This window comes from Falco biarmicus, chromosome 8, assembly GCF_023638135.1.
Source record: "Falco biarmicus isolate bFalBia1 chromosome 8, bFalBia1.pri, whole genome shotgun sequence".
Lineage (NCBI taxonomy): Eukaryota > Metazoa > Chordata > Aves > Falconiformes > Falconidae > Falco > Falco biarmicus.
This window is the reverse complement of record NC_079295.1, coordinates 12,475,961-12,620,139: the sequence shown is the minus strand read 5'-3', so window position 1 is coordinate 12,620,139 and position 144,179 is coordinate 12,475,961. Positions and strand designations below refer to the sequence as shown.

At 40.7% G+C, this 144,179-nt stretch overlaps 4 protein-coding genes across 7 annotated transcripts in view; 2 read left to right on the top strand and 2 right to left on the bottom strand.

The window, feature by feature from the left end:
• Positions 1–25,917: 25,917 nt before the first annotated feature.
• Positions 25,918–40,725, bottom strand: NUP35 (nucleoporin 35). The gene is made up of 9 exons (XM_056348642.1): positions 40,608–40,725; positions 39,678–39,848; positions 37,574–37,701; positions 35,852–35,912; positions 35,120–35,261; positions 34,653–34,722; positions 34,436–34,564; positions 33,710–33,877; positions 25,918–33,353 (listed from the first exon to the last, which is right to left on the bottom strand). The coding sequence occupies exons 1-9, from the start codon at positions 40,624–40,626 to the stop codon at positions 33,276–33,278; spliced, it is 966 nt and encodes a 321-aa protein (XP_056204617.1). The 5' UTR covers positions 40,627–40,725; the 3' UTR covers positions 25,918–33,275.
• Positions 40,726–41,779: 1,054 nt separating this feature from the next.
• DUSP19 (dual specificity phosphatase 19) lies at positions 41,780–48,124 on the bottom strand. Its single transcript, XM_056348643.1, has 4 exons — positions 47,835–48,124; positions 47,643–47,689; positions 46,471–46,623; positions 41,780–42,492 (listed from the first exon to the last, which is right to left on the bottom strand). Exons 1-4 carry the CDS (start codon positions 48,052–48,054, stop codon positions 42,271–42,273), a joined length of 642 nt encoding a protein of 213 aa, XP_056204618.1. The 5' UTR covers positions 48,055–48,124; the 3' UTR covers positions 41,780–42,270.
• A 16,004-nt stretch (positions 48,125–64,128) lies between these two features.
• NCKAP1 (NCK associated protein 1) lies at positions 64,129–125,282 on the top strand. Of its 4 annotated transcripts, none has more exons than XM_056348919.1 (32): positions 64,129–64,353; positions 75,722–75,739; positions 76,885–76,995; positions 87,235–87,321; positions 87,530–87,586; positions 88,586–88,728; positions 88,817–88,907; positions 91,099–91,236; positions 91,974–92,022; positions 92,495–92,651; positions 93,237–93,293; positions 93,821–93,917; positions 94,108–94,214; positions 95,332–95,464; positions 96,970–97,051; positions 97,490–97,548; positions 98,318–98,463; positions 98,975–99,107; positions 100,701–100,820; positions 101,115–101,254; positions 102,492–102,623; positions 105,278–105,496; positions 105,831–105,961; positions 106,355–106,452; positions 110,290–110,383; positions 111,105–111,187; positions 111,649–111,729; positions 115,206–115,299; positions 116,899–117,015; positions 120,922–121,031; positions 123,624–123,713; positions 124,321–125,282. In XM_056348919.1, exons 1-32 carry the CDS (start codon positions 64,246–64,248, stop codon positions 124,435–124,437), a joined length of 3,399 nt encoding a protein of 1,132 aa, XP_056204894.1. In that variant the 5' UTR covers positions 64,129–64,245; the 3' UTR covers positions 124,438–125,282. The 4 variants fall into 4 exon arrangements, with proteins under 4 accessions (XP_056204894.1, XP_056204893.1, XP_056204897.1 ...); XM_056348918.1 differs by having other exon boundaries at positions 64,130–64,353; positions 87,229–87,321; XM_056348922.1 differs by lacking the exon at positions 75,722–75,739 and having other exon boundaries at positions 64,130–64,353.
• A 13,603-nt stretch (positions 125,283–138,885) lies between these two features.
• Positions 138,886–144,179, top strand: part of FRZB (frizzled related protein) — a 19,594-nt gene continuing 14,300 nt past the window's right edge. The window contains exon 1 of the mRNA XM_056349910.1: positions 138,886–139,426. Within this exon, the coding sequence (XP_056205885.1) occupies positions 138,973–139,426 (454 nt within the window). The 5' untranslated portion in view covers positions 138,886–138,972. The remainder of the gene's footprint in view (positions 139,427–144,179) is intronic.

Genomic DNA, 144,179 nt, shown 5'->3' with positions numbered 1-144,179 from the left:
TACTTATAGTGCAGGCTGTTTCCATTAGTTATCCCTTCATGCTGCAACAGCCAGAGGCCTGAACTGGGGAAGAAGTGGCTGACTGTCCTCCAGTCCAACAAATGCCAGCAACAGGTGAGATCAGTTCCCCAATGGAACAAAAGACACAGAGCAGGGGGTGACTTTTTCAGTCTAGTTATCCACATAGGATCATTGCAGGTACAGAAGTGCCCTTTTTCAACACACAGATGTCCAGTTGCCTCAGCCCACTGTAGAAGCTCTACAGGCATTCTCTCCTTGTTTCACATCCCGAACTCCTCCTGGAAATTATTCATGCAGACCAAACTGAATGCAAGTGATCTGCATTGCAGATAAGGGAGGTGAAAAACATGTTTGGGAAGGAAAAGTTTTAACTGATTGGCTAAATTACTTGACTTAAATACTTGTCTCCAAAGATTACATTATTTAATCCTGTTGATATTTGCATGGTGATAACTGGGTTTTATGCTTTAATCTGTCTGTATTAAAGTGAATAAATTGGATGATAAATCTTTAAAAATCAGGCTGGACCTCCTATCTCACTGATTTTATCTTTCCTTTGGGACTCAATGCTATTTTGATTAGATACTTGCCCTTTTCTCTGAATTCCAAATTCATTATGATGATTGCTATAATCTGTGTAGCCCTAACTGCAAAAGCCTCTTCAATAAATCTCTTCTGCTTTGTTTCTGCCAGGTTCTGCAATGGCCTCAGGACACGTCGGAGAGGACCAGTCTCAAGCAAGACCCAGCCTGTGAGATGTCTTTGCCCATCTCATCCCTGCTCCAGTTCTGGTGCTTATCACTTGCGGTGAAGGCATACGAATGATATAAAGAAAATGGCCCTGACCCAAGGGAGCAACAATCACCTTTGAAAAACCTACAGAAATCATTAATAACTTACTGCTCTAAGATATACGGAAGGTACCTGTTTGCTGTTACCTGGGAAGGAAGAAAAAGGGAGAAAGATTTTGAGGATACAGTGGACATTTCAGTTGGAAGAAACCACAAATATAAAAAATACAGAGTTTCAGTGGGGGAAATCTTAAAATATTTCCCCTGAAAAAGTTAGTTCAGGTTCATCTAAATAATTACCAGGCTAACTCAGTTGCTACCAGAGGAATTATTTAAAATTAGCATTCTAAATCAAATCCTTCAAAAGAGACAGAAGGGGTCCTAGTCCTGCAGCATTGCTGCTTAGCCAAAGCATTCAGAATTCAAATCAGACTATTAAATGCAAAAAGATAAAGAATAATGCACAGCAATTACTTTTGTTCACTGCTTGCAGATTTGGTCTGAAGATACAAAATATTCTTAAAACTCTGGCATTTTATTATCTCTTAAGTTACTTGTTTATAGTGAATTCTTGGATATGCTTCGCTAACCATAACTGGGGTGTGGCAGAAAGTCAAGCTTAAGTGACGATGACAGGCTTAAAATTATAAACATAAGATGCTTTATATACAGACAATGCATAAATTTTATCAGGAAATAGTGGGCTGTATACACCTCTCTCTTTCCTTTGCTGAACAGAGAAATCAGCAGTGCTATTCCTAAACCTTAGAATCAAATAGGTAAACAATCTGTTAAATTTAGTAATGCCCGAGGCTTTAATATGTGAGATTAAAAAACTTGATTTCTGAGTATTAGCAGGGTATCTAGTAAGTAGCATAACTCTGCAAGCTTCTGACTTGGTTTTACTCTTCCTGACTAACTTTAATCAATTGCTGCAGTCATTGATACATGTTTGTTGCACTGTGTGTTAAAACAGCAAGTGCCTTTTGCCTCACTGCGAAGTGTGGGAAGAGGAAAAGATCCTGTGTGAGTAGAGGAGTCCATAAACATCCAGTGGGCTTAAAAAGCAGGAACACCTACTGCAATCATATGGATGAGTTGAAAAGCAAGAGTCTGGTAAAACTGATTGGTCTGGGCTGACGTCCCCAAACAAACATATTGTGCCCAAATTCCCAGGAGGAGTGTGAAATCAAACTATTCCTAAAATAATTGCTCACAAAAGAGAAATCCAGACCACCTGCAGCAAATGCATTTCACAGCTATGCAGGCATAATGCTGACCCAGGAGAGAAACATGGGACTGCCAGCCAAGGGGCAAAAAGGCAAGGAAAGACAGGACATATCTCCCAAGGGACGACCAAGAGAAGGCGGCAGGCTCAGTCACACACTGGATGGCCCATTTAGGTACTTTATGCTTACTTGCCCGAATGCCAAGCATGCCAGTCACCTTATATGTGCAGGTCTTCCAAGGAATGAGAAACTAAATGCTTGGAGGAAGGGAGCACTTCTCTCTGGTCACAAAGATGGCACAGATCAGCCACACATTGTTCCCTTTGACATAAATTCTAATGTTGCTTTTAGCCTAGAAGACTAACTAGAAGGAAAGAAAATGGTGACTTGTCTTTTATTAAAGAAGGACTAACGTAAGACTTGTCAGATTTTGCTTCCTAGGGCCATTGGGTATTGATTCTACCTTTACGCAGACAAAACACAGTCAATGGGCTTCAGGATTTGACTCAGTAGCAATTACACATTGAGAAGCACAGTGTTTGTTTGGGGTTTTACTTTTTTTTCATAGTTTTCATAAGAATTCCAGCATTACAGACTACTGCCTCTTGGCTGCGACTGTGGAAGAGTTTATCCTCCAAATCAGTCAGGCCCTCAACATCTCCAATCAAAAAGTCATTCAACCGTATTGCTGTAGCACTCTGCTCCTCACCAAGGATTATTAGCTTAGACCAAGCCTGTGCTAATGCAACCACAGTTTCCAGTTTAAACCAGGTCTGCATCTGAATGGCTTAAAATGCAAGCAGAACAATCTAAGTGTAGCTGAAAAAAAAGAGACCACAGAAGTCTTAAAAATGCTACACATGTAAACTAGCCGTAAGTACAAAAAAACTAAGGAGGACTAATTTTTCTTTTCCCTTTGCATATTTTATTAATCAGGACCAGTTTAGCAGGAAAGCGCTTTCAAAAACCTCATCAGTCAGCAAATCTGACATTGCTTCTCAGTGAAAGGCCAGCTGATGTTCTGCTGCAAATTAACCTCCGGTAAAGCAAATGAGAAACTCCCAAACTAAAAAACGGCCACAGAATTAAAGGCTGAAGAATGGTTCAAAACTCGGTAACATCACATATTCTGTATCAGCCCACAAGATGTGGCAGATGTACTGCTCTGCTCGCTCATGATGGCTGTGGTGCAGTGAGACTTTCCAGATAAGACACATCATACTCTGTGACTTGTCAGTCAACCGGGGGAATTGCATCAGTGCCTGCTAAACTAAAAGATATCTAAGAAATGACAACAAGAACTATATTTCCTCCTACAAGAACTGAACTGTTTCTTCCATGCTTCCACCCCCCAGCAGCTTAAAAAGTTAGCGTTTGAACTCGGGATGTGAACTTGGATCCCAGTACTCTCATTTGTTAAAATAAACACCAAGTGGCTTATGGCTGATTTACCACCAAAATCCAGCAGGCACAAGACAGTAGGTAAGTTGGTATTAAATTGAATCTGATTGCCTTTCCCTGGGTTTCCCAGAAGTATTTCGCTCACATTAACGCTGCATTCAGAAACCCACAAAAGGGAGATTTAGAAACACAATTTTAAGAGCTTTAAAATATTTATAGACTGTGGTTTCACGATTACAATAAAACCTATCGCACTTTTGGGGCATCTCCATTGTTCAGGTCTTCAGCTCCACGAGGACTTTTCCATTATTAACAGGAGGTTGGCAAGTAATTTAATGGTTCTTTTAAACACTATGAGCAAATTGTTGAAGCGAGCCCGTATAATGCTGGAAGGAATTTGTGCATGCTCTTCTAGATGCAGTTTGACTCTTATCTCCAAAGACGACATGATTTTCTCCTCACTCATCACTTCCGGCTCTAAAGCTACATTTGCGTAGCTTCCCCAGAAACGGAGTAAAAGAGAACATAGAAGTAGCATCTGCTGCGAGGGATTCAAGCCTCTGTAGAGTTTTACAACTTCTCTGCGTTCCTCAGCGTGCATTTTTCCGCACCACAGCCTCTCAGAAGTTTTGACAGATCAGTGGGCACATTTTGAGAGAATCAGAAAACTAATTCATACTGCCTTTGCACTGCTCTGTTACTAACATTTCCCTGTCACTGTGACTCCTACTAATCACGACCCCAGCGTACACACAGATGTATCTCTGCCAGGATTTTTTTTGTTTGTTTGGGTAGGGTTTTTTTTGAGTAAGAGCTGTCAAGGGGATGTAAATAACTCTGCTGATAACCAGAAGGGGCATCTCAGGCGTTTCTCTAGGAAGCTGGTCACAGCATTTTGGCCTGCCATTGCCCACACCACCCCACACCACACCCCCCGCAACCACATTAACCCTTTGGTTTCCTATGAGCAGGGCAGCACCCAGAGCAAGGGGGCAAGCCGTTCATCTGTCTCTGCAAAATTTCGTTAATCGTTATTAAGTGGAAATACAGAGGCGTCTTGTCTGGTATTGATTACTAACATCAGGAAATTACTGTTTGGGGGTAGAAAGTAACCGGTTTTCAACTACCAACTGGTTTTAAACTGCAGACACAGCTTTAAGCATGGCCTGTTTCTCACAGGGGCGAGGTGCCAGAGCCACCCTGTCCCCTGCCGAGGCCACCGCAGGTGACAGGCCACGCTCCCCCCTGCACAGGGGCTGAGCAAAGTCAAGGCTTCCCTAAATATTTAGTCCTGTTTTCCGCAGTGTTTATAAGGAGAGGGGCAGTACTACAGAAACGTGACTCACATCAAACTGATTTCTTCAGCAAAACAATACCGAACCGGTATATTTTTAATGTCTAAAATTCGGAGGGTTTTTTTGTTTATGTTAGCTTCAGTTGAGAGCATATAAAATCACCCCTATGGAGCCGCGGCTTGCAGCAAGCCCCCCGGCCCTCAGGGAACCGCCCCGGCCCTCAGGGAGGCCAGGCCCGCCGGGGGTCCCGCCGCCGCAGGCCCCTGGCGCCATCTGCCGGCCGCTTGTCCCCGCGCTGGGCAGGGGGTGCCGGTACCGCCCGCGGCCGCTCCCCCCGGGCCGGGCAGGGGGTGCCGGTGCCGCTACCGCCTGCGGCCGCTCCTCCCGGGCCGGGCAGCAGCAGCGGGGCCGCCGTGGCCGGCGGGGAACCGCTCTGAGCTGCGGCCCCTCTCCCGGACGGTTAAAGGGGAGCTGCCGCCACCGGCACCCCGGTAACGCCGCCCAGCGCTCCCTGTGCGCCGAGGTGGCGGCCCAGCAAGGGAAGGCCGAGCAGGCGCTCCCAGCCACGCTCAGCCGTGCCTCCGCAAAGACGACAGCCGCCTTGCAGCTGGCTTTTATTATTATTATTTTTGAAACGCAAAATGCGTGTTTCCCACTGCCACAAACATTTCCCCGTCCCGCCGCAGGCCCGGAGCGCAGCTAGTGGGTGACGCTGCAAACAGCTCCTGCCTGTGTTTCAAATTGCTCAAGTCCAGACGTTTAGAAAATTCATTTTACAAGTCCACCAGGAAGTCTAGGAGAATGTGTATAAACTGTTAGTATGACTGTGTCACAAAAAATCCTGGGTCAAATTAAAAAAAAAAAAAAATCTAATCCTCAAATGCTGCAGGTAACTTCAGGGCCCTCGGGGTGACTCCTAACCCAGCTCCAGGGAAAACCCTCCTGCCATAGAGTTTGTTCTGCTTTTGCCTGATAAAAATTCAGCTGATTTCTAGCCCGTATGTTGCTGCTGGTTTTAGCCACAAAAACCATACGTGGCTCAAAGCTCCAAGCCCTGACACAGAGATGCACCACATCAGTCTCTCCAAAATGCCCAAACATCTTCCCTGGTGTCCTTTTAAAAATAAGAAGTGGAAGAGGAGTATTTTACTTTTACATTTAAATTTATCTGGCTGTTACATTTTGGTTTGCAGTTGCTTTCAGACACAACTTTTCAGCTGACAGAAGCAATAACCACACTCAGAATTCCGCAACAACGTGCCTGTCACCTAATTGTCCGTCTTATGCCTTTTCTGTCCCTCATTGCTTTCTCAGCCAGTCAGAAAAGACATGAAGAAAGTAATTACTATTTTCACAGGTTTTACATTTAAATTTGGACCCTTGAAAAGCAGTTATTAAAAGTTGACACAATTAATGAGGATGAGGAGCAGAAAAACCTGCTTAAGAACCCCACAGTCCACACTATAAAGACTGAATTTCCCTGTAAAACAATTAAGGCACCACAGCGATTGATGCTACAGATACAGCAGTGATGGTTGGCATGTTTGGAATGTCATGCAACATTTCTTCCTTGTATTTACCTTTCTTGTCCCTAACCCAGTGGTCAGAGACCCAAAGTTAGTTTCTGCTCCAGCACCCCGTTATTCTGCTTCTAGACTATGGGCAAGTCACACTTGCATCAAAACCACAAGTACAAATCTCAATAGCTCTTTATACTACTGGCCAAATAAATAACTGAACAGCACTAATTAATATCTTAAGCATTTTTACAGTGACAGTAATAACCTAAAGATTAATTTCCTTTGCTCTTGGTGAGAGGGGCTGTGAACAGGGAGAAGGGCATCCTGCCTGGCAATCCCAGGCTATTCTAGAAGATGTCACTGAAAAGAATCTCTTCCAGCCCCAGCCTGTAATTTTATTCACCTACAATTCAGCTGACACTGTTGCCCTGGATTCCTCCTCCCTGTTAGATATTAAAATGGCTGAAGTCAAACATGAAATACTACGTTATTTCAAAAATCTGTTTGGGAATTCAAAACCCAGGGACAAATGGACCCTGCAATAGCTCTTATGCCCTACTGACACTTTAAAATCCTTCCCTCCTTCCCATCTCAGCAGTAAAACCAGCTTTAAACCATTTCTGTATTTTTCATGTAGTTGACTGATTTCTGCTGAGTGTCTTTGCCCTTTCCTCCCCTCCTCCTTCAGTTGCATCAAGTTCACAGGCAGAGAAAGAGAAGTTAAAGCAAGAAGCATCCAGGAAAAACTGAAATCCTAGGTCAGTCTGCCTCATGCAAACAAGGCAGGCATGAAAACCATCCTGAAAATTCAAGTTGCCATAATTTTTCAAGTGCCCCCTTGAGAAACTCCCTAGTAATCAAACCGTTCCTAGATCTGCGGGAGCTTCTAAAGAAACACCTCTGTAAGCAGCAACAAGACCTTTCCACCAACTGCTTTACCTCAGTGGAGAATTTGTTGGGTTTGGGTCCTAATTGGCTTCTCCATAATTTCGTCCTGACACTGGCTGCATATATGGAAGGTCTCCAGAGGCTGAAACACTCTACTGCTGTTGCAAGCACAAAACAGTTTCCAGGATTTACAAGACTGAGGGCACTCAGGAGGGATTTAGACATCCAACCAAAATTGTACAGCAATGAATCAGCAGTCAGTAAGTGCAAGACCTGTAGGAAATAAACTGAATAGAAATAAGAATGATTATCATTTCAGGCATCTCCTATCCTGACATCCCTTATGTGTATATCAGAATACATGGGTACAGCCTAGACACTAATATGATCCAGCTAGAAATCATAGCCAGAGTAAAACCAGTATTTTCAGCTGCTCTGAGCTGACAAAGCATCAGTTTGGGCTTATTAAGTAAGTACTCAGCTGGAAGGCTGGAGAACTGGGCTCCCCATTCCTGCCACTGACTTCATGCCCTAAAATGAAGGTATTAAGTACACAATATATTTCATTAGAATAGCCATCATCATGGTTATGGGTGTAAAAAGCCCCACTTGACTCTCAGCATGCAGCACTGTTGCTGGAAGACAAATTTATAGCTAAGGATAATGGGGAAATACACAGAATTACAGCTCTACCACACGTTAAGTGCATCCCTAACTGCCCAGGAGAGACTCTAGTACCAAAAATTGCCCACTATCTGGAAAAAAAAATATTATTTTTCTCTCACATTTGCTCTGGCTGCTTGCCAAGAGTTTGCATGCAATTTCCACATGGATTTCCAGACTTTCCAGTCTTCCTGTGTTGAGGGGTTTTTATATATATACATATATCTCTAATCTCAGTGCACTCAGTAAGGTGTTTGGAGTGTGATCAGCACAGACCTGGAGGGGAGCCAGCTTCCAAAGGTCGCAATAAATGCAAAGGAGACCCACGGTGTTTAAAGATGAAGAATGAAGTCCATCTACTGAAGGGCTGCGTTTAGCTGTAATTCTCTTTTGGACTTCAATATGTACATAATATACACACATAAAACATGTATGTTTTCAAACACAGAACTGGTATTCTCAGTAACGGAAGAAAAATTGCTCATCAGCTGAATTCTTCCAAAGAAAAAAATTGCACTCAAAGGTATCCAAAGGCCATTGAAATCATGACAAAAATCTCAGAATGGTTCCAGAAGAGATGTACCAAGTGCTCGGTCCCTGTGAGGGAAGAGCAGGTCCGGACCCTGTTTCAGCACTGGGGCACGAGTGCATTGCTGCACTTTTGACAGACGGCCAGCCACCAAAGCTAGCGTTTGAACCCTTTCAGTCATGCTTTGGTTGTCTCTAACCTAGGAGCAGAGCCATAAACGTGCTATTACGATGAATCATCTACTGTTTTCATGACAGAATCTCTACACACAAGTAGGCTGAAGAACGATGCAAACGGGAGGTCGTATCACTAGAGCAATGTAGCTGAAGCAATGCCATTTTCCACGCACCAAATGGTAGCTACTGTTTTTGCCAACTCACAGACATTTGGATAAGACACCTTACTCTGTCTTGTGATATAAAGCCATTTCTAATCAATTCCCCGCTAAAGTATGGTAAAACAATCAATGCAATTAAGATTAATTATTCTGTTAGCGTGAAAAACAGTCCCAGACCTTTTGTATTATAACTTAATAACACCAAAGATAAAAAAAACTACTCAAGAATCCTCTTCAGGGGACAAAAAGCTTCCCTTTTCTTATCCAGCAAAACAAAACAAAGAAAAACCACACACAAAAAAAAAAAAAAAACAAACAAAACACCAATTGCCTTTCTTCCAGAAATGGCTTCCCATACTGCCATTATTTAATCCTCAAGGTGACCCAATTTAGGCTGAAAGTACCAATAGATTACCAGAAGGAAGAAATACAAATAGCACAGAAATGGTATGTGCTGTTCTCCTGAGATTCATGAACACAAAGGACAAGGACAGAATCTTGCTGTCAGTTTAAGTAAAAAAAAAAAAAAAAAAAAAAAAAAAAAATACAAAAGAAGGAAAACTGCAGCAGAGTCCCGCCTCTGCTTTCCAAAGTATGAACTTCCATCCTCCCAAAAAGCCAGGTCTTGCAAACAGATAAGCTTTGCTTTAACGGAAACTCTAGCAGGATTTTAAATTAACCTACGGATTTAAGTCAGTGTCATTTTCTATAGTTTTGCTGAATCACAGGAAGGAAATATGAATCATTTTAGACTATGCTAATAATTTTCTGAATTTTTCATTTTCATATTTAGATCAGGAAACAAACATACTAAAAAATGCCCAGAAGTAACCCCTCTGCCAGAAGCCCTTTCTGTTGAATCTTACTATTTGTTCCTCTTAGAATATCCAGCACATAGTACATTTTTAATATACATTAGCGAGGTGGGGCTTTTTTCCCCCCCAAATGTTTCGTAACATCTTAAGGAACAGAACGCCCATAATGGCTATCACTTGTTGAAACTCTCTTCTCTACCAAAACCACTGATGTCAAGAAGAGGCAACAACTGTGACTTTGTCAGTAGTTTCATATCTGGTTTGTTTTGAGTTTGAGAAGACTGCCCTTCCTCTGGTACCACAGAGAAGAAGGTGGCAGAATAGGAAGCCCAAAAGGGACAGCAGCTGGGAACAGACCCTTTCTGGTCCTCAAATGTAGGGTGTATAGCTATCAAAGAAACCATTTTTTTGTTGCTACACAGCCAAAAAGGTAGGTCAGAGCACAGAAGCAATATGGTAAGATCTGGGTTTCACTCATTTTTCACAAGCAGGAGCTTCCCTCACCCGTCTGTGCCAGAAAGACATATGGTGGTTTTCATCTCCAGCAGTGAAAGAGAGTACATGTCGTAAGTTATTGCTCCCACTGGTCACCTTAGATTATACAATGCACACAGCTGAATTTGATGATGTCTATAGTACATTCATGCATGTGTAGAGGAGTCTTGAGCATTAGGGATAGCCCTACATAAATTCCCCGGGGAATGTTCGATAGAGAATTACAGGCAACCACAGCCCTACCTTAAGCGGCTGGGCTTTGTCCTTCATCTTTAAAGACCACAAGTCTCCTGACCATGTAGTAAGAGCTTGGGAAACTGGTTCTCTTGCAAAACAAGTCTGTGCTGATTACACTCCAAACACCTTACTGAGCACCCTGCCATGCCCCTCTCATCTAACCATGTATCACCATGGGTGACAGTGCCTCCAGTGCAGAAAAGGTACTGACAGACGGCAAGTTTCTGTATACATACAGTGCCCACTCCTTGTCTGAACTTGATTTAAAAAAATACTTGCCATAGCTACACCAACAAAATAGGATTTACAAAATGCAGAAAAATGTACGTACTTGCCTGCATATGGCTACACCGAAAAGCACTTTGGTTTATGTGTTAAATGCGTTAAAAGATTACAGGCTTGCATTTAGCATACTGCAGAACTTGCTAGCCAGCACAGTCATTCAAGGAGAAGCCTGGAAGAAAACAGGAGGAAATTCCATCTCTGCTTTCTTTTTTGCAGCATCTTCACAAAACAGAAAACAATCCTTTGAGAACATCCTGAAATCCAAAACCAGACATAACTTCCCTAAGGATTAAATCAGCCTTTAGATATGTACGCACTGTTCACTCCGACTGCTTTTCATAGATACCTAGAAGGATAACAGCCCTTAGTGAGAGGTTTTAACCATGTTTAGACCACATTTTGCAACATAGAGTGCAAGTTCAGAGTAAAACCTATTCTAAGATTTAATTCTCCAGATAGTGGGTTTTATTTTATTCTCATCTGATTTGCAGCAATAATTCCACAAAAGCCACTTTGCTCCACTGATTTGTGAAGCAAGTTCAGAGACTTCAGAACAGGTTTTCAAATTGATGAATATGAATCCTGCACACTGCCCTCATGCCGACACTGAGGATTTCTCCACTAGTTACAAGAAAGCTTGGTAAGTCAAAGCAGATGAAAGTTATGCTACTGAGGAAATTATGTTTACATGAAGCTTTCCATTTGTTTGAAGAATTTCACAGCTATCCAGATCACAGAGATTTTTAATACGGACAGATAAGCACATCAAGAGTCGGAACAACGAGCCTTAAAGATGTGTGCACAGCTGGCACACACTGACCCTTCGATCCTGCTATGGTCTTGCACCCTGCTTGCTTAAGTCATCAGTGTTAGAGGACAAACACACAGCGCACAAAATGGACAAACATTACAAACAGCCACTTCTTAAAGAACAGCTGCTGCTGCTGAAGCCTGATCTAAACGACCATTTAAAATTAACATTTGAGTGTAGCAAATCAGTCTCTGCATACTACAGGTAAAATACATGTATGCACCTCTCACTTTTTCATTTATTATGTACCACTTCTGTTTACAGGTAAAAAAAAAAAAACACAAACCACAGCATCTATCAGCAGCACATTCTTAACAGGAAAATTAAGCACATATACAGGAGAAAGAAAAATGTGATCAAATGACAGACTGGGGCAAGGCCAGCTGTGATGAGCACCGCTGCTGCAGGCCAGGTTGGCACAGCTCCCGCTGCCCACCTTGCAGGCTGCGGTGCCACCAGGGCAGAGCAGACCTGCAATCCCTGTCACACAAGGGAGCTTTTGCTCATCTCTCTGATGAAGCAGTTCACATCGAACTGCAGGACTATGAGCTAGATCATGTCTGCTGTGGGGATGGAAACACTCTGCCAAAGGGTAGTAACGTCTCAAACTGCTACAGCTGTTCGTTCAGCGAGCATGAGCCCTAAATCTTAACACTGTATCTCGAGGATTAGTCCAGCTTTACCACTATATTGTCTGAGGCAGGTTAATTCACTTCACATCATCTTTTTTCCCCATCCCTTCTGTTCTTCTTGTGCATATTGATTTTTGCCATTGGTAACAAGATGATGGATCCCTCAATCTGTATTAGCCTATAGCCCCCTACTAAAAAAAAATAAAAATCTTAATGATAGTTATCACAAAAGCAAATACGCAGGCAGCAAAATGAGCGATTATTCCTATGTGAATACTTGTTTGTTTGGTGCTTTTAAGTAGGAAAGGACTGGTTAGAAATTACAAGAGTCACAACCAAAAATCAGGAAGTATACATGTGTGCAATCTAGTTGCCAGGACTGCTACAGAGTAAGAGTCAGTAGCCACTAGGTTCTCCTCACAGATCCTCCATTTAAGTTACCTCCTGGCATCAGTGGATTTGCACCACAAGAAGCTCTCTGAGAGCAGGAACAAGCTTCTCAGCCAAGTTTTCTGGGTTTTGGTGGGGCTTTTTTTTTTTTGTGGTTTAGGTTTTTTGTTTGGGGCTTTTTTACTGTTCCAAGACTACTAGAAATTTAGAATGTAATGCCTTCTTAGCCATTGCTCTATTACCCAACACTAATTGTATCTACTTCTTTTACTTGTAGGATTCTTTGTAGAAGGGAGGAAATTTGGTCAAAAAATAACCTACATATGACTTTCTGCTCTTCAGTATGCAGCTGAGTCCCTGAGTGTGATAAAGAAATAGCTAAGAGAAATTCAACCATGAATCTGTTATTTCATGGAGTTATATATACCCAATTCCTTAGCAGTTACAAAAGTTTATATTTTATTTTAACTGGAAAGGCAACAAAATTCAGAACAGCATCCTTAAAATACCACCCATGGGTATTTGTTCTCTGAATCAGGAGTGGGGAAGGGAAAAACAATAAATCTATAGTGAACTACTCATTTTGATCCAGGCAATCTACTGTTTCTTTTTCCTTAAACACACAGAAACAAAAATAAATGGCCCCACTGGCCAGTAATTTTCCTGTTTCGAAGGAACTCTGAGACTAATGTGTCACTTTCAGACAAAAGAGACTTGGGCTGCAGGCTCTTTCAACACACAAAGTGACTCTTACTTCCGGGATTTTGTTAAGAAGTCAGCCTGCCCCTTTCTAGTTCTTCATTCTGTTGTTTCAAAACACTCATACAAGCAAACATCACCTCAACAGGCTACTGCTGATTACAGCCTCTTCAGAAGCTGTGAAGCATGAGCCCTTCACTTGGAGAGTGATGGACCTGAAACCTCAGATCAATGCCAAAACGGAAAGGGGAACGCTGTTTCACCACCATCAGCCCACTCCTGAGGTCCTTCTGTAGCTCCGAAAGGCTGGCGACAAAATCCTGGTGGCGAGTCGCTCCTTCACAGACAAGTATTTCTAACCGCAATGAAACTAAACAGCAAAATGCCATTCTGCCGCTGCCGCCACCACCATGCCCGCGCCTCAGTGCTTTTTATGCTAATACTTTTAAGCAGCTAGAAAAAAGGTTTTCAAAGCTTATTTTTTAAGGTTTGGGGGTTTCTCTTGTTTGGGGTTTTTTTGAGGCTCCATCACTGCTGTTGGAAAAATTACTCTTGCCAGAGCGCTGCGCTTCAGGGCTCTCCTCTGCTGTTTGACAGGGGCCTGAGGCTACAGAGCCAGTGCTCGCGCTCTGCCGCTCGCTTCGGGACACCAGCAGGCTCTGGGTGTTACAGTGTGACCACAGGTGCAGGCAGTGCCCTAGTCCTCTGGAAAATAAGAGCCTCAGCACTGAGATTTTATCACGGCCTCTTCATCCAAATGATCCTCAGAACAACAGCAACCTATAAATCCAGCAATTAATAGCATTTTCATAGAACAGCAAGTATGAAACATTACATCACATCATGGACAAGGAGTTTTCTTACATTAAACTGGTATAGATCCCTCATCTATCTATCTATTTAGGAAAAAAAAAAAAAAAGACTGAAAGACTTCCAGTCTGCCCAGGAAACAAGCAACACCCGAGTTCTTATCCATCAATTTTGCCTGGAGAAAAAAGTAAACTATAACTGCTGGATTTTGAATTTATTTTTTTTTTAAATGTAGGGGTTAAGTTACACTGTGAAGAAGAAACTGAGTCATCTCAAAGCTTAACAATGAGGAAGGTTCCACCTTCTCCAGGATGAATTTATGCCAAAATTTTTATAATCTTAAAATCCAAACACCAGGTTTTGCTGGGGATTATTACAGTGCAAAATCCTGAAGGGAAGATGCCCACCACCAGTGTTTTAACCTCTTCTGCAGACCACTATCCCTGCACATGCCCAATTGCCTCCCACCCACCCCAGCTGCTGTGTAGACTGGTGGGACCATATGCGTGGAAAGGAGTCCACTCAATCTTCACGCACTGCCCAGAGTCCTTACTAAGCAAATTAACACCGCAAACGATTTGGCCAGTTTAGCTAATGGGAAAGCTACAGATGTTATAAAGTGAAAAAGAATGAGCCTTGTGCATCCACTTGGTGACAGGTCACAGCACATTCAATTTCAGTAATAGCAAGAGTATTTTAGACTTAGATTAAGAGGCTTTCATAGCCTCTATATTTGCAGCACAGAACATGAGGTGAATTGATTAATCTTCATCAAACAGCAGGCAGTACAGTGAACAAAAGAGTAGATAACGTCAATTTTAAAGCTGATTGTTTTTCCTGGCCTTATAATAAGTTACTCCTAACCTGGAAAAATTGTGAGATCATTTGACATCAAACTTTAACAAGAATGCCTTATAATACTCATCTACTTAAAAATTTAATAAAGTTTAATTAAAATGTGGCTGCCCGTTTTTTGCACCCACGCTTCTGCAGAGTAAGCATTTGGATGTCCGTTTGCATGCATAAGACGGGAAAACGAGCTTTGAAAACAACAGCTATGGGGTTGCACCTACCACTATTCCAAATAGATTCCAAGTCTGCAGTAGCTGGAGTTCGCCACCCTCCAGATTAAAAGCACAGAAACTATGCAGTGACAGTTGCACCTTTATTGTGAAACACATCTATACAGCTTTGCTTTTCTTGTTAACCCTTGATATTCTCTGACACGACACTGACTGAACTGACTATATGTACCACCATACCCTCTGCTTCTTACTAGTGATCCACGAGAAGACTACAGGCGCTTCACCAGAGACGCGCACCGCAGCTCAGTTTCGATGCTCGTACCGCTGCAAAATGAGAATTTTGGTCTATAAGCAATAGCCACACAAGTATGACTGTTGGCTTTATCGGTTTAGTACCTGATCATTCCTGGCATTCATCACTGCAAGGTTTTGGTCTTCTCAGGCACCTGAGTACTTAGAGCTGTTGAGCTCAGATACTCTTGTGGCTTGATTGTTTTCTGTTCACAGGTCTTCAGGGTCCTAAGAACAGGCAAACACATTATAGAGAACGGGTGAGGTCTGCAGCACACAACCTAGTCTCTGGTAACACTCCTACCTTTGGTCTGCTACACAGAAAGCACTTTTTTCACTACAGGGTCAAAGAAAAGCATCTTGAAGGTCACCAGCACTACATTTCTGAAGTTCAAGTACTCTATCACTGGCAAACACAGCAGCTAAACAGTAATCAGAGTGCAGTGCAATAATCAGTAACATTCCTAAGAAGCCAACTAAACTTTTAATTCCTTCTCAAACAGAAGGAGGAAGGAGGCCAATTATTTTAGGATTCAGTGCAAAAGCTGCTGAACTATTTCTGAAAATTCTCAAAAGGTGATTCAGACACACACTTCATGCAGGAGATTAAATTCTGTAAGTGCTAACAAAACTTCTCTGAATTTCACAGAATCAGAACGTAAAGCAAAGTCCTAGGATAAAAGCTAAGGGACTTTTTTCCTCCATTGTAAATAAATCCATGTTGTTCACTGGGTCCCTGCAGAGATGCTGTAAGTAGCCACATGCATTCTATAACTGTAGTTTTCACATTCCTCCCTACAGCTTTTGACAAGCTTGTCGCATTTTCAAGAATCACCTCAAAGGCAAGACTTATGTATTGTAAGTTATCACAATTCCATCCAACGCAATGGAGCTGCCTTCAGTGGCATAGTTGAAAATTCTCCAGTTTCACCCAGTCTGCTTACCTATTATGCTTTATTTCTACTGCAATAGTATACTATTATTAGTAGCATGCCACATATAAAAGCATGTTGATATGTTGCCTTTCATAAAGTTTCTTTGATCCTTTTCTACCAAAGCAGAAAATTAACTCCTCTAAGAAACTGTCGGGGCATGGGAAACTGGGAGGGAACACTGCCAGGACAGCTGACCCAAACTAGCCAAAGGGATATTGCACACCATAGAAAGTTGTGCTGAGTATATAAACTGGGGGGGGGTGGGGGTGGCCAGGGCCTGCCGACAGTGGCTCAGGGACCGGCTGGGCATCAGTCAGTGGGTGGTGAGCAGTTGTGCTGTGAATCATTTTTTTTTCCCCTTCCTTTTGGATTTTATCCCTCTCCCCTCACTCTCCTTTTCATTACAATTGTTACTGCTATAATTTTATTTAAATTACTAAATTGTTCTTATCTCAACTCCCACATCTTCCCCCCCCCCCCCCCCCCCCTCAAATTCTCCTCCCCATCCCACATCCAGCTGACAGCAGAGGAGGGAGTGCACGAGCAGCTGTGTGGTACTCAGTTGCCAGCTGGAGTTAAACTGCGACAACCTGTAACAGCAAAAATCATGGGAAACTACATCACCAATTTAGTACTGTTAGTGCCATATAGAATGGTGACACAAACTCAAACCAGAGTGAATAGTTCTGCAAGGTCATCTCCACCAAACACACCTCAAAATGGAACTGAGGTTCCCTGGACTAAGAGACAGAATAACATATTTACACACCTCGGAACTCATTTCCCCCCCCTGAAGAAAAGTACCAAAACTGCAACTATAAACACCTAAATATAGCTGTTCTTAAAGTTCTGACAACAGCCTCTGCTCAGTTGTATTACTCTCTACTGTAATCTGCATGTTCTTTAATATGACTCTTTTCACCCGTGCATTTTTTATTTTTGTACAGAACCAAGCCATTTTTAGTCAAGCTGCCAGTAGAAGTGGAATGTAGTAAGTAGTAAATTAGTTTTCAAAGCCACAATCACACCCCAAAAATAGTAGGGGAAAAACACTAGTAAAGTGCAGCCCTGTAAGATTTTGCTTCATTAAAAATAAAGACAAATAGTGGCTGCTAATAAAAATGCCAAGTGAAGCGATGTGTCATTAAAGCAAAAATGCCAGTGGCACATAAGACTAATTCAGGTTTTAACACATCACATATTCACAGTCTCGTTGTCTATATTTATTAAACCCAAGACAGCTACTTTGGGATGTCAGTGCCCTTTACGAAACTACAACAGAAACTATTACCCTACTTTAAAACAAGGTTACTTGGAAACCAAGCAGCACAATAACATCCTTCATAGCCCATAATCTCGACCTAAAGACAAGTAATTTTGGAAATTAAAGGCATTTACCTCTTGAATATTTTCCTAGATCAGAGACTTTTTTCATAAAGTACAGATTCTGTTTACCTACAATACATTTTCACAGTTTGAAAAACCTTGGGAAATGGAATAATTGTTGCAGAAAAAGAAACCAAACCTAAGCAAGAAAGGCAAGGGATAGGAGGAAAGGTTTTGTTACGCTGCTCTAATCCTAGGCTACAGACTAGCATAAGGAAGTGCTGAGGGGCAGTATTTTAATATGGTTAAAAGTGACAGCTATAGCTTGCTCTGACCTGTTCCCAGGCTGCTCAGTATGATCCGTTCTTTATTCATGGAGTAGGTCACCTTTTCTTCCAGTTAAATAAAGGTTTACAGGACAATTTATGGACTTCTGTCAAAGCTTTGTATCAGTAGCGTTTCTAGTTGTGTCTAGAACCTTCTAGGATAGGGACACCCTTACAGAGCCATGATAAGACCTTTTGATCTCATGGATTAGGTATTTGGTTGGTAAACCGTTAAAACTAAACTATTATTACAGCAATCAGGGATGACATCCCTGAGTTTTGAAAAATAAACTAGAAAAAATCAAATAAGCCCTATTATGCTAGGAAAATATGGTATAAAGATGTGCTGTAAACACAGAAAATTTCAAATTCCTTCCCTCATATAGTCCATCACACTTCCACTCTAGCTTTCAGTTTTTTTCCTCAGAGTTTTGGGTTAGGACTAACCCTTGCACAAGAAAAAGGCTCATAAAATGGCAACAATTAATATGAGAAGGGAAAGCACGGCATTAAAATTTGCAGTCATCTCTCACATCTTGATAGCTCACTTCTCAATTTTCTAAGTCCTGCTTCCCCAGCAAAGGAATATTTCCCGCCTTGTCTACACATAAATTATACACATATTATGCATGTAATTATGCACATATATTATAGTGATTAAATAATTGTAATTGCTCTATCTGCTTCAAAAAGACAGACACTATTAAGTATGCATGCTCTCTCCGTGTAAGCAAAGTATTTCTCTGCTCTGGTATTAGCTACGAACAGCTTGAAGTTGTATTCTTGAGTGACAGAATGGTAAAAGTGTGAGAAAGACTGAACAGGTTTGAGGCTGATTTCCATCTGCACAAAGCAAACAGGTTTACATTATAGTAGATGGATACAAGTTTGTTCAAGTAATGCCTTTTCATGCTTAAACTTTTACTGAAAAAAATACTTCTACCTGGGAAACACTACCGAGCTCCTTGCAGTCACACACAGAACACAGGTGGCTATTACAGAGAGAGGCAGACACACGCAGGCTGTGTTCTTCATGAAAAGGCTGCCCATTAAGTAGCTGTGACCCAGCATAGGTTATTTTACACGCTTTCAGACTATGCAAGTGTGACTGCTACTCAGCACGATCCTCTCTCTATGTTTCCCAACTGAAGCATCACATCAAATATTCCAGAAGCAAATCCATTCACTCCCCCCCACTCCGTCTTACTGAGCACTTCCTTGCATCCATCCTGGATTTAGGTAGTTACTCACCAAGCTGCTTAGCAACAATGGCAAATCTACTTCTAGAGTCTGCAGATTCAACTTCCCTACAGAGCACAGTCAGCAGCGTACCAGGACTCCAGGGCTTAAACCCTGATCACACAGGAGTGTTTTACCAATTATCAGTTTCAGTGGTGGCAGAATTTACCATTCCATTTAAAAACCAGTTAAAAAGAGTTTGAGAAAGGCCAACATTCCAGGAAAACAAATGTTGTTGGAACTGCTGGAAATAACCCCCTCCTTTTTCTTTCCCTTTATTTTCCATTTGACATTTTGGTTTTTTAATCATGCTACCCCCTCTACCCTATACCATAACTCCTTTTGTCAAACAGTATTGTTGTAACCACTAGGATTTATGCGGGGCCATAATTTTGCTGATAAGCACAAGAAAAAGTTGGTCTTCCAAAGATAAGTTGAAAAAAATTAATGTTTTATTCCATATTGATCTTTTATAGAGCACAAATTATTCTTTGAATTGTTTTCAACCTCACAGAATACATTTTAGAGATATCGCTTCATATTTTAAGGAACACGAGACTTGTTTAGAGATCATTTTCGTTACAACATCACAAATGAAGAGTGCCACTTTTCTAAATGGGTAATTGTTGACAAGAGCCATTTAAGCTGTCACATATGCTAATAAATAGCCATGCACTCTGCAGGCATTTGGAACAGAAAAAAATAGATGAAAATGCTTTTAAGCTATAGAAGCTGAGCTGTGTAAATGGGAATAGCTCGCCTCCAAGAGCAGGGCAGCGTGCTAAATAAAGAGCACTGCCAGCCCACAAACACAGTGGGACAATTACATACTGCGGTGAAAGCCAGGAGTTCAAAGCTGGTATCAACCTCTCAAGGACAACTAGAACTCTGCTGATGCAACTTTCTTAGCTTTAAAGCACATTCTGAAAAACTGACCTACAAGAGTTCTTGAAGCAGCTACTGCTTACTGAAAATTTCTATCCATTTTTATTGTCTGCTGCTGCCAAGGAGTGCATCAACGCAAAATAAGTGTCACACAGTATGTCCTTCAGCATAAAATCAGCAATTGTTATTAGTAACAAGTACCTTTATTTTATTATTCACAGGAATTTTCATTCTGTTGCTTTTAAACTGAAGAGAGTTAACTTGCCAGTCTCCTCAGCTTCTTTTTTTTTTAAGTTTTGATCCTTAAAGCTCCCTGTTTTCAGCTGATGAATATACAGTAACAGTTTTCATTTTCAGAACCAACATTAGTTTGCTGCACCATTGGTTAAAATCCAAGCATTTAGTCAAGCTTGTTTCCCTCTCTGCCTGGCTTAGCACATGTAATGAGAATTATGCCTTTCACATTCATGCCAACTTGAATACATTAGACGCAAGAATAACAGCGTCAGCAGTATATCAAGATAGACAGTGCCACAGAAAATAATCCAATGCATTCTTACCTAGGTGGCATTCCAATTCCAAATGTTAAAACTAATGAACCATAAAGAGCTAATGATAGAATAGGGTTTGCTTATACAGTCTAACCTTGCTTCGTTTAAGCTGTTGCTGGATGCATTTTAAGAAGTATTACCTTGAGAACATACCCCGTTCCATACAGTTTCAGTATTGTCGTAAAATTGCTTAAGCAGTCTTTTGTCACCTTGCATTCAGATCGCAAGAAAAAAAACACTTGAATTTCAACATAACTAACTTTTTGCTAATTATCACTAAAGACCGCGATCAAATCTCTGCTTTGTGCAAGTTATTTTGCAAACATTTTCACATCTGAAGAACACAAAATAAGGTCAATTTTGCACGTGAATGCATGTAAGCCTATGCAAGTTTTGCATTGTATTACCGGTACAGTAAGCACAAACAATGAAAAATATTTTTGTATTTTTTAAAAAAATGTGTTTCCTATTAACATATTTCTGATACTCATTGGTTTTTTTCTATTCAGCAAGGCATTGATACAAAAAATACACTCCAGGCTTCCTGTAAAGCCTACACTTAAGTCAACATTATATAAAACATCTTCTAGATGGAAAATATCCCCAAATAACTGGCTAAATGGGATATCATAAGAACTTAACATAGTCCTTCCTGGAATTGGGACCCTCATCCTCAGACTGGCTGAACATGAACCTAAACTGATCATTGCCAAGGAAAGGTACTTTCCAGGGCTGGTGTCAGGCTGTCCTACAGTATATATTTAAATAAGAAATAAAGAAATAGTTGAGCAGTACTCAGTTTGTTTCAATAGTGTTAAGGTATAAAATACCTCAAAGATTTATTGATATGAGAATATATTCAAAGAAAACTCTTAGTGAAATTACAAAGCAAGACAGAAGAACACTGCATTTTAAACCCCAAAAGCACTCACTGAAGATAACTGCAACAGTGCGAGGTGGTCAGTTTGCTGTGTCCCCGTGACAGCCTTCCTTGGGAATCGTAACGGTCCCAGTGCCATCTTCCTCCTATTTTTTTGTAACTTTTTTCTCTTCCACTTGCTTTGGTGGTTCTGCTTTAAGCTTTCTTAGGACACAAAGCAGGGCATAAACACCTACATGCAGATGAACAATTTTATACTATAGTTGGATATGGAATATATAGATTTATAGATTATAATAGTCATAAAAGATTATTTACCTTACCTATATGATTAATTGTCCATTACATAGGGTAGTAGGCAACTGGAATAAACCAAACCTAGACGCTCCCCTACCCACACAGGCCTGGGTGCATCTGTGCCTTGCTCCCCTGCAAGCCCTGTGCAGGGACAGCTTACTAGATTCAGCCCAGCATGAACACAAGAAGCCAGCTCTGTCCCAGAACCGTAGTAACACAACACGGCACTGGAACTAGTAATCCCCGTTGGACAAAGGTTCCCCCACAAAACCAGCCTGATCCTCACAGTATTTGCAAACCAGTTAAACTAGACATGAAAGGGATGACCATAAATCGTATTTGGAATTACAGGTTTTCCGTTTTCTCAAATGTAAACGTGTTTTTAAATACTTAAATTAACCCTTTATTTTTATAAACTTAATTGTATTTCCATCAATAGAAGGATTCCCTTCTATTCGATCAATTAAGGAACAAGCAGTTTAACTTCATTACGTGACATTGGACAACCCGACAGACCAGTTAGGTGAGCGTCACTTTTCTCCAGTAAGACTCATGTCTGGTAGGGAAGGATTTACAAGTGGAAATTACAATCAATTATGAATTAATCTGATATTTGACTTCTGATTTGGGCCCAAATCACATCTCCCATTTTAAAACAACATAATAGATTCTGTATTTCAAACACTAATAATACTGTGAGTTTTTCTGATTGTGCTAATACAAAGAGTTAGATTACCACTATAAAATAAGACAACAAAAACAGAACTGTTCCTTTCTTTTAAAGTCAGCTTGACACAGAATTTGTAAACCAACATCAGAATCTGTTGCTGTGCTTTAGGGGTTTTTATCTGCTTTTGTTTGCTGTTAACACCCTTACCTAAGGAGTGATCTTGTGCAAGTACTCAGTCCATTGAAGAACTAGTTCCATGTGCCCTCATGGTGAGGCAGAAGCAAAACAAGGGCTTACACTGCCAACATCTGATGGAAGAAAACAAATCTAAATGACATCAACTAAACTGATCACCCTATAAACTGGTAGATGCAACCACAGTTTAGATAACCTAGCTCAATTTTGTAAAAACTTTGTTTCAAAACAAGAGCAGATACTCTAATTATCACTCACTCCCACAACAATTTCCTTTTTTTTTTTTTAAAGAACACAATATAAGATCTTCAGTTTGATTCTTTATCTCTTCTAAATGATACAAGACCTGCAGTCCAAAATCAATCTACTATCACTGCTATTAATAGGACCTAAATCTTGAAAGTCAATACAGCAATTTTAGAGTACAGTGAATTAGACTTTTCTTGAAGTCACTATCAGACACAAAGTGACATCCTTTTCTCCCTCGTATTTCTAGTGGGTAGAAGCAAGACTAATGTGTCTGACCAGAAAATGCCAAGGACAGAAAGTGCAGGTGCAGGCACTCAGCTGGCAAGGATACCCTGAGCAGCCCTGTGCCTCAAGCCCTAGTGTCCTTTTCACATCTTACAAAGGTCTTTCCCATCCTGGGAATCTTTTGCAAAGATCTTTGTTCAAAACCAGGCTGCCAGTAGGGAGACCACATGAAACCTAGCAAAAAGTTGCAGCAGCCACTTTTAAGATTCCAATTAGAACTGGATCAATACCGAAGACTATTTCTTGCACTGCTTCAAAATGCCAGGTCATGAGCTCATCCCTTTTTGCAAGCATCTCTGCCAACTTTCAAACCCACGTGGCCTCCCCAGTGGTCAAGGCCTGCAAGCCTGTGGTACACACACACACACTTTGGTTTTGCACAGGCTAAACAGAAGATGCCTGCCTTCCTACTGCCAAGATGCTACTTTTAAGCTTGTACTCCTTATCCTTGGGAAGAAAATAAAGTAACCCATATAAATCATTAAAACCGGGTGTGTGTGGGTGGGTGTGTGTAAAGTTAGAGGTATCATTTCCATTTGTCACAAAAGTCTCAATGGCACCAAAAACATTCCTGCCAAATTTCAATTTTTTTCTCAAAAATTTTAAAAATTAATAAAACTTTTATGCAAATATTGGGATACAGATATCAGTTTTGCAGGTTAACTTAGGCATTTAAATCTCAATCTGACAAATCCTCTGTTGGAAAGGGAAAAAAAAAGCAAGCTTTCTTTCCTCTCACTTACAGAAGCTGTACCACAGAGTTAAGACTTCATACAGGAGTGTTTTTTCCCCTCTCCCCTTTGTGCAACACGAGATTTCTTTGGCCTCTCTTATTGAGACTTCTATTGTTTCTGCATGAGAGTAGGACTTAACCTTCATGTATTTAGTATCTGCACAGTGACACAGCAGCCCCCCTTTGCTATTTCTATTCCCTTCTTTGCTATTGTGCCACAAAAACAGCTGCATTGCAGTGACACTTGTGTGCAGCTCCTGATTTTTGGCTGATGAGAGATGCTATTTGATTTTGAGATGACAAGGTAAAATGTAGCACAAGGGCATTATTCCTACTGCTCTCAACAAACTTGGCTTCCTATTTGCAAAAACTGAGCAGGCACAAAAGCTAGGGGGGGGAAATAAGGGAGCAGGCATTTCCACCTCTGTATGTTTAGGCAGCAAAAAAAAAAATTGCCATAATGCAGCCTTAGGTTTTCTAGCAGGAGCTACCAAACAGTGAAGTAAAAAAAAAAAAAAAAGTGCTATAGTTCCATGGTGACATTAGCAGGAAGCAAATAATTCTATTACAGTACTAAACCAGCCTCTGGTCTACAAGTTCTGCTCCTCCAGATCAGCTGTATAACCCTGGAATAAGTAATTTAATCTTTCAGTTAATCAGTTTTCATACCTACAAAATTAAGACCCCTGATTTCCAACAATCTCACATTTCCAGGTTTCAAGCTCTGCGGGCTCATACCTACTTCTTCCAAAATGTCTATACAGTGCTTACAAAAGGCTCCCATTCTTGCCATAGTGCCCAAAACCAGTACAGAAGCATAGGCACCAGAACAAATAGTTCTGTGTTCCAGGTGGTCTCAGGCATCCCTACAGGTTTGACACATTTATCATAATATTCCGATTATTTCTGCTAAGGAAAATCTTCAGCAATTAAGAGAGGAGATCCCTGGGTTCTGGAGAGGGATTCTCCTGCAAGAGCAAGATCCTTTCCACATAAGAACGGAAGCCTGGAAACAGGCGTTTATGGTAACCTAAAGCTTCTAAGCCATCATCTTTCACATTACTTGCTATGCCCGTGCTTTTTCTCCCTGCATGGTAAAGATCACACAATTTCCTCCCTGCCTAGAATCTCTGCAGCTAAAATGTATAAAAAGAATCCACCAGTTTATCATACGAATTGCCAGTATTGGTGTCTATTTTCAGGCAGGCTTTTCCTGCTGAGCCAAGGTCAGCCTGAGATACAATGAGAACAGAGGTGATCAGCTGATCTCGGAACACAGACAGAACATAACCGGCAAAGGCTTCACGTGCCCACTGAAGTACCCTTAGGAAAGGGATAAAGGCAGTGCAATGGTGGGCGACATTTTCCACTGTAGAACATTTATTTGTATTCCACAGAAAGCAAAACTATTTCTTTTTGAACTTGAGCATGCAATAAATTGGGAAGAAAACTGTTGGATAAAAATAACAGATAGGATAGAAAATTATGATCAAGAGGGAATGACAATCAACCACCCACAATAACAATATGCAGGTTAATAACAGATCCTCTTCTGTTTTGCAGCTAGCTGTAGGAAAAGATGTTCATATTTAAGCCCAACATATGTGAAACTAGAGATGCCTAGGCAAGCACTGTGACCTCATGTGTCAGATCAGGTTGCTGCTCAAGTTTGCTGCAGTCAGCCAAATTAATTTCTTTTCCTTTTAAAATGGCTAGATTTATAGTCTTCTCGTAGTACTGAAGACAAAGTCTACACCATCAGCTCTAAACAGTGCTGGACTGCGGTTGCAAAAACAAACAAAAAACCCACACCACAGAAACACCAAAAAAACATTCCACGTGACTGTTCGGACAACTTCAGAATTGTGCTGAAAACACGAGGCCTTCTTCCATTAGCCTGTGAGCTCCATAACAATTTACCCTGATTTTACTGAATTTTCTTTGATGACATTAGTATATTTGTTTGTATGAGGTTAATAATAAAATACACCCCAAATTCATTTAACACACTGTCAAGCTCACCAACTATTTAAGTACTGCCATGGTAAAGCTGGAGATTTCAACTTTAGGATTCCCACCAACTTCAAGAGACAAAAGTTTGAGAAAACATTCTTAGGATTAAAAACACTGGATATTAAACACAATATTGTAACACTTCAGAAAAGAACAATTAGACTTACAGTTGAAGTAAAATGATTTTTTTGGACCTTAGTGGCTTCAGAGAACAATTACAATATACTCTGTAACTGGCATTTCAAACGCAGTTAACAGTAAATCATCTGGTCAGCTATCAGACCTACCCAAAAATCAAAGTCTGTATACACTACTTGCAATAAATAAGTTTTGGGGTTTGGGTTTGTATTTTTTTAAAAAATAACAGTTTTCCAGTCCTATTGACTAACTTTTGTGGTAGTAGTCCTCGGTTTTCAGTAATGTATCTTCAAGAATTCCTTCTTGCTGTCACACTGCATCTTCAAGGTTTTTTCTGGCTTTCATGTGTTATAAAAAAATAATGCATTTAAATTACATCTGCAAATTATTGCACAAGTTTACCCCGATACAGAGCACATATATATATATAAATCTAATTAGAGGAAAACCCCATTACCTTATGTTCAGTAACAATACTCAACCTGAGGCTAACAAGGTGACTGCCAGGTGTTATTTACACTGTAGCTCAAATTTCAGTAGGTTAAAATACTGGTGCAGCAATTCCTTGTAGAGCTTCGGTGTACCTTTCTCTTTATGAGCAATACAGCGGCTTTATGTCTGAACACCACCTAGCATGATCTCATGTCTTTCCGTTCTACAACAAAGATGGCACATCTTTCAGTGGAACCAACCTCTCCCAATTCACCCCACAATTTTTGAGGGAGGAGACAAAAATCTAACAGAACCCAACACAGACATGGTGGAATCAAATGCCTTACATGTAATTTTTTTCCAGCTCAAAGTTCACACAAGCTACATGTGCAGTGACTCCCAGTGCATCCTGCAGGAACTCAAGTCTCAGCAATTCCCGATGGTCAGAAAATGATACCAACAAAATCACTTACAGTTGTTAAAACATAATCCTTCACCCAGAAAATAAAGACCTTACACAGAATGCCAATCAAAAACATGTTAGGTAGAGAAAATACTGTGCACTTCTTTCACTACAAGCATTTACAGCATCACTAAGTCAGCCACATTTCATGCAATACCCACTTAACACAGTGGGGAGGTGGTAGTTTTTTCAGAAACAGAGGTGACAATTTCTATCGTGCTACTTTAATTGCACAAAAAAGGGGCAGAGGAAGAATACTGAGAAAATGCTACTACCTTTTCTTACCCTCTTCATGCTGTGATAGATCTGAAAGCAAATGACATATCTACATAACCTCTTCATGCAAGTGTTAAGGTTCAGAGGTCAGTGCACCATTGTTATAGTTGTGTGTCAAAGTTCAGTGTCTTAAACTTTCCAAATGCATCTGAAGTGGCAAAGATATCAGAACATAAGCTTCTAATACATGTTGTATTTTACAGTAGTTTGGTGATAAAGTATTTGTACAGCAGAAAACTTTCCCAATCGCTTTTTCGGACTACTCTTCATGCCTTACAGATTTCATTAGTTTTTGAATAAATAATTACACTTGACCTGGTCTTTGTCACATTATATATTCCATCAATAATACACTGAATATCTGGTATACACACATACCATTTCTCAGGGTTCATTATATACCCATCCAGAGTCAGATGCCACAAAGGTCTTCTAGAAGTGAAGCAGCTATGTAGCTGTTCCTGCACCACACTTTGATATGCTATTACAGCTTTAATTCATCCAAATAAACTTGTTTTCACCTCCTGGGGCACAGAATGCCAGCTGCTGCCACTGTTAGCAGTAAGTTATATCATGTACTAGTGCCATAGTTGTAGTATCAGGAATTAGACTCTATTGTCCTATGGGTCCCTTCAAACTCTAGATAATCCATGATTCTGTGTCTTTCAGGACCTTTTCCAGCGATAAAAAAACATTTTAAAACTCAATTAGTAAGATGCTCAACAAGGACTAGATGGTCAAAAGCTGAAAAGACAGTCACTGCCACCATCTACTCCATTAAAATACTAATACTGCAGTTATTCATTGTATTATCTGTTAGGCTAGATGTGTCTTTAATAATTAAAAGTATGTTTTAGATTCTTAATTATGCAATTGTCTGCACAACATTGATTTTTAGAAAGATGTTTTAAGCCTTTAAGTGAAGAAATACATTCATCCTACCCCATTCCTACAATGTACCAGGAGGAAAGCTGTTTGATACCTCTTATTCTAAAGAGCCACCACATTTGCTAGAAACTGGAAAGCTGGCAAGTCTAAGTGCATGCATAGGAATAACAATGTCTTTTTTTTTACAAGCTACCATTAGCAAGAACAAAACTCATAGCATTCAATATACATGCAAGCTCCATTGTTAATGCAGTCATCTGGAAAAATAATGTAATTAATATTAGACTGTTCTCTAGCTTGTATTTAAGGTTGACCTCTGTGCAATTTTTACTTTATGACCTTCAGTCTGCAAATGAAGATTTTCATACATTCACGAGCACAGTTCAATTACAAAGAAACTGTGGCACCTAAAAATCAATAGCCCATTATAGTATCCTATGATAGACAATTGTAAATGTATTTCATCTATTGAAATGTGATACTACATGCTATCATATTGCATGCTTGGAAAATACTGCAGACCTTCCACCAATTCCACTAAAGTCAGCAGCATGATCTTACCCACCCATGCAATCCTACACAGTAAACAAATCAAATTTCCTAACTTTGAAAGGAGAGCTAAGAGCACTCGGTGGGAAAGCCCAGCAAGTCAAAGTACTTGCCAGCCCAGAAAGCATGTTGTGCAAGAGAAGTTGGTTACTTTGCAGCAAAGAACTGAAATAAAGAGTAAATTTTGTTACCATTTTATGACTTTATGGAAGCAAGGTCTGAGGTCTGTTGCAGCCTGACTGCTGTGCATTTTCGAGCAGGAGACTGGAAACTGATACTGCTTGGATTAATAACATACATTATTAATACATTACAAGATCTAAACAGCTTAATAAATTCATTTTACAGTGCTTTATGTCATGACAGCCAGTGTTGCAGCCATGATTCTTTCAAGCCCGATACATGTTTAGTTGCCAGGAGGAAACGGGAGTTTTGGCAAGAGAACTACCACCAGTTAGCATACTTGCACTTAAAAAAACTTGCCCAGTCTGGGTTCCAACTAAAATATTCAGCTGCACCACTTTATCTCATAAACAATTCTGAACTATCTTCAGGTTTCAGAACAGTCTATTAATAACTGGATAATCCACGTGACCGAGCTATCATTTCCAAGATCTCCAAGCACATCCATTTGTCATGTTATCCTTGCTTCACATATTCAAGGCTACCTCCTTAATACCAGGAGATTGGAAAGATCCTCGAAAAAGAAAGCATTTTTTGGAACTTGATTTTGCAACAATGGACAAATTCTCACAGAACACACAGGGCTCCAAGGGCAGCTAAACAAGAAGCTAATTAGGTGGCTGACATACACAACAGAAAGGGGAAAACAGTATCATTGAAGAGTTCTCTATTTTTAGTGTGGAAAATTCATTTCTTCCCTACAATGACAGATATGTTCAAACTGATTCCTGCCGTAAACTGTACCAAAATCTGATGTGATAAACAATTGAGCAAAATAAAACAATGACTGTTCAGAGCAATTCCTTACTTTCATGCTGTTTCTAATCAGTCTCCAACTTCAAACACAAGAGGACCATAATGAACAAAGAACACCACTTCATCTAGAGACCAGAATTTTTAGATTGCTTTAACTGCATCTGCTTACATCAACAATAACCTCTTTATTTAAGCTGGAAGTTTCACTTACAAAACTGAGTAACTTAAAAGAAGAATCAAGATAATGACATTATATAGGACATAAGAATTCACAGCTTCTCCGACATGCTCTTGATTTCAACATGAGTTTTACTTGCAGAAAGTTGAAAAGATAAATTTGTTGCTAGAAACACAATTGATGTATTACACAAAAACTTAAACTTGAGTCAAAAGATTCCTTAATAGAAGGCAAAAAAAATTTACAAAGTTATTAATTATGAATTCATTTTTAAAGGTAACTACACCAGCTGAATTTTAATTTAGAAACACTAACAGAAGTGTGAAAGTCAGTACTGTCTGCACTTCGATGCTTAGAGAGACCGCATCAAAAGAACACCTTTTACTCTTGCCCAAACAATTAAAAAAGGCATTACCACAAAGCCATGAAATTGCCCAAGGACTGATGTTTTTACTAGAGATCTAGAATTTTTATTCTAGAGCCTTCTCACCTGCAGTCTGAAATTCAGTAAAGCAACTCCTGGTTACAAGTTGTTTGTAAGCCAGTTTATTTTGTTTTCATCACTTAACTGAACAGCTTACTATTTCTAAACATACTTAAGCAGTACCTTTTTGCAGACTCATCTGTGGTCTAGTCACCTACAGTCAAATTAAAGAAAACCCATGAGACTCATTTTTACACATGCACTCAGACTACTAGAAAGAAGAAAATTATGTTCATACAGAATGAATATTGCAGTATATTCTGCTAAAAAAATTTGGACAATTTGTCCATCTCAATTAAAATTAGTGAACACTGGTAAGATTTTAAATAAAGTTTAAGAACTATTTCATTGAAGCAGTATTTAGAAGTCTGACTTACTCCCTAATTAAGATATTTAGTAAACTCTGTCCTTTCTTCTTTTATTACAGAAACACTTCAACTATGAGACATTTGAGCACCGCTATTATCTCACAGTACTGTTTATGCACTTCCTAAATAGTTTAATTAAGATACCATATTCTATTCAGTTAAAACCTCTCATTAGAGTTCTGAAGATCTGCCACAGGGGGGAGGTAGATGCCTGCAACTTGAAATGAGAGGCAGCCCTAAAGTACTCATAACATTTGATCTTCATGATAAGTTACTGTACATGGATTACCCAAACAAATACCAGTCATTTTGAAAGTTCTAGAAAACTAAAATTGAGGAGAGGTGGGAGGGGAAAAAGTACAATAAAAATAAATGCTATCTCCAAGTTATAAAATTCTCTACCAAAAAAATACCTGTTAAAACTGTAATGAAATTACCACTGAGACAATAGAACAAATCCTTCTAGAATTTAAAACCGTGCAGATCAATGTATTAAAAGAAGCAAATTAGATCCCTGAGTAATATACTTATGATGGAGGCAGATAACAGAAAAAAATTATTCGTTAGTTTTATTTTAAACTAAGTCGTAATCCTATGGAAAATATATTCCAGAGTCTTACAACAAACCCCATACAACTGAAACCAAAACAGTTTCGTAAGTATGGTACACATCACTAGCTGAAGTCTGTAACTTTGGTTTTAATGTAAATCACATCTAGCTACAGCTAGAAGAGAATCCTTCCTTGTTGGAAAGCAGCAGGTACATAGTTAACAAACAGGAAAAATTGGATTTTTAAATGCAATGCTACCTAACAACAGTATCTAGCCTTGAAAAGGTTTACTATAATACCTTCCAAGTGTTTCAGAGATTCTTCACACATGTACTTCTCAATATCCTCTGCCCTTTCACACACAAATAACCCCCCCAAACAAAAACACCAAACCCACAACTCAGCACAGTTTTACATCTGGTACTTACCGATAAAACAGGTCCTAAACTACTGACTTTGCCTCCAACTCCTTCCTTATGTATTTAGCTTCAAACTTACTTGATACAAGTTAAATCTTATTCATCACTTCACTAAGCTAAATCCAATACACATCATTACAAGTCTGAAGTGCACCAGAAGTGTGCTTCGCAAAGCAACGACCAAAACAAGAATTTAGCTGAACTACCCATTTTCTTTCTGAAGCCATCTCCGTAACAAACATTTTTCACCAAGAAAAAGCCAGATGTTTTCTGAGAAAACACATTCAGATATTAATTAGGTTTAAGCAGCTCCCTGTGATCAAATGCAAATGGAAGAGCAGCAACCAATAATCCAAAAGCATCAGCCAGCAAATACAGTAAAATGCATCTCAAATATCTCCCAATCCACTTGTACATAGGTTACTGCTAAAGCATACAACGAAGCACCAACGTGCCCTGAGGTAGAAACCTTATTTCCCACTAAGTGCTTTGGGGATTTTACTCAGGACCCTCTCTAGCTTAATCCTGTAAACTGGGTGCCCATTAGTATCCGAGGGACATCCGAGTATCCTGGACTTATCTTTTCATTCTAATTTCATCAGAGAAGAGCAGCTGAAGAACTCCAAGACCACACTGCAGCGTGAAGCAAAAGCATGGAAATGGGTATGTCTGAACATTCACCTGACCAGCACACTACTGAGCCAAACTAAAATACTGATGTTGACCCACACTAAACACAGCCACAAACTCAAAAAGTAGTAGTTGCACATAGTTTCCCAAGTACTGAAGAAAACTTGCTCTCTTCCCAGATGAAAGAGACCTTTATCTTCATTGAAGACTATGGGCTTACATAACACATATGATTACTGGAGAGGCTCACCTCCAAATGGAAGCTTCAGGATGCTGGAAGTTCAATTTTTTTGAAAAACACAATCATCATTCAGCCAATACCTTAAAGACAATTTCTTAGAAAAGTCTTGAAATGAAGGCAGCTCTGGCCACTACCACATTGCATTTTTCTATTCAGCTATTTCTACTCAACATTTTTATGTTAGAATGCTACAGTTTGTTACCTCTTAAGTGCACATTGCTATGAAATACCCATGGAGAGATTTCTACATTAGCTAGTTTTAACACTAGTTGGTACTAAAGTAAAAATCAGCAGCACCTGCTCTGCTGATAACACTTTAATAAACATTAGGCAGCATCATACTTGGACTACTGCAAATAGTTTTTCCTAACAGAACTCATACTTGTTGAGAAAACCACCTAAGAAAACCTTAACTTGATTTAGCTTTATTAATAATACAAAGAGTTATAAGGTTGCTATGACATTCAAAACATGATGCCAGAGATTATAAACCAGCAATGAATCTTAATAAAAAAAAATTAAAGTCACATATGCTAAAAGCAGTCCTGTCCCTGGGAGCCAGCTGTGTATAGCGTTCTTCCAGCAGGTTGCCCATCACCTTTCCAGGAAAAAACACCCAATAAAATTAAAGGCATTAGTAAATAAAGCTGCCATTTTAAACATTTCCAACTTACTGGGAAGTAATTCAGAGAAAGTAATTACAGAGGAAAAGTCAGTGCTGCTATTTTTTCTACAATCATGCAATCAGAGCACAAATGGGGGAAAAGCACTTATTTACACTTACTCAGTTTTTCAAACCGTGTGTACATTGCCATCATTTAAAGTGCAAGCTACATGTCTGCTGAAATAACTGAAGGCAAAACAGGTGAGATGTAAGTTAAATTACTGCCACCAGTAGTTATACAACTAACCACAGATGCCAGTTGTATATTTCAAACCCTGACCAACTTTGTATTACTTCCTCTTGTGTATTACCAGCCGAACACATATTCCATTGCTTTAGATACAATACTTTCATCTTTCCTAGGAGTTTGTCTGTCAGAAACCACCTAGAAGGCGGGGGGGAAAGAGGAAGAGAGAAAATAAAAAGAAACAGTCAGCATATAATTAATTCTTCTTACAGGAACCAGGTTTTTTTTTTTTTTTCATTAGTGGTACTGTATTTTGACATAGTATGCTCAAAAGATTTTCAAAACAAGCCCCTAACCTCTGGAAAAGTGACAAGTCAATTTTTTTTTCTTATTTTTTGAGAGACTGAACAGACCGAGTTTGTACTTGAACGCCATATTTAAGGAAATGACAGGAGAAAATAAAGGCTAAGGTCACACAACTTCATGTGTGTGCAGCCTCATACAACTGAAGGGAAAGAGCACAAAACCACATGCTTCTGTTCTCCTTAAAATACCTGATAGTCACTAGTGGAAGCTTTATATGCTGTTGCAAGAGGTCTCATTGTAGAAATCCTTGTGGTATTATTTGCAGGTTGTACTGGTGTGCTGACAGATTTTGAAGGTGGAGTGAAGACTGAAGACACTGGGGATGTAGAACTTCTTTCAAAGGTTTCCATCACACTCTTAAAAAGAGGGTTAACAATGTAAAAAAAAAAAATACTAAACAGAGAAGACCACAGGTAAATTGCCTGTCAGTACAAAGCACACAAGTACATACCACCACCAAGCACTTGCCTCGCTGCAATCATTTATACATTGGATTACAGCATTGCAAAGTAGTGGAAACTTGTAATCTGCTCACTATATGTACTAATGTCAGCCAAAATCTGCCATCACACATATATCACAGCCCCTAAATCCCACAGATTCCAGTCTGGGCAACTCTTTAATTTCCATTGTCTCTTATGTTACAGTTTCACTTCATACCTTGTACATCAGCATAATTCTGTGCATTGGAACTTCCAACGAGCACAGGGATTTCCCACAGTGACCCTTCTCAGCAGGAAATTTTGACAAATACTTAAGAACTCATGTAAGGTATAATAGACTATACCTTCATAACTGAACTATCTATGCTTTGCAATTCAAAAAAGGAAAAATGTTAAAGAGGTCAGGGAAAATAAAAAGGCAGCCCAAAAGCAGAGTGCCTTATATTTAAATAAAAGCAGCTGTTAACTTACTTTATCTATACACGGTTTGACACCAATCATGATAGATTCACCAAAAATTCTTCCATCTTTGCTTAAGGCTTTCCGGGCTTGAAGCTTAGACTGGTATCGAATATGCATCCAGTTTCCTGTGTTGGACATCTGAAAGATCAAGTGAAAACTGTGACACTTATCCCTTTGAAGAATGAACCAGATAATTTGAGATCTATTTGCGAAAAGTAAGACATACCACATGCTTTAGTATGTTTCCATATTGAGCAAACTGTAGAAGAATATAGGAAGCTGATGCTTGAGGAAATCTGAAAAGACAGAAAGAATACTAAAAAAATTATGATGAGTAGTTTAAGAATTCTGGTGCTAAAAATAAAACCCTGTGAAGGGTTTTTAGAAATTCAAGAGACACCAGTGTGTTAATGCCTTCTCAGCAGCAGTGACTTGAGGAATATTTTATTCTAGGCATTTTTACTTCACCACACACCTTAATAGCAGAACAGTGCCTTTTTAACTTGAAAAAATTAACATGTAGCTTAAGTTAAGGTGCTTCACTACAATACATGCATTTGGAGGCTTTTAAGTACAATTGTGTGTCCTGCAGAACCTAGGAACACCAGACAACAGCAACGTCCAAGTATTTCTTTCCGTATGTTGCAAAGACTTCACCCATGTTTTTTTCCAATGTTTTGGGAATCAACTCACCCAAATACAGTTACCCATGTGTCATCAAGCTGATCTTCTGAAGTCAGGGAATCACCCTGAGTGTAAAAAGGATCTAGCTGAGCAGGAGATAGAGTAGTCTTCCTAGGCTGCCCAATACTTGCAGAACTGAACACACTTGAAGCTGTTAAATCAAAATGGCATTGTTTAACAAATTACTTTTGCCAGACAGATAATCTTGAGAGCCTATAGTGAAAGAACAAATTCAGTATCAGTCATTTCACTTGCATATGGAAGAGTCTGATGGAGATTTGCAGACACAGACTAACAGTAAGTCAATCCAAACTTCAGTCTGCAAACATGCTATTAAGTGTTATGACTAGCAACCTAGCTTTCTCCTTGACCTCTAAACAACAGCAACTTAATGCAGAAGCCAAAAGGAACAAGGCAGCAAAAGACAACAACCAGCAAGAAGCCATCGTTTCATACACAAGGTAGGAAACCTTATGAAGATGGAAGGCTGCTTCACTCAAGTACAACCACCTCTGTGCTCAGCTCAACAAGTTTTGAATAAGGAGTAAGCAAAGTTGATTGAAATTCAGTCTCAAAATGGAAAAATATTTCCTATTCACATCTATATACCTTTTGAAAAGCTAACAAATAAACACGCAACTCCTTTGCAAATTAGCAAGTTGATGTAGCTTGAACAGTGATGACTTTTGTGTAAAGGAAAGCAGTAAGAAAGTAGATTATACATTTTCAAAGGACATCTACCTGTTCCAGGAGTTGATGACATAGTTCCAACCAATGGGCTCTGTGTTAGAGAAAAGCTGGCCTGCATTAAAATACAGAAAGTAACAAATCATTCTTACAGGTACACTTCTTAGATCAGAAGAGATCATTTCCAGGTAACTTCAGGCAAGATTACTAACTGTTTGCCTTAAGTCACTCCTAACTTTCAAGAGTAAGAACAGATAGTTACATATATATTTAATACATGATTATGAAGTTAGTTGACAATGTTTTTCCATTCTAGCACACAGCCTAGCAGATAGCCTGGACATCCAGTAGGGCTCAGCTATTACCTTCTGGAATTTCCAGCTGACTGCTAAGCCTTAGAAGAGAACAGTTGACCTTCCTGATCAGAGGCTTAAATGCAGGTATCAGAGATAGTATAGGAATGTAGGGCAAGCTACAGAAGGGAAGCAACACAAGCAACAGAATTCAGGGTCTGTATAGTATTTTATCATCTAACAAGAGTTACCGGTATACAAGGCGGCAGCTTATTTAGGCTTAGGGCAAGCTTTAGGTAATAGGAACTGACAAAAACATTCCCTAACACCAATCACATACGCTTTGTAAAACAAAGTCACTTTGGGTATCAATACTCAGAAACTTTATAGCTTAACTTTTTCAAAACGGGCATCTCACTATTGCTGTAGTATATTAACTCACAACGTTCATGTCATCCTGATGGAAAGGATACCAGTATCCTAAGTTACCAGCATTTGATTTTCACTAAAGCACTTAGAACTAATGGGAGCATAACCCCGAGTTGTATTCCTCGTGACCAGACTTCCTTTCCCTCTCAACTACTTAGTGCACCTGCACTGAAGGAAAGTATACTTTGGGTTTTAGCTGCTAGCAGTTACTTTTTTAAAAACACAGAAGTATTTCAATATGAAAAAAAAAACTTAGCATATTTTTAGCTTGAATCCTGTCATTTCTCGGACAAGATCAAACAAACTGCAGCACCAGTAGACCTAGCATTCTGATAGCTGCTCACTGTTTTGTTGTTTTGGGTTGATACCCACTCTTTCAAGACAGTATTGATTCTGTCCTTCACAGAGAACATGAACTTTCAAAATAAACTTTTCAGAAGGCGACACTCAATACAAAGACTGCTTATTCAGTGAAAGGCCTTCTCCTTGAATCAAAAGAATCATGTTCACTAAAAAAGAACCAACTTACACTAGACTGCTCAGCTGACATAAGTAGTGGAGCTTATTATTAGAGTGACCTTCTAGAAATGTTAAATGTTATTCTTTCAAAATTAACCCTACATCCATGGCCAAATTTTAATTAGATGTTTTACTCTGCACAAAATTCCTTCTATTTCAGTAAGTGCCTCTACTGCCCACTAAAAGAAAAGAGCACATTATTTGGACTCTTCCGGCAATCAACAGCCCAATAAATTTGCAAAGTGAAAAGCTGCAATAAGTCTGCATTTGTCATGTACAAAGCATAGCAGAGGTGCGATTTTCATTTTTCATTCTCTACAGTATTGAAAAAAAATCAGTAGCAATAGGAGATAGCTCCATGACTGCAGCTCTCATTTTGACTACATAGGAACATGCACACCAAACACCCTAAGGAACAGCAGCATATGACAACTCACCAGTCACTTTGTTACAGTTTATACACCCGAGTTAAAGAAATCACTGAAGCAGTAAGCTGCCTCATATCTGCTAACAGGCCAGTACCTAAGCCACTTACTGGTCTTCTTGAGGTTAGAGGTGTTGATCCAAGCCCAGGACTAGATAATTCATCATATATGCTTCTAACTGGTGGGGCACCGCTTTTATCTTTATGTGTAGGGACTACTGGTTGTGGGGGAGATCCTCCTGCAATTAAAAGGAACAAATGAAAAGCGTGACAGAACTTGCAATCTTACTCCACTGCTACTTGCTCTTGAAACTTCAACAGTAAATTCAGCCATGAAAGACTTGTTTCACTGGGCGTTTGCAAAACCATCTGGCCTACCAAACTGTTCAGGTTTTACTGTTCTACATAAGAATACCACATGCCAAACTGCCTCCTTACACAAGTTATCATCTAAAACTTAAACCTCTTATTAAAATAGTATATTCACTACTTACATGCACTTGTTCTCTTTATGAAATTCTGAGCATAGCTACATCTTCCTATTTTAGGGCAGGTTATTTTAAATGTTTCAGAGACTAACTCCCCTGTAGCTGAGATGCAAAAGCAAGGTTTTTAAGACTTGGGACATTCTACATGCTAAAGAACCATACCAAAATGCACACAGACATTGCACATGCTGTCACGTTCCCACTATCAAAATCCCTTACCTTCCCATGTAATTTCATATCAAATAAAATGTAAGCTCTTCAGAGCAGGGACTAGCTTGTGTTTAGTCAGGATCAAGTTAAGCCAGCTGCTCCCTCATTTTGTAAACTTTGGGACTACCAGTATAACAGAGAATTAAACTGACTTTTGACATAAACTGACTTTTGACTTTGACAAGATCTTGACATATCTCTGCACACTTTGTGTGGGCTTACCCCAGAGTGAGGGGGACTAGTTTGACTTAACAGTTTTCACTTGCAAAACGTTTCAAAATTAGGCTTTTCCAAAGTACTTTTCAATACTAAATTCTGAGCTTCAAAACTTCAAAGTTCCTCTTTGAACTGTTTAACACATTCAAGAACTGTTACAGTATATTATATAAAGCACTCTCCCATCAAGGTCTGCAGTTTAAGTGATACACTCAATCACTCATTTCAGGAGACCTGTGATAGTATCCTGCTGGTTCCCCCTTTTCTAGAATTGAAACTCTGAGGCTGTAATAAACTCTTTTAAAAACAATTAGATGAAATTCACATGACTGTTTTCAATTTCATAAATATTTTCTTAAGAGGTTTGTATGTGGGGGAGACAGGAGGTGGGGTGGTGGTGGACAAGAGCAAGAAGCAGGAGACTAACAGACCACCAAACAGAATATCTCTAATTGGAAGGGACCCATAAGGATCCTCAAGTCCAATTCTGCTTGAAATTGAAAGAAATTAGTATCTAAAACTATCTGCAGTACTTTTATCCTCATTTAAAAAAAAAATAAATTACTAGTTTGCTAGCACTGTCAGATATTTAGATTACACCAAGTGATTCAATAGAAAGCCAAGATCACCCATGACATGAAATAAATTGAAGAAGTTGTTAATTACTCACACTTCTCAAGAGAGAAAAACAGACATACAATGCCATCATCTTAGAAACACAGGTAAAGACTTTTTCTAGTTGGAAAAAAGATGAGCACCTACAGTCAGTAAAAGTCACTACTCCAGTCCAATTACAGCAGACATCAAGACTAAATACAACTCCTAGGTACACATTAAGAGGTATTCCTTAGTTTTTCTCCATCCAGTTTTTAGAATTCTGACAATCTCCGAGTGACTTTTTAGAATTCATTGCAAAGAAATCAGCAGCTTGCAGAAGCTGCATTTAGTTTACCAGCAGAAATCCGTTTTAAACAAAGAGAAAACACTGATGGCTGCATATGCAACTGACATATAAAGAGCTACAGAAATTGATTTTATATTAGAAGATGTTCATGTAACCTTCCATGTAAAAGCAACTTTTCCTGGTATCACAACTGCTGCATTTAAAACTTTTATTAAACTTTAGTCTACTTAGCCAGATGCCACTGAATACACTTGTGTTCACTTATTCAAAGAGCTGGGTTAATTTATAGCAAGTTATAAAACTACAAGAATTCAAGTCTGCAACATTCAGGCAGAAGAGTAAGACAAACCCAACTTTTGCTTTTGGGACAACTTTTCAGCATTTAACAAATCCAGACCTGTAAGCAGCGGAGACCTCATTTCCATTACACCAACTGAAGGGCCGCTCAAAGCGCGTGGCTGCGGAGTCACCGGCGCAGGTAAATCGCCCATCAGGAATCCAGGAAGAAACTGAGCGCTAGCTCCCGGCTTTGGAGATGTCGGGGAGCCAAGAGTCATCGGCTCAGTTCCTGTGTTAATGAAAACAAAATTTAAAACCCCGGAAGAAGCCAAGTGATTGCACCTTTTCCAGTGCTTCAATAGTGGCACTATTAGAGAAACATAAAACGATACACAGTGACACACAGTAAGCGAGTACGGCTGATCTAATAATTTATCTTGCAAGTAACCGAAGTTTATCACAAGCTTGAATTTTTTGCAACTAAAAGAACCACCACGCTTAGACTCTGTTCTTAAAATACACCAGTTACGGCTGGGTGTCTGGTTTTGCGGGCAGCTACGATGTTAGGGCTGTTTTCAGGGCGTTCCTCCTGTAAGAGCCATCACGCCCGGGCTAGGCCCCCTCCCCCGCCAGCCAGCCAGCTAGCTCCGCGCCACAGCCCGGCTCACGGCGGCCTCCCCGCGGCCGGCCCCGCCGCGCCCCCGAGCTGCCCCCGGGTCTCGGCGTGCCTCCGGCGCGGACGCGGCCCGGGCAGCATGGCGTAACCCCGTGCACCCGCCGCCGGGGCCCCTCACCCGCTCCAGCCGCCAGGCTGCCCCAGCGCGTCCCCCCGCCCGGGGCTGGGGGCCCGCCGCAGCCCCGACCCCCTCACTGGCCCACAGAGGCGCGGGCGGCGCCGAGAGGCAGAGCCCGGCACGCCCGGAGAGACGGCCGCGACCTGAAGCGCCCCACACCCGCACGCAGCGAGGCGAGGCGGCGCCCGGCAGAGCCGAAGGAGGCACCGGCGGCAAGGCGGGCACAGTGGCAGGGAGGGCGCGGGCCCGCTCACCTGCGGGCGGCGCCTCCATGGCGAAAGCGGCCACGTCGGCCCGAGCGGCGGGAAAAAGCCGTAGCCGCTCCGCCGGGCGCTTTCAAACGGGACGGAACTTCCCCCCACCGTCACTTCCGCCCCGCCCGCCATCTTATCAGCGGCCGCGGCGCCGGGACGGGGCGTAACGTCACCGCGCCGCCGCTCCCAGGCCGCGGGGCGGGAGCTGTGGCCTCACAGGGGGCGCGGGCCCGGCCGCCGGCTGCACCCGCCAGCCCCGCTGGGGTGCCCGGCCCGCGCCCCCACCCCGCCTCATTCCTGCGGGCCGCCAGCGGCCGTCGTTAACGCGCACACCCCGGTGGGAAAGAACCGGCGTGGCCTAGATGATTCCCCACAACTCGTGGACCCGCCCCGGCACAGCCTGCCCCCCCGGGAGAAGGCCGCCAGCCCTTCCCGCCCGCGGCCCAGCGGGAGGCGCCGTGACCAGCTCGGCCACGGGCGGGCGGTGGCCACAGCGCAGCAGCGGGGAGCGGGACGGTGGCCCAGGCCTGGCGTTGGCATGAGCAGCGACCGCGGAGCACAAGGCACTGTGCGGTTCACACGCCGTGCCGTGCTGCGCTTCGAACTGGTGTGGACACAAACGCGCACCTGAAACCAAACCTTTGAAATCATTTCAGCACAAAATTTATCCAAACACAGTATTCTTTTTATTTTGTTGATATTAACATATCAAACCGCTTAAAACTGGTGTGAAGACCACAGAAAATACTATTAAAATCTTTTGCAGTTTTGTGGTTGGTTTGGTGGGTTTTTTTAAACATGCCCAAGACCTGTCAGGAGGGTCAAAATTACCTATTCTATGACATCTGTTCTTTACAGGTGATGTGGAATGGAGTGAGCAACTGAGGACTGGGTGCAATGATAGGACAGTAGCAGCAAGTCTGAGATAGATTGTTATAAACATGTTTCATATCTCCATCAAAATGATCTACAAAAAAAACCTCAAACAAACACCAACCTCATAGGCTGGTTCCAGCACTTTGGAAACATCATGTTAGTGCACTTCAAATCACTACTGGATGAGAAACAGTAAAAAGCATGAAGCATTAGAGCATCCTACACATTTTGAGCATCCTCAAAAGACCATCTGTTGTCATTTCAAAAAACATTTAATGGCTGGCTAGCCCGCAAAATTCAATAAAATCCTCTTTAGTTGCAATATGAATTTAAAATCCAGTACCAAGGTACTTTATTATATGAACATTTTATTACCTAGGTTTTAAAACCAACTGGAATACATAACGTGGTTTAGTATTAAACAGGGCAACTTAACTCATTTTATTTCCTTTCTCTATTGCCTGCATTTTCTGATAGTTCAAAAAAAAAAAAAAAACAAAACCCCAACAACCAGTTCTGGGTTTTTTTCTCTAGCATTTTAAGGAAAATTGAACTTTTATGTTTTTATTAGCATTCTGGGAAGAGCTTCTTCCTGGGCAAAATCATCTCTGAAGTCAGTGGAATACCATTTGGCCTGAAAAAAAGGGGGGTCAAAGAAGGGTAAGAAAAAAGTATGTAAAGACTTTAAGATGCACACGTGAAAGGGGACTGCAAAATGACGGATTACAGTATATCCAACATCTGTTACTGTATAGTCAAAACAGATTGTTTCACTTCTCCCTTTTGATCAGTCGTGATCATTTATGCTTCCATTTGCCTTTATGTTCTGTTCTTGGTACTTGTGAAGCTGCTCCATAAAGCCAGGATTTGGACAAGCCGCGGGCCTTGCATTTTTCACCAAGGAAAAGGCTCTAGCAAAACTCAGTCCTTCTGAATTCATTAGAAAACCTGTGACTACTGCCGCTGCACGGGAGACTCCTGCATTACAGTGGACCAGTACCACACCATCCTTCAAGAAACAAATGGAACATTAAGTCAGGATATTCATTAAATAGATAGTAACAAGTACTAGAAACCTTATATAAAAATCTGTTAAGACTTATTAAAAGCTCCTTGATGAGTTCCAAGCAAATATTTACACATACAAGTGACTCCAAACACAGATATACAAGCCCAAATTAAGTATTTTTTGAACCAAGGCCACTTCATAGTTATCAAATACTTGAAACCTAATTCATACCTTAGAACTAAAAAACATTCCTCTGTCCCTTTCCCCAAGACAGCAGCCCCCTCACGTAAAAAACAAATCACAGATGTCTGAAATGCTAAGATATCTGATCTAATTGGCTGCCAATTTTAAAATAGATTTTATTTCAAATATGGCAAGGAATTTACTTGACTGTATCTTGTTACCAGGTTAAAAACATAACAAGGCAGCAAACAGCTAGGCACAGAGGCAGATTTTAGAACATCTTGGAATTTCAGTCACACGTTTCTTGCATGCTATGGAGTTCTTCCATGAAGATTTTGGATAAGCAGGATCATGCACAGAAACAGAAAAAACAGAAAAGAGACGACATGATTTGCAATAAACGTCTACTTCCCCATCACAGTGCTGACACAACTGTAGTGGCTGATACAACTACAGTCCCTTAACTGGGGACTAAGGTGCAAAACCCGAAACTACCGAAACTCGCATAAAGTCACAACTGTTTCTCCTGGGTTTTAAATTCACGCTTACCCTCAATTATCTGTAAAAGTAATGGTTTTATCCTACCTAAACATTTCCCACACAACCTTTGAAACCTGAATGACTCTTTAAACAAACACTGCAAGTTTCATTAAGAAATAACAGGCATGAGTTAACACAGAGACAACTAGACAACCTAGTGTGAGCCAACGTTTGCAAGGCCCAGGCTTCACGATCCTGTTGTGTTTGTACATCAGGCTATGACTCAAGAAGGCTTAGTCTAAACTGTCTGCCAAATGCCACTTTCACACACCCAAAAAAAAAACCCCAACACAAAACAACCACAAAACCAAACCCCTAGCATCTACATGTTCTGAATAAAGATATTGATACATGACACAATGTGCTGAATGAGTTTATTCTAGATATAAACAGCCCGCTCTGTCTGCCCTAGCAGGTGCAAATTATTCAATGGGCATTTTACTCGGACAAAAAAGAAGAGCTCATAACCACCAGGGTTCCTTTCCAGGAACTTGATGGTTTATGTTACAGACCCAGGAGTTGCATTTATCCAGTGTATTAATAAACACGCAGAGCAGAAAATGGTTCCTGCTCCAAAAATCTTCCAGTTTAAATAATAAGACAAAGTGGTATGGAATTGAGTGTAATTATCCTTGTTGAAGAAATGCCAAGCTGAGACAAGAAGAATGACTTGCTCAAGTTAACACAAGATTATGACAGAGCTAGGAACTGAATCTAAGCTCCTGCATCCCAGCACAATCAACCACAATACCACCCTTTTTTGCAATGAAAATCACATCCACTTTGCATTGCCTGCTGAGAATTGTACTCTTCATTCCCTTTCTCACATTCGGAGGGGCATGCCTCCTCATCACACAGACTAGGCAGAGTGGAAAGCAGATTTGTACATGTATTTCAACTCCCTGAGGAAGTGCCAGTGGTGACCTGTAAATCCACTACCTCCTTTATAATAATGACATCAAAATTATTACATTGAAAATATTTATGCCACTGCTAATAAAGCAGTTGCTGAAGCTTATTCACTGTAGATCTGGAGTAGTTTTTACTGATTCAGTGGGAGTTATTTTAGACATAATGTACCATAACCAAGATCAGTATCTAGCAGTGGCAGTGAGGGTAAAAAAAACAAGCATTGGAAGCAGTCCTTTTTTCTTTGTGCAGTTCATGCTTTATTTTCTTCTTTCACATTTATGCATTTCTTTTTTTAATGACAGTTCTGTTGTACATTGCCAAAAATTACAGAGTGATATCCATGGAATAGAACTGAAAATTGCTGGACATGAATGAACATGGGCAATAACACTAAACCAAATTTAATCGTAAGGACATTTAGCTTTCCTTGCTAAATCCCATCGTTGCTTTATACAGAGATTCATTTGGCATGCTACTTCTTAACTGATTTTGTATATAGATATGAATACAGAATAAAAGTGAGAAACTGACTGCAGATAGGACATTAATCTCTATTTACCAAGAACTTCTTCCTCTGATCCTGACAGCCTATTTTACTTTGCAGTGGTGCCAGGGCTTTTTCTTTAGGAGGGACAGAGGGAGCAATAAGGAGAGATATTCATGAAAATGGATCCCTGGAAAGGCAATATTTTAAAGTTTTTCTAATTAAATATGAAACAGAACAATAAAAAACAAATCCCTCATTCATAGCACTATGATCTGATATGGGTCACCTAACATGTCACGGAAAATCTGCCTGCCAATTTGGAGCCTAGAAGAAAAGGTGAGCTCTGATCAGTATCAGAATTTGTACTATGGCATCTACAGACTTAGGCAGTTACAGTTTTAGAAAAGTCAATCCTGCTACAAGTACCAGCTGGCATGACTTACTGAACAGTGCAAGCTTTACTTGCATTCTCTAATTCAAGTGCTCTCATACTTCTCCATTAAGTTAATCACGTTCTAGTAATAATTTCTCATATATCACGCTCTCTCACCAGTGAGCATCTCTCCCTCCCCCATGTTAGGGCATGAAACTAGTATCTTTTTGTGATTACTTAAGCAGAATAATAATTTGTGACACAATTTATCATAAGCTCTTTTAGCGCTACTTTAACAAAGCAAATAAAGTACTTCAAACCTTCCAGAGCTCTGTCTCCGCACACTACTATCACATGCTTCACGAAATGATCCTGAAGAATATCTCTTCCATCAATCACCTGCTCTTTCACCCAACTCTCCTATTAGAAAACTATAAATTCTGCTGTAAAAGTTTTCAGAATTCCCTAGCTTACAAAACAGTAACTGGACATGAACACCAGAGGCAGAAAGCTACACGATGCAGTTATGAATGGCAAGTCTCATTTAGAAATTAAGTGGAAACCGTAACTAGAAACCTTGAAAAGGTCATTAAGCGACAATGCGTATCACATACCTCATAAATGATAAATGAGAGAAGGAAAGAACACTGTGTGACACAAAGAAAGCTGGGGCAAGATTATCTTCTTTTATCCCAATCTACATAAATAATGAATATAGTAGATATGGTGGAATAGCGTGCAATAAGGTCCAAGCAACGGTTGTCGTAAATTACACAGTAAGCCTAAACTTAATAAATATGAGTCAGGGATGGTCTTGGTTACAGACAAATCTGCCAAACGACCCCAGAAGGAGTCCCCTCACCCTATTTCCTATGTTGCATCTTTTTCAGGATTTTGTTAGCAGTTAAATCACAAGTTGGCTCCAAGACTAGTAACACATTCTCTTGACAGTCTTGGTACGTAATTGTGTGTGAATTCATGTCTCAATGTGTTTCATCTTCAATAGACAACCAAGGAAAAGCACAAGGATGGCGGATGACTGCTGACAAACCACACAGATCTGTAAAAGCCCCGTTAGGCTTGCTTCTAATCCAGAACAACATCCCCAGTGGATAAAGTACAGAAAGTAAAGTTTCTCCTTTCCCCTCTGTCAGATGTAGTGACTTGGACTCACAAAAGGATTTCTTTAGATAAAGTCAGCTCCTAGTCCAACTGTATTAAAGAAGAACTTCTCTAAGACACGTAAGACAGTCATTCTGAAAAAACAACGTTGCAGGGAATGGGGATTAACAGCAGCACCATGTCTCTAGAAATGCTTAGAAATTGCTTGGATTGTCTATCTAAAATTGGAAAAGGCAATGGCAAAACTATTCATTTGGTACCATGCTTTCTTTTGACAAAAAAAGCTGCTTTAGATTTTAAAGTAGTGTAATAAATAATCTAAACAGGATAACTACTAACATTAATTATTGATAAACCATACCTGGATCTTGGCTTTCTCAATAAACTCAAAACATTCTGGGAAATAGGAGGTGATGTCAGTTTCTGGGAGGTCCAGAATAGAAATGGTCTTGTAAATAAAGTCATCGAGGAAGGCATTTTGGACTCCATATGCCACATTTAGAACATGAGTAACCTAAGGAAAAAAAAAAAAAGGGGGGAGGGGGGCCAGAAAAAGACAATTTCTGAAGACAGCAAGCAAAATGAGCAGTAGTAGCAACAGTAAATTATTCTTTAGGCATACACAGACCGTACCTTCCAGAACAGCAGCATTCAGTTGTACATATGTACGCTGTTTATGGTATACTTTTCTCCAAGCAAAGTTTCAATGCATGTTAAAATATACTGTGATAAAATTCAGTTTCCTTGATTTTTTTTGTGAGGAAAAGATCTGTGCTCAACCAAACACAAACTAAATTAAGGATTTTCAACAGAAAAAGGAGTTGTCAGCACACAGATGGAAAATAAAAGAGAAAGCTATAGGAATAAGAGCACAGACCACACAAAAATTGCCCAAATTTCAACCCTGCCCTAACCCATCAGCTTAATCTTTCTTCTACTGAGTTATTAGTACCATCTACTGCAGCAGAAGGATTTCAAAGTAAACTATACCTGCGCTTGGCAGGTGAGACCACCTCTAGCCTCCTGCCCTCTTGCTCAGCCCAGGCTATGGCCAGGTTGTGGGTTATTGTAATTTACAGCGAAATGACATTTATGTGGCCCCAGATGCCGGCCTAGTGCCCCACTGCCCTGCAGGAGCACCGCTGCCCCAAGGCCTTATCGCCCCACTACTGTGACACAGAAGAGTGAAAAGACCAAAGCTCGGGGCAGACTTCGGGCTGCTGCTTTGCCTCGTGTGTCCCACCCACCCGCACTGGGCATGGCGGCCTGATGCTGCTCCCATTCCAAAAGGGCGACACACACGGCACAGCGCGGGACCTGTCCCATCGACGCCTCCACACCAGCCGCCGGCTGGCAGCACCCCAGCTTCTCCCGAAGGCCACCGGCATCCGCCCCTCTGCAAACGGAGCTGCTTCTAACACCGCCAAGGTGATACAATTTTCCTGAAGTTACTCAGGACTATTCCAGCCTTTTTCAGAAGAACTCCACCAGCCACACTGCGCCAGGTGCACTCCGATCTCCGTGTCACCTCACCTTATACTTTTTCATCGTCTCCAGGTCGTGAGCAGCATCCTGCGACCCTGAGGAGAGAGGGGGCCCAGTTGCTACGCCAAGCGGGCTGCCCCGCTGCAGCCAGGCCCCCGACGCCCCTCGGGCCCCCTCCGGCACCCGGCGCCCGGTCCCCCCGCCCCCCCGGTCCTCCCAGCGGCCCCCGGCCCCGCTCACCCAGCAGCAGCCAGGGTTTCACGACGCCGACCTGGAGGTCGGCGCTCAGGTCCTGCACGAAGCCGCCGCCGGGCGCCGCCTCCGCCTCCTCCTCCACCTGCAGGCAGGCGCCGCGCCACGTCTCGATGATCCTCTTGCCCGTCAGCGTCGTCACGCGGGTGCGCTGCCTCCGCAGGTTGGCCCGGGAGAAGCTGCGGATCTCCTGGGTGAGGGAGTGCATCGCCCGGCGCCGCCGCTCGCCCGCGACTGACGGCAAGGCCCGCCGGCGCCCCGCCCCTCCGCCCGGCGCCCCGCCCCTCCGCCCGGCGCCCCGCCCCTCCGCCCGGCGCCCCGCCCCTCCGCCCGGCGCCCCGCCCCTCCGCCCGGCGCCCCGCCCCTCCGCCCGGCGCCCCGCCCCTCCGCCCGGCGCCCCGCCCTTCCCCGCCCTTCCGCCCGGCGCCCCGCCCCTCTGTAGGCCGAGGGCCAGCGCCCTTATTGGCTGCCGGGCCCTCGGGGCGGAGCCTCGGCGCGCGGGGCCGGGACGCGCGGGGCCGTCTCATCTCCGCGCTGAGGGGGCGTGAGGCGGCGGCTGGGCGCAGGCGCGGGGGCACGGCGGGGCTTGTCTCGCCCGGCTTCATTATGGGCGGCGGGGACCGGGCCGGCCTCACCGGGGTGGGCACCGTGGCCTCCTACCCGCTGTGCTTGGCCCCCGGGGCCACCGCTGCGAGAAGTGACTCCCTGCGAGGCGTCCAGCTCGCTCCGGGCTCTGTAGCGGGGCCAGTCACAGGGGGTTTGCCAGTGCTTTGCTTTTAGTACTGTAAGCCTGTCAGAAAGTTTTGGGTTCACCTAAAAATTTGGTGGTGGGTTGGTTGTTGTTTTTTTCTAACTAGTATTTGTGGGGCTTTGGTCTGGCAGTGAACAATGCAGCAGTCTAATTAAAGCAGCCTTTCAACTGTCAATGCCTGTTTATTAGGTAAGTGCGGCTGTTTTGAAAACCCAATCACACAGCAATGCCTGTCTGAGTGTAATTAGGCCTTGCTTCATGGGAAAACACTTAGAAAATACTTGAATTAAGTATTTCCCACACACACACACACACACACACACCCTCCCTCCGGAACCTCTGGGCTAGTGGCCAAAGGCTAAACAAAATCATCTTCTTAAATTTACCAAAGAGGCTACGTAGGAAGAAAAGGGAGGCAAGGTGAGACTGGTTTCCCTTATTCACAATCCCCTCAATGCCTGTGTGCTCGTGTTCTCTACAGAGTACTATTTGTAGTGTTCCACAAAAGCGAAATTTTTGTTTGTGCAGTTAAATGGTAATACCGTTAACTTAAATTGTGCCAAACATACATTTCAGGGCATTTTCAACAATCCACCATGCCGGTTTGTAAAATAAGGATGCATTATTACGGTACTTCCCCTCTCAATGTTACAATATTTCTCAAAGCTGTGCTGGCAGGATGTGATGACTCTGAAAAGATCCTTCTGATAGTTCCCTAGAACGCAGTACAGAACAGTGGCAACTCAGTTCCACGTAAAGAGGTCTACAAATGCCCTGTCAATTCAAGAAACAGAGAATGGTGTTAGGGACTGCAAGAGCATAAGTTATTTCTGGGAATGCCAGAGGCAATCTCCTGATAGGAATTAGACGTAAACCCAAGTTCATCTGAAAAAGGCAGAACACCCCCCACACCATCTGGAAAAGCAAGATTCTAAACCAAGAGATAAGATCAAGGAAGATGCTTAGGGCAGGGAGAGGAAGAGAATAGGGATTTGGGCTGGATCAGGGATCAAGGTAGCAAAGATGCCAAACAGAACGCTGCAGGACAAAACATAATTCTCATAATGCTCAGCAATTGCTTTCTGCAACAAAAATTAAATTTCGAATACAAGTAGGAGGTTTTGTAATATTCTGCATGGTGGATGTGTATTCAGTAGCCTCTCTGAAAGTGGACTGTGACTCACAGCAGTTAATAACAATGTAGAAGTTGATTCATTCATTTTTGTTAAGGTCTACTCCATAATTTTGATGCAATTAATAACAAGAAAGCAATGGAAAGCTTTAAGCTAGCAATTTCATAGTGTTTCATGGCTGTTTTTCAAGCTGCATTGGCTTGCTGCAGCTGCCGCTGTGAAAGACCAAGAACAGTACGGTATCCAGCAAGAATGCGGAGAGCCTCATGCCTCAGGAAATTGGCAAAGCCTGAGCAAAATTTGCTTGCAGTCCAGACCCAGAAGCCTGCCCTTAGAATAGCAAGGCTGTAGGATGTGCTTTGTAACCAACTTCTGCCCCATACAAGTATGGAGCTTGCTGTGTAGGCGTTTGCAAGACTAAGCTGTGACAGATCTGTAAGATACTTGCAACTAAACTTAATAATACAACTACATGTTGTTCCTTAACCTCTGAGGAAGAGCCTGCAAGATGTGCGGACACAGAAAAGCAGCTGATGCCAAAGTATTCAAGTCATTTTCTGCTAGGAATGTTTATCATTGTTATAAATAGCTTAAACACCAGAGGTCACTACTGGACATAAAATCTGTATTATTGCTACCTCTCTGAAATCCAAATATTCCCCAGGTGTTTATATGCAGAATTAGTATATTATTATGTAATTAGAGTGTCCATATCATAAGCATTAGATCTAGCCCGAGTATTCACAGATACTAGTTTTTGTAATACAGGCGTTTACATGCTGCTGTCAAGTTGTTTGTACTTTCCATTCCAAGACAGAAGAGAATTGTGACATTAGAGTTTAAAATTGGTATCTCAGTTCACAGATGAACACTCCCTCTTGCATGCTTTGCTGAGGGTAGAAGACTTCTCCAAATATATGGTAGGAGCAGGATGCTCTCTCCGCTTCATTGGTTGAATGCATTTATGGTATTGCTGGATCTTCAGGTCTTGAATAAGCTACCTACAAATGCAAATGTAGTAGAATTTTATATCTTTTTTAAGTTCATGGTTCTTCTGTTTTGTCTGTCTAGAAATTCAGCAGAACCTGTTCTAGTGGGTATTAACCAAGAAATGTGTAACACAGACACTAATTATTACAGAAAACTGCTTGTACATATTCAGAAAGCTCATACGACGATACGTCATCTCTGTTGTATTTGTTTCCTTCCACTGTTCATTTTAGTCTAGGTACTGCCTGTATTTATCAATGCAAAAGAGCTACCTTCTATCAGAGAAATGATAACCAGACATTCCAGACAGGTAAATCTGAGAAACCAGCCTTGCATTCCGAAAAATGCGTATGTTAGAGGGTTGAACTTGATTGTAAAATGCACCAAAAATTGAGAGATGATTGCTTATGTTAGTGATTTACCTGAAGCGGAGGATCAAACCCTAATTAGTACACTAATTGCATCATGTTTCAAACTGCAATAACCAGATGACTTTGAGGAGTAAGAGAAACTGGGCAAAAATCAAAATATTATCAACTAATATCTAACCAATAATACAAGCCTCTGCTGCAGACTGTACATTCATTAATTGAAAATAACTGAGAAGTTGAAAATAACTGTGTGCACCAGTTGGTCACAGGATGACTGTGAATCACGAATGTAGTGTGGTAATGAGAAAAGCAAGTGTGACCATGGAATGCATCAGGAGTTATTTAAAATAGAAAGAGGGAAATAATAATGCTATTGTATGAAGTTCTAATAAGCTTTTTTGGAAGTGTATTGCACTATTTGGCAATGACTGTATTCAAGATGATCTCATACTTGAAACAAGTGCAAAGAATAGCTTAAATCTGAAATTGCCCTATGTAGGTTAGGCTGTCATCAAAGCACACCGTGGTATTTGGGCCCCTTGGGACTGACAGCTCCACATCCATACTGACTTGAGCGGGAGAAGCCCCCTGGCACAGTAACTATTTCACCACCATTTGCGCCAACACACATGCAAGCACTCCTAGCAATGGCTTCTCTGCCTCATGCACTCCAGAACGGTGAGCCCCACACAGCGTGGAGGCTCATACCTGATGCAGAGTCTCCGTTTCATCTTTGCGAAGTTGTCGATGCATGATGCCTACTCCTGCTGTCTCTCCTGTTGCTGAAGAAGAGAGCAATTTGGAGGCACGAGCTCAGGATCATTCAGACCCTAAACAACAGGGTAAGATGGTACATGGGAGGATGGCAGGAACATGACATGCTCATGCTTCCCTTCAGAGGCATTTGCTCTGACATGAGTCTGTGCTCCATGCCATTTCCCTCACATAGAGAGGATCTGGCTGAGAGACAACCGCTTATTTATTCTCATCCATTTGTTTTCCATGCTTTAGACTTGTCTACATCTGGTAGGCATGGAAAGAATATTCTGGAACAAAACTAGAGTACCAGCAAAGTGAAAGGGAGATTGATGGAAAATGGCTTGTCCTCTTCCCCAGCCTGGCTGTGTACCTTGTCCCATATCCTGAATCTGGATGCAGGTATTATACCTCTTTCATCCTGGTATCCAGTAACATGCCTGGAAAATCTATCTTAAGTGGGATCCTGACTGGAAGTGAAACATATGACCTTAAAAAAATACCAAAGTGTAGACAAAATCTTGAAATGGCATTTCTGGAGAAGAATGAATTTGTAGCAAGGACTCTTCTGGAACTGAATATAGTGAAGAGTGAAAAGTCCGCAAGGATTCTCAGTTTTGTGTACTGAGATCACTGCATCGCTGAGGTGAGACATAGAGGCTGAAGAAACTAAGCTTGCCAACTATTGTAGGGTTTGGTGTTTTCTTCCATGATAGCAGGAATAAGGGGTAAAGGCAGGGGCAGATTATTAAGCATTTTAGAAGTGTTGCGGTACTAGCTGGTCTAAATGGGGAAAGTTATGGGAAGCAGGGCCATGCTGAAGGCTGCATTCAGCAAGTTATCAAAACAAAAAGTTGACAGGGCACTCCTGCACATATTGCTGCAGTTACACACACTGTAGCCTGGTTGTTAGTGAGCCAAGCTTTAGTGTAAGGTGTTAGTTTGTTTCTGGATTTCTGGCTCTGCCAATTTTAACACATTAGAAGCGCTAGACCCTATTGGCTAAACAATGTGCAGTTACTTGTTTGTGAGAATGGGGTGAGGCCAGAGGTGCTGGGAGTCTCCTTGAAATTTTTTTAAGCTTTGGTTCTGCATAATTGTGGTGCTCATTTACTGCTGCAGAGGGTTTCCCATGGTAAGGGGTAGTATATATCCTAAGCATGCCTTTACATATCCTCTCTTCCTGTACCCCTTTAGCATACAAATCAAAACATCCATTAAAGCTATGCTTCTTGGGTATGCCACATCATTCTTGACCAGCTTTACCTATGTTGTGTTTCTTCAGGTGAAAGCAGAGGATGCATCTTGGTCCAGCCTGGAAAGAGCTGGTTCCTCAAGTCTTTGAGTCTGTAGCCTGGGAGACTGAGTTGGCCATCTGCCTCTGCCAGCATGCATATGAAAGCCCAGTCCCCACTGCAAAAGACTGTGAGCAATCAGGGGCCCGGTGGTTGTTCCTAATAATATTAGTAATTCTGTGGACCTCCACCAAACACTACCTTCTATCCCTGGACTGAAGGGTAGCCAGCTTCACTTCATGCTATTTATTTATTTCAAGCAGCATTGCATGCTGGTTCTTCTAAAGCTAGTCTGAACCAGTAGTGTTTTCACTGGCATATCTCTTCATATTGCTGCAGGGAAATTTCCCCAGAAGCAAAGCCGTGCTCATAACCAAAGGCATGGCCCTACAAACACTTAGCAGGGCATTTCTCTGCTCTCACCACGCTTTGTGAGCAATCTATGCAAATGAGCAGCCTGACTCACTGATCTAAAGATGTATATTTTTAGAGTGTGTGATGGATTATGCTGAATAATGAGCACTGAGGAACAGAGTAGAATGCAAAGCTGAAATGTTTAATGGCCATAGAGAGTATCCCTGGGGACGTGTTGGGGTGAGGAGTCTGGCACAACTCCTGTTTGCGTTACGTAAGTAGGATCTGAATTCCAGCCCCCATTGCGCTCAGGTGTCTCTTCTCCAGGAGCACTTTGACTTGCTTCAGTGCAGTCATGTGTGAGCGAAGAGGTCGATGTAGCTATAGATATGAAGCTTGGTGTAAAACTGGGTATGTCAGCTCATTAGCAGAGACACAGGCAAAGTTAATCAGGGGAAGGAACAGTCTATTAGGAAGCTACAAAAATGTGACCCACTTTAACAAAAATGTAGACGCATGAAACTCCTTCGATTCCAGCTGGCTGCTCTGCCGAGGAGTGCTGGTTAACTATACAGCTAGCACAGACCATCAGTCACCAAGGCAGTTGTTCTCCACCATTTGTGTGTTATTTCATTTTAAGAATACCTTCACTTCAGAGAAGTTAACTTTGCCATGCGGCCTGAAAAGAACCTGTAAGGGTCGAGACCTTCAAAAAGAAAAGAGAAAATCAAAGCTTTTCCAGAGAAATGATGTTAACATAGGTGAGTTTCTCTAATGTTTTCAAGTCCTTTGAAACCTGAAGCATGGATTTCTTTCTCCATTTTAGGGGGTGGGGGTGAAGTAAAAGGTAAAGATAAAATTATGATTTTTCAGTGGCTAACCATTAGGACTACTCACAATTTGGCTTATATCAGAACACTTAAAACAGCAATTTTCACTGCGCAGTTCAGCTTCTAGCAGCCTAGTTCTGCATAAATGCAATTAATCTGTCTCCCAACCTTCCTGTTTTTCTACAGGTTTCTTTCAGTGGTCATTCAAAGACATGAAAGCTACTTTAGAAAAAAAGTCCCTAGAAGTCTCTCTTACAGCAAAGTCCAAGCCTACAGCTGGAAAAGTTAAAATTAAAGAAGGAAAAATCAAAGTTCATTTCAGAGTTCTTGTAGCATCTTACGTGTAGCTTTTGCTTATGTGTAGCTTCCACAGGCATAATAAAATATTAATGTTACGATTTGTACCCGGATGCATAGCAAGTTTTTCTGGTTCAAAGAGTTCAAGAAGGAAACCATTATAGCTTCTAGTCAGGATCATAAACCGAATGCAGTAGGAGAATTATTTTGTGGATTAGCTTAGTCAGACATGGAAGTAGGACCTATTCTTACTGTTCACCATGAAGCGATGCCTTCTGTAAGTAGGGGTTAAGGTGAGGTGGAATATGCGTAAGCATAGCATTTCACTTCCTGCAAAAAAAAAATATTTGGAGAATATGGTTCCTCTGCATGCCCTTTTCTTGCCTTAGCACATTGCTAATGCTGCATTGTGCTTGCATGCTTGTGTGTGGGAAGAAGTTCCCTGCAGGCAGGGAAGGAATATTAAGCTATCTGTGCCCTATCTTGTTCTACATCTATAGCTTGATCCATCCAGCCTAGAGCTTCCTAATAACTTCCGTCCCACTAACAAGGAGAGATCTAATTTTCCTTTCCCTCTCAAAATACAAATAACTCAGGTAGGACCTGGCCTATGTTATTTCTTCAAATTCCTATATGCAAGACACAGTTAAGCTAAGTGAGCTTTTGCTACAGAACCCAAAAAGTTTGCATGCCTTCAGAAGGCGATGGACATATTCATAGAAAAGGAGTAGATCAACAGGTATTAAACGCAAGACAGTGTCTCTGGCTCCCGAAGTCCCAGAGCCACAAACTGTTGGAGTCTGGGAGTACATTCTGCAGCAGCAGTGGTACACGCTTGTCTGTTCTCACACTCTTCCTTAGTGCTCTGTCCTTGGATAGAGACAGGATACTGAGCTGGATGGGCTTTTAGTCTGACCAACTTCCTACGTTTTTGTTTTCTTTCTGGTCAAGTGAATAATTAAAATGAGTAAACTTAGCATTATAGAATTTAAAAATTCCATAAAATAGAATTTAAAAATTCCATAAAATTGCTTCATAATTTAATTACATAAAATCCCTGACCCTAGAGGCTATATCTGTGACCTGTAAGAAAATGCAAATTGCAGGCGGCAAAGTAAAGCCTTACTGGTCGACAGTGTTGATGGGATAAAAGCTATGATCATAACTAAGTTTATAATGTGATATTGTACGTCGGCAAAGAAAGCAATACTGCTGGGATTTATTTTTTGCTGTCAGGACGGGGATAGATGCATCTAGCAATACCTGGGGGATAGCTAAAGGTATTTGAAAACCAGGGCTTCAAAAACAAGAAGAGAACTGATAACTGAAAGACGTTCCTAGAAAAAGAGGTAACATCCTGGAATATACACATATGCACACACACACCCAGAAAAAACTAATGATTTTTGGTATACTGCAGAGTCAAAGAATGACCAAGATTGACCTACACTGTCTCTTAGTGTTTGATATTTTTCTTTTATTCTTCAATAAGCAGAAAGAGTGAAAGGTCAGGGTTTTTTAACTATGTCTTCTCTTTGAGTATTTCAGTAAAGAGAAAATATAGAATCATCTTGCTGAAACTCACAAGTTACTCCTAACTTTATCTTATTTAATCATTACTTTTAAAGTAGCCAAAGCTTCCATTCTGTTTTCTTATTAAAATACTTGACTATTTTGGGTTTTTTTATGGAATTCATTTTTACATTTAGACCATAAATTAAGTTCAAAATGACATAGCAAAGTTTTCTGGTTTACTTCAGAAACTACATATAATTCATTTAGACTAATGGTAGAAAATCACAAATTTGGATGTCAATGTGAATACATTTGATGTAATTAATTTACTACTTTGATAACATCTTAATTAAGAACATTTCTTACCTTTGGGACTCTCTTGTCAGAACAAGTCATGACCAGCATTTCCCTTTCTTCCTTTTCCCCTGACATGTTTTAACCACACTTTCAAAATCACCAAAAGCTTACTGAATAACACTGTCCTTGAACATGAAAGACTTCTGTTCTATTTTAATTGTCAGGTTAAATGTCCTACCAAAAAGGCTGTTTAGTATTTAGAGTACCAGTCAATGACTTTTTGTGAGTAACACTGAGAGTTCTTGACTTTGCCTTAATTTTAAACCTTCACAAGTTTTCATAATAAATATTATTATATTCCACCATAAAAGATGGAATAGCTGTTTTCTGTCCAACCCTAAACAATGAGCTTCACTAATTCAAGCAGATGAAATCTTTGATGTTACTTTGCTAATAGTAACTTTGTTACTGGAATATAATTCAGCCAGTTGAACAAGAGATTACTTCTGACGTGAGCACTATCTATGAAGGGAAAAGATTTTCCTGGAGTAGAGACTATTATTTTCTTGTGAGTAGCACATGCTGAATCATTAACACTTTCATTATCAATGTCACAAAATATTGCAGGGAAAACAAAACCAAAACCCAGCCTTGGAAGATATGTGTAATGAGTTATACCTATAAACCCAACTTTTTTCAAACATGTTAAAAGGTGTTTAGGGGGACATCCTTTTAAAAAAAAAGACTTACAAACCCCCGAACACTATAAGAACAAAACCTCTGAAAATTTTACCACCAAAGAAGAAATGTATGTGGAAAGCTCTAAATGCAGTAGAAGTAATCTACGTAAGGAGATCCAGTAGGAGTAATTGGTATATATTTATATTTAATGATTTTATCACCTTTTAGACATAAAATTGTGTTTGTATTATTTCACATCCTGCTTTATAACTTTAAAGAGTACTACTTCAATTGAAAAAATATTTAAAAATACACAAAGCATTAGTTGTTCAACTAATCTATACAATCAAATTCTTTGATACTTAGTCCTCTACTTCACTGAAGGCAATCATGCAGTGTTTCCCTAGGGAACAAATCATTAGGAAATAAGTACTTTTGAAGTACTTATACTCCCTGTAGTAAAATTAGCATACCTGGTTTGCCCATAAGCAAAATTCTCTGCATCTTATTTCAAAAAAGAGCTGAAGGCTCTTCGAATGGCAAATGTTAAGAAGCAGAGTTATCCCGTCTCTTTTTCCAAATGAGGTAAATTTGAAGTTATGACCACATAAAATTTTATTGTAGCAATCTTAATAACCACTGAACTTTAATTCTGAGCTACTATTATTTAAGTATAAGCACTCCTCATTGTTCACAACCTTATCGTGTCTCTCCACACATAGTGATTCACACTGCATACTGGAGATAGACTTTTCTCATATTTATCACAGTATTGTTTCCATTTCTGATTTAAGTTGTATATTTCTGTGTTATGTGAAACAACTCTTATGGTTTTGTATACACTGAAATGATTCATATTTATTTGTCAAATGGAGAAAACACTACAGATGGAAATATGGAAGATAACTGCAGTAGGTTTTCACAATTTTTTACCCGTTCGATCGTAGCTCATGGGTGTGATGATTTGGGTGATGCTTGTGTCATCCATCTCCACTAGCTTGCTTTTCTCCACATGTTTTATCTATAAAAATCTACAGTTGGACTGTTCTGTCATATGTAAACCTCAAACTTTTAAAGGGAACATTTACCTTGATTTTTACTGTGATCAGTATTCAAGATCCCTACTGACTGGTTAATGTGATTCCTAGAAACAGTGGGGGAAACCCTTTCATTCTTTAGGTGTTCCCTGGGCAAAATTTTTCTCCCCTATATGTAGAGTAACTTTAAGGCAGAAGGCTTCTTTCTTATCCTTTTCTGGATAGACCGTAAAAGCCATCATATTTAAAGAGGTACGTGCTACTCCCCTGGATTCTCATGAGGGAAGGGAAAGAAAGAGAGGAAACAGAGAAACCTCTAATAGGTTATTTTTGTGCGTTTGTAACTGTAGCTACACATTAGTGCCTGGTGCTACCCTATTTATCTAGGACAGAAGTGAGTAACAGAGGCTAAAGAAAGTAGGTCAAAGCACACCAGCTTGCATGTGCCTGCCAAAGAAGGCTCTGTAGGTGGATCAAGATACTGAAAAATGTGGGGCCAACGGAAGCCCTGCAATTTTCCTGTGTGCTAGACTGCCTTGATGGGTCCTGTCTGGCTAGCTGGCATCTGTATTGCAGCACCCTTTCGCACAACTTTCTGATGACATCCCAGTTTCAAAGAGGACAGAAGTCATTCTTTGCAAACTGATCACTTGTGATTTATTCTGGTCAGTGGGAAGTTAGCATAGGCTAACTCATCTTTATGGTAAAGATTTGCAAGCATTAGTCATGCTGTCTCTAGTGGCCTCACAGACATCTGAGAGATCACTGTTGCTGCTGCTTGACTCTTCAGCCTGTAAGGAAACCGCAAATAAAATGCCCCTTCTAATCTAGCTGGACTCCTACTCCAGTGCCCTTTCTGATTTCAGTGTTTACCAGGATGTTTTTTAAAGCTGGTGATGTAACTCCTGCCTAGAAACCCAACCTAAGGTCTACACCCATATCAGTCCAAAACCTTACTTTAGATGGGTGACTCATTCCAACAGCCCTCCTAAGCTTTGTTTGATAGCCAGCGAGAAAACTCTTTAAATAATTTGCTCAATGGTTTCTGTAAGAGTTAACTGTAATCCTAATTCTGAAACTAGACAACTGGATCTAACCTACCAACTTGATTTCATCTTTGTTCTAAAAGTGATCAGTGCTTCAGACTGAAACAAGCCTAATCTTGGACCACCAATACTTTCTAAGCTCATTCTGTTTAGCCATGCTGGTAGCTCACATGTAACCAATTTTCTTCCTGTTGTCGCACACTTTCATAGCCACCAGGCTGACATTAGATTTGCCAGTTAAGCATTACTGGTTAGTCATGGACCTGGGACTCACTGAGGAAGCTCTCAAATGTTGGTAATGACCTGCTTCTCTACTGATTGAGGCTCATTCGCATAGCGTTGGACTAGAAGTTCTGGAGCAGGCTCATCATACTTGTCCCTCCAGTATGAGCAGAAATGCTCCTGTATTCTCAAACTGGCAGGTTTCTGCAGAGCATGAGAGAATAGCTGCCACAGGATTCATCATCTGTTTCAAACTGGCTTTGCACATCTCTTTGTGTCCTCCCCGTCCAATGTTCCCGTTCTTTTAAGTTCAAAGGCCTGGTATCTCTGAGCAACTGCTGCATGTCATGTAACAACCTTGGCTAGAAGGACTCGGAGACATGCACAAAATTGAACAGAGAGCTGGCACACATATGAACTTCATGTTAATGACAGAAAAGATTATAATAATGTCCAAATACCTGCAAAGAGAGGAAAAAAAGAGAACATGGGAAATTGCAGACATGTTGGCTTCATGATAGATTAAATAATGAAAAAGGTTTGGATTAATCAAGAAAATTATAGATTAAAATACAATGAATCTCTCAGCTTGGTTTAGTGAGGATGATAGATCTTTTGAACCTGTTTTTCAGATAAGATTAAAAGCCTGTCTGATAAAGGCAACTGTGTTTGTTCAATGCTATTTATTATTTTTATAGGTGATCTAAACAATAGTATAGCCTTTGAGTGGTAAAGTTGCCAGCCTTTGTGCCTTTACATGCAAATTTAACAATGTGATAAATATATATGTATTATTTTTTAATAAATACTGTGGCATGACCCAAATAATTGGGATTATGATGACCATTTAAAAATTCTGGTCTGTTCAAATAAGAGTTTGGTTTTATGTTTTGCATTCTTTCTACTTGAAAAGGAAATATTGAATGAAACGAGTCTGTAAAAGTTGCTTCTTGGCTTCTGTTGGCCACCTGGGCCCAAGTTGTGCAGTGGACTGTGCCAGATCACTCATGGGCAGCGCAGCTCCCGATGGCTGCCGCTTCACTGAAACTCCTGGTCATGGAGTTTTGAATAGTCTCCAGGTCAGAAGATGTTAAACCAAGGAAAAAAAAATGCAGACAGGAAAGGAAATATATATCTCTATAAATACTTCTACAGAAATGTAAGTTAGAAGTTTACCAAAGACTTAGGTGGCAATACAGTCTACTCTGCAGTAGTAAATTGTCCATTACATGTTCTAAAGTAGCAATGCTAGAAAAATACATATACCCTTCACATGCTTCACTGGACACCAGGTGGAGTTGTTATATGTGGAGCTACTTGGTAATTACTCTTTTGAAGCTTCTCAAACATCATTTTCGTTACTGCCCGAAAGCCCCACAGAGAACAGCACAATCAAACCCTGAGCTGAACAGAAAATTGACTTCAAAAGGACCAGACCTGAGCTCAAATCAAGTCCAAAGTGCTATTAGAAACTTGCCCTAAACTCGTATTTTCAGACTAAATAAAGTAAGTTGTTTAAATGTTAATCATTAATAAATCATCAAGGAAATAGTAGTTGTGTTTTTAAAAATAGTTGTTAGCCTTACTCTTCCCTTCATTTAATTTCGCCACACCTGTAAGAGCTATGCCATTACTGACAAAGCTTGTATTTCCACTTTATTGTTATGCCTGCTGCCAGATTGGTGAACCCAGATTGTACAATGCAGACATTTTTATAATTTAATATGCCATAAATCTTCCTGCTGAAAACCTATACATCTTCCTGCAGTTTCTAAAGTTGCAGCAATAGTAGTATGACAACATAACCCTGCTGCTGCTAAAAGTGATGACAAAACTGTTGACTACTGAAGTATATGCATTCACATTTACCAAGTTTGATCTTGGTGACATCTGCTTTCTGTTATCATGGTTTCTCCATTCACATATAGCAAAGGTTTCCAGGCTTTTTGATGTGGTTTCTGTGAAATCTTAACCTTTCAGCTACACCGTATCTTCCCTAGATGTGCACATTTTCTCCTTCTAATGAGCAGTAAGTGTTTAAAAGCAAGAGGAAAAAATGCACGCATTGTAGTTCCAAACTTGACACCAGACCTGACACTCACATTAGCAAGATGCTGCCAGTTATGTGATTGGCAGCATCTTGTGTCTGTGTGGGCAGTAACATCTTCTGTCGGTGGGTTCCAAACTCGCTTTTCGTGTCTGTCTCCGAGTTGAGATTGGTATACCTTCTTTTCCTAATCAGGTCTTGGCAGCTCGCTGACACCTTTGCTGAAAAACACTCATTTTGCAAAGGGTGGTAAGGGACATTCCGTACTTGAAAACATCTGGTCTGCTTTGTCAGGCTCTATTTAAAGAGATTATTTTTTGTTTTAATGTATCTGCTTGCATGTTAGAAGAATATTGTTAAAAGTCTGTGACTAACCATGTTACAGCGATATAAACTATTTAGTATTAAGTCTGTACGGCTGCATGTTAAAAATACCTTGTATCAGAAGTTCTTGTTTACTGATATTTTTTCCCTGTTCTGATATTTGGCATGTTTTCAAGAAATGCAGCTGTCAGCACCATTTGCAATGAAAAAAATTATAGCAACCAGAGGTTCTCCTCATAACAAGAGGATCTTGTAAACAGCCTCACGAAAAGTGTAGGCGTTTAAAACCACGATGCTCTGCCATTACTATAAAGGAAAGAGTAATTTTTCCCTCCTGTGCCTCACCCTGTTGTCTGTGCGGCGTGGAGAGTGACTGACTGCTTTCACGTCGCAAACTACATTAGTAGTTACGGAGAGCGTGAAAGTTCTCCGGTGAGCTCTGTAAGCACAAACTTTATCACAATCAAGTGACTTTGACTCCATTTCAATCCTTAGTTTTTCTAATTCTAGAGGAAGAAAGACTGGGTTATTAGATCATAGATGATTCAGTAATAATGGAGAAAAACTCCCGATGAACTTTCACAGTGTTGGTATCATTCCACTTGCATGGCTATACATCAATTACAAATTCTGCGATTGTTAATGTTTGAAACTTCCAGAAGACTCCATATGGCTGAAAAATAATTGAATATGGAATTAAAAATTGGCTGCTGTTGTTTTAGCTGCAGGTGAGAAACAAAAAAAATGGCTGTTAGCAATAGTATTTGTTCTTATTTTGCAGTGCAGCTGCATGGGAAACATCTTTATTGCAACTAGAAATAATATATTTGATATTTTAAAAAATTAATTAATAATATAACGAAGATGCTTTGTGTAAAGTTATTAATATAGATATTATTTGTTAGGTACTTTGATATTGAATACCATTTTATTGTTTATAAATTCAAATATGGATTTGAATGTTTCTGATGTTTTCCGCAGACTCCAGTAGTGACAGGTCAGATCCAACCTAATTAATCAGTACATTGTTGCTAGGTATTCCGGACTCTTGGACACAAAGCTGCGGCAGAAAATCATCTGATAAGGGCCAAAGAATGAGTCAATAGCAGACTTAAGATCAGAACTCTACGTTCTTGCTTCCCGGTTTCATTCTGAATCATAAATTATCTTGTAACTGCTGAAGTGAAGAAGGAGGTCGGTAACAATTTAATTACATTTAGGCTTCTCCCATTCATTTCTACACTTCCTAAAAATCTATTAGTTTAAAACCGCTAAAAGAACAAGATCATCCGATTCTGGTTTCTAATACGAAAATGCCAACTGAAAATTAAATAGAAGTATTAATATGCAAAAAAGGCACAGATGGCTGCGCCATTATAAAAATAAATGAGATTAGAAGCCTAATTCTGAAGCCTGTCCCCCATGCAGCAGGCCGGGGAGCCCAGCATCCCAGCTGGAGGTGCTGCCGCTCCAGAACAGGTTGCCGCTTCTCCTTGGCACTCACTGCATGGAAATCTCACTAGCCCTTAAAAATACATGCTTTTAATTACCGTGGCTGCAAGAGAGAAGAAAAAAACCCAACCAACAGCGGTGATGTGACTCATCTAATTGGCGAAATGGCATTTTGCTGGATCCGCGGTACGTGGGCCTACGGCGGCAGCTCAGGGGGCACGGTGAGCCACTGCAGCGGCTGGGGGTGGGTGGCTCCCACAGCCCCTCGCTCCGTCGGGGTCCCAGGGCTCCGTGGGGGTCCCGGGGCTCCCCTGGACCCCTGCTGCCCACCGAAGCGGCCTCAGCCCACCACAGCCACCGGCGACGGCATTTGGGTGGGGATGAGCTGCGCCACGCTGGCCTGAGCATCACCTCGCCATGTTCGGCCGGTTAAGTAAGAAAAACGGGGCCTTGTGAAACACCTTGAAGGAAAAACCTTGACAACTCCCCCCCCCCCGGTTCCTCACGGTTTCGAGGCGCACGGCGGGGCCACCCCCAGCACACAGTCCACCGGCTCTGCCGCTAAGCACAGCGGCAAGGGGAACACCGGGCAGTGGCGCCCGCCCAGCGCAAGGCCTGCGCCCCGTGGCTGCGGGCGCTGGGAGACGCCGCCCGCCCCGCTCGCCGCCGCCCGCCCCGCTCGCCGCCGCCCGCCCCGCTCGCCGCCGCCCGCCCCGCTCGCCGCCGCCCGCCCCGCTCGCCGCCGCCCGCCCCGCTCGCCGCCCGTCGCCGGGGAGCTGCCGCCGCCCGCCCCGCCGCCGCCCGCCCGCAGGGGGCGCCCGCGAGCCGCACCACGTGACGCGCGCCGCGCCGCCGTGGCCACGCCCCGCGGAGGCAGCAGCGAGCCAGGCCGGCGGCGGCGGCGGCGGCGCGGGGAGGCAGCGCCGGGCTGGCGGCCGCGGCACGGCGGGGCTGCGAGCGGCGGGGCCCGGGCCGGGGGGCGCGGAGCGCAGCGGGACAGGATGTCGCGGTCGGTGCTGCAGCCGAGCCAGCAGAAGCTGGCGGAGAAGCTCACCATCCTGAACGACCGGGGCGTCGGCATGCTCACCCGGCTCTACAACATCAAGAAGGTGCGGGGGCCCCGGCGGGGAGACGGGGGGAGGAACCGCCCCGGCGCGATCCCCGCCGCCGCCGCCCGGTCCGGGCCCCGGTCGGCCCGGCGCTCCGCCGCGCGGCTCACCCGGCCGCGCTGCGGCCTAGCTGCGGGGCCCGAGAGGCAGGGCGGGGAGGCGGCGGGAGCCGCGCCGCCGCCGCGGCGGTCAGGCGCTCCGGCCCGGCCCGCCGCTGCGCCGCCTGCGGGCCCGGGGGGGCGGCCGGGGCTGCCTGGGCGGCCGCCGCCTCGCCGCCCGGCGGGAGGGAGGGAGGCGCGGCGGTGCGTGGCGCCCGCAGGCCCGGCGCCCCCCGCCGCGGGGCCTAGGCCCGACGCGGCCCCCGCGGCAGCCGGTTCCGCCCGGAGCCGCTCCCGCCCCGCCGTGCGTGAGTCACGGGAGCCGGGAGTGGGCTGCCTGGCCCGGGCTTTCCCACGCCGAGTTGCGAAACCTGTCGGTGCCGAAGGGAGGGATTTGAGGTAAAATTAGTAAGTTTAATTGCAATAAGTTCGAGGCGCTCGGTTGCTTAGCAGCTCGCGGCGTGCGGTGGAGCCCAGGCGTGAGGCCGCCGCGGGTGCCCCGGGGCTGCCCGCCCTCCCCGGGACCGGGGGTCGGTGCCTGCCCGGGCGCGGGGGTCGGCGCTGCGGGAGCCGGCGGGGCTCCGCGGTGGTGGCCAGGGTGGGTCACCTCGCCGTGTTTCGTTGGTCGCTCTTCTGGAGGAAACCGTCGTGCTTTCCTGCGTGGGGGGACGCAGTTCATGGCCACCCCGTGTGCCGGGTGCTCGTCTGCCCTTATGGGCTTAATTTCCCGAACGCGCCCACATCGTCTGAGCGTGAGCAGCTACTCTGTCCGCTTCCAGTAACGAACGTTAGTCGGGATTTTGTTGCTTTGCCTTGAATGCAGTTGTTTCGGAGAGGTTTTTCTTATTTCAAAGAAAATATGAAGTTACTACGTTCAAGCAAGGAGCACACCCTAGCAGCCTTGGCCTGTTGAAATCTCTGTGCCATTCCCACGCTGGGTTTAGCTGGCCGTGCTGCAGCAGTAGCAGGAGTTAGGGAGTTTTGGGTGCTTGCTTGATCGCCCTGGCTTCTGAACGTGGGGTTCTGCCAGGAGGGATCCTGCCTGATGGATCTGAGCTGAAGGATGCGTTTTGTCTGGTTGGTTTGCTCATGTGGGAGACTTGTACTCTGGCAGTAGTAAGGGGTACTTGGCTATACAGAGTGTGATGTTGATTTTAATTAAGGCAGTGTTTCCAGGAAAAAGCCAAATGATCGAAGTATTCGGGAGGCAGCGTTGATCCAAAGCAGTGTCAGTGGTTGATGTACACTTGCATGTTTCTGCAAGTCTTCACTGACATAGCATTCATATTAAACTTCTGTAAATTCTTATCTTTCTGATACGTAAGTGAGGTTCCTTTTAGTTGACGGTTTCGTATGTTGGAAATTTGCTTCAACTTAATTGTAACAGTATAATCACGCTTTTAACACAACACAGAAATCCCCTGTTTATAAAGTGTCAAAATGAGGTTTGTGCGTGTGCTTGCTATCCTTTGAGATTAATACACCAGGTGAAAAACAGGGCAGGAGTATTTCCCCTGAGCATAGCTGTGCTTTCAGGGGAGAAGGCAGGAAACGAGATGGGAAAAATTAAACCTCGTCTTCACATACAGCTATGCCTTAACTGTTGTGAGTGCGAGCTCTGTTTTTGTTACCAGTGTTCTGATTTGGAGACACGTAGTTGTGTTAAGCGGTCCAGTGCCTACAGACATGTTTCTGTGTTTCTGCTGGCATGTTTAGCTGGCAGAGTCCTGAGCACGTTTGCCCATATGGTGGTAGCGTCTGCTGTTACTCGTGTCAGTGAAGTGATGCAAGTGGATAGGTTCTCAGTAGGGGAGCACCAGCACTAGAGGTGACACCAGTTCTTCCTGCAAATGCCGTGAACCAAGTCCAAAATTGCATAGGTTTTGCATACAGAGAGGGAGGAGGCATGACCAAGCAGCTTGGTTATTGTGTGACATAGTTTTGTAGATCTGGAGATGTCCCAGATGCAAATCTGTGTATTCATACAGTGATTTGCAACTCAAGTAGTTTTATTAAGCTGCAGTCAGTACTGCTTGACAGTGGTGGCTGGCTAGCTCTGATGCTGAGCCCCAGAAGTCTTGGGATTGATTACTGTACTTTGTTGTGGACCTCTCTTCATCCCAGCTGCAGCATAGCTGGATGCTTGGGAACCCTTTATGTGGTTGGTTTTGGTTTTGTTTTTTTTTTCCCTTTTCCCCTCTCTGTAAACAGTCAATTCCAGAACTGCTATTTAAGAATCTCATAGCTTCCTCCTTGAAGGTGATATCGAAACTCAAGTTACTAGAGATAACCACACAATATGTGGTATTGCGGTTAAAGGAAATGGCTAAGACTTTTTTTAATAAGAGGAAGTGAGAGCTGAAGTATTTGTAGCTGTCTTACAGATTGCTATAGATGCTGTCTAGGGAGTAGAGATTTTAAAGGATTAAGAATTTTCTTGACTATTAGAAACAATGTAGGAAAACTTTACTTACCAAGGAATTACAGAAGTTAAAAGCAGTTAGAAACTTGCTATTTATACCTCATCTTCCTATGTAAATTTCAATTTTAATGTCATCGTGCATCTAGCTGTTAATTGTTCATAGTTTCCTGTTTGCTGCCCTTCTGTGCTACTGTTGTCTTCTGAAATAATTTGAGGTTGTTTTAAAGATAAGAGTATCTAAATGTATGGGGTTTTGCCTCTGAAAGAGACATGGAAAATATGAACATTGGAGTTACCAAGGTAATAGTGGATGATGAGACAAAACTCGTATTTTATCTGTAGGGAGGTGGAATTTTTGTTGCTGCTGTTATTTTGAAGGATGACCCTTTGCTTGCAGCTTTCAGCTCTTTTGTACTGGGACCAGTATTAGTCCTGGACTTGGAAGTCATACCCTTGTGGTTTCTCTCCTGGCATGTTCCTTCTACTTTTTAAGAATTTATTGGCAATTATCCAGGCTGACAATTGTAGTATTGTTTACCACGTAGCTGTCAATACTTGCCTACAACTAAACCTCTATAAATCAAAGAGAGCAGCACTTTTTTCATGCCATTCTAGTTCAGATGAAGCTTGGATTTTGTGGTTACCTTTCAGAGCAGACTGAGACACTGTTGGTAAGCTTTGTGTAATGCTGCCAGGACTGTCAAATAAGTGTGTTGTTCAAGAGTGGTGGCAGAGAAATAATCTTGTTTTCTCTGGGCCTGTCTTTTATTTGTTTGTAAAGCCCTTGGATACCAGGAAGTGTTTACAGTAAGAGATTTCATCTTAAAATACCTGAACTATAGATTTAGCCAGAGCAAAGCAAGAGAGTGTGATTTTGATGAATGTCAACAGAACTGCTGGGGATAAAAGTTAAGGTTTTGAATTATTTAGACTATATGTTATTTAAACATGATGAGTCTGTTATTTAGCATTAATTGCTTTGCTAGCAATGTTGTGCTATTCTTCACACTACAGGTTTTACCTTTGTGTGCAAAATATTTTCTTAAAAAGTCATTAACAAAACAAAATCTTTAAACTTTCTCAATTCTGATTACATGGTATCTGAAAAATGAGAAACCTAAACCAATTCTTAGATATGAACTGCATAATCAAACTGAAGTCATAGATAAGGAACAGAATAAATATTTGCAGGGGCTTTAGCTGACTTGATCTTTACCATTCCAAACTAAAAATGCAGTCCCAATCCTATTGTGAATACCACATAACTTAGTATGAAGCCAGATTTAAAATCATTTAGCAGGTGATTAGTTGCCAGTTACTTCTTTTAAAGATGAATAGTGGGGATACTGGATTTTTACCTTTACTGAGAATGTTACTTGTTAGCCATTTGAAAGACTTGAGTACTTTTTGTTTTCCCTATTTATTTTCTCTTCTGCAGCAATTAAAGTACATGCTCTTTTCAAAAGAGCAAGAGAAGACATATGCTGTGAGGGGAAGAGGAGGGACTGCATCAGGTCTCCTGTGGTAAAACAGTGACAACTTGACCAGATCAGCCAAGGCTGGATAGAGGTCAAGTATTACTTCACCAGCCTTTTACGCTGCTTGTGGCATCGGGGTGAAGAAAAAGATCCCGAGAGCTCTGGAACTGTATTGAAGAGGATTGACAAAGTCTAAACATTGCAGGGGACAGTGGTAAAAGCCACTTGATTTTTTGGTGAATAGAACCAGTCAATAAAGTGTACTGTTGCTCAGGCACTAGAGTGGTTCTTCAGGAAAAAAGTGGGAGATGTTTTAGGTGACTGGCAGAACATGGAGAAGTTTCCAGTCTGCAGAACTCTGAAGTTTGGAAGGGTGTAGGGTTAGATCACCCTTTTGACACTGAGCTCTGTGCTGGAGTGCAGAGCTTTGAGCTGAGAGGAGCAGCTCACAAATAATGTAGTTTTGAATTCCAGGGTTGGTATTGGAAAGAACAGATAATGTCTTCAGGTCATTGGGAAGGGTCTTAGGGTTGGGTGTATCACTTCCAGTGCTTGATAGGTGTCAGCGGTTCTTTGAAGGGTAAATATGACAATATATGTTTGTCTGTCTGTGTCTGTGATCTTGGAAGAATGACTCTGAATACTGTTGTGCTGATAAGGAGAGGAGGAAGCCCCAAACAAACTCCTTATATTCAGTGCTGGAAATAAAATAGATAAATTCCTGTGCTCAGAAAGCAAACACAAACTGATGATACCATGTCACGTTTTCTTTAACTCAGAAAAGCAACTGATTTTGTAAAGAAACAATAAGATTTTTCTAATGCAAAATATAAAAATATCCCATGATTATCTTCTAAAATATACAGAGAGAAAGCCAGGTGGATTTATCCTTCTGCATCAATTGTAGCTGCCTAGAATTATCTTGCATTGGCTTTTTTGTTTACAAATAGGAATTGCTCTCCCACTCCCCCACCCCCAGTTACTGTTCATTTGCCCTGCCATGTGCTGACAGAGAAACAAACCCAGTTTTAGTTGCAAGAGACTTTAAAGGTCATGTGCAGAGGAGATACACCTAGAAAGTTTTAACAGTTCCCATTACAGAGTCAAAATAGACAGGGCATTCCCATTGCCATGCTTTCTTTTATTAAGATGTCACTTTATAAACTAAATTTAGGGAAAGTTTTGTGGCAGTGAAACTTCTTTGTTTTTTCTTGGCGTTTTACCTGCTCCATATTTGATTAATAGAACCAAGTGCTTACTTAAACAGGTGCTACAACCACAAGAGGATAAAGTAAATTAATCACTGGACAGATAGTGTCAAACCTAGTGTGTTTCTTTCGTTGGCGAGGTGACAGGTTGCTCTAGTATGGGCAACTGAGTAGATACTTTGCACATTGACCTTAGCAAGGCTGCTGACGTTACCTCATCAGATTGTTCTCATGAACAATCTAAGGAAGTACCATCTGGATGAAATTGTAATGATGAAAGCAGATGGATAACCATATTAGGGAACAATTTTGAAGATCTCACGGTCAGCCTGGGGTTCAGCAGGGTTTTGCTGGGTGACTGGTTCCAGTCACTCTTTGCATTAACAACCTAGATGAAGACTACGATGTGCTTAATAAATATGTAGGTAGGTAGCTGAGAGAAGTTAAAGAAATAATGAAGAACCTAATTGGAGTTCAGTTTGAGCTTAACAAATTGTAGCTGTGGTTTAACAGACTCCGAGGTGGTTGAGCAAGTATGATTGTAAGCTATTTTGTGCTTAGTGAAATTGGAAATACAGAATGAAAAGTAATGAGATAGCGAGTCTGCAGAAAATAGCCAGGAAATATTAGGGACACGCCAGGGCAAACATGAACCGACCAAGTTTTGCTGCAAAAAATCAAGGATGACATGAAGTTTTATAAATGTGTGAGCAGGATAGCCTGAAGACTTTTGCCCTATGTGGCATGCATTGACACTTATCCAAAATGTATCTGTTTGACACAATTTTCAAGAAAGGTGGACAAAATGCAGAAAGTCCTGACCAGAATAATAAGACCGACCAGCGGTGCAGAAAATTTCACCTATTAGGAAAATGGGAAGATTATTTTTAAAGTAAATTGATAAGTGCTACAGGTTTCTGAGTATTTAGGACTGCTGTAGAGAGAAGGGGAATGGTTTGTGCAATTCATTATAGCCACAGAGATCAAGAACTGATGGATTAAATCATAGCAAGAAAAGTTCTGTTTAGATCTTAAAAATTTCCCGTGAAGAAAGATCATTAAATATTGGAAAAGACTCTGAGAATGTTTTTGAATGTAGCCTGTTGGAGACCTGTAAGTAAAGATTTGGCAAACATCTCCCAGGGGCAACACAGACAGAGTTGATAATGCTTTGGAACATGAAAGTAGGGGAGGCGATTTCTCAAGATCCTTTCTAGCCTTGCCTTACTGATTTCACATGACTTCACGTTTTAGTGGGTTGGATCTCTGAATATAGATACACGAGGATTTGAAAGACATACTTTGGGGTTCAAGACACACCAAATAACAAATAATGGTGGGGAGGACATATTGCTTAGTTCTAGGAAACATTGGACTGACTTTTAATACTTTTAATTGTAATTTTAATTTAATATAGAAGTGCATTTTTTCAAACTTTTGAATGTTAGTGCATGAAAAGTGCAATAGCAGTTACATGTATAAAATTTTGAGCCATATTTTTATATGTCCAAGGCATATAGAGACTATCAAAAAAACAGTTTGAGACTTTCTTCTGATTCCCAGATCCTGGTTGGATCATGGAAACAATATAGTTCTGGTTGAACCTATTAGCATAGTTTATATATAAAAATACAGGTTTACCTTTTGTACAAGTATTAATGTAACTGCAAACATCAGTAATGTAACTTTGTATAAGATTACCCAAGTGATACTGGTGTAGGACAGTTAAATTTTAGCCATCAAAGCTATTCAGTTTACTCTAATAATTTGTCCATGTGTGACCAACTAATTCTTGCAGCTGCTTGCATAGATGTGAAGAGGGACAAGGATTCATTCACAAAGGTTACCTGGTAGCATCCTGTTTAATAACCAACTAAGGCTTCCACAATGCAGCAAAATGCAGTTCTGGTAGGCGTGATCAGAGATGCTGAGGTGGTGTGAACTGTTTCCTTATGTATTCACCATTCACAGCAGCTTTTACTGAGAAGAAGAGTTGAATAATCAGTAGTTCTGCTTTTGCAAAATTAGAGATTGTCAGTTGGTGTAATCTCATTATTTTAAATGTGTGACAGAAACGAATAAATACTACATTTTATTCTACAGAAATCTGGAGTTAATGATGAACCTGTCTCCTTGAATGTTTTTTTGCTATGTATTATTTAGTATTATTTATAGGACGCATAGATGCAAACCAAGCAATCGAACTTACAGATACATTTTAGGGTGAAGCCTTTAATGCCAGCAGCTATTACAAGAGGGGAACAGTTTTACTTTGCATGCCTGTATGTACAGGAGATTTTCTCATTTTTTTTAATATGAGAAATCGTAATGTATTTCCATTTACTAATGTAAGTTACTAACTCGGGGGATGGTGCATTTTTTTGCTGTCATTGAAATTTCATCAATTTGCTGGTGAATTCACAAGAGTGGTTTTTAGTGCAGATTCATTTGTAAATGAAACTTGAAGGTGAAGTGATTTGTTGACTAAGATGATTTCAGTCTGTGTTGTCACAGTCCAGTGGAACTGTGCGCAGCAGTGTTTTATCTCAAGTCTGCAGTAACAGTAAATCAAGTTCTTTTGAAGTAAAAAAACCATGTTAAATTACTGCAAAAAATGACTTGGGTTTATAATCATCTACTGATGTAGGAGGTTTGGGGGATGAAATGGGAAAGTACTGATTCAAATGGCCCTGTTGCTCTTTTGTTGGGAAACGGCCCTGCTAATAATTTGGTATAGGTTGGGCTTAGCAACAAAAAGAACAATGTAAAAAAGGTATTTCTATAACACAGTAATGTATTTAGGCTTTTTTTTTTTTATCATCCTACACCATGTAACTCAGGTAATTCTTCTGAATGTTCTTGCTCAAGGACACATGGCAGGTTTATATAAAAAGGCTTGAGTGAAGTTTAGGTGTTCTAAATGCAGGTTTGCACCCTGTCTGTTGTACCGTGGCTTTGCAATAGACTTGGCAATGATTGCACCTGAACAGAAACTTGCTTTTATTCATGTCACATCAGCTGGATATATGCAGTATTTTTGTTGATGGATGGGTTTTTTTGCTCTCCTCCAACATTCTCTGATCTTAAGTAGGAAGTAAAATGTTAAGCTTTGATTTTTGTGGTGATACCTGTAACTGTATTGGGGAAAAAGGTCTCTTTGCTGTATCTCTTAATGTTGATGTATTCTGGGCCAAAGGCAGTTGTACTGGGTTCTCTGTTCTTGTTTAGGGGCTGCTTACCTTAAATGTAGATGTGAAAGAAGTTTTTGTTGTTGGATGTTTTCTTGTTGGCCACTTCTGAATGAGCACAACCTAGAAAGGATAGTGATATAGTATTCTTAATTTTCGAAGTGAATATAGTATAGAAGAACCTAATAGCATCACGTGAAGAACAGAGTCTGAATTTTGTTTAGTAATAATAATCTAGCTATCTAGATATTGGTAGTTAGAAAAACACTTCTTTAATTCAAAATGTATGGCATAGTGGTGCATCTCTGACAAGTACATGTAGTGTGATCTCTCTGAAGTTTGATGACCAGTGCGAATCTCTTACGACAGAAATCATATTGTTCTTGTTAAGAGTTGGACGCACAGGATCAGATCAGGAAAATATGTTCACTTCATTGAGATCTTGTTGTAGCAGGATACCATTCTAAAGCGCTGTGGAAAGAAATGCTGTCTAACTTGATAGAAATCCAGTGCTTGAGTTTTTCTCCCCCCCCCCCCCCCCCCTTATTACTTGAGGTTAGTCTCTAACAGTAGCTGTGCATCATCTTTTTCAGCATAACTGCTTGACAGCTGTTTAGTGATGTACAAAGGAATTTAGAGATGACTGCTGGGAGATTCTTGTAGTATAGTATTTCGGGGCTGAAGCAGCTGGAATCCCATAGCTTCAGAGCTGTATTCCATGAATGCTGTGCTGATAAGAACATTTTTAATTCTTTAATTTCTTTTTAATGCTCAACAAATGTTGCCATTCTGTTTTCATGGGTTGGAGGGTTTTTTTGTTTGGTTTGGGTTTTGGTTTTGTTTTGATTTTGTTTTGGGGTTTTTGGGTTTTTTGGGTTTTTTGGGTTTTTTTGTTTTTTTTTAAGAAATGAAGAAAAGTTACTGCAAGACACTTAGGGGAAAAAGTGATATCTGAGGCTGATTGAGAAAGGGCTACTGCATCTGGCTAATTCTCAAAATTTTGAATGCTGGAGAGCTGTATATGGCAAAGTGATCTTTGTATGTTGTACCACCCTGTTCCTGCCTGTTACAGTACTGACAAGGGATTTTGTATTAACTAACAAAACTGTTAAAAGCAAAAGCTACCTTCTTAACTATATTCTAAGACCATTGCCCTCAATGTCTTTGTTCTTTCTGCAGTACAAAATTGTGGTTATGTGCCTTATCACACTTTCACACTTCTGCGAAAGTGCTAGGGCTGAGATTTGTCTTTTCATTCTTTTTTGCTTTCTAGAGTAAACAGCAGTGAGCTTGAGCTTCGTAGGTATGTTTGCCATTTTAGGAGAGTTTTAGCTTATGTAGACAGTTCGGCGTGTGATACTGAATGCAGGTAACGGTATGGATGAAAAGTGTTGGTGCAACAACAGCTAATAATCAAACATCATCTCTTAGAAAGGAACTGAGCTGCTGTGAAGTCTGGGAGAGGAAAGGGAAAGGCATCGACCCACTTGTTCGGTGATGTCTGTTGTCCTCTTTCTATTCAGTCCACGTAGGTAGCCTTGTACAGCCTTTCAGGAGCTGGAATTTTGAAATGTATGAAGGGTATCTTTAACCTTCTATATCTTGCAGCAGTTTTGTTTCTTATCTATGGATTGATCTTGTATGGTTTATTACAAGGAAGAATTACAGTTGCTTTAAGCGTGATGTTAGCAAACAAAAAATGGGAAGGAGCAGAGTTCTCTTGCACATTCAGATACATTGAGGGGATTGTCAGTTAGACTCAGGATAGTATTAGTCATCTTTTGGGATCTGAGTTCCCGAAGCCACGCGAGGATGTGCATGTTAGTGTTTTAGACGTCTGTTTCCGTGTGAGTGACCTGTGTGTAAAGGGCTTGAGTAGAACCCAATTTTTAGTAAACATTCCGGAGAGCTGATTTATAGGAGGAAAAACATCTGTTGCTGGGAAAAATAAGGAGCATATGTGGAAGTAGTGTTTGAATTGAGACCAAAAAGTTTAGGAAGTTAACAGTGGCAGATTTCTTGTTTCCTGTATAACAGCAACCATATTGGAATTTGCCAGGCCACAAAGATATGTTGTCTGTTAAGCTGTTTTCTTAGTTTGTAATTGTTTTAGTAGAGAAAGTAATGTAATGTGTGACAAGGACAACAAAATTAAATGAATCTGGCACAGATCCTGACAAACCCATGACCTAGTTAATTAAGACTTAATAAATTTGAAGCACACATTGTTTACATTTTTTATGCCTATTTAATAGTATAATTTTTACTCTTGAAGTTGTGTAAAGACTTTTAAATGTGTACAGAATAGATCTTCCATGGCACATGTTTGCTGCTGTAAGAATATTAAAGCAACTATTTAATATCTAACTGATACTGTGGATGTTGCTGAATTTATTCTCATTATAAATTCCTCTGGTAGTATTATAGATATGCTATTTTAAAGATTAGTATTTTTGTGGGAAGAAATTAGCAGACATGAGGGTTTTGGTATTTTGGAGTAGTACGTTAGCATACATTATGATGATCATGTACTGCTGGTAGGAGTTTTAGAAACTTACAATAATGACTCTTTTGTTTTTTTTTTTCTTGGCTACCGTTTCTTTTTCAGGTATGTAAAACTTCACTGAGTTTCTCTCCTTTTTTCCCCTGTAGTTGCATGTGATGTTTGTTAACTCCTTTTTTCTCTCCCTACCTGAACTTAGTTTTGAAATACTGTTAGAAGTTACGTGTCTCGGTGTATACTCAGCACTTTGCACAATAGTAAAATTCCAATAAGTACATGTAAAGTTGTTTGTGAGTATTAGACTAATCACCATCTAGTAGAAAGTATGCTGCCTAGAGTAACAGTGGTCCTAATGTTCTCTTGGATGTAGGTAATAGTGTATTAGTTTACTTTAATGTAACGTATTTTAGAATTTAAGAGTAATTTGTTTATATGTAATTTTTCTCTCTTTTTATTACACTGCTTTCCCAGCAAGGACAAGTTTGGAAGGTTTGCAAAGCTTTTCACCTTCCCTTTGCCCGCTTGCCCGCTTTCAGAATCAGTCTCATACTCCATGACTTCTGTCTCTACAGTCCACAACTTGGTCATAGAAATCAATGTGGAAAAGTTTTTAAATGAGCTGTCATTTGAGTTCACTATGTTGTGTAGAAATGCCTAGCATGTAATTTAGTTTTGCATGAGACGTGAAACTCCTTTGCAAATCCCTATGAGGACTTTAAAACTACATGAATATTTGAGAGAAAAGAACAATTTGAGTACAATTTCTGTCATGTAAGTAACACAGCTTTGGGTATGTTACTGCAAACTAAATGGTACAGCATGGCTCACAAGTCAGAGTAGTTGAGAAGAAGTAGTGTGTCTGACAGCATGCACTGTAGCTGGCAAAAATAGGTGTTTCGTTAGCCCACAGAAGCTGTTCTGGTATGTCCACGTAAGTTATTTTAGAGACCTAACAGTTGCGACTTCTGTTCAAATAAAAATATAATGAAATTTCTTGATTGCTACTTTTAAAGCAGTAGCCTATGCTACTGTAGGAGTAAAGGAAATGAGCAAAACTGATCTGAGGAAATGGGGTATTTTAGGCAAGTACTGGTGGTTTTTTTGGGGATGGAAAATTGTCTTGCAGTTAACAAATAAAAGAAAACCTAAATGCAGGTCGGTGGTGGGGCTTTTAGTTGTTTCACAAAGGATAGTTTAATCACTTAATGTGCCCAGCAGTCCTCCACAAATGATGACATGATTGAATTTTCTAACAGTTTGTTAACTCCAGATGAATACAACACTACCTCAAACCAGGAATAGCATTAAAAGGAAACCAGTTTTTTTTTTTTTTTCCTTCTTTTAGGATTGAGTTTTTTCCCCCACTGCTGTTCTGCACTAACTGCTTTGATACTTCATGCATCTTTTTCAGTAGAAGAGCATCTCTGTACTGTTTCCCATTGCATATTTCAGCTGTGACAGTCCCTGCACTTTGCCTTTCATTTTATCACCTGCTCACTAAAAAAAAAAAAAACAACCCCCCCAAAAAGCAACAAAAAAGAATCTTTCTAGTTTGTCTTCAGATTTGCAGCTATCACTCAGCTTTAGATGGGAGATTGTGTTTTTACTTCATTTTTTATTGTATTTTTTTATAGGCATGCGGTGACCCCAAAGCCAAACCATCCTATCTTATTGACAAAAACCTGGAATCTGCTGTCAAATTCATAGTCAGGAAGTTTCCAGCAGTAGAAACACGCAACAACAATGTAAGTAACCAAATGACTATATAAGTATTTTTCTCAATACCCTTCAGCACTTGCTGCTCAGATCTGTGAGGTTTTACATGTTCTTCCAAAGCATCTGATGCTGAAAGTTGCAGTTGGAATATAGTTCATTCATGTCTGACAGGATACTTTAGAAAGGACTGTCTTCAAAGAGAGAATATTACACTGTAATTCTGGATTCATTTTGTTAGGGTAGGAGACTTTCTGGTTTTCTTTTTGCCTTTTTGCCTCTCCTGTTCCATTTCAAAGAATTGTCATTGGGAAGTAATCCTTCAAAAAAGATTGTGCCCTATTTTGATAGCAGAAATTATTGGTGACCAGATGATTGCAGAAGGTCAAGTTGCATGACTTTATTTGTGATGAGACCTGACCAGCAGATCAGTTACAATGCACCTGGCTGCAAAGTGAAAAAAAGTTTGTATTTTACAGGTGTCCTTGCCTGTGCAGTCAGTCCCTGTGGGAATAAAGAACGCTTTAGTGTGTAAGGAGAAACCTTGTGCAGTACAAAAATACATAAATGTATTCTTCTTCAGATGAAGTGGATTCAATTGCAGTCGGAAATCAGTTTTAACTCTTCTGAGTGATCCAGTATTGTTGTATATGACTTTGTAGCCTTTTAGAGATAATAAAGTTTATTAGATTACAGGTGGGCGTTTTGGCAGGTGATGTACACTTGTTTCTCTGTTTCAATTTGAAAGTCAAGGGAAAGATTTTTGTTTTACCTGCTTATATTTCTTTCCAAAGGTGGAAAGTGGAGGTAGGTGTTGGGTTTGCATGTTCCCTGCATGCAACTACTTGCATGTGTGCTTGAGAGGTTTAGGCTTGCTTTAAGCATTCAGATTTCTACAGAATGGTAGTGGTAATAGCAGTGGGAATAATTAGTTTCTTTTACAATGCCATCTATAATTTCTATGTAATGTCTCCAGTAATACCAGTGGGGGAAAACATAAAGAGAAAAGCTTTCCCTTGTGGAGGGAACAATTTCAGTAACAATGTGCTTTCTTGCTTAGAACACCTGTACATGTTTTGTGCTGTTTAATATTTCTCATCTTGGTATTGAATTTGATTGTGTTAGTAACAAATATGGCAAGTTCTCTATCAAATTTATGTTGAAATAGTAAACCCTTTAAGCCATGTTTGGTAAATGCTTCCATATCCTCTAAACTTCAGTGGCAGATCTGCTATTAAAAATAAAAGACTGTGTACATAGATTTTTTTTTTTTAATGCGGTTGCATGTATGCTTTATATGTCTTCCGGTTGTTGACTATGAATTTGGAGCTGAACTAATGATAGATATTTAAGGATTTGGTACTGTGAAGTTTATGGAAAGAGATCAAAGCTAACTTGATATATTTTGACAATCACAGTTTCTAAAATAGGACATGCTCATAATGTTTTGTCATTGCCTTGTGTTTATTTACCATGAGCCAGCTAGGCCTGTGTTTATTAAGAACAGTTATCAAAAGCCTACCCTCCTTATGTATGAGCACAGTTTAAAGTAGGGTTTTGAGTTCTAGCAGTAATAACCCGCTAGAGCTTATGGCGGTCGGAGCTGATGGCAGTTTTCTTGTCTTAGTTATTTACAGATGTTTTCCTGTAGAGTGTTGTTACCTCCCAAAAGAAACCTTTACCCCTAACAGATACCTAGTGAGACAAAAGCCGTGTCCTGTGCAAAGGAAGTTCTGGTTTGAAGTAAGATAGATTTTTGCTTGTAAACCTTAGCTTCAAAAAGGCATAAGCATCTAGCTCCTGGCCAGGGAGGTGTTCCCCTCTGTGCTCTTCCTTTGTCTCCCTCCTGCTGGCCAACAACCAGCTGGCCATATATTAGGAGGGCACACCAGTGAGTTCCTTCAGCAGGGAAACGGGTGATCAGAGATGTAAAAGGACAAGAAGCTTATTGGATCCGGAACACATCAGTTAGTGAAAATTTACGAAAGATTATTGCAGAGGAATTAGTTGAGAAATCATAACCTGTGCTTCCTCCTTGCAGTGAAAATTCCAGGGCAGCCTTTCAGGGAGGGGTTTTGAATTTTGGCTGTTCAACTGCAGCAGTTGACATGTCAGTGTGTCAGTGGTCACATGTCAGTAGGTGATGTTAGTAGTTTTTTATCAGGTATTTACAGAGTTTTGTGTCTCAGACAACACATTTTGTTAAAGAGTATAAGCGGTGTCCACTGTCATCAGATGATCTTGAAAAGCCTGGATTTTTGTTCTTCGGAAACAACGGATTCTGTTTGCTATTGATAGCTTTTACATTTTTATTCACAACAAATAAAGCTCCTGGTTTTGTTCCTCCTTCAGTGTTTGATGTGCTGAGTCAGACTAGAGCGATCTCTGGCAATTGCTGATTCTCAATATTGTACCAAGAGTGAAAGTTTATGAGTAGTTCAAACAATGAAGTGCCTGATGAATCCTTGCTGACCAGGCTGAAAAATAAAATGGAGTAGTCCATCTTCCAAAGAATCGATTATAGATAATGCTGGACCTTGTCAGTTCATAACTTACTCTCTCCCATTGTCTGAGGGCAGTCCCTGTGATCTCATACACTTGTCCTTTCTTCTCCAATCCCCATTGTGAACTCTGTAACCTTGAAAATATGCAGCTTAAAGACTGAGCTCTTAAATCAACTGTTAATGATGTTGGCCAGCGGTGTGGTGTTGCTTAATAGTGTATGAAATACCTGCAAAGGAGGGAACCTATGTAAACAAAAAATATGAAGGATTGACAAAGTGAGAATCAAACATGTTAGAGTCCTATTTGAGAAGGGAAGTATATAATAATAAAAAGTATCTTCTGTGTTTGGGAAACCTTAGTATTTCTGTGTATTTTGAATTGACTAAAGCTGTGTTTTGAAAAAGCCACCTAAGCTGGAGGAGCCTTCCGCAAAACTCTGTAACATCATTATTCTTGGTCAGATCAGGGACCTGATTGTGCTGCTGTTGACTCAGGGTAACGTTTCTTGTTACTAAATTTCCTTGACTAGCTTCAGAAGAAAAGTTCCAAAGTAAGGGACTCAGAAGCAGCCTGATTTTTTCTGAAGGTTTGTTAGACCTCATCCTCTTAGAAGGTGTACAGGCAAGTTTCTCACCACAGGGGAATCAAAGGAGAACATAAACTCCAAAAAAACATAATAGGACCTGTAAGTTTCTCTCTTGTCAGTCAGTGCCAACATTTAATACCGCTGTAAGCCCAGAATAAAATACTTCATGATGGGGAACTGGAGATGCAGGGAGAAAAGACTTGTATTTTCTATAGACTGTGGGTAGGGTCTGAAAAATCTGCTGCCAGCAGGGTCAAGCTCTGTGTCTGTGTGTGATGGAGCTAGCTTCCTGTCTGCTTTCCAAAACAGCACATATGGGAAGTAGTGAGAATATCTGCCTTCTTTCTTGAACATATGTTTTTCTTTTACTCGGACTGCTCCTCAGCAATTTTCCTGTAGAAAAACTACCTATATTTTTAAATGTCTCCTGGAGAAGCTGAGGCTTATCATGGCTTAGCGGTAAGCAGACCAGTGAAATATCACCCAGAAGTTTAAGTGTATGATTAGTGGGAGAAATGTCCTTGTTTTCCAGATAAATCTTTATATTTTAGTAGCCATCTTCCTGGTATTGTCCGTAACAATTCCATTGTGTTTTTTATTTAACTACACATTCAATTTCTTAGGAGATACTATTTTGAAGGTTTGTTTATCTGACTTAATTGTAGTAATTTTCTCATGTTTTGTGCCAGTGGGGGCTGAAAATCAGGTCATGTGAGAGTAGAGTACACAGTGCAAGTATTTCCAGCGTGCCTGGCTTAGAATCTGTAGATAAGAATTAGTTCACTTTACGTTTTATTTACTTTTTCTCTTCATGGGTGTGTTAGCTATTTCCTGTTAGATCCCAGTATGTATGTTTGGTCTGCTTACTGTGTCTTTCACAGTTTCTCTTTCTAGTGAGCTTGTTGCGTAGCAAATCAGCTGGATGTTTGAGAGGCGTGGAGGGCACAGAGTGGCTGGACCTTCTTGGCCAAGGCTTATTAGAAGACATTAATGCATGCTTTTATTAAACACTTTCTTCTATAATGAAATTAATAAAATACGCACTTTATAACCAATCTTGATTTTCAGTTTTTCATAGTTGCCTCCAATATAGTCTTTCTCAAAACACTTAACTAAATAACTATTTGCTTTTCCAAGTACTTCTTTCAGCCCCTGCCTAAAGGAAAATGTCACTTGCTTGTTTACTTGTTTCTAATGAAGCTTTAATATTGTAATTTGCACAGTGCTAGTGAAGATAATTTAGAAATTCTCTTTGGAGGAAGAATAACTTACGAATTTCATCCACGCTGCCTCATGTATTGGTAATCCCTTTTCACTAGGGAACAGTTATTTATTTCTGAGTTAATTATATGGTCATTAACAGCTGTGGTAGCTGGTTTCTTAAGAGTCACTTCAGTAAAGTAACTTAAATCCCCAAATTCAGTAAACTTTAATATTTTTCTCCAGCCTTCTGAAGTGCTAGATCTCTTGTATGGGAGACTTGATTTGTCAGATAACTGCTTTCTTAAACAATAGAAACCCAGCTCCCTATATTCTACCATAAAACTAACTGGCCTCCTTGCTGTGAAGACTGAAATCATGTCCAGGTAAGAGGATGCCATGCTTTTGCACAGCTGCATGTTCAGCTCTGCTACTGCTCAAGGAACTTAGAGCGCTTCAGGGACTGCAAATGAGGTTGATTTTCCAGAACACACTGAAGCAGTAGTTTAGTAAATAAAGCATGAGTAAAGCCAGCTAATGAGTAACTAGTCTCTGTTCAGCTTTGTTCAGCAGTTGAGATTTCTTATGCTTGAGGATAGAATGTGCTAATAATACTTCATTTCAGAAGAAATTGCAAAATACCTGCAACAAATAAAACCTTACTTATATTTTTACTAAAACATCATTCGGAATTGAAATTGCTTCGCTAATGCCATGCCATGATACAACCATACCTACTGTACTGATTTTGCACACAGTAGCATCTCTGATGTCTTCAGTCATTACCTGCATTAGACTGACTTCACAGCTTAGTGACTTATGCAATAATATAATCAGAGAATAATATGTAAAATGTTTCAGCCTAACAGCCATTTGAAAGTGAGCATTTTTTCATAGCAATTCCAAAAGGTCATGTGAAATCCTGAAATATCTAAATATCTTTACAATGTTTCATTGAATAGAACTGTCATAATGTAATTTAATTTTTTCAATATCCTAAGTGCTGTCAGCAGTGGTGTTTATATTCATGGCTTAACCCTTGATTGTGCATGAGTTAGAGATGGAGTAGCATCTGAGTGCAATTTATCATTATTTGTAATAAATCATTGTAGTACGCTACTGTAAGTCACATCAGGCTATACGAGACACTTGTCAAGGCAAACCAAAGTAGTCATGCTCACTCTTGTTGCTTAATAATGTATGTAATACCTGCAGAGGAGTGAGCATGTGTAATACCTAACCTGCTTGCTGCATCCATTAAAACTCCCTTTTGATTTGATGCCAGACAACTCAAGAGCGTGGCCATTAAAAACCAAAGAAACAAAAACCCCTCATTAATACCCAGACAATATTTTAGTAAAGCAGTGTTACTGAGGTGACATTCCAAAATCAGTTTTCATACATTTTAAATGAACAGTTCTTTCATGATTTCATGACATAAATGTTAAGTATACAGACAGCTAGAGACATGTGTCCAAAACATTTTTATCTATAGAATAGCACAGACAAGACTTTTATTCTATAAATAATTGCCTCAGAGATGTCAAGACTTGTGGCCAAAGCTTGTATGATACAGTAATATGTAATGAGCCTGGTGTAGGAATTACTGTATGAATTTATGTAAAAGAAAGTGAGACAATGAGGAAATGTTCTTGTGACTGACGGATCAGTTTTGGTCAGTTTTTAAAAGAGGAGCCTCACTGCTCTGATTATCTGCCATTATTAATAATAATATGGTCAACCCTGGCAACAGGAATAGTTGTGGAGGGTCGTGAGTGGCTATTTCCTTTTCAAAATAGTTAACTTAGTGCTAGAAACTTGCAAACAAACAAAAATAGATCTTGCAGTAGAAATACATTAGTTAGTATACATGCTAAATACTCTATTACATCTTTTTATATGCAGCGTGTCACTTCAGAGGCTGCTTGTAATTGGAAGTAGAAAACCCAGGATATGTCCATCATTGAACAGTTTAGAGAATTGAAAACTAATTTTCTTCATTTGATTAGATCCTTCTCTCTCTCCCTGCGATACTGCTATGGATTTTGTAGGCATAGAACTTTGTTCGAAGGAATTGAATTTTGAAATGACTTGTGTTTTTAAAATCGTCTAAAGACTACAGATGGTAGGCATAGTGAGTATAATAAAGGACAGTAAGAATATTGACAGGGATTATTTACCCCTATCTCCAGAATTTTAACAGTCAGAATTTGTAATACTGTTTTCTGGGGCTTGTATTCCAGCTAGTAAGATTAAGTTGATGGCGTTTTCTCTGAGGACATGGTAATATCTATGGTGTCGGTTTGTAGAAATCAAATAAAAGCGGTAGTGATCATACTTGCAGGAAAAAGATCACACTGGAAAAAAAAAGGAGAAAATTCTGCTACCTACCATCTATTCCTAGATTACGAAATAAGACATTTATTCACATGCTACTGCTATACCAGTCAAATAAATATGATAAAGCAGTTACAGAACTACAGTTACCCTCTGGTTTTCCACACATAAAACTCTCTGAACAACCTTTTCTAGCTGTCTCGTATTATTCTTGAGCCTATTCATACTGTTAATGTGCCAGCATCTGTGTCATTACTTTCTTGTCTCTGAGCCATTGTGTTCACATAAGTGAGGCTGTCTTGCACTTCCTGATTTGTTTTTTCGTTTCTTTTAATGCGCTCTGTGTACATAATCAGTTGCGTAAAAATTTTGGGGATTTAATATGAAGAAGGAAAAGCATAAGACAACTCGGTAAAGACCAGTTCCTTCTGTTGTCGATGGCATACCTGACAGTGTCAGCTTCTCTGTTATTGAAAATCCTGGTTTATAAATAAGTCAAATATGATTGGAGATCTGCTACTTTGTTAACAGAGAAAATAAATTATTTCAGCTTTTTTATCTTGCTATATTATGCTGAAATTTCTACAGCTTTTCATGTGTCTTAAATCTAATTAACCTCATTCAACAAAAATACTGTTGTCCTTGTTGGTATAATTTGTACTCCAAGTTCTTTAAGAATAAATACAACATTTATGTATAACCAATCAACAAGGCATGGTTAGCCATTGAGAAAATAATCTTTTGTTGCTAGTAATGTTTTAAGAGTTATTTCTTCAGCTTACCCTATTTTAATACTTTCATTGAATACTGGAAGCAGAAATCTTTGCTGATAAATGGAATGGCAGGCTAAGGAAAAAAGCTTCAAACCAAATACAAAACGGTGTTGCACCAGCTATTTCTAAACAGCTGTTAGGAAATTAGTAATGGAAAGTTTTGTTGTAGTGGGTGTGGAAAGAGCTACACCCACATGCCTGAGTGATAAAAATGCAAATAAACATCCAAGACGCTACATGCTGTGAGCTGTACTTCTGAATATCACTGATCAGGCAGTGCTGTATTACTAGAACTATTTGCACTGTATTGATTTAACAGTGATTATGGCTGAGTTCTACTTTGATATTAATACTCTAAATGAAAGTTTACTGACACCTTCAATGCTGAGAGTTCAAAGAATGAGCACCTTAACTCTGTACAAAAATTTTAGTGTCAGTAAGTATAAATATTTCTGGGAATGCAGGTAACTAGTTAACAATGCACAGCACCAATTCCTTAATCCTTGGTTGAGCATAATGAATACCTCCCTATATTCTCTTATTAAATATACAGCTTCACAGAATTTCTGAAAAATTGCTATTTCTTTTACAATTATAGTTCCCAGCAGCATTTCCCTTTTTGCCGTATCGCCCCACTTCATTTATTGTGGCTTTGAAATTGTCGTGTCCTCCACAAGTGGACACTTGGTTGCCATTTGTAATACCAAAACCAGATGTCATGTACAGCAACCTGTAACCGTCATAGTCTCCCTTAGCATTGCACCTTGGTGCTTATGAGTAAGGATTGCAGTAGGAAAAAGGTTGTTAAGGCATATGTGCATTTGTAATGTAAGTTTTGGATTTGTCTTCTCTCTGTGCTGGAATTAGGCTTTATTTCTGAATGATACAGTGTGGTCTGTTCCAGAAAATTCATGAAATGACTTCTCAAATTCATATGATTCATGCTTATGTTAGTTGCACAGAAATAAACCCTGTTTCTGCATAGTGTTCTAAAACCAAATCACTGGCAAGAAGTACCTCAAGCGATAGGGCCAGGGTGAAGATTAAAACCAGGAGCTGTAGGTGATGAATTCTCATTGCATAATTGTTGGGTGAGGAAGCAGCCCTGGAAGTACAAAGTGGTCTTTCTTCTGGGGAGGTCCTGAGTATAGATGCAGTTGGCCCGAAGGTGGCTCTGCACGTGATGATGCTGGATGCTTCATTCTCAGAGCATGAGCAGTTAAACTTCAGGGTGTACGCTGGGAGAGGTAGTAGCAAATTCTTACTGAGGATCAAAATAAAATTTATAGAACTTACATTTGAGAACAGGTTTTTGTACAGCAGCAGTTTAAATGGAAATAACTGATGTCCTAGCCCATGAGATTATCTGAAGTTACAGAACGAACACATGTACTTGCACCTATTTTTCATTTAAGTCTTGGCTGATGTCTGTGTGAAAGAAGCTTGAATATTATATAGGGCAGTCATTCAAAGTCAGGCCTTCAAACTTAAATCCTTTGCACTGGTTTGAGTAGGCAGAGGTATTTTATAATGTAGCCGTTCCAGTTTGCTCATAACTCTCTGTGTATGCCCGTCTTCCTTGACTCGTGGAGGTCTTATGGCTCAACGCCTCTAAAAATTCAGAGGAAAGAAGCAAAAATCATCTTATATGTGATACCCAGTGGTGGTCTGGGAAGTCTTATTTTTTTCAATTTAGAGGAATTAGTGCTTTACATAAAACAGAGAAGGCAGAGCACAGCTTTATAAAGAAAGGGAGATGAAGCATATTCAGTTCTAACCTCCCATATGAAAATAAGCTAAGCCATTTGAAACAATTCATTTAATGTTTTTTATAATTGATTGCTCTTGTTGAGAATAAAATCCTATTTAACTTGATCAGTCTTTAATTTAAAATCTTGCAGATTTTTGAACGGCCCTTATTCATATTGAGTGTTATGACTGCTTTAACTCATTTCAGTTCATATATCAGGAAGGAGACAATTTGTAGCTAGATACTGCAAGTTAAGTAATTGGATTCTTGCAGTGTTCTGAGACTGTAATACATAGACAAACAGAATGGCTGTTCAGTAACAGCTGCTATTTTTGTGTTCTTAATTGCAATTAAGTGGTCGGTCTGGTTCCTGACAAACATTTTGAAAAATATGGAAATGAAATCATATTTTAGTTGGTTTTAAAAAAAATAAAAAAAAATATCTGTGAACTATTTTATGCCTTTGTATTCACATTTGCCTCTTTCATTTTATCCACCAGTGTCTAATGCTAGTGTTTTGCTTCTTTTTTTGTTTCTTTATTTTGTTGCTTTTGTTTGAATGTATTATTGTGTTTATATGGAACTGGTCAAAGAACCGTTACTGTATTTTATGTTTGTATCTACATTTTATTTTGCATGCTTAACGTGGCTTTGCCTGGATATTCTTTTTGGTAAGTTCAGAATTTAAAAGCATAATGTTTTTCTGTAGTAAAGTTCGTAATCTGCCACCTTCTTTTCTCCCACCTCAAGTAATGTTATTTTTTTTGTCATATGGATTTGTGCTCATGTACTGTTCTGCTTTTGCTAATTACACATAGGATAACACTGTTTTTCTAACTACCCATTTTCATCTCTAGCTGAGCTAAACAATATGACTTCGGTACTAATGTGTACTAATTTGACTTCTATCTTCAAAGTATAGTGGCAGCTGTTAAAATTATGTGGTCTGAGAACTCTGTGTGTATCTGAGATGCACAGAACCTCAGCCTTAGAAAACCATGTTAAGGCTTCCTTGTGTAGCCTGATGGTTACTCTGCGCTTCACAGGTATTATTTTTCAGCAGTCTTCTGAAGATCTTCTAAGAACAGCATGCATGTTTATGTTTCTCTTTTAGCAACAGCTTGCTCAGCTCCAGAAAGAAAAATCAGAGATTCTGAAGAACTTGGCATTATACTACTTCACATTTGTTGATGTTATGGAATTTAAGGTAAGATATTACAAATATGTCTGTTGTTTTGTCACACCAGGTTTCTGTATTTTTATTTACGAAATAACATTATATAACAAAATAGCTGAACTTGTCGGTCTGTCCTTAAAGAAAACCAAACAACAAAAGTCTCCATCACTAAGCATAGGAAAGTGATTTACTTAGATTTATTTTTTTTTAAACTAAAGTTATTCCTTTGTTTTTCAAGGACCATGTTTGTGAGCTGCTGAACACTATTGATGTTTGCCAAGTCTTCTTTGATATTGTAAGTTTCTGGGTTTAAAATTTCAAATGCCAGTTAAAAATGTTTCTAATCAGTCCCATGTGGAAAACTAGAAGGATTTGTGTATGTTAGCCCAAGAAATATGACATCTCTAGTTATAAATGCAAGAAAAATAAAAACGCTGCGATGTTCAGATCTCTGAAATTTTATAAAAGCTTGATATCAGGAGATAGAACGTTTTAAACAGGCTACTGATGGACAGTAGTAACAGCGTTGTCTGTTACCAGACATACAGATCTTTGTGTAGTTTTTGCTTTATTGCGTCTGCAAGTTGATTCTTAGGGTTTACTGTCATCTGTATGCTTAAGCCACTTAGAGCTCAGAAGACAGGAATATTACTGGTGTCCACCTCAGCTATGTGAGGAGGTCACTTTTGGTGTTCCTAAAACAAGTACAAAAGCAGCTAAAAGTGTTATTAATAAAACCCATAACTAAACCCCAAAACCCCACAACCAAACACTGGAAAACCCCAAACCAGAACCTCAGACACCTTTTCCTCTTGGTTTCTGCTTGCTTGCTTAATGTTCATTTCTAGTTTTAGTCATTGCTGTAAATTTGGCTGACTCAGGTTCATAATATGAAAGAGGAGTATATATCCTGCAGAATTATGTTACCAGACCAGTGGGATATGTGCTAGCTTTTTACATTACAGAGTCTTTTAAAAATAAAATTCATAGGCAAAGCACTTGCTGACTGCTTAGTAACATCCAAGGAAAGTGTTCCTATTTGTCAGCTAACCTGTGACACTTAAGCCTAAAAAGGATTTATTTGCTTGCTTGCTTGCTTGAATGCAAAGAGTTCTGGGGATTTGAGTGACTAAATTTAAGATTATACAAAGCCTGTATGTAACCAGAACTAAAACTTTGTTCAAGACAGTCCAATGTATTTAAAAAAAAGCTGGAAATTGGTGGAAAGGTAAGGAAAAAGTTTTATGCTTGTTTCTAAAAGTTTTAGAATGACGATTTACTGTTTTTTCTCTAGACTGTAAACTTTGATTTAACAAAGAACTACCTAGATTTGATTATAACCTACACAACTCTAATGATACTGCTGTCTCGAATTGAAGAAAGGAAGGCTATCATTGGACTGTATAACTATGCCCATGAAATGACACATGGAGCAAGGTAAAAATCTGTTATCTAAGAAGTGTTTATAATAATAATGATCATAGTAACAGCTACACCTGAGTGAATTGTTTGTTGTTGCTTTTAGTGACAGAGAATATCCACGCCTTGGCCAGATGATTGTGGATTATGAAAATCCTTTAAAGAAAATGATGGAGGAATTTGTACCTCACAGTAAAGTATGTAACTACTTTTCACAGGCACACAATAATCTTAATTGAGGGAAGCAGAGAGAAAAAAGTAAATGTGCAAGAGTTTGTTTTGTCAAAGGCCAGTCGGTATAAACTTTACAGGTGATTTTACTTACAATGGATGTCTAGGGCTGGGGATTGATAACTGATCAAATAAAAGAACATGTACAAATACAGGAACACTAGAACCTGTTGGTAAGGTTCCATTTTATTCACTAAAGGTTAGGAATTGATTAAAAATCAGTGGTAGGATTTGAGAATACCTACACCTGTGTTCTGTTTTGGTTTACAGTTTGGAATTAAAGAGCTTCCTACTGTTTCTGGAAAACGAGTGTTTTGCTGGTTTACCATCCTAGATTAATGTGTTTTTTCTATTTTGTAACCTGAGGGTTTTTGCTTTGGATTGTCCTTACACTGGGGATCCTGGAGGTCACCACTGTCTCTTCACTAACAGCTCCTATACTCAAAAGCTGACATTGTGTACCCTGCTCAGTTGACTTCACTAAGTTAAATGACCCCAATTCCTTTAGCATTATCTGTACAAATGTTTTTAAGCTTGCATTCTTACACAGCTGGTTGTGCTGCAGTTTTGTGACGATTTATCAAGGCTGTGTTTTCATAGGATACCTTGGAAAAGTGACAGAAGCCTCACCAAAGTCAGTGTAGATCCTGTTTTATCAATTCCAGCTTGTCCACGAGACTTGCTACTCTGTCAAAGGAAGCTAGATTTGTTTGATCAGTATTGACCAACTGTTACTTTTAAAGGTGTTAATTTCTAGCTGCTTGCAAATTGATTACCTAACAACTTATTTTGGAATCTTTGGCAGGAGTTTTAACTTAAATACTAAGTTATTGCCTAAAGTTTCTAAGGTTTGGGGTTCTTTTTTCTTCCTATTTTGAAGTCTAGGTACTGGTTGTGTTTTCCTTCTCTAGTCCTCTTGAGATTTTTCTTGTTTTCCTTAAACATTTTAAGGTAGTCACTAAAAGTTCAGAGAGTTTTCCAGCTATTTCACTAAGTTCTCTGAAGTTGAACTGGTTTTGAATACTTCTCATTTGTCTAAATAATCTGTAATCTTACTTTTTTCTTACACTTCCCTCTGCATGATTCCTGTTTTGTTAAGATTTATTTAGCTAAGGAACCCATTTGCAATTTATGTTTTCTCATGCACATCTTCGTAAAGATGCTTTACTTTTCAGTATTATTTTTGTTCATGCACTTGTATTGCATAGCACGCCAGTCCTTTCCCGTGAAACATTTTGTAAAGCCATTTTTTGGTCTGATTTTTGCTGTTCTGCTTACTCTATACAAGAGGTATAAATTGGGGTCAGGCATCCCTTCAGGCACCGTGCTACAGAAGCACGCACTTAGGTTGTACTCTCATGGAACTGCACACTTAAGTTGTCCTTTCATCATCTCACTGCTTTGAAGTAAACCTGACAGTAGTTTAATCCTTTAAATTAGCTCCAGCAGATGGGGTGGGTTTCCCCCCCCAGCCCCGACTGACCTTCTTTGCTGGCATAATGCTTAAACTTGGCTCTCTGAGGACTCATACAAGCACCAATATTGATGCAAGAGAGAGGGAAAAGGCGTAGGACCACACTTACTCAGATAAGCTTTATCTGCTGTGAAGATGCTCCTGTGGACAGTAGCTGCTCAAAATAATTATAATTTGTTAACAAAGAGGGAAGGACATATGAAGGACTAAATAAAGTAGCAGAGAAGGAAACAATGCAATAATTGGGGTGCTTGACTAAATAGTGAACAACTTCCAGTTGTACGTGACAGATTTGTAGTCCCCTATTGATTTTTTTCATGTCCTCTAATTCTGAACTCAGAAATTCTATAACTCTGATTAAAAATTAAAAAAAATAATAATCAAACCTTCCTGCTTCTCTCTGTTCTTCCCTTACCCTGAAATAGTCTTTATATGTGAAATAAACTAGATGCAGTGGGTTTTAATCTCAAGTTTAATTTCAGGACTAGTTCAGTACAATGTCTTGATTATTGTTAGTAATCATACTGAGAAGATAGCACTACTGGTAAAATAGTACTTAGTGTCTCTTGTGCCTGGAGTATGGCAGTGTCAATATACAGCTCACAAAATGAGGTAAAGAACTTGCATATTTATCCAAGACTGAGCCTTGACATATTCAAACTAATAATTGATCTCCTTTTTAGTCCCTTTCAGATGCTCTGATTTCACTCCAGATGGTCTATCCTCGAAGAAATCTCTCAGCTGACCAGTGGAGAAACGCACAACTACTGAGCCTTATCAGTGCCCCCAGTACAATGCTTAATCCTGCACAGTCTGACACAGTATGGTCTTTTAATTTGTGTTACATGATAAAGTTAAGCAAAGTTTTCCATAAAATAATGTGGGGGGTGTCATTTTCTGTTTGATTACCTTTATGTGCCTTTTAATCAGAGAAGTAAATAGTCTGGTTAGGAGAGCTGAATAGTTCAGTACAGGGGAAGAGCTTTCTTGCGTTAATTAAAGCTTCTCTTGTGTTAGCTCATGCCTTCGTTTCCAGTATTTAATAACCAAAAGATGAAGAGAAGCAATGTTAACTTCTGCAGTGTAGAAGGAAGGGGTCCTGCATAATCTCAGATGTTTATGGGCCAACAGACCAAAAATCAGAACTGATACTTTCTTTAAAACCTTTACTGTTTGCATTTGCTACCTGAGTTGTGATATGAATGGTCATCTTTCTGAACAAAATTCAAGCATTAACAGCTGTCCGGTTGTGGATAGTATATGTCAAAAGCCTTTTGTTCTTAAATATTCTTAAATACAATGTTTGTGAAGCTAAACATTTTGTTAAAATTTGTTCACTGTTTTGTTCAAGGTATTGGAGGGTATGGAAGCTGATTTAATGTTCAAACCATCCATTTCCAAAGGGATTAAGCAGTGCTCTGTTAGTAACCAGCAGCAGTCTTCCATGATTCCTCAGCATTTAAGGCTTTATTTCTCTCGTTTTCTAAAGAGTACTTCTCATGAAATGTATTGTCTTTTATATAATAAGTTTGCTACAAATTACTGTTTTTTCCAACAGATGCCATGTGAATACCTCTCACTGGATGCAATGGAAAAATGGATCATTTGTGAGTAAAAATTGGCTCATGGTTGTATTTAAAAAAAAAAAAGTTAACATTTGAAGGATTACTTACTTTTCTGTACTGTTCAAAAGCTGTTGTATTCATATCAGATTATAGGGAACTTGATTAAATCTCATTTGTACATATCAGTGAAGTTAGAATTCAATGCATACTGCTAGAATGGAGTTTGTCAGCAATTTATTCCAGACTTTGACTAAAACTGAGGGCTTGAGTAATTCTAATGAAAATAGCAGCATAGTATCAGCATTAAATAATTCATGTTACAAAAATATTACAACAATACCTCCACCAGAAGAGTGTGGGTTATTTTTTATATGAAAAATGCTGTTATCCATTAAACAGTTTGTTAATGAATTATTTGAGCTATTTAAGAGAAAATGCTTTATAATCTCACTGTTCTTTTACTGTCTTTGTGCATCTGCTTTGTGACATCCATCATCAATGTGAACTTTTGAAGTTGGATTTATTTTGTGCCATGGAATCCTAAATAGTGATGCTACAGCTTTGAACCTTTGGAAACTTGCACTTCAAAGCAGCTCTTGCTTGGCTCTGTTTCGAGATGAAGTATTCCATATTCACAAAGCTGCAGAAGACCTGTTTGTAAACATACGAGGGTAAGTTTTCATTCTCTTTTTCTCCTTTCAGAACCTCTTGGTTGTTTTGAAAATGTTACTTCTACTTCATGTAAGTTTTGCTTAAGGATGGTCAGTACACGAACGTTTTTGCGTAGTAACTCGACAGTTTCTTTAACGCGTAACTTTCAGGAGCCTGATTTCATAACCATCATGCCTTTTTTTATCTTTGTTCTGGAAAAGTCTGGTGAATCAGTCTCTGAAATGGCAAAAGTTAAAATAAACGATTGCACCCGCAAATCTTAATCTAGTGGAGAGAAATGATGCTGTGAATGTAGAGTTTGCTTGAAAAATTGCATCTGTCTGCCACTGTTTCTGCAGTATATCGTATGAAAACTCAGAGAAACAAAGTGGAGACCTTTATCAGTGAACACCGGGAGCACTTCAGTAGAGGGTATTTTTGGTTTGGGTATCCAGTTTTGGCGTTTAGCTCTGATAAGGGAAATAAGTCTTGTGTGAGCTTTTTGCTGTATCCTGCTTGCTGTGGCAGTGCAGTTCCTCTCAAGTCCCACTCTGCTGTTCCTAAATTGATACTTACTACCATATTGGATTGTTTTTTACTTGTAGCTACAACAAGCGTATTAATGACATCAGAGAGTGCAAAGAAGCTGCTGTTTCACATGCGTAAGTGCCTTACACAGTTTTACTGACACTTTAGTGTTGGTTTTCCGAAGTTATAAAGAAGGTAGAAACAGCATTTGTTGAATGCTGAACTAGTTGTGCATTTTGAAGCGAGATGATGTACCAATTGTTCTTTTAAATCTGAAATTGCTTAATTCCATTATCAACTTAACTTCCAAGTTTTAGATTATTTTCTTATGTTATCAGGATGGAAGCATTTAGTTTACTTGCCCTTTATTTTTCTCTAATTAATGTGAATGCAAATAACATAGAAATGTTTTAGTGGAGTCAAGTGCACAGTATAGAGCAGGGACAGAGAGAGAACTTGGGTTTGAATTGAACCCTACTTCAGTAATATACAGCATTGGTGGTGGGGATGCTAACTTTAATTGAACCACATCCTTTGAAATACTGAACTTTTGAAGCTGGCATGGTACGAGCTGCCTGTGCTAGGGCTTAAATAGTTGGGAAAATCAAATGTTCTGTCCTTAGCCCAGTGAGTGATGTCTCAGTTTGTTGTTTTGATGCAGCGGTTCAATGCATAGAGAGAGACGCAAGTTTTTACGTTCTGCACTCAAAGAACTGGCTACTGTCCTGTCTGATCAGCCAGGCCTGTTGGGTCCCAAGGTAATTATGGTTCTTGTGATTTGTGTTTATGCAATCTTAGAATGTGTTTCTCAGTGATAGTATGACATTCAGTTTGTTTGAGGGAAAAAAACCCCACTCTTAGAGAGAAAACCTACTTAGATTTTAAGATTTGTTGTTAGAGACTAGTTGCCTCTTAGTGGGCACAAGCTAACTGTTGTATCTTTTTCAGGCACTTTTTGTATTTATGGCATTATCCTTTGCTCGTGATGAAATTATTTGGCTTCTTCGTCATGCAGATAATATGCCAAAGAAGAGTGCAGATGATTTCATAGATAAGTATGTTAATTTTTACTGTGATATCTTAAATATTTATGAGAATCTCACAGACAAAATGCATTTGAAGGCAAGGGAACCTCATAAAAAGGTGGCTATATAGAAGAGCTGGGACTGCTCAGAAAATCTTTACCTGGGTCTGTTAAGCTTCCCATCAAAACATAGTAGTATTGTGTTAGAAATGGGAGCACATCAGTGAAAATTGGTTTTCTGCAGAAAATTTCAAAAATAAAAATATTTTGTAAATTTTTTATGCATTTTTTCCCTTTGAATAAGCAAAAATAAAGCTTTCTTGTGTCTTCAGCGTTACTGATTTTTGCATTGAGCAAATCCATGGTGGGGAGAAGGAAACTGTCAAAAAGCTTGATTTTTTCATTTGTAGAATGTTGCTTGTGTTGTAGCAAAACCGTCTTTTCAATTGGGTAAGGTTTGTTTATATAATACAGCATTAGTTCATAATAAACAGAAGGTAAAAAGTGGGATTACGAGTGTGGGTGGATAGGCAGAAGACCATGAGTTGTCTTTGAGTTGTTTTCAAGATTACTGAACACAAGACTGAACTGGAAGTCTGTATATTGACTGCAGGAGTTCAAACAACTGACATTGTTGTCACAAGGCCATTTTTACAGCTGGAGTAGGAAAACCTTGGGTTTTCTTCACTGAGTTTAAGTGCTGGGGAGGGATGGAGGTCCCAGAGCCTCTCTGAAACAACCTGTGCAAGTATTTAACCATCCTCATGGTTTAAGAAAACAGTATAGAAAAGCAGTTATTACAGTTGTATTTTTCAGATTTAAACACTTGGAGGAAAAACATTTTTTCAAATTGAGCATTATAGAAGGGCTTCTTACACTTAAGCGAATGCTTACAGAAACCTTTGAGGATTACTGTGATGATGTCCTGCTAACTTCTGTTGAGTGGATTTTACCTTGCAGAGAAAATAACCAGCGTAGACTAATTTATAATGTGAACAAATACTTTCATACAAAAATTACCTATTAATAATAGTTTTAAAAGCAAGGTATAGGAGGAAGTCCCCTTGAGAAGCATTCCGCTGATAGAAATCGGGTTTAATGTTTTGGATGCTTCACATCTGTGAGCTTTTCCTTGTCTTCTTGCCTAGACACATAGCCGAGCTAATATTCTACATGGAGGAGCTCAGAGCACATGTGCGAAAATACGGACCAGTGATGCAGAGATACTATGTACAGTATCTCTCTGGCTTTGATGCAGTGGTCTTAAATGAGCTTGTTCAGGTATGGCAAGGCTGTGGGTTTTGGGTTTTCAAACGCAGACTTTAAAAAGGGCTTGTTGTCCAAAATGATTTCATGAAGCGTGTCCTGGCTTCTGGATTTTGATGAACATTATGGAATACGTTACTGTTTAATTCTGGGATTTCGAGTTGTACTTCTGGTTCCTAAATGAATACTTATTAAGCAGTGTTATGTTTAGAGACAATGAAACAGGTACTGCCACTGAAGGAGTATTGTAGAAACTTTTTCTTACTTGGCCTGACAAAGAGATGATAGGCTTCCTGAGCTGTTTTGGTTTTATTTCCTAGTGACCGCTAGATGGAGTGCAAATTTTGTGGCTAGGTCAGCTACTCAAACCTGACAAGTTTGTACTGCAAGCTTTTTTGTTGTGTTCAAAAATTAATTTCAGACTTCAAGCATTATATCAATTGCCAGAAGGTGGAACTTATGTACTCTACTATCTACTTAAACAAACTATTTGAACAGTTTAAATACCAGTTTGTATTACTGTCTAAATTATTAAATGTAATGGAATCCTTGGGTTTACTTGCAATACCAAAATATCTGTATTTGGGGTTTTTTTGCTTATAACTCAAAAAAAAAAAATCACGAAAAAAAATCTGTTAACCTGTAAGTATACAGAGTGACAGAATTAAATATTTTTTACACTTGTTACTCATACCTGGGAAATTACTTCCTAGATTCAGTGAATGGCTTCTAAATGCTGTACAAGTGGCACAAGCATCCTGTGTTTAGCTAGGATAATCCTGAGGATCAAACTGTGAAATGAAGAAAAAATAACTGGCTTGAATTTTAGCTGTACTTAATTCATAATGGGTATCAAGCACAAGACAAATGATTGAGTGATAATTTGGATTTTTCAGCCTTTAGGTTAAAAAGTCAGTCACAGCTGGGATTATGAGAAATTTCTGTATCGTGTTGTTGTAATAGAAATATGACTTTACTAGTTGCTGAAACTACTTTTTCATGACCTTGCATTTTGTAAAAATGGAAAACTTATTAGCTCATCTTTCAGGTGGTATTAATTGTTGAAATCAATGTTAGTAAAAAAAACTGTTGAGAAAGTTTTGAGATGCTGATGCAGGCTCTGTTAAATCCTGCCATGGGCATATTTTATTTGCAGACAGGTTAGGTGGCTGGAGAGGTTCAGAAAAATGTTTGGTGCCTGATGTTTAAGAGCAAAATGTTTGTTGTCCATTTTGTAAATGACTACAACCTGAAAATGCATGGGCACGTTTACTGACAGATTTTTCTGTTTTGAGCAGATGTTGGTTTGTAAGCAAGCTTTTCTAGCTATTTGTCATCAACCAATGAATTAAAAAGTGAAAGCTGAAAGCTGTTAAATAGCACTGTTTGAAATATGCTAATGATTAAGCTACCCTGTGTAAGTTCTCGTACATTTCAGACTATAGCTGATAATTTGGGCATGGGTATTGACACTGTCTCATAAACCAAGTTTGAAATAATAGTAATGTTATTTATTTTAGAATCTTTCAGTTTGCCCAGAGGATGAATCAATCATCATGTCCTCTTTTGTAAACACAATGACTTCACTAAGTGTGAAACAAGGTAAGTTTAAATGAATTTGGGAAAACAGTAACAGAATGGCAGATACCTCTTCATCACTTTGATTCATGCAATCAGTAAAAGCAGATAATTTGCCTAAACTGAATTTGTTCCCTTGTTTGTTTTTGGTTATGGTACCTGCTTCTTGTTGTGTGTCCCTTTTCTAGGGCAGCTCTATGTAGATAGAGCTTTTTGAAGAATGCTCTTGGGAGGTAATCCTGCCTTTTAATTTAGAAAGCATATTACACGTATTTTCATCTAGATATTTTAATTTCTATCAGCGTGACTGTGCTGGATTGAAATACTTAGGTAGAAGCATGAAGTTCAGTACCGAAGTAATTCTTGAGTACTTTGGGTTTTTTTAGAATGTCTGACATAGTATATCTGAATTTATAGTTGTTTACCTAAAGGTTTTATGTTCTGTATTTTTCCCTGATGCAGTTGAAGATGGAGAGGTATTTGACTTCAGAGGAATGAGATTAGATTGGTTTAGATTGCAGGTAAGACTTTGTAAATATATGTGACAATTCACTAACTTAAACCCCAAATGTTTCATAAATTACTGCACTTCTAGATTACTCTCACGCTGCAAGTGGATAACAGGCTATCTTACAGTAACCTACTCTCTTAAAATCAAACGCTTAAGCAGATAATTTGCTACACTTTAATGTAATTTTGTCTGCATTGCATACTTTTTGCATATCATTCTTTGGGGTGTTTATAATGGTTCGGAAATAGAATGTGTTGAGGATGAGCAGTTTGCTGGCAGCTGTGCGCTGTACGGAGTGTGATTCAGTCTGCCCAGCCAGGGGAAGGTAAGAGACTGTGAGAAAATAACATTCAGTTAGATTGCTCCTGTGCTTGCAGTAACAGTATCTTCAATTAATAAAGGGGGAGGTACTGTTTAGACTGTAAATGAATTGTTTCAAGATCAGATAGCATGTAATTTTGGTATTTTCAGAACACACAAGTCTCTTTCTTGCTTTCCAAAATCTGATTGTTAAAGTAGGGGTTCACAAGTGCACATTTGTGTTTTGTCAGTACATTTGTTCTACGGTTTATCTGTGAATTCAAGTGACATTTGGAGACTTTGTGGAGAGGCAGTTTACTTAAGTTATAGCAGAAAGATAAAATAGTCTATCCATGGTCTTAAGTACACAGGCAACTTGTGCATAGCGTAATCGGTATCTTAACATTTGTATTGGGCAGTAGTAATGGAATTTACAAAAAAGCGGCTGTAGATATAACAATTTTCTTGTGTCTTTCCAGGCCTACACCAGTGTTTCTAAAGCTTCACTTAGTCTTGCAGACCATAGAGAACTAGGAAAAATGATGAACACAATCATTTTCCACACAAAGATGGTGGATTCTTTAGTGGAGATGTTGGTTGAAACCTCAGATCTTTCTATATTTTGGTATGTTACTAACCTGACTGTAGAAGCTTTTTGGTTGGTTTGTCCTTGGAAGTGTAATTTTTAAATAGCAAAAGCTTTTTATTATTTATTGTTTGGTTGGTCCTTGAAAGTCTAATTTTTAAATAGCAAACTCTGTAGGAAGATAGAACAGTGGGAGAATCAATTAGTTTCATCAGAATTAGTTTGATAAAAGTATTTCTGAAGATCTGTCAGGAGAGATTCTTCAGGCAGTCACATAAATGATCTGGGGTCATTTGCAGATTTTGCTTTAATACTGTTCTGAAAAAGGTGCAAGTTTTTGCAGTGGCACACATCAGAATAAAAATACGATAATAGAGAGATGCAAATAAAATGCATAAGAAGCAAATGCAGAAACCAAACTTCTTTGAAAGCATGGTGCAGTTTTTGGTATAACTACAAATCTGACGCTAATACCACATTTGAATTGTGTGAAGTAGACTTTATTTGCAGCAAAATTATGTGTTCCATCTAAATGTCTATTTCTGATCAGTTTTTATAGTCGTGCTTTTGAGAAGATGTTTCAGCAGTGTTTGGAGCTTCCCTCTCAATCAAGATACTCGATTGCATTCCCACTGCTTTGTACTCATTTTATGAGCTGTACACATGAGCTGTGCCCAGAAGAGGTAATTTTTAAATATATTGTCTTAGTTATTTTCATATCTCATTTAAAGTAGGGAGGACTGGAGCTGAACACCACAAGAAGGCAATATAAGGTTGAGGCAGGAGAGCCTGGTAAAAAGGGAAGCAAAACAAGTGGATACCTTCTTATGTGATTCTTCACCCATGGATCTCAAAAACCTTTTCTGAAATGAGCAAGCATTATCACCTTTGCTTGAATGATCATTAGCAAACTCATGTGCAAAGGTTAGATGACTCTTCTGGGGTCGTTTAGGCTTAGATGCTAATAAACCCCATACGTCTGTTAAAACAGTGTTGTTTTCAAATGGTCTATAAACTCGTCGTTAGAAAAAGGAAATAGGAAGTTGGGAGTTCTCTATGGTTTGTTATAAATAGGGTTTATTCAGTAAGAATTTTTTTTTTAAAAGAAGATCTTAAATGAAATGGACGCTTTGTTAAAGGAAGTAGTTTGATTCTGAGGAAATTCTATTTTTTATTGTAATGAAATAGATCCTTCAGACCATTTCCTGTATGTCCACTGGAATTACTCTGGGGGTTAACTTGGCCAGTTTTGTATAGCGCTCATGAAAGTGTATTTTCATTCTTAACAGTGCTCATCTGAAACAATGAGATGAATAAGATCTATAGTAATACGCACAATGTGGGTTTTTCTTATTTAAACATTAAATCCTTTTCTGCTATACTTCCATCTTGATGTATGTCTATCATTATTTTCCATGTATACTTTGCTTTAAACAGTTGCAAATTATTTATACTAGACAACCATTTAAAAGTTTACAGGAAAGCTTCCCTTCAGGACAAGAGATGTCTTTTCAGAACAATTATAGTAACAGTGAGGAGTCAGTAGCCAAAGTCCACTGTACACTAGTTACTGTGAATTCAGCTGCAGCAAGCACAATTTGCTACATCCAGCAGAACTCTGAATTCAATATCTGAATTGTATGACTTAGTAACTATTATCATTTTGGAAAAATAACCCTCACTGTGCTGTGTACAATGTGTGGTAGTATGGCTGTTGGAAAATAAACATTAGTGGTGAAAGAAGGATTTCAGTGGGACAGAGGCTGTGCTTGTGCAGATCTAGTGACAAAGGACCTGAATCCAGAAATTAATGCAGCAGGGCTTCATTACTGGCTTTTTGCAGTGTATGAAGGACGCTGTTCTTTCTCTATAGTTTGAGCTGCATGCTTTTTTTCTCCTTGATTTAGTATTTGGTACAAATTAATGAAGAGGAGATTCACAGAAACTTTGAGTATTGGACACGTTAAAGGGGATTTGGTCCAAAATTAAGCATGAAAACCTACTTTTAAAAACCTTTTTTGCCTCCTACAGAAAATGTTTTGCAAATTGTAGTAAGCAAAAAATTTTTAATGATAATGTGCCATGTCACTGACTTGGGGGGGGGGGGGGGTGGGAACAACCCTGAAGCTGGTATTATTGAGGACTAACTGATTTATTTCTCACACCCTAATTACATGATTAGGTGAACTGCTGTCTGCAGTACCTTGTGTCTTCTGTGAATATTGTAGGACTATGGGAAACTGAAAATCAGACTTCTTTTTTTTCTTCTTCAACAGAGACATCATATTGGAGATCGTAGTCTTTCCTTGTGTAACATGTTCTTGGACGAAATGGCTAAGCAAGCTCGAAATCTTATCACAGACATTTGCACAGAACAGTGTACACTGAGTGATCAGGTGAGTGTTGTGTCTGTTTTAATTGGCCTTCAAGATTCTTTCTGTTCAACTTTCTGAATATTTATGGTTCTATTTACCGTTCACTTTATTTTTCTGTTCTCGAGTATTTTTCTGTTTATAAAATGGAAGGTGATTGAGGGAAAACTTTTTGATAGTAAAACCTTGTAGTTAGTAGTCAAAGGAAGAGCGTGTTACTTCTGTGATGGTCTCCACTTGGACCATAAGCTTGTTTTATCTCATAGCTGCTAGAAAGTTGTATTTTAATTTGGAGGGACTGTTTCTTTTTCTTACTAGTTGCTGCCAAAGCATTGTGCCAAAACCATCAGTCAAGCAGTGAACAAAAAGTCAAAGAAACAGACTGGAAAGAAAGGAGAACCTGAAAGGGAGAAACCAGGAGTAGAAAGCATGAGGAAAAACAGATTGGTTGTGACAAAGTAAGCCGCCTCTTCTGTTCCTTTCACCTTGAATCCCAAGTCAAAACATGTGTTGTACATATTGAATGCTTCTTGCTTAATTTATTTGAGTAGGTTTAATTGACTGTAAATACAACAGCTTTGTAGTTTGTGAGCGTATGATGCTCCTGTAGCTTGTATAGAGACTGAATTCTGTTACATAGAGCAATAGGAGGAACTTATATGTCTTGAATTTATGCCCTTTGCCATTTCCTTTCTGAGCAGAAAGAATCCCTGTGCTGCAGCTAGGTTTCCTGTATAGTCATAGTAATTGTTGTGGAAGTGAGGGTCCAAGGAGTGGATGCTATCTTCGATTCTGCCTTGCTTTAACACTTAACTAGGTAAAGTACAGGCTGGGCTGGAAGTTCTTGCTGCCAAAAGGCTGTTTGCTGTCTTCAGCTCCTGGGATGGAGTTGAGGGTCCAGTGCCTGTACTAGCTGGGGAAGGTTTCCTTGCTGGTGGCTATAGAAAAACTGAAAACACCAGCAAAGCGGTAACAAAACCAACAAACCCACCTGAAAGTGAAGAGGAGATTAATAAATATTGGTGTGTAAGAGATAATAGGGGAGGAAAAGGTAGGAGATAATCTGTTAGGATGGTTCGGAGGACAAGATGGTAGAGTGATAAAAGTATGACGAGGAAGGAAGCAAAGGAAAGGAAACAATAAGTGGTTAGTGTTGTGGCTGGGAGTACCTAAACACACACGCTGCTGAAGGGGAAGTGGTTTTGCTACAGTTGCAACAACCAAACATCAGAGAACGGTAAAGATTAAAGAAGTTGAGAGAAAAGAACTTGTAGCTTAAGATTCCCTCCCCTAATATTTTTTAAACTTTTAGTACCAGCTAGTAGCAAACATTACAAGTATTGCTTAGTTTGGGGGGGTGGGGGGGGAAGCTTAATAATAGACTGTTCTTTTTGAGGGAAAACTATATGTATTTTAATGTATTATGTATAAAAAAAAAAGTGTATATATCTCACATAGCTGTATGTGGTGCAGATCAGTAGGCAGTTGTAGGATGTGTTCTTGCCCGAAATACTGGTTTTCAAATAAGCTAGAAAACTTTTTTTGATAAAAGTCTCAAAGCAGAAAAATATAATGAAAGGAAGAGTTAGAGCTGTACCTGCTCTTGAGGTGTCTGCCATCCAGCGTGTGCTTTCTATGATAAATACATTGTTACATTAAATATTTTTCTCAATTTCTTGTTGCCTGTTCTTAAAGCCTGGACAAACTGCACACTGCACTTTCTGAGCTCTGCTTCTCAATCAATTACGTACCAAACATGGTGGTTTGGGAACACACATTTACCCCAAGAGAATATTTAACGTCTCACCTGGAAATCCGCTTTACCAAGTAAGAAATACTGTAAGGTCTTCATATACAAGATAAGTCTTTGCTGATTTGGTGTTGGAAGCATTGTATACTTATTACATAAAGCTAGTTTTTAAAGGTGGATTGCAAAACTCGTAAGTCATGACAGTGACTAAAATGACAAGTAAGTTACGTGTGCAGGCATACACAGTTGTTAGTTCCTATTTTAAAACAAAATATATTGAAATTCACATCACCTGTTTGACAGCCTGATCCTGCATTCCTAGTCCTGTGTATTTTGTAGGAGTTAGTGATGCCTACTTCTAGGCAGTTATGAAGACTGTCTTCCCACCATTCTTTTGCACAGTGCTGGATTGTTTCAAGTGTTTGAGTTTACTGGCTTGCTGGAAGGAAATCTAAAAATCTAGAACTCGAGACCTGACCAAGCCAACTGAGAAGATCCTACAGTTGCCCCTCCCCCTTTTTCTTAAAATAAAAAGTGTTGCCACTTAGTATTCCTGTCCTTACCTTGATCTTTCCGACATTATTTATAGAAATAGGCAAATGGCAGCTTCTGGAGAGGACTTCATACTAATGCGGCCAGCTATCCTAGTTGTATTTTATGCCAAGGATTACTAGTTACATATTTCAAGCAGTGTATAAAGACTTAATAAAGTTTTAATCATCAAGACATCTCGGGTCACTAGAGCACTCTGTCTTTCAAGTAAGACAAGGTGGCATAAAAATGAAGATAACTTCATGACTTTGCAAGTAGTCAGCTGTAATCTTCAAGTTTATGAATGTAGACCAGTGTTGGTTAGTTGTGCTTGCCTTTTTTTTTTCTTTTTTTTTTTCTTTTTTTTTTGTGGATTGGGCTGAAGCCACAGGCAGATGACTTTAGGAGACTGCTTTCCTTTTTCTTGCCTCAGTAATGAAATGAGAATTGTTAGCCAAACAGAATAAATGTTCTATTTACAATTGTTTTTCAGATATTTAAGTAGTGTTTCTTATAAAGGCTTGCAGGGTTTTTTTTTCAATAAAGTGTTAGCGTGTCAGTGTTAGGAGTTTTTTTGTTTACTGTTCTAACGCGCAATTTCATGTATGATTGGACTGGAGCATATTATGCCACTTAATCTTGTAGTAATAGCAATTTCAAATTGATTTGAAAACAAAAGAGAGACTGCCTCAGAAGTAAACTTGTGAAAGTAGACTTACTTACACATTTTGAAGCAACATCAAAAAGTTACTTAAGTTCGTGTTCTTCAGAATGACTTGTCCTGTTCACCTCTGGTGAAGGTAGTAATTTACTAGTTTGTTTGTTTGTTTAGGGGGTGGGGTGTGTTTGGCTTTTTTTGTTTGGCTTTTGTTCTGCCTTTGAAAGTTAGATACCACTGAGCTTAGCTCTGGAAGTCTGAGACCATTATAAGCCTAAAATGAGGTATTTGTTTACTAAGATGACTTTGTTTATTTTAAGGACCCCCAATACAGTTTGCTTGAGAGTTTGGTTTTAGTGACATGCTGGGTAAAGTCCATGTCCATTTATGTTAAAAGGGAATATACAGTCCTTTGTGCAGTTCTGATATAAATTAAAAGCTAGCCTGATGTACAGAACATCTGTTATTAGAAGCCTGGTTTTATTTATAGTGAGAATTTGAACAAATCAAAGTATGTCCTGCGATTTCTTGACTTTTTGATTCAAGATAGAAATCACTGTGTCAGCTAAAGGGAGACTTGTTTTTCATTAAGATGATTCTTATTTATTTACTTAACATACACCCAAATTTTTAAACTTGTGTATACAAGTATAACTGAAGCTTACTTTCCAAATGATATAAAAGTATTTTGTTTTATCTACTTAAAAGATAATTGCTGAGAGGTGTTAGCTGTTGAAAGCAGAGCTTCTGGTAACTTTCTTGAAAAGTTATTTAAACAGTTAAAATGTAACTTAAAAAAAAGTATGCTTTAGGAAGCTGCCTGTATTGCAGAAGAGAGGAGATCTTTCACGATAACACTGAGATTTATTATTTTTTTTTAATACTCTGAGCTGAGACAGAAGGAAGAGAGATTAAATGGTATGGTGTATGTCTTACAAAATTTATGCACCAAATACAGTAGGCACAGTTAATGTCACAAGGTAATCAGATGTGCTTTTACTCTCACACAGAGCAACACAAGGTAGACGTTTTCCTTTGAATATTTTTGTTCATACTTAATTGTATGATTATTTTTTAACAGATACTTCAAACTAAAACTGACAGCAACTTTGGCCAAAGAATTTTTGCCTTAGTTAATATGCTTTGAGCACTCCAATACATCAATTGCTCTTGCATTTCACATAAGTTTTGTTTTAAAATACTAGTATTAGTTTATTTACCAAAGTAGTAGTTACATAAGTCTTCCACATTGTGAATTGCTCTTACATATTGGCGGGGGGGGAGCTTGATTTTAGAAATGCTTGGTGAGTGTTCTTACCATCTTGTAAAACTTTTGCTGGCACCAGGAGTACAGTTGTCTTCGGCATCTAGAACTATTTCTAAAAGCGCAGGTGCAGTATGTGCATTGATTAGAGTTTAATACCTGCACACTGGAGAAGTACTCATTGAAAAGCTTTAAATATACAATCATATTCATAGCTGCACCTTTGTTTAATTTACTAATAAATGCAATTTGTTTCCAATTTCTTTTGTTTCTAAAAGGTCAATTGTTGGGATGACTATGTATAATCAAGCAACACAAGAGATTGCAAAACCTTCAGAGCTGTTAACCAGTGTAAGAGCCTATATGACAGTCCTCCAATCAATAGAAAATTATGTACAGATTGACATTACACGAGTATTTAACAATGTTCTGCTTCAGCAAACCCAGCATTTAGATAGTCATGGTGAGCCAACCATTACCAGTCTGTACACAAATTGGTGAGTAATTATATGAACATTTGTTACGAGTTTTTAATACTAGTTTTATTTAATGAAAAATCTCGAATTGGGGAGGTGAAGCTGTTTGAAATTTTTCTGAAGTTTCTGACTTCACAAGTTTGCTTCTCCCAATACTTGTTAAAAGCACTTTAAAGGTTTGCCTGTTACGAAATTCACTTTTTATGGGGGGAGGTGTAGAGTAAGATACAGATAACAGTTGAACTACGAAAGCAAAACTTTAGGCTTTGCTGTCACTTGTCACACAAGCATACTTCATCTGTATAGAGTATCTACAAATGTGTCTTTTAATTTAAAATTTTCCCTTTCTGATAAGGTATTTGGAAACTTTGCTACGACAAGTCAGCAATGGTCACATAGCCTATTTTCCAGCCATGAAGGCATTTGTGAATTTGCCTACAGAAAATGAATTGACGTTTAATGCTGAGGAGTACTCTGACATATCAGGTAAACTTTGATGTTTCTACTGAATGTTTGTGAGGGATAGTTATTGTATGCTTGGGTAATTGGAATAACAGCAATTCTTAGTGTTGTATTATAGATAGCATTTGTTAACCTTCAGTAGTATTCCAAGTACTTTTTATTTGTGCTGCCTCTGTGTCTTGAGAGCGCTGACTTTTCCTATTTTTGGTCAAGTAGGGTTATTTAAGCTACAGAGATAGGCTTATGATGTGTCCATGACCGCTGCTTTGGTTCTGTTACAACACAAGTTCTTGTATATAAAGTTTTACTTCGGGGTAAAATACTTAGGTAATTAAAACATCACTGCTAGGTACATGATGGGCATCAAATAACTGAAGAAGGAATGGTTGAAGTAGAACAGTTTGTTTTATTTCTCAGAAATGAGAGCCCTTTCTGAACTTCTGGGACCATATGGCATGAAGTTCCTAAGTGAAAGTCTGATGTGGCACATTTCTTCACAGGTTGCTGAGCTTAAGGTAACCCTGGGAAACTGGTGGGTGGGAACGCGGGTAGCTTTCTGTTTAAGCTTCCTTTAGGGTATTTGATAGCTGTGCTTCTGCATGCCATCTTTTTGAAACGACTTTATCAAACTAACTGATAAAGCTTTGAGTTTTACTCTTGTTTTGTAGTGTGTTTGCACATGTAGTATGTGTGTATGCTAGCAGCAGCTGAATGGGCAGGACTTTATGTAGGCTCTGTTGATTTGTATGTTAGGTACCCTAACTTAGGAGTCAGGTGTCTTTTAATCATCAGTGGGAGGAGAGATGTCTTCCAAGATCTCCAGGTGCTTGCAAAACGCTTACCCAAGTCTGACTCTTGAAACTTAGCATGAAAATCTCAGCTGTATCTTAGACATCTATAAGGACTTCATTACTTTACCATGTATGTTAGCATCTATTGTCGAGTTTACATGGATGGGAGACCCCTGGGCTTTTTTCTTTGTTAATTGCCTCATTTTTAGACATATCTTTCCCTCTGGCTGAACAGTATCCATTTATTTTAAATTTCTGTATTCTAATAAATAAACCTGATACAGCAACACAAACGATGAAGTTGTGCCATGAAAAAAAAATGTTGGGAATACGGGCACGTAAAGGAAGTTTGTTGCATGTATAGTCGAAACAATGAACAATGACGGGGAAGCACTTGGTGTTTATCTAATTAATTCTTTATGGAAAGAGGTTTTAATAAATTCAGTATTGTGTACTACTTTCTCAGGATAGTCATACTATTAAAATGTCACTGATTGGCATGTATTTGCTTTCCCTATGACTGACTTTTTTTCATGTAATTAATTTCCAAGTTTAATTTCAAGTTTTTATTACATCTCATAATTTTCAATTTATTTAACCACTGATTACAATAAGGAGGTTTTTGTAACTATTAACGTGTGCTACATTTTAAAAAATACTGAAGAGATCTAAGTAACTTTCACTTTTCTACGAGAAATTATTATTATTAGAATACCAGGCCTTTAAAAGTGTGTGGGTTTATTACATCCCATATTACAGTTTCAAAGATCTTGTTCTCTCTGTAAACACTGTGAATTTCAGTGCTGCTGAGTTGCTAGGATGTGTGATGCCCCGAAAGAGCTGAAGCCTTTTATTCAGTGCCACAGCTCAAGGAGAGGGGCTGCTCGGGCTTTCCAAGCTGCCACAAGAGCAAGCAGCATCCCTGACCTGAGTGGCCAGCTGGACAGGGTAATGGATTCCTTATGCCCATTCCAATCTGAGTTTTAGGATGAGGCTTTCCAGGTGAGAAAGCTATGATTTTAAGGCTAAATTATGTAACTCCTGGCTGTGCATAAAGTGATATCGTCACATTTCAAGTAAAACACAAAGCCAACGGGCAGATGTTTGTTGGTTGCTGCTCTATTTGTCCACTTACTGTGGAGTTGTTAAACATCCTCAAAATCAGCATGATTTATATTGTAGCTCTGTGTATTTTTTTTAAAAGCAGCTTTAAATTGTCTGAGATTTGTTGTTTTCTGATACTGTTAGGGATAAGCAGAACATAATGTAGATCCACATGCACATGACCACATATTTGGAGGAAAAAAATACAGTAATAAAAAGTTCATCTCTCTCTGGCTGAGATGCAGTTGGCTTAGCAAGAGAGCACTGAGAAACATCTGTGTTTGGGGGAAGGAAGCAACAAGAGGATAGAACGGGGAATTTATTGAAAGTAGGGTTCAACATGCTTGCTTCGCTTTTCGCAGTGGGACCAGGTGTTGGTTCTGTGTATGAAGTTTAAGTCTGGGGCAAGGAGGGGAAGTTTGCCTCATATAAGTAACTATTTGAACTGTATTCCAGCCTGTTCCTTTTAAATCTTAAACTAATATGCTGGTTATTTTTTGTAAAGCTGAAAGCTTGACTCAGTAACAATGTGCGTGGGCTATTGCCTTCCTGGAGAGCTTTGAGGGATTTAAATTAAAATGCCACACATCTGCCAAGTTCTGATGCATCACTTGGTTTAAAATTGCCCATCTTGATGTCAGTGGAAACCAGTCTTGCTTTGGCTTTTAGCATAGATGTATGTCTTGTGCGTCTATGCGTGTGTACATGGGCACACATTCTTGGAGGTGGTTAGTTTGCTGCGCGTTGTATAGCTTATTTCTTTCCGTGCTTCTCACTGAAGATAAGAAGAATGAAAGCAGGAAGGCTGAGTGGGTTATGGATAGACTTCAGCTTATTGAAATAGCATGACCATGAGACAATGTAATTGAATCTGAGAGGTCTAAGAGGTTGGGCAGATTTGCTTTGCATAGGGTACGTGACTAGGAGGCGGGAATAAAACACAGACCACCATTTATTTCATAGCAGCATTATAGTTTAAGGTGTGTTGGTTTTTCCTCCTCCTTTGGTCACAGGAGTATTTACTCTGAAATTTAATTTCCCTGCTTGCCAGTTGCTATGTCTTGCACTGTTTTCAGTGTGGGTTGAGGCAAAGTAAAACAACGTTATTAAAGCAGTTAGCAGAACTATCAAAGGTCAAATGTTCTCGGATCCTTAGCAGTAGGTTCCTGCAGATATGTCTCTTTAGATTTTATATCGTATATCTTAAATTACATTCCAGGCTTATAGTAGCCTAGATGTTTGCTGAAGTAGTTTTCCCTGCTCCCTCCTCATTGCTCCTTTTGTTTCTGCTGTCTGGTAATTAAGATGGATTGGAATGCATCTACTTGAATAATAAAACTGTTAATAATCACTTTGGAGGACCCAATCCAGAATATCTTGTTTTCTTCCATCTTCTTTCAGTTCTTTTCCATTTTGATATTCTTTAGTATACAAAGCACTGAATTAAGTCTTCTTTAAACAAAAGGACACAATTTCTTCATTTAATGTTCAGAAGCACGCAAGATAGCTACATTTTCTTAGCCACTGGTTGTCCTCTACCTAGAGATAATCATATTTTCCATTTCTGAAATAGGGTACTTGGCACTGAAACTGAAGAAGTATTTTTTTATAAGAATAAAAGTACCTATTTCTTGCTTGAAGAGAGTTTAAAAATATTGCTTGGCACAACGTAAGTTCCTCAGCTAGCAAAGAAACCCTTTTTGGATCTGACATTTTATAGATGTGATTATGCAATCTCTGTAATTTGAATTTAAATCTGATCTGTATTTGGAGAACGATTTCAGGAAAGTTTCTACATTTACCCTGATGCTACAAGTTGAATGTATGAGAGCTGTGACAAATTAGAAACAGATACACATTTTCTTTTCTTTGGTCAAACTGACATGAAAAATACTGCACTTGAGTTTAACTGTTTCAGGCTAAGGTGCTGGGACTTGAATGAATGTCTTTGTGTTTATTTTGTATTATAATGGAAAAAAATGTCAAGTCAACTGCACCGAGATATGACAATCTGACTTTTACACTCTTCTTTACATTTTTCAATTTTACAAACATTAAATTTCTAATCCTTACAGCATAACTAGTGGAAGGAGCAACCGAAACAAATAGATGACTTTGTGAATCTGCATTTTTATTGGTATACGTCTACTTACAAGAAGCTGAATAGCATGAGGAGCTGTTGTCTGGTTTTACTGAATTTCATTCTCTTGTTTTAAGAAGTTGTACACATTGCTGAATACAAAAATCACGTTCCAAGGGATATGTAATCCTCAGCTTTTTGATTCAGAGCTTGCTCTGGTGTAGAGTAGTGCGTGATGATAATACTGAACACAGGGGGTACATCTGTATTCCGTGACTTCAGTTGCCTCTTTGCTAGACTGAAATATCCTAAACCACGCATTTATCCTGCTAACATACCAAAATCTATAGCTGACCTGCATCCTTGCTGCTTTTTAGAAACTTGTGGTGGAGAACGTTGAAGTTTTAACACAAATGAGGACCAGCTTCGACAAGCCAGACCAGATGGCAGCACTCTTTAAAAGATTATCATGTGGGTAACTAGCAAGGTCCTACTAAAGATACAGAATTCTTTTTTAATTGTTGTTTTTCTAAAGAAAATGAGAAAAATTAATTTTTCTGTATTAAGTACACAGAAGCAGCAAAGTGTATGTGAGCTTGTATAAACTGATGCATCTTTTCAAAGTTTTCCAGTCTTTTCATGTACAGATAAAACGAGATTTCTGTGTTAATTAGTACATGGGCACTATAGTAGTGGTGAGCTTTGAGCATCTTTTCAGGGATGATAGTGCATAGCTATAACAGCAGTAACCCGCAGACCAGGTGCGTAGCTATAGAATACAAACCAGGCTTTTTTGACACATGTTTCTGGCTTGATTCCATCACAGTATAAATTATTTTATTTGGAAGGATTTTTACATGTATTTAACTTAAGTAATTATTTTTAATAAAAAATTATTAGAAAAATATATGCTTGGCCTCAAGAAAGCACAGTACTAGTGTTAACATCCAGTATTGTCAGCTGTATGTAATGGGGTTCATTCAATGAATGATTAACACTATAGTCTTCTGAAAATTAGCTCAGCTGTAAAAACCTGCTTAACACTGCATATTTTGGCTCTTTGAAGGAATGTCATTGTTTCAGTACCTCGCATTTTTCAGTATTTTATTAAAATTTTTTTTCTCTTTTTTGAAGAATTGAGCTTGTAAACATCAACACGTTCTTGTTCACTATTGTTCTTGTTTCTGTTCAGCCGTTGACAGTGTTTTGAAGAGAATGACGATTATTGGTGTTATCTTGTCTTTTCGGTCGTTGGCACAGGAAGCACTTAGAGATGTAAGAAATGACTGCATATGTTCCGAATATTTTCATTGTATTTAATGGAATAATAGGGTGTTTGAAGTTTCACTATTTAGGAATGCTACTGCTTAAAAGGTTAGCATGTAGGTAAAATGGCAATGAACTGAACATTGAATTGCAAGGTGTGGGTGGGGAAATCTACTTTTTAAATAGTGTTCAGAGAAATGTTACATAAAAATACAGATTTTAGTTTGAGCATGCCTCTCAGTGTTTTCTGTGTTTAGTACATTTTAAAAGCTTTCATTTCACTTGATTGCAGACAGCTTGATTTTATGTTTATTAGGCTTTAATGTCTTAAATCAACAAAAAATTCATATGTATAAAATAAAAACTCATTTTTAAAAAATCATTAACTCTGGTAGAATAATGATAGTGTCTCATTTATCTTTTACAGGGGAAGTATTTTTTCTTAGTTTGTATGTGTTTGTGTCTCTTAGGTCTTATCCTACCACATTCCTTTCCTTGTAAGTTCCATCGAGGACTTTAAAGATCACATTCCAAGAGAGACTGACATGAAGGTAATGTTTGGCCCAAAGGGTGATAGAGTAATTTTGGAGCTTACTGAAAATATGTACGGGGCAAGACTTTAACGCTTAGTGTGACAAATCCAGACACAAAGAAAACGATGGGGTTTTTTTTCAAACAGTTAAGTAGTTGTGCATCTGCAGCCTCCTAATGTTCTGGGGAAAAAAATCAACCAGCACAAGTGTCTGTTTGCCAGTGATCACATTTGATCTTTCATGGAAAGAAAGAACAGAATGTTGAAACACGCCTAAGAGATAAAGGGAAGAATACTGAGCTGCTTCGTAGTGTGAGCAGTGTAACTGATACAACTAAATGTTTGAAGGACTCTGTGTATAGGTGGAGCTCTATGCATGTAATAGCTGCAAGTCTGATTTTTCTCTTAAATTGAAAATTCTTGTGAACTCATTGTCTGAAATGTCTGCTTCTGAATAGTAGTAGGTTTCCATCCAAAAACCTGTATTAGTACATCACATGGCTTCTGGATATGTATGCACAGTAGCTACAGCCTAGCTGTTTTTTTAATCTCTTATTGCAGCTCAGAGCCTGTGAAGGTTTGCAGGCTTTTTACTGGTATTGTGGCAATTTGATTTACAGAAAACGTGTGGTGGAATATGCACTGTGCAAATCTTGATTCACTTTTACAGAAACAATTTTTAGAGGTATGCTCTTGAGCATCAAGTATGGCTTTAGAGGGCCAGAATATGATGTTATTCCTGAACTTGAAGTTTACATTTTGCCATTTACTCTTGAGGAATGAAGTTCTGTTGTGTATGAAGATTCACTAAATAAAAAAACATCTTTCTCCATTTTAAAAGTTCAGAGTCCATTATGGTGGGCCTCGTGATTTCAGAAGACACAGTTTAGCAGTCTTGTCTGGAAATGAGTCAGAGGTTGCATGAAGAATATAAGTTACTGAAATTTCACGCATATGCTGTTGCACTCCAGAATATAATCACGTGGTCTTTGAAACTTGCAATGCTGATAAACCAGCCGTTAATGTTTGATGTCCCTCAAAACACTGGAAGTTCATGCCACAATAGAGGAATTCTGTGGAAATGCTATAGAAAATTAACTTGGATAATACTTTTTCATGATAAAAATTATATCAAAATAGTGCAAGTTGCTTTTGCACTACTCAAGAAAAGCCTTTCTAACATAGTTACAGATAAAATCATTGATTACCAAAGGATCATGTTCCATTATTGAACTTGCACGCAGAAGAGATGAGAAGGGAAATTCACCACTTGCTTTTCTTGAGCTTTTCAGAAAGCATCTTATGCCCTCTGCTATCAAAGGGGCACTGAAAAATAGGGTGGGATAAAGGCTGCAACAGTGATCATTGAAGATAGTGTTTTACCATTGTTATTTTCTAAGCTGATTAGAACAGATAATTTTAAACAGTGAACTCATTTGTGTCAGCAGGTACAAGAAAGCATAGTACTTGCTGCTGCTCCTCTTCTGGAAGTCGCTGGAGTAATTTACAGTCGCAGGAGTAATTGGATGGCATAAAAAACCTATCTACTGCTAAATAAAACCATGCTGAGGACCGTTCTCTGGCTCATGCTGCATAGCACCACCTAGTTGCCTTTGCTTTGCATAATGTTTGGCTGTTGGCCTTCTCTGGGTCTGCTCTACTTCTGCTGCGGTTCTTAAATATACCTATTTTGTGTGGATTTTTTTTCTAGTTCCAAGTGTCTGAGATAAAGTCTTAAGTGCTGTGGTGCAGTCTACCATGCTGGTGCTCACATGATACCATCTGTAGAGGTCACATCTTGTGGTGTGGCGTGGTGCTATGTAGGCTTGTTGGAGAGTACATAGCGTGCCTGAATGATGTTGGAGGACTATGTGTGGAGAAGGAGCCAGACCTGTGGAGTCTTGTCCATGGTGCCTACTGAGAATACTGGGAACTGACATGTGCTGCCCTGCAGCTTTGCCAGATCTTTGTCTTGAAAATAGCTTCTTGGAAGTGCCAGAACTGTGCTGTGAGCCTGCTAACAATTAAACCCTGTGGACAATCAACAGCTCATTGTCTGAGTTTTCTTCTGGCCTTGTCACATACAGCAGTACAATTATAGGCAACAAAGGTTTCTTTTGGAACCTTTTGGGTTTTTTTTCTTTAATGAAGGAGTGTCAACAGACAAATCTTTACCAGGCTTTGTACAATGGATTGGGACAATTGTCCAATTGGGGATATTTTAGGACATAGTAACATGGTAATTTCCTATGTACTGAATTTAGCAAGCAAAGCATAAATAGTTTTAAAGCTGTTGATGAAATAAATACTTGTAATGAAATGCTGGTTTTATTTTGGTATCCCTGAAACTTACAGTTTGGGGTGCTTAGCAAAATGGGGATTTCATCTCCTTCAATTTGGTTATTTTTAATATTGAGTTGTTGGGATGTCTACACAGGCTTTTAGAAGGAGTCTTGCATTTGTTCCGCCATTGTTCCTTGACAGTTTGCTGTGGTCCAGATCCTGTCCAGATGCTATGGAATTCTTTTAATGCAGGACTGTATTTGAGCTAATACCATGTGCCCTTCTGACAGCATAGCACTATGCAAACAACATTGTATGTTTTTCAGATCACAACTTGCCTTCAGGTAGCTAGGCTGGAGCACATAAATAAGGATAGTCTGCACAACATCCCCTACATGCAGCTGACCAATTGTATGTCAGAATTTATGGGCAAAGCATAAACCTTCTCAAATATTAATGGTAGTAAGACATACTGCTACCGTTTCCCATAGTCCTTTGTATTTGGTCTAAACCTGCTTTTGCAGAGGTTAATCGGAACTACAGCTTTAGATATTTTGTCCAAGACACATATTGGGGAAAGGGAGAATTGCAGTGAACATTGGTTAACGGCAATAAAAGATACAGCATGGGACAGGCTGGAAAATGGAGTATATTTCAAGGTGTTCTTAGTTCCTTCAAGCATTCGGGCCACTTTAGACTCTAAGTCTTGGCACTTGGAATCATTGGACACTGAATCTGTGTCAGATCTGAATATTCTAAGATTTCTTTTCTGTCTTGCTCTATTTCACCAGATTGTGACTTTTGGCTTTTGTCTAAAAATGCTGTATTTGCAGATGTTAGCTGATACTTTAGATCTGGTAGAGAAAATCTGTTAGTTTCTTTTGAACAGTAAAGATAGATGTAGAAACTGCTAATTGGAAGTCAGGATGTTTGCTTTGGAGGTAACATATAAAAATACACAAGCTTTGTTTGGCTTGACAAAAAGAAATTATAATCTAGCACACAAAGTACTGACCCAGCTGTCCATTGTAGATTAGAAACAAACAAAATCTAGTCTCTCTATCTTGTTTTAGCCAAGTCTCTGACATTCCATAGTGCCTCTAACTTTAATACGAACATTTCAAATGTGACAGCAAAACTGTGCTTCATCATGTTTACACAAAAACATTCAATGTTGTCCTTTTTTGTAATGATCTTTCTTCTGGTCCTCAGGTGGCAATGAATGTATATGAACTGTCATCAGCTGCTGGATTGCCTTGTGAGATCGATCCTGCGTTGGTCGTAGCACTGTCTTCCCAAAAATCGGGTAAGACGTTCCAACTTAAAAAGTAGAAGTGTTAACAATAAAAAAATAAATGCACCCAGGCGTAGAAATATTTAAAGTGCTAGGAGGAAACTTGAGTCCTTGGTATTCCTTCGATGAACTTTATAAATGGCACAAGAACATGAATTATTTGTGCCTGCTGCCTACTGATGTGTCAGCTTGAGAATCTCTTCAACCACAAAAGAATTAACTTGTTGACCTAGAAAAGGGTAACGAGTAGATGTTGAAGGAGTTTAATAGCTAACAGTAAAAACTGCTGTCATTGAAGAACAATGGAAATAGAACTCCTGTTGTGAACAGTTGTGGTCGTGATCAGTTCTGTTGTACAGGTCTGTAACAACTCTGTCATGTAAGTAGGCATTAGGAGCTGAAATGCCAGCTGAGTGCACTTCATGAATTTCACATTACCGGTGTTACTGGTGCGTTATGCAAGTGTTAACATGGAGTTTACAAGCAGAAACATAGTAAAATAAACATGTTTAATGTTCTAACATGTGTAGTGCTTCCTACTTGCTTTAAAGCACCACTGTCTGAGCTTTTCAGTTCTGTTTACTCTGGCAGGTTCAAAGGCATGAAATCAGACTCCAGTGCTTTTTTGACAGTTGTCAGCTTTTTTCCCCTATCTTCCTTGCAGAGAACTTTATTGGGTTTTTTTTCCCCAATTGGGGTCGTGCATAGTTAATGTTATAATCAGATTGTGAATATTTTAAATGTTACCTAAGTTGATGGGGTTTGTTTTAATGCTAGTTTTTTGGGGAGGGGGAAATAAAGCTAATTCCAAGGGACATTTTAATGTTCAGACTTATGTGTCAAGCCTTAAAAAAAAAAAAAAGTATATTTGGTTTATATACATTATATGTATCATATATGTAGATACATCTTTGGAATGATAGCTAGTATCTGAAATGCCATTTTAAATACGTTATTTTCGTTGTGGTGCAGCTGTGAAATGTTTAACCTGGCTGAACAGGACAGGGCATTTCTGTGTATTTTAATGATTGATTATGATCTTGTATTTTGATTTTTACCTTTGTAGTTTGAAGTATTTTGCTTTTAGTAATTCACTTTGCACAGATATAAATACTGTATTTCACCAACTGTTGACTTTGTTTTCCAACTAATCTTACACTAATATATGGTGATGCTGCTGGTTTTGAAAACACAAAAGTTTTAGTCTGAGCTGAGGGAAGTGTACGTCACTTTCTGCCCATCTACCAAAGGGAGAGTACCGGAGGAGCTCTCCTCACCTCAGAGCAATGACTGGATTTGCATCAGCATGAAGAAATACTATTCTGCCCAGCATATTGATGTCTTAGTAACTAAATGGTTAGAAGCAATAGGGTGGCAGCAGCTTGACTTCCTTCTTGTAGATAACAAACTGGACATTTTGAAGCCCCACTCTGTCTTTTGGCGAGGCTGAGATAATATTCCTCCTTTCACATGCAAACATTGAGTTTGGGTTTGTTGGGTTTAAACATCATTGGGTCAAACATTTTACATTCTTAACTACCCTGTAGTTGAAAGGAAACATTTCAAGATTACTTCTTTTTAATTAAAGAACTGTATTGTTTTTGTTTTTAGAAAATATTAGTCCAGAAGAAGAATATAAAATTGCTTGCCTTCTCATGGTCTTCGTGGCAGTCTCCTTGCCGACTTTGGCTAGTAATGTGATGTCTCAGTATAGCCCTGCCATCGAAGGTAATGTAAAGTCAGTGAAGTATTTCCTGTGAATGCTTTATTTATAATTGTCCTGGTAGATTGTTGATGACATTTGCTTTAAAGATTTAATTACACTTTGTAATGAACAAAATTTAGAAATCAGTTGGCCCTAATCCAGGAAGGTTCTTCTGAAAGTTACTTTAAAAAACATTCACTTAACTCATTTGGGAAACCTTTCTATGAAAAATGAGTCTTCTACTTGAGATTTCAGGAACAGTTCAGATGCTGTAGGGGGCAATGTCGTCCTAATGTGTGGAACTGCTAGAGCATACATTCCGCATTAAGTAGTGTGACACTTACTATGTAATCCTATAGATGTTTTAGTAATCTTCACATTGGCTTTGGGACAGTCATACAAGGTGTCTTTTCTATAGTTAATATGCTTTTCATATTACTAACCATAAAATTCTGAATATAGAATGCAGAAGACATAAGCTGTGAACAAATTACATCCCACATAGTAGTTCAGCTTTCTTATTTCAAAAAACAAACAAACAAAACCCCCAAACCACCCAAACCTCTTCGCCTCAAGGAAATTCTTTGCATGTAGTCCACACAAAAAAAAAAGTTCTTGCAGGCAAAATTGAGAAAAACATGATTGACGAAACTGTTCTAACACATACAAAAGTCACCTTTCAGCTGTTCAAGCTTTTTCCTTTGTGATATATAGCATGGCTCACATAAAAGACCATATTTATTCTGCATCCATTTACTGGGTACAGCATGGTTTTTCTATTTTTTTAAAAGTTGCATTATTTTTAATCAGTTCAAGATTTAACTCACAAAGAATGTCTAAACTGACTTCTGAAAATTTAAAGTACCAGGAAAAGACCAAAAATTCTGAAAGCCTTCTGTATCACTTATTGTAGTATGCAAATCACATTTCTTGAGAGACAGGAGGTTGTTGTTTTAAATGACGTTAATTATTGTTTTCTTCAGTTTTGAGAGATTAAAGATCTGTTAACTCTAGTTTCATTTTAAATATCATGTAGCCTTTTGCCAACTGTGAAAAAGTTGGATAAATCTGTGACGAGTAGAACTTGAACATTGATTTGAAAAGTTAGAGGTTTTAAAGTTAACAGCTTTATCTGATGAGTAGGGAGAACAATCAGTAACCTGCAGAGTTGTTTTAAGTCATCTGCACTCATAGTATTTCTATTGGTTTTTGTGAGCTTTTTCAAGGTTGTGATGGCTGAGTGAAAATCTCAGAATATAGGCAAGAGCAGGGAATATTAAGTGGGGTGAGTGAGTGACAAAGGTAGAAACTTGCTTGTTAAAGGACTATCAGGTTGATTCTCTTAAATCAGTCCAAATGAACTTGCTTATGTGTGTTTAAAACCACATCTCTTAAATATTACTTGTTTATTCATAAGAGAAATCCTCTGGAAGCACTTTGCTATCGGTTTCTCCTTCACAAGCATCTTGCCTACTGTAGAGTCTCAAAACTTGCACTATTTGCCAGTGGGGCAGTACTAAAAGTTTCTAACAGTGATTATATTTTCACATTCACCCCTCTGCAAATTTATTTCTAAGAATGTGATTTTCCTAAAAATTAGCTAGAGGTTCTCCAGCAGGTTAGAGCTTTTGCAGTTTGCCTTCCTTGAACTCTCCTCTCTTCCAAGGACCCTCTTAGTCCTCAGGTTCTTAGCAGGCTGAAACAACAGGTAGTTCTTACCTTCTGCCCATTTTGTATCGTAGCTTAAATATTCCAGTTTCTGTGATTTCATTTACATTCAGTAACTTAACATGCAGTCAGGCAAAGCCTTGTTTCAAAGTGGGTCCTTGAAGTAGTAAGTACAGTTAATAAGATCTCATGAAATTGTGACTGGAGAGAAGTTACATCTAGAACTCAAATATGCCCGTATTAGGAGTTGCTACAGATGTTGAGATGTGACCTCTGTATTATGTAGCTCTTTACTGAGTGGGCTATTTTTTATTGAGAGGAAAAGTGTCTGGCAAAAGGAATACATAAAATGTATTCACTCTGCAAAAATGACTGAACAAACAGTAGACCTTGTCAGTCCTGCCTTCCTTGCTGCTTGTTTTCTGCCCTTATTGTAGAACGTCTGGCTTTAGGCACTTGATATAGATGCTATTTCCAGAATGAGAACGTAACAAATGCTGCTTTTTATGAAGTAAATTCCCTGGACAAATCCTGAATGTGTCCATCAACAAGTCACAGATCTGAAGGAGTTTCAGCTTTCGAATCTGGCAAGATATACCTCCCAAATACAGACAGTTCTTGGACAGCTTTAGCAGTGTCTGCATTCTCTCTGCCTACTTCACAATCAAGCCCATTTCTTCCCCTGGCTCCGGATAAAGGCTCAGACTCTGACAACCTTTACTTTTTTCCCAGTAAGAAATCTGAATGGCTAGAGGAATAATCTGTGGTCCAGAGGCTAGAATAGAACACTGGTCTGCAAGAGACATAGCCTTTTCTAAATACTTGAGACCTGTTGCGGACTGGAAGACAACAGTTCCTCAGTTTAATTCCTTTGCTAATGCTTTTTCTACAGTCTTTGAGGTATAAAAATTAAGTAACTTCAAAAAATCAAGCCACTTCAAAACCAAATATAAATTTCAGTCAGCAGAATTAAGCAGAACAGATGTTCTTAACTGATGTTCAAGAAAAGTAGTGATCTAGGGGGGTTTTTTGGTTGTTGTTTATTTTTGTTTGTGGGGTTTTGTTGGGGTTTTTTTGACCAGCATATTCAGGCAGCAGTAGTTAGTTTAAAAATAGGAGACAGAGTGGGAGTATCAGCTCTGGGGGGCCTGCCGGTGGAGATCTACAGGGTTCTTCGCTGGGACCTCCTAGTGAGCGTATTCATAGACCGGCTGGAAGGGGGACTGAAGAGTGAAGTGATAAAATTTTCATATCATGTAAAGTTCTTGAGGGGGTATTAGAGGAGTGAAGAGCTGCAGATACTATGACACTGAGTAAACCAGGCAATAAAATAGATAGGTATAATTCTTTTTAAGTAACAATACTGATAACGCATGGGGAAAAACATCAGTTTTTCTCATGTAGAGTGATGGGGTCTAGCTGACCTCACTGACTTCAAGCATGATCTTGAACTTATGATAAATGACTGAATGAAAAAAAGAAAAAAAGAAAAAAAAAAAAAAAAGCTCGGTGCTCAGCAGTGGTCAAAAAGAATTGGTAAGAATCAGCAGTTTTTACATGCTTGAATACTTTTTGACTCCTTCAGAGACCACCTCCTTTTCATATGCTAGCATTTTCCCAAGATACTTGCCCAGGTGTCTATCAATTTTGTTTTAAAGCGGTAGATTTGGCTTAATTTGCAAAGAGATACCAGGCTTACGGAGGGGCAGTTCTTCTGTTCTCTTTGAAAATTAGTGTCATTTAATCACCATGCAGGCCTTTGAAGCCTGGGTGAATTTTAAGCAAGATACATATGGCAGTTGGTAGTTCAACAGTTCTGTTCTTGAGTTCCTGTAGATCTCTTGGGTGAATGCTGTCTGAGTGTGACTCCTCGTTCATTTACGCAGACGGGAGAAAAATAGCCAATTAGCTTGAAAAAAACTGCTTGCACGTGTCTTTTTAGCCTAGCCAAGCAGTAATACTGTCAAGCTCTGGAGAGACCAATTAAACTTTCAATATATTCTTTTTCCTTCTTTCTAAAAGCCATGGGGATCTCTGAGGTTGTTGTGAGAACTACGGCATTCAGAAGGGAGATAGCTACTTCTGGTGGCTTTCCTGATACCAGGTTCAATGTGAAAGAGTACTTTGCTCCTGTTGTGTAAGACGCTGAAAGTTTCTCTTTCATAGTGACAAGTCTTTTTTTACTCTTTGGTGATATTTTCCAAAGACTACTGTCATTATCAAACATGATGCTGAGGTAATTTGTATATGTTTTTGTTTAGGGCATTGCAACAACATCCATTGCTTGGCAAAAGCTATCAACCAGATTGCTGCAGCTTTATTTACCATCCACAAGGGAAGCATTGAAGACCGTCTTAAAGAATTTTTGGCCGTATGTATAACTCGATTTCTAGAGCTGCTCTCTCTAAAAAGAGGGGAGCTCTCACCTGCTGACGCCCCTTAGTCGGTTTGATACATAGTCTAGCTCGCACCGTGCTGTCATGAAACTACCAATGTGTTTGCCATTGCAAGTGTTACCTTTACAGTGGCAATCAGCCATGAGTAATCTTAATCACAAGGGTATCCTACAAAGATTTAGATTAGTATGGGTGAGTACTGATTAACCAACATTTATTCCAATAGCAATATTGCTTCGCAATGCTTGTAATGTAAATAAAAAATACAGACTACAGAGAAACTAAAGTTACTGTATAATAATGTGGTGTTGATTTTGATTAGGAGAAAATCAGCTGTGGACAAGTTACTTTTTGAAGTCTAGCAATAGGTTAAAAGTTTGTGTCTTAACAAGAAAAACATTGGTTGACTTCAGGTAATATTTTCAAGTTCAGGTAGAAAGTGTAGTATTAATTTGGGATGCAATGCCATTATTTCCTATAAATCTGGTTTTGGTGCACAAGAGAGAAAAGCATTATTGTTAATACAGGTCTATATGTTGATTAAATTCAGTAGTAGTTCTTTAGCAATCGTCAGCTCTGTGCGATGTTGGAACGTAACAGTAGCAAGTCGGTACAAGTGTCAGGGTTTTTTCAGTAGAATCTTTAGTATTATAGCACATACCATCTCTTACGCTGTGTGGCCCATGACTGGAAGAAGAAATGTGCAATGCATATAAAAATCAAGATTTTTGTCTAGCAGGCTTTTTCCCCATAACGTGTTGGACTCTTTATTTTACTTTTTCAAAGAAGGAAACTCCAGAGTGGCTTTTGACTTGTAACTTTTGACGTGTCTGCCCTTCTTAGACAGTAACTCTGTGATAGCAGTGTGGTACAGGGATATTTGGGAGGTGGAATTTTTGTGCTTCAGAGTAGTTTGAAGATCAAAGCTGCTGATATCCTTAGTGGTGCTTAGAGAAAAATCAAAAGCCCTTAGGTGGTGGTGATGTGTATTAAATGCATTTTGGTGTACTGCCTGATTAGAAATAGAATTTTTAAGTGACTCTTAATTAGCCAGAACTTGAAGGTAAAGGCTAAAACAGCAGCTTCACTTTAGTTTTTAAAAATTACTGCTGATTTTGAGTGATTCTTGATTTTTGCTGTTTGGCCTGGAAATATGAAAAAAATATCCCCTCCTTCCTTATTCTAGGTACCTCACACACTTATGGGAGTGGGATAATGGTAACTTTCTGTAACTAGAAGTCCACAGAAAGAATTTTTTTTTTTCCCCCCCCACTTCTGGAAATTCATTGCATTTTGTAAAACAGAAAAAAAACTTCGGCCGTTGACCTTGTCTAATGCAACTGCTGGTTGTAAAAGATGAAAGAGAAATGGTTGTGTCAAGTTGCATACATTTGACAAGTGAAGGAAACCAGTATAGTTTCATGTGATAAAAACTCTTTTGGTATGAGGTTTGCATTTTTTCCAGTGTTTACGAACTGGTTTCAGACCACTACTTTTACTGCACAGACCATGACTTGGTGGTTCAGGTATTTTGTTAATCTATCTTTTCTAACACCTTTTACATATCACTGTTAGTCTGAAAGAAAGACATTTTTCTCAAGAAGAAAATGTGCTGCTGGAGGTGATCTGCTTTCCTGTCAAAGTTAATTAAATATGGGAAAAAGTTCCTAGGTTATTTAATACTGATTAGTATGTAGTAAGATTCTTTTGAAGTATGCGTAGTCACTTTATATTACAAATTGATTCATGACAGAGTTTGTTCAAGAAGAATGTTGATTTAGATTTTTTAAGTTAGTATTTTAAGTTAAAATCCATTTCTGATAAATGTGGTTTAGGCATGATGATTGTACATCTGAAAGTTGAATGGAGTTTTTTTCAGATTTTTGTAAGGCATGAAAACACGGGTTATCAATGCATCTTCAAATTAAATATTTTACTGCATTCTGTCATCCTGAGCTTGTAAATACCCAAGTATGTGTTGGAAATTTCTAAGATATCTTCTAAAACTTGTATTGTAGGAGTGCTCACGGTCTGATAAAATAATATTAATTTACATGTAGGATGACATTTCTTCAATTAAAAATGTATATTAGGAAGTAAAACTACTTCTATTGCAAAATCGTTATAACTTCAAACAATAAAAAGTTCAATCACTTTAAATCTTCCAACAAAAATGCAGTAAGCTTATATGCATTTTGGGAAGCACAGAGGAGAAGTGAGATCTTGATCCTGTGGGAGTTCTGTCATTAATTTCAGTAGACTTTATAATGGTGAACCAATGATTAGAACAAAAGGATATTTGCAATAAATTTACTTTTTCTATTCAAATAGCACATACTGCTTATTAAACACTACTAGAAATAAACAAAAATAGCTCACTGAGGTTAAAGCCCAGTTGAGGGTTCATGTGCCCACCATTGTTTATGTTCCTTTGTAGTTATTAGTACAATGCAGCGTCCATTGGCTGGGATATTCTTTTAGGAAGGTTTTGTGTGTGTGTAATGAAGTAGCAGAAGCCGATCAATGTTTTGTTTTATTTATTGCTTTGAAATACTCATTTTATGTAGCTTGCATCGTCTAGTCTGCTGAAGATTGGCCAGGAGACGGACAAAACTACTACAAGGAACAGAGAATCTGTTTACCTACTACTAGACATGGTAAGTGTTCGTCAGTTTTGTGTTACTAACTTCAGGAACAGGCTCTGCATTGCATAGTTCAGCAAGGGGGGGTTGGGTGTCACCTTGGGTGTTTTAGCTCATGAACCAATGGAAATTATTTTTTATGTCATTCTTCCTGGAATTGTAATGTCAGAAATCAATTTTCTTCATTCCCCTGACACACACACATAATTTTACTGTCATCCTTTGTCACCTAGAATGCTGTATCCACATTGTTTAGGTCGCTTTCATCGTTCACTTAGTACGTACAATATTAAAATGAAATTTCACATTAGAGAGCACTTTTCGGAGTATAAGGGAGAAAATCCCCTCTTCTCTCAGAGGTTTTCCGTTCAGTATGCTGTGTCTTTTGGAAATGACAGAAGTGCTATATGACTGACTGTATATGTAGGAAAGCTAAATGACTAGGAACAGTGAGTTTATACTAGTGTATTTCCCCAACATTTAGAATTTGCGTTATTTCTTTTTGCTGTGCAATATGTGAGTGCTGATGTGGTGCAGACCAGAAGTATCTACATGAAACAGATTATCAGGAGCAGGCAGTAGAAGGTGTTCTGCAAAACCTTGTGTTTCTGGTATTTTTCAGATTGTGCAGGAGTCTCCGTTCCTGACAATGGATCTCTTGGAGTCTTGTTTCCCTTATGTCTTGCTGAGAAATGCATACCATGCCGTCTACAAACAAAGCGTCACATCCTCTGCCTAAATATCTACTTACTGGAGATAAGACATAGCACGCATCTATGTGGCCTCAGTTTTATCTGTAAACTATGGAGCTATTTTACTTTATGGCCTGATGAACAGTTTTGTGGTTTATAAACTTTTTCCATAAAGTTGTATTTCTGATCAGTGGTTTCTTAATATGGTTGTACTACGATATAAGCTTGGTTGATTTTAGGTTGCACATCATGGAAAATCTTTTTCTCATTTCTTCTTTTTTTTTTTTTTTTAAAAAAAACAAACAAAACTTTGGAGCATCATTTATGTTTAAAAAAATACTACTTCTGCTATATGTTTTTTAATATTGATAATGCAAAACAAAAATTGCTTGTTTATTTCCCAGAAGAAAAATGTATTTAGTGATTATTTTAGATAGTGTAGCTTTCATCTGTGTGTAAATTATTTCATATAGGGAGAGTTATAATCTTGTACCTATTGTTCTTATTGAAAACAAATATTGGATGTGCATTTCTGTGAAGTAATTACAGCATTTCTAGTTTTATTTTGAAACATTCACAAATCTACATACTATGACACTATCTAACAAAACGTTATAGGACTGCTTATCCTTCAGGCAGTGATCTTCTCCTGATACTCTTAAACAACAGCAAGTGGTGTTGTTTGTATAAAGCATAGTGGAAATTTTTTTTAAACTAACTTCTGTGGTGCCCTGTTGGCATTAACACTACCATTGTACCCTGCTGTATAATAAACATTCTTACACATTTATCACATGTTGATAAAATGTTAGCCCTTAACCACTTTTTATATGTTTTAAATTTTTGAAATTCAAGTGTACCTTCCATAACATACAATAAACACTAGACTGTATTATCTGTAGGTGAATTATTTTTAATATAAATGTTATCCTAGTATTTTAAGCTTAAACTGTGCTGTTGTGCATTGATTTACATCTCACAGTTCATTAAATATCAATCCTTAGAGCTTTTATGTGAAGACTTCTTTTAATCCTTCACCTTTTGGCTTCTGCTGCGATAGTGAATCTTGTAAAAAGTTGGAAAAAGGAATTAAAAGCGATGTAAAAAGTGTCAGTTTAGTGCCATTATCCTTTAAATCTTAATTTTACATAATGAAGCAAGTACATATAGTACGTAGCGATGCCGGTTGTACCCATAGAAAAAAGTGTATTGTTAAAGTATAAACCTTGAATTAATCATAAAACAGGAGAGTGTTGCTAAAAACCCTAACATCGCACATTACTGAGACAGATGTATAATAGGCCTTTTTTTAATCAGTTGTGCAAATTGGCATGCAGGATAGCATTGGCTCATTTAGCCTGAAAGCTGACCAGATGGTTGTGCTCTTTAATCCACAGCATATAAAAGCGATGTGTTTCTCAACAGGCGCTGGACATTGTATAGAGCCCCTGTTCTTGATGCAACTTCTGTGCATGCTGGTAACTTTTTCTATTATGAAAGAGCTGTTGTGTGCTCAGTTACAATAGCTTCCTCTGTCCAGAGGAAAAAAATGCTGGAATAAAATTGTCCTAAGGAAGTGAGACAGTACATCTATATTTTTCCTAATTATGCATTTTATGTCATAACCATGGAACTGTTTTAAAATTGATAATTTAGTACCATAACGAATAAGCTTGCTCATGACGTAGTTAGATCGAATGCAAGACTTAAGAATTCTATTCTGTAGTGTTTATAATCTAATACATTCAAATGTCTTGATTTTAATTAAGATTTTGATTGTAATGTAGCCTTTTGTGGAAAAATAATGCCTGTTTTCAAGACTGGCTCTTGACAAACTCAAGTTTAAGAAATAACCTATTTTGTGTCTTCAGTCTTTTTAAGTACGAAGCAATTGTAATTGGTCATTTACCTCGGATCCCCGTCAGCTTACCGCTGCTGAGGTGTTACTGAATTAAGCCTAGAAAGTAGGAAATCTCTGGCAAAACAGGTAACGAGGGCACTGCCTCTGCCAGAAGCCTCTTCCGACACAGTCAGAAAACCTTTTAGACTCAGTAGTTTCTGTGGGAGCTGTCACAGGCACTACACAAACCGTTATAAGCTGTCGAACCAAGTTTGTTGGGATAGAAGGTAGAGAAGGAATGCTTCCTCTGGAGCTGGCAACACCGTATCTGCAACTCGGTGAGTTCAACTGTTGACATGGTATATTGAGTCATCTCAGGTGGCCTCTTACGCGTTTCCAGAAGTGTTTGTAATTCCTGGAGTATGAAGCCCAGACGGCTGAGCTAGTCCCATATGAAGCCAGTTTGGATCAAATGTCTGATTCACAGGGAGGGCTCTGCCTCATGTGAGAGAGAGCGTGGAAGAAGAATGTCCTGTTGCTGCCCAGGAAAGTATTTTTATAATTTAAAAAGATGTGTCCATCAAGACAAAAGATTACCATTGAAAACAAGGACTACCTTTACAACTCTTTGCTGTAGCACTTTGTTGCCTAAGATAGGAAAAGGAGTTGGTAACAAACGTGACACTGGGAGGTGCTAGTTTTGATGCATTGGAGAAGGGCATTCTCCTCAGAAAATGTTGAAATGAGTCTGGTGATTTGAGGAAAGATAGGAGCCTTCTTCAGCAGGTCATCATGGGCTTGTATGACTTCAGAGCTTATTCATTCCAGATTCAGGAATTTTTGACCCTAAGTAAATACGCCTTGCCTCTAAACTGTGTTTTTGCCAAAGGTTTTCCTGGCCCTGGGATTGAGCATTGTGATTCACACTGAAGAGTGAACTCTCAGTTACTTACCAGTAACTGTAATAAATTCTGTAAGTTTGGATGTGTCTGAACTAATGCTGTAATGGTTTTCTGGTGAATCTCTCTGTCAAGCTGAACCAAACCCCAAGCCAGGTTTGTATGTGCAGCCAATAACCTGTTGAATCAATATTCTAGGCATAGGCTTCAAATTGTTTTCCTATTCAAATTCAAGCATCTTTTAACTCCATAATACATTTTGGATACTATGGAAGTAATTTATCATAGTCGTATTCACTGCTAAACTTGGCTGATGAGTTAAGGACTGAATGAATACAGGTTTCCATTTCAGTCCTTGTGACCAGCCCTGAAACACCGGCACGGGAGGCTGTGCAAAGCAAGGTGATTTATGACAGCTACACACATCGCGTTTGGCTTCATGGATGAGGACCGCCATTTTCAGTGATGACAAATAACCAGTTTTCAAAAAGGCTAAAGTTCTGGCTATTTTTTTTCTTTTGAAGTACAATTTTTGAATCATTTTTGTGATAAAGGGAAGCCTTCCCTTGAAATGACAAGGTCTTTTACTTGAATTGACCGCTCCTTGTATGCTTTTGCTATTTGTCATGTTATAAAGTCTGTAAATACTTGTACTAACAAATAACAAAATCAAAATGGCCCCCTGACCTCCTGTGTCCAAAACCATATTAATTTGCAACTAGTCATGCTGTTTGTAGTACGACTCGGTCAAAACGACCTGCTTGCTGGATGTAGTGTCAGTGTGTCTTACCCAATTCAGTAATAGGAAATGTTAGTATTAAAATGGGAATGAAAAGCGTATGTTGAGCTTAGTGTAAAGCAAGGGGCTTGGCACAGTTTCTTGCATAGCCTTTCAGGCCATTGCCTTGCTCATGGTAACAGTAAATTTTAAAAGTGCTTTCTCACAAATGACGAAGGTCAACAGTAACAGATCACGCTGACACCTGTGTGAGTAACGTGCAGCTGCAAAGCTAGTACAGCTGCATGTTTAAAACCCTGATGCTTGTAAATCCAGCTCATTGTCTATTAACATGATTCCATAGCTTGTCAGACCTCACCTCAGGTTGCGACCGAAAGATGGGGAAGGCATTGTCACAGGTCACCTGCCAGCTCTCCTGCTCCTGCCCTCCCTGCCCTTGTCCATTAGGCTTTGAGTTTGGCTGAAGTTGAGGTAAACTCGACGGACAGGCAGTGCAAAGAACAGATAACTGGCTTTTGGCAAGAGCAGTATTTCAAAATACAAATTAAGTTCTAATCTTTTTAATAGTAGCAAGGACACAGTGGTGAAGACAATGAAACCATTCCTTGCATGGACACACAGAGGGAAGGGAAGTAAAGCTAAGAATGCACCACCAATTAGTCTTACGCTAATCATGGTGATAAGAGGAGTGAAAAGAAAAGGGAGATAGGAGGGGAGTTGCAAGTGGTGATCACAGAGTGCTCAGAGAAGTTGGGAAAGACGTTGCACAGTGACTTGAGTCCATTTTGTGACTGAAGTCTTATTTGACACTTCATGGGTTAAATCTAGGTTTGTACCTCACAGACGTCAGAACTGCATTTCCAAATTTCAACTGAGGCGTCATCTGTTTTCCACCCAGTACATGAGACAAACTTGTCCAGCTTCAGGATCATTTGTAAATAAAGGATGCTTGAAAGTGTAAAACTTCGAGGTATCTTGGTACAAGCATGTGTTTGCTGAGACCGAGTCAGCGGAACGGTATAGAAGTCTGTCTCTTGCGCCTGTTACAGCGGAAGGCTAGAGATGGTCTGTGATGCTTGGATTTGGTTCTGTTTATGTCTTTAAAGTGGAAGACGTCAGCAACAACATTTAGTGTTACAAGGTCAGATAAGTTCATCTCAGCCGTTTATTGTTTTGGACAGCAAAGCACTTCAAAGGGCTGAAAAGCAGCTCAGAGAACGGGCTGAGCCTCTGAAACTTGCTTTAGAGTTAATTGTATTAGGGAAATAATTGCACCACTGTTTTCATAATGGTTTTTGTTTGCATGCCAAGAAAATGCATGTTGTTTATCTAGTAAAAGCTCAGGGAGAAACCATAGTGACAAGACGGTAATAATGCCTTTGAATTTTATCATATACTAATTGTTGACTAATCAGTGCTGCCACAGGTGCTGGTTGAAAGTGGCCACAACCATTTGCTAAGGGGTGCATGGAATCCACAGCCATTTGGTTTGAAATATGTCTCTTCAGCTGGTGGAAATGGACACCGTCCGGTGGCTTTTGTTGGCTGAGCTGTCACTTAGCACATTTGCAGTAGGTATTGGATGCCTTTCAAGAAGGATCTTGGAGCATTTCAAACCAGTATCAGTCTCGGAGCTTCTCAAAATCCCAGTTACTGGCAGAAGACCCAAGCAGCAACAAGAAGTTGCCTATTGATGTTTTGCAAGCAGGTGATGGGGATGAAGAAGAGGAAGTAAGGACACAGCCTCTGGCATAGCGTTGAGGTGCCTGGACCTCAGCATCTAGGTCTGTGTGGTGTTAAGCACTCGGTGACTCTAGTGTGAACGGGGAGAATTAAAGCCAGCGAATAACCACTGAGGACTGATGTAAAGCCACCGTATACACTGCTCCAATCGGGTGGGACAGGGCTGCGAGAGCGTGGGTAGCTTGCAAAGGCGTTGGAGCTGAAATGCAAAGCAGGCAAAACCCCTGCTGCCTTCTCCCTAAGGGAAGCTACCACTAGAAAATGCTGTGGTATCAGAAAACATCTTCTTCCAAACTTGTAATGGTTCCAGGATGGTGACTGACAGCCCTGCAAACCAAGGACGGGCTCATAGGGAATTCCCTTAGTCCTTAGTGAGCAGGTAAAATACGCAAGCTTGTAAGCTTTTCTAAGTCACAGAACCTCGATCGAGTTTATTCCTGGCCAGCTGAAGTGGCAAATATTTTTGTGTTTGCTTGTGAGCTGTGCTGCTAAAAAAGGATTTGTGTTTCCAATTTTAGTAAGCAAGCCTGTGGCTTTGGGGAGAGGAAAAAAGCAGCATTGTTGGATGAACAGTCTATAAATGGGGGGGCGACGACACATGGACCACCCTAGCCTGAGAAAAGCTTGTTGGGTGGTTGGTTTTATGGATTTTGTGAAAGCAGTACTAGGGGAGGCACAGCAGAATGGCCGCACTTAAAACCTATAAATATTTTCTGGAGAAATGCCACTAGCTTTTTCCCTTGGTATTAGTTGAGCTATGGAAGTTTGTTGGGTAGAGGAGTAAAGCAGCTTTAAAACCATTCATTCTCATTGCTGTCACCCCATTGTTTAACTTTTTAGTAAAAAAAAAAAAAAAAGTATCATCAGGGAACTGGAGGAAGATAAACATGTTAATAACTTCTTTGTGCACGATTTTTGTTCTGCCACAGCTAAAGCTTGTGTAGCATTAAGAACTATGATCTGAAAGTCCCAAAGTTCCCAAACTATCCCCCAAATTGCTTCTTTTTCGGGGGGGAAGGGCGTTGGCATGCCCACTTTGAAGCGGCTGTAAATCACCGATGATAGTGAGTGCTGTGAACTGCTGCAGAGGGCTGAAAGGTCTGGTGAGCCAGGAAGGAGTTCTGGGGAAAAAGGAGATCTTTCGGGGAGTCTGGGCGCGCTTTAGGCTGGGCTGTGGGTTATGTTACTGCACCATGGCTTCACACTTCAGCAACATCATGATTTTTGTGCTTACAGACTGCTAGCTCTTCCTTAATTTGGGGGAATGTTTCTATGCCTGTTTCCGACCTTCGTTACCATCTCTCACAGAAGTAAAAACCAAGTGACAAAACGCGCACGCCTTCGCAAAGTCGCAGCGGCAGCTGCAGCCTCGGCACCCCTGCCCAACTCTAAAGCTTTTTGGTAAATTAGGAATGGGACGAGAAACTGAGTTGTGAAGTTGAAAAAAGGCACCGAGGAGCCACCGGCCTGTGAAGCCCCGGCGGCTGTGCGTGGGCACTGCTGGGGGGGTCTGGCGGAGCATGGGGCGCAGGCCTAAGGCAGCCGGGGGTGTTGGTTAAAAACCTCTGGGCGCCGGTTGGCTTCTTCAGATGAAATTGTGTTTACAGGATGAGGTGGCACGGGTTTTGGTTTTCTTAGAGCATCTGCTGTGCGTGTGGCTCGCAGGCGTGTTAGTGGAAGCTCTCAGGAAAGGCAATGCTTCTTTTCCTAAACTTGCCAAGGGTGCCACAGAGAGCCCTTTGTGATCCCACCAGTAACTGCTAAAAATCATGGTAAAACATGCGCAAACTGTGTTTGGCTTCTATTTATAGGTAATACTCAATCCTAGGGCCTGTCAAACCCCATCGGCTCCCGCTGAAATCAGCGGTGAGCCTGAGTTTCGGCACCTGGCGATACTGGGCCGTTCCTGTAAAACCCAACCGTTTGTGCAGGGCTTATTTTTAGTTGCAGGTGTGATTTGGTGCTTCATTCCGCTGGGTGCTGCTAATAAATCTGGGTAAGCGGGAGCGGAGGCAGGCTTGGGCTGTGCAACTGGAGAGGCTGTAAATCTGAAACAGTAAATTTATGGTTTAACAAAATTAAATTCGGAGTGGTTATGGCCTTCAAGCTAGGCATCTCAAATTATTTCTGCAGGGGCCAGATGAGAAATGCTGCATAATGTATATGGTATTATAGAGCTTTGCAAGGTTTTTTGCCTTAAACACTCCATCTGGAGGCGATTATAACTCGGAGAGGGTTCGGTGGGTTCTGTGGTGTCTCCAGCATGGCCCACGGTGGGAGGGAAGGATGGATTTTTTATTATCTGCATGGTCATCGCAGTAGGGTATAGCGATTTGTCGCATTAGAGTAATGAATTGAATGCATGTTTAAGTTGAACATCTGTACGTAATACTACCGTGGTGGCTGTCGCACAGTCGTAAATACTTGAGCAGTAGCTTAAAAAAGAAGTTGTATGCCGGGAAACGAAGCAGCCGAGCATTCTCCCTGGTGTCCCCTCTGGTGCAGCAGCAGGTCCCCCCCACAGGAGTAAGAACTGCCTTCAGGGCACTAGTTACATCTCAGACAGGGCAGTTAAGTGACTGTAGGTGGTTGTTCTTCATCTTTGCACTGAGGAATTGCTGTATTAACACAGACTGATGAGGAACGGTGGAATTAAATGAAAATAGGGGTACTTTGCTCTGAAATGGAGGCAGATGCTTTCCCAGTCTTAAGTTCATGAGCCTGAGTACTGCCCAACCAGCTGTGTTTTGGGGCTGTGATCAGCTCAGCTCCCTTTTGCTGTTTTATTAATATTTTCCACAATGTAAATTGATTCTGGAAGCATTTAGGCGAACATTGTAGTCTTACAGCACTCGCTGTTACCTGAAGGGTGACCTTTGTGGAACCGGGGATGAAGTCTCTGTTCTTGATGCCTCTGAAAAATAAGCTCTTCTCACATTTCCTGGTGTTAAGTACCTATCTGATGCTTTTGCCTTATTTTCCTATACTTCTGGTGATACATTTGCACAACTGCAAAAACATCCAAGTATCTTCATATGAATTCTTAAATTGAAGCAGAGCTGTATGTATGGTGCTAGGTCAGAAGAAATAATTTTGCTTTTCTGTGTTTTGAAATGTAGAAGCATTGTGCTGAACATGATCGCAGGCTTTAGGCGATTCATTTACAAAGCCAGTATTACAGTGAACATGATATTTAGATTATTTTAAAGATACGGAGCTAAAAATATTAATTATTTATTAATTAATAGATAATTAGGTGCAGTGGTTACAAATTTAGCAGCTACAGGTTAGAGATAGAAAGCATTTATTGCCTCTGAATTTAAGATGTTCTCTCCCAAAGGGAAAGGTGGAAGTTCCATCAGTTGCTTTACTTGACTGTGCCCTTTAACATGTGCTAAACCAAGGGATGAGGAAAGTTGTGAACATTGTAATTCCAACTAAATAAGAAATAATCCGTTGTTTATTTCTTTTCCACTGGAATCTCTTGTGCTCAGATTTGCACGATATATTGCGCTGAAAATGAGCTGGGAGGATTCTGGGGAGGTCCAGACGAGAAATGCTGCATAATGTACGTGGTGTTATAGACCATGTGGTATTATAAAGACACGTTGCGAGGTTCAGGTTTTTCTACTGTACATCCCTTCAGCACAGCTGAGCACCTTGCGAAGCCCCTACTACTTACAATAAACCTGGCTGTGCTTTTCTGCAGCAACACTACTACAATTCCAATGCCCGGGTGGAAAATCAACGTTGCAGGTAGCAAACTGCAGTGTTGAGAAGCTATAAACCCTGACATGGCCACAAAAATATGGGAAAATCACAAGCAGCAAACAAATTCACCCTGCAAAATGAGACTGCTGGGGGGGATGTGTATGAGTGTGTGTCTATGTCAATAGACTGAAAGCTCGTAATAGGCAATATCAAACAGAACTGCTATTGGCATACTTTTGTCTTTGAAATGTGTGTTAATTGGTGTATAAAGATAAAGCAGCATATTTCCCTAGCCATACTGTTAATTTTACCAGTAACACAGGATGCAAAACACTGGGTGAATAGATCGGGTTTATTGGGTGGGTTGGGTTTGGTTTTTTTTTTTTTTGCTGGACTTCAAGATGACAGGTAACGTGGGCAAATACTAACATGAAAAAATTTATTCGAGGAGGCACGCGCACCCTGAGAGCACGGGACAGTTAATAATGAGCTGTCTAATAAAAGTAGCCCCCAAAATTACAAGTCTGAAAGACTGCATTAAAAGAGCCTTTTCTTCTTCCTCCCCACTTCCAAGTCATCCATGGAGAAGCTTGAAAGATTATTAAAATAAGTTAATAGTCCCCTGTGTTTTGTCTACCTGAGTGAGCTGAAAAAAGACCCTGGCTGGAACAGGAAATGTACAATAAATCCCATTTTTATGACTCTGTAAGTCAATGATTTTATGGTTTTAGTAACAGCTGTGTAAGAAGTATTTTAGGGCTTTGGTTTTGGTGAGTTTCTCCGTTGTTTTTGGTTTGTGGGTTTGTGTTTTTTTAAGGCAGTGTATATAAACAAATTAAATTGTATGTAATCCTGAGATTGCTACAGCAAGGTTCAGGAAAGCAAAAACCTGTTCTGAAGAAGTATTTTTATCTCAGCTAGTTTTCTTCTTGGGAACAGCCTGAACAGATATGGTCATGCTTTTAGTTTTTGTCATCTGCAACGGGCAGGAGCAGACGGTAAGACATGGTATGTGGCTGATGCAGAGCAGCACTGGGGCAGCCTGGAGCCCCTGGGAAGTGCACGGAGCAGGCGCAGGGCGGGCTGGCATGTCCTCTGGGCACCGCCGCAGCTCGCAGGTCTTGAGGGTCTCGCAGAAGGTGCAAACAGAAAGGGGAAAGGTGACTTAGAGTAACATCACCTAGAGCCTACAGCCTAACGCAAGGTGTTCCCTGCGGTGCCTATGGCATTTATGGTATCTAAAATATAAGCGTGCCATGCGGCGTGGGCCCTTCGTCATCAGGGTAGTCGTTAGGGCAGGAAGAATGCCACACTTCTTCTGCGTTTTTTTCCCCGATGTCTAATTTTCCCTTTCAGAATTTCACCTCTTCCTTGTTCGTTTTAGACACATACTCATTTCTCAACAGGTCGTAACAGACTATGGAATTCTATACATCCACAGTATCTACCTAATATCATTCCGCTTAGAAATGTAAATACAGATGTGTTGCTCTGTTGAACTCTGCCCCAAGCCAGAACCCAGGTTGAGCTGGGCTCTCGTCCTCCCTGGGCCTCCTCTGGCCCATAAACACCCCCTGCCTCCCAGGGGAAAGCTGCTGGGATGTACAGATGGGGACGTTTCTAATACCTGAAGAGAGACTGTAGCACTTGAGAACAGAACCGATGCCAACAGATGCGCTCAGGAGCACTTTGGCTACAACCCCTTTGCCTTGGCCAAACCCGTACGCAATTCTTACTGTTGCAACAGCGGCTTTGAACGTCAATTTTATTTTTAATAAGGTGATATTTCTGTTCGGTAATGCAGTTCTTCCAGCTTAAACTTAAAATAGGTGTGTTTCTGTATTTTAAGCCATGAAGTCTTGCTAACATACAGTTCTAACAGCTGGGCTGGATGTTGGAGCCCCTCAGAAAGCTTCTTAAGTGTATTGCTGACTCCCATGAGAGAAAAACAAGGTAAGGGGTGTGGGGGGAGGAATAGAACCTATGTAAGAAAAAACAACAATGAAGGAATAAATGAACACCAGCCATCTGGAAGCAGTACCTTCCTCGGCTTCCTTCGGGGAAGGTGCAGGAACAAAGCCCGCAGTCCCTTCCCATGCTCCTTGCAGCCCTCCTCGTGCTGCTCTGTCTCTGTACCCAAATGAAGCCACTCGGCCACCCCCAGGGGCGTTATCCAGCCACCTCCTGCTGAAATCCATCCTTGCCCCACCACAAGGCCACTGAGTTGTTGTTTGTTTTGTTTGGTTTTTGGGTTGTTTTTTTTTTAAATTGGGTTATAAATGAGTAACTGAGGGCAGTTTGGCCCCAGGCTGCATTTGGCTCCATTGTGGGTTACCGTGATTCTTGTGGGGCATAATAACAATAATAAACTTCCTCTGTAATTTTCATATGAGCTACTCCAGGGGCAAATCCTCGCCTTGGGCTTCAGCCCCACCAAGGTTTGTTTATTCTAGGAAATGACTTTGTGTGATACTATGGGCTATATTATTATTCTTTAAATTTATAGGTCTGTACAGACCCCTCCCCCTCCCCCCAAGGACTCATAGGCAAGCAGCGCTGACCCCAGGCTGCTGCCTGGGCTCACTGTTCCTAAGGAATTCCTGCTAGTCATACATGACATCAAGCTGATATAATGATAATACAATAATTTGGCTAACCCCTTCTGGAGCTGTGCAGGATTAGGAATGAGATTATTGTCACCACCCACTCCCAAAGGTTTAACACTGCTGATGCAAGCTGTAGAAAAAGATTTTTGTTTGCTTCTGAAATCTTAAGAGGGTGGCAGGAGAGAAGGGGATGAAACGCCCGGCGGCACTGCGGTGGCCCCCAAAGTAAAAGCCGTTTCCTTGCCGAACCTTTTTGACTGTATTGGAGCTTTGGGTTAAAATCCATGCATGGTTTGTGCAGTTGTCTGAAAAATGTGTCCCCTCAGGGCCAGGTGGTGCAAGAGCGGCCAGCCTGGGGAGGGGGGAGCAAACCCCTTCCCCCCCTCCCAGCACAGTTGTCCCTCTGCAAAATGGGGTGGTGGTGGAGGTGGGGTGGTTTTCACCTCTCTTATACCATATTTTGAGACTGGTGGTATTACGTATTTTAGTTTCAACTGGCGGTTTCAGTGTTTTGCAGCAACTGCATGTGAAGGCTGAGAGCAGGTTGTTACTTTGCTCTTTTCCTCCAGCCATTTTATTTTCCCTCTAGTGTAACCTCTCTGCATGCAGGGCAAAGCACTGCGACTGCACTTTGATAGCACAAACCCACAGCCCTCCTTTTCGTTGTCCTTTACCAGCCTCCTCTCCTGTTTAAAAAGGTGTCGAGGCTGGCTGTGGTGCGGCTGTGTAACAGAAAATAACAGACATCGGGGTACAGATACTTAGTAAAAACCTCAGTGTTTCAGGTCAGTAACCAGGTTGCTTTTGCCAAGTTTCAACCAGAGGTGAATTTTTGCCACCAGGTGTAAGCTGATTTATACTAGCAGCACTAAGAGGTAATTAAATCTGCCAGCCACTGCCCATCCCGCTGGCAGAGCCGGTCCTCGCCTGGGGAACTGGTGCTGGCTGCCTCCCCCAGTGCAACGGCACGAGGGGCTTGCCAGCGGAGCGGGGCGGTGGGCGATGCTCTGCCAGCTAAATGCACAGGAGGTACCTTCATACTGACAGCGGAAGATTTAAAGTCAGACCTCACGGGGATGTGCTTGTGAGTTTGTGGGGATGTCAGCATCTGCTGTACTGAGAAAGTTATCTGCGGTGTTTTTACGGTTTAAAAAAGTGCAAGCTTATTTCATGTAGATCATTATTTGGGATTAAAAAATTAAACTTGTTTAATTGGTAGCCTTATAGCATGCATAGGAACAGTCAGCCTATCGGTGCATTTTCCTGCTAAAGCACAGGAAATGTTTTTAAAGCTGTCCTGTGTAATTACCAATTCTAAACCAGATTGACAGACTGGAAGTGATCTGAAAAATAATTTTCAGAAATAAAATAGAGATACAAGAAAATTTCATGTTGAAGGGGGAAAATAAGAACGAGAGTTCATTCTTGTTGCTGGTTCCCTTGCATGGCTCGGGCCCATCTCGCTTGACCCGGGTACCCCGGGATGCATCACTCCCACATCCATTGTCGCTGCCAGGCAAGGTCCTGCAGAGAAAGCCAGCATATTCGGTTCCCGACCAGCTGGGGAAGGTTTTTATTACAACACCTACTTTTGAAACATGTATTTGACGCTGCAAGAGGGAATTCAAGCCTCAGATCTTGCTGTGGCTAAATTTGAGGAGCTGAAAGGGTGAGTCAAAGCAGATCTCTCCTTAGTTCTCCCTGTAGAGGCAGGAGCTGCCCTCTGCCTCCGCCACGGCCGCTCTGCCGGCCCGGCAGCTGGCTCTGGGGCACGGGCAGCCTGGCTGGGGCTCCGGGGCACGGGCAGCCCAGCCCGGCTGGCGGCTCCAGCGGCTGGCAGGTGCACATGCGTGTGGATGTTTCTACTCGTCTCTGAGCCCCAAAGTTTCTTCTGGGAGTGCAGGGAGCAATTCGGTCCTTGAGATCAGCACCAGCCTGCAGAGGAGGGCAGACACAAGGCCGAGCGCTGGCGCAGAGGTGCTGGAACATCCACTGCTGGCCTTAACTGCAGCTCCCAGTTTGCTGGGCGTGTGCCTTCACTGGAGTCAACGGGACTTTTGCAGCCCAGCAAAAGGGATCAAGATTTCATGCGCAGTGATAAAGTTAAAAAATGCAAAAAGCCTTTCCAGGCTTAGGACCCCATGTTTCTGAGGCTGTATCTGTGGCTGCTTTCACAACCCCTCCCTGGTTTTGATCCGGCTTCTGCGTCCCGGCTGCTGGGAGCTGTGCTCCTGCTCACAGGAGGCAGCGTGGTGGGAAACCCACTGACACCACCATAAAACCCAACCAGACACACAATCGAGAGGCTGCTCCGTGCCCTCATGCCTGGGAAGAACTTAATAAATGTCAGTTCGTTTAGGTCGGGGCTCTTTTTTCTGTTGAAGTCGGGACACCCTTTGTCATGCCACTGCTGTGTGCATTACTTAAACATCTAGGAACCACTTAAGCATGAATATATTTTGGGGTTTTTTTTAGAAAAAAAAAAAACCAAAACACAACAAACTTTCTGAAAAGTAAGCACGACCTGCAGCCCGGCTGCCTGTTTCAAGCCTCCCACCGTGACGACCGGCCGTCCTCCGCGAAGGGTCGCCCACCGCCGCTCCCCGCCGTGCGCGGCCCCGGGCACCCCCCCGGGGTCCGGAGCGTGTCTGCGGGGCGGGGGCGGCTCGGTGCGCTGCGCTCGGCATCCCCCCCCCGGGGGCGGCAGGGACGCGCGGTGCTCGCACGCAGAGGGGACCCTCTCCCCTCCCGGGGCGGAGCGGGCCGCTCCCGGGCTGCGCCCCGCGGCCGCCTTTGTTCGGGGCCGAGCGGCGGGGCGGAGCGGGACCGGGGAGGCGGCCCCGCCGAGCGGGGCGGCGCGGAGGGGCCCGGGCGGCAGGGGCGGCCCCGCGGAGCGGCCCGGCCCGGCGGGGGGCGCGGAGGGGCCGGGCGGCGGGCGGGGCCCCGGGGCAGCGCGGCCGCCGCCGGCGGAGGAGCCGCCCCCCGCGCCGAGGTCTGGCCGCTCGGCCGCTCCGCTCGGCGCGGTCGGGGCGGGCGGCGGCGGCATGTGGCGGGGGCTGCCGGTGCTGGCCCTGGCCGGGCTGCTGGTGATGGGGCGGGCGCCGGCGGGGCGGGCGGCGGCCTGCGAGCCGGTGCGCATCCCGCTGTGCAAGCCGCTGCCCTGGAACATGACCAAGATGCCGAACCACCTGCACCACAGCACGCAGGCCAACGCCGTGCTGGCCATGGAGCAGTTCGAGGGGCTGCTGGGCACCAACTGCAGCCCCGACCTCCTCTTCTTCCTCTGCGCCATGTACGCGCCCATCTGCACCATCGACTTCCAGCACGAGCCCATCAAGCCCTGCAAGTCCGTCTGCGAGCGCGCCCGCGCCGGCTGCGAGCCCGTCCTCATCCGCTACCGCCACGCCTGGCCCGAGAGCCTGGCCTGCGACGAGCTGCCGCTCTACGACCGCGGCGTCTGCATCTCCCCCGAGGCCATCGTCACCGCCGAGGGCGCCGGTGAGTGCCCGGGGGGCCGGGCCGGGGCCGCCCCGCTCCGCTCCGCCGCCCGCCCGCCCGGCCGGACAATGGGCCGCCGAGCGGGGAGGGGAGCCCGCCCGGGGCCCTGCCCGTCCGCCGCGCTGTCGGACCTCGCAAAGCCTTTGGTCTCGCCCTCCTCCGCTTCCTTCGGCTCTTTTCTCCGCCCTTGTCAGCCGCAGCGCTGCTGGAAAAGTTTGGCTGCCGGAGGGAGGGTGTGTGACCGTGACAGCCCTGCCGGGCTGCGGAGCGCCGCGCGTCCCGCGGCCGGGAGCGCTCCCGTGCCCCGCCGGGGCTCCCGCCGCAGCCGCTCGCTGGAGGGAAGGCAGAGCCGCCGGGGGGCGAGCCCGGCCCCGGGCCGCCGGCTCCCGCAGCCCGTCGCTCGGCCCCAGCCGCCCCGCTCCCCTGCCCGGGCGCCCCGGCGGGTCCAGGGCGGCGCAGCCCCGGGCGGGAGCGGGGGCCTCGGGCTCCCCGGCCTCCTCCCGTGCCACTGCGAGCACCCGCGCCGCCGGGGGGGGACGGGACCCGGAGGGGACCCCCTCGCCTCCGCAGCGGGCACCAGCGCGCGGTCGCGGCAGGGGTCCCTCGCCGGGGGTCACGGGCTGCGGCCGGGAGAGGAGCCGGCAGAGGCGCAGCCTTCGCCGCCTCGCGTTCCCGGTGTCCCGGCGGCGGCTCGGGTGGTGCCTGGCCCGCTCCGCGGAGCCCTCGGACCCCCCGCTCTCTCGCTGCGCCCCGTTGCGCCGGCTGCTCTCGCCGCGGCCCCACAGCACGGCTGGCGCTGGGCGCCCCGCAGCGCCCCGGGGGTACCGGGAGCATCGCCAGGCGGCCGGGCGGGATCTGCTGGGTGACCCTCCGGCCACCGCGGTGCTCCAGACCTGCTGCTGGCCGGGGACCCTGCTCCGGCAGGGGTGTGCGCCGGGGACGGCCGCCTTTGGGCTGGGGCAGTTCGCAGGGGACAGCCCCGACGTGGTGATGTCGACCACAACGGAAAGAGTGAACTGAAGGAGCTACTGAGGAGGGAATTAACGCAGGGCAGCGAGTGGCTGTCACGAGTGAGCTCTGATCTTTACGGAGCGAGCGCGGTTGCTGACTGACCAGCGGGGAGCGTGTGCTGCGGGTGGGAGCCAGCTGCCTCGCCTGGCTGCGGGGCTGGGGGGCTGCCCATCGCGGGGGGGGGGGGGGGGGGCAGCGCTGGGGCAGGGAGCAGCTCAGAGTTGTCGAGGGGCCGAGGCAGAGCAGCACCCACGCACCCTGCGGGCTCCTGGCACCGCCGGCACTGCCAGGCTGTGGGAGCTCACTGATGGGCAGCACATCCCCCCTCTCCATTCTCCCCCAGCAGTGGCCTGTGAGTGAAAAGAGTTTTTTTTCTTTCATTCTATGCTCGCCACACTATTTGACTGTTTCTGTCCCATTACCAAATGCTCTATGTATCCCACTGCCAGCAATACCCAGCACTGTAATGCCTGTTTTCCTCTCCTAATGAAATCTCATGCTTCGGTTTCCTGACCGTGCTTCCCAGCTCAGCCTTCCCGGGAAAGCTGCTCGCTGCTCTCCTCCCCATGTACCTGCAGGCCAGGCTAACCCCGCTCCTTCTCTCGCTCCACCGAGTTACTTTCTCCACCTCTTGAACTCTCAAGTCAATGACCGTACCCTGGTATCTCCAGTTGTTACCAATATTTCTCTCTAACCCTTCTAACTGCTTCCCTCTCGCCTTTCCATCCTTCCCCCCTGCCCCCTGCAGCTGTCCCCAGCCCATGAACCCAGCCATCTATTTCTGCCTGCAGCTTGCCCGCTGCTGCTGCTGCTCTCTGGGGGCTGCAGACCTGCTGGCAGGGCTTGGGGAAGTGCAGTTTTCAACACCAAGCACCTTTCTCTGCAGCACTGAGGTGCTTTCAAAACCACCTTAAAAATGGCTCCAAACTGAGCGAGGCTTGGCAGGTCTGCAGCGATTTGAGAGCAATCGCGTTCAAATCTGGAGGGAGGAAGTTTGGCTAAAATTGCCCCCGAGTTACCTATTTCTGAGGACCTCAGCAGTACAATAACCTCTTTGAGGGATTCCAGGGCCAGATCCATGAAAACTCTCTTTCAGTGAATGAGAACCTGATGACATTCTCATTTCTGGGCTGAAAATTTTGAACTGATGCATTATGCACCAGACTGAAAGAATCCTTCTTGAGGGAATAAAACTGCTCCTTTAGAAAGCAGAGTGAAGGATTCCTGTTCTAGGAAGAGGTAAGGTGAACACTTCCAAATTCAATTCTCCAAATAAAGGATTGCAGCCAAGTAGAAGATACGAATAACCCAGCTGCCTAATGGGGAGCGTGCAGAATACCCGCTCTTATTCTGCCTCCTAAGCACGCCTGCCCCATGTGCTGTCTGTAAACTGCACCTGGTAAAGCAGGCAGAAAAATAAATCCATTGCTTCATGGGCTTCTGTTGTAGAAGAGTTGGGGCTTATATCCTTCAGAAGGGAAATCTTGATTTTTCTTTAGTTTTTTGCCACTTGCGAAGTGGCAGGGTGCTGCTGTTTCCTTTCCTCTTGAGGCATCTGCATTATTCCTGGTGAGGGTTAATGCATTTGTCTACTCCCTTCCATAAGGCAGCAGCCTGAAGGACGGCAGGGTCAGGTGTTTGTCCTTGTCACAGCAGGGACAGGATTCAGAAAGCCTGCTTTCCATTCCTTTTCCAGTATTAGACCGCTCACATTTCTGGGTGCATGGTTCAGCTGGATGCAAGGGCACTTCTGACCCCTGGTACACACTCTCCAGGTTGAGTCACCTGCAGGAGGCTGCAGCTGGTTCACGTCATGCTGGGTGGGATGTCGTCTGCTCTTTTGCATCTGGGAAGAGCTTGCACGGACACTCATGAAAATTCCGTCACCGTTAAAGTGATTGGTCTTGACTCTCATTTCAATGGTGCTGGGTTGGAGAGCGTTTGAAGTTCATTCAACTGGTTTTCTTTGGCTGTTGTGGCAGCAAGAGATGCAGAATTCCTCTCTGATCAGTTGTACTCCCCATGCTTAATAGGCTGGCTGCTGCAAAGCGCAGAGAAGCTGTGGTTGCTAAAATCGGTGGCAAATCCCAGTAACAAGGCCACTTCTGGTTATTGAGGCACAGGTCATGAGTCCTCCACAAGCATCTTCTAGGACCTCTTTCCAGTGCAGCCCAGGTGGTAAGGAAGACCTAGAGACTTTGCAGGAATGAGGGAGGTATTTGTGTCATTCTCGTGATGTTCTTCAGGGCTGCTGGCATGATGAAGGGGTGAAGGAGTCGCTGCTATGTCTGTGATGGAGAAAGCTGAGAACTGGACCTTGTTTGAGGCTCAGTTAGAGGAAAAATTTTGCAGGCCCCCTGAGCTTGTGCTGGTCTCCAAAACCTGAGTGTGAGCTGCTGTACCATGCTGCTGATTTGGAGAGCTGAAGTTCCTCAAGTTACAGCGGCCACCTGGGAAGCATATCTTCCTTGATTTTTTTCATTATCTTTGGGAAACACCTGGGTTCCTTTACACCCAGGCAGCAGAGGGATGCTCTGGGCATGATGTCATTGTTCTGGAGGGAGGTGTGTGACAATGAGTGTTTTGGCTTTTTGTGGAAGATCTGACAAAACACAGTCCAGGACAGAGGATAAAAAAGCCTCTTGGTAACACGTTAACATCCCAGATGTCAGATTAGCGCATGCTAATGTCTGATGTCTCCTGTGGTTTTTACCCTGCTCCCCTGTCCTGTGCCTTTGAGGGATGAAAGTGGTTCTGCTCGCAGACATTGGTGGAGACTGTCTTTGCATCTGCAGGGGGTCCCACTCGCTTACTCCATATATTTCAATCTCCATGTGCATATGCTGACTCTTCCTCACGTCTATCAGGTTATCTGCTTTCTTCATTCAGGGTCCTGTCAAATCTTCCCTAGCCTGTGAAGCAGCAAAAAGTACAGATAGACAAAAACTGTCTTGAATTTAACATCCTGATGGTGGGACCTGTTTTTAATTTTACATGTAATAAATGACCAGCCTGACCACAGTCATCATTGCTGTTGGGATGCTGACTCGGAAAAGCGCTTCAGCGCATGTGCCTGGCTGCTGCTGTCTAGCACAGTGTTTATGTCTCAAGCGACATGTTTATTCCTGTTTGGAAAAGGGAACTGGCAATAATACCGGAGCAGTATGATGGGTACCATGTGTATTGGGGGACAGACCTGTCAGTTGGGTCTGCCTCACTGTATCTTATTTAGATAGGAGAATATCTTGAAGGCGTAACAACAAGGTTGCTAATGAGAAGTTGGAGGGAAGGGAAGCAGCTTCACAAGGTGTCAACCACATGTAATTAATGTCTGAACCATTTGGGGTGACTATCATAAGATGGCTGAGGAGAACTCTTGAATTTCCTAAAAGAACCCAACCCACCTCTTTAACCTCTGGTTTTCTTCAATGTTTTTCGTGTGATGGAGACGTATTTTCTTAAATCTTCTATGAACCCTTTATTTCTCTGCATAGTGCAAGTTCTCTGTACCTGCCTGGATGAATTCGTAGTAACCCAGTTTGTGAATTTGGCATTGTGTGCCTAAAAGAAAGGCAAAAGAGCTGTTTCCCATGCTCGTTTTTCGTATGCTATTAACTTCATTTCCAAAACAGTGGTTTCCAAACTCCAGATCAGGTTTGCTATGACTCAGACTTTGCGTAGCTCTACTTACAGTAGCCAAGATGCAGAGCGGTGCGAGGGGAGTGTGTCAGGCTGTACTGAG

What these genes read in the sequence shown, in the direction of transcription:
- NCKAP1 (XM_056348918.1), top strand. Translation starts at nt 64,246, where the DNA reads ATGTCGCGGTCGGTGCTGCAGCCGAGCCAGCAGAAGCTGGCGGAGAAG. An exon ending in GAAATGACACATGGAGCAAG is followed by an intron (nt 88,729 to 88,816) that starts GTAAAAATCTGT and finishes TGTTGCTTTTAG; the next exon opens with TGACAGAGAATATCCACGCC. An exon ending in GCAGATGATTTCATAGATAA is followed by an intron (nt 94,215 to 95,331) that starts GTATGTTAATTT and finishes CTTCTTGCCTAG; the next exon opens with ACACATAGCCGAGCTAATAT.
- NUP35 (XM_056348642.1), bottom strand. An exon ending in GTCATCAACTCCTGGAACAG is followed by an intron (nt 35,262 to 35,851) that starts GTAGATGTCCTT and finishes TTGATTTAACAG; the next exon opens with CTTCAAGTGTGTTCAGTTCT. An exon ending in ACATGGGTAACTGTATTTGG is followed by an intron (nt 34,723 to 35,119) that starts GTGAGTTGATTC and finishes CTGTCTTTTCAG; the next exon opens with ATTTCCTCAAGCATCAGCTT.
- DUSP19 (XM_056348643.1), bottom strand. Translation starts at nt 48,054, where the DNA reads ATGCACTCCCTCACCCAGGAGATCCGCAGCTTCTCCCGGGCCAACCTG. An exon ending in AGACGATGAAAAAGTATAAG is followed by an intron (nt 46,624 to 47,642) that starts GTGAGGTGACAC and finishes TTTTTTCCTTAG; the next exon opens with GTTACTCATGTTCTAAATGT. An exon ending in TTGAGAAAGCCAAGATCCAG is followed by an intron (nt 42,493 to 46,470) that starts GTATGGTTTATC and finishes TGTTTCTTGAAG; the next exon opens with GATGGTGTGGTACTGGTCCA.